The 108,661-nt window shown below is 36.8% G+C and overlaps 1 protein-coding gene and 1 pseudogene across 2 annotated transcripts; one reads left to right on the top strand and one right to left on the bottom strand.

Moving 5' to 3' along the window:
- Window positions 1–21,815: 21,815 nt before the first annotated feature.
- On the bottom strand, window positions 21,816–22,565 carry LOC122737942 (annotated as a pseudogene).
- Window positions 22,566–24,807: 2,242 nt separating this feature from the next.
- Window positions 24,808–96,435, top strand: VAPA (VAMP associated protein A). Of its 2 annotated transcripts, none has more exons than XM_044004317.1 (6): window positions 24,808–25,315; window positions 65,673–65,825; window positions 69,137–69,240; window positions 77,924–78,004; window positions 85,884–86,057; window positions 92,924–96,435. In XM_044004317.1, exons 1-6 carry the CDS (start codon window positions 25,237–25,239, stop codon window positions 93,080–93,082), a joined length of 750 nt encoding a protein of 249 aa, XP_043860252.1. In that variant the 5' UTR covers window positions 24,808–25,236; the 3' UTR covers window positions 93,083–96,435. The 2 variants fall into 2 exon arrangements, with proteins under 2 accessions (XP_043860252.1, XP_043860262.1); XM_044004327.1 differs by lacking the exon at window positions 24,808–25,315 and adding an exon at window positions 41,667–41,730.
- Window positions 96,436–108,661: the final 12,226 nt, after the last annotated feature.

The following is a 108,661-nucleotide window of genomic DNA, read 5'->3' as shown; positions in this document are numbered from 1 at the left end:
TATAAACATATTTTGGTATATGAATGCATTTGCATTTTATGATGTCATCAAAATATGAATATATAATGGCTTCAGAGAAATGTGGAAAGACCTTCATGAAGTGATGCAGAAAGAAGTGAGAAGTACTAGGAAAATAATTTCTGTAATAATGACAATAATATGGGATAGGAAATAACTTTGAAAGACCTCACAAGGTCGAACAGAGCAGTGATGAACCATGAAAAAGTAGATGATGAAACCAACCTCCTACCTCTAAGCATAGAGATGAGGTCCTAGAGGTATTGAATCAGAAAGGCATTCTCAGATGTGGTCAATGTGTTTATTTGTTTTGCTGGGCTGCACATGTTTGTTAGAAGGAAAAACTTTGACTGGGAAGGGAGGTGAAGAAGTTAGTAGATAATAATAGATCTGGAAAAGGGATCAACAAAACATTCAAAAATGCACTTTTTTCCCTTCCAAAAAAGTGCAGAAGTTACAACTCTGTATATATTTTAAAACAAAGTAAAAGACATTTACAGTTTTTACACAATTTTATTCATTATGTCTTGTAATACTTGTTTTTATGATTAAATTTATAATAAAAAAGACAACTTAAAAATCTCATTAGACATTGAAATGTCTAGATGATATGGACAATTTATTATGAGATACCTTTATTTACTTGAGAAGATGTCTTTCAAAATTACAAAGTAAATACAACATCTTGATTCATTGATATAAAGACAGAGGGAATTCCAGGAATGTATAATGTCCCAGGAATCTTGAAAATCATGCTCTATTTCAGGCTAGCTAGTGATTTTGTCATAACAGGGCATTTAATATTCTTTGCCTTTGTTTTTCCAACTATAGAATAAACATTTCTCATGAGGACAGTGAGAAGACAAAACAAGATAATACATTGAACACTTATTCTTTCAAGGAAAATGAAACGTAATTTTATAATGTATGCAAAATATGCAAAAACATTATTATATCTGTAAAATTCCTTGAATGTGGAGATAGGAAAGCATAGTAAGCCACCATTACTGTGTTTAAAAAATGACATCTAATATTTTGGGGGCAAAAACAGAAAGTATTTTCTGACAATTTTATTTACTAATTAATTAATACTACAAATAATTAATATGTTTAGAAGTCTGTCAGTCTACTGTAATCAACCCAGTACATTGTCTACTATGAATAAGTACTTGTGAAATTGAGTGCATGTGAGAAACTTCCCAGTGTTACTGGTGACCCCATAATTTCATGTGTATTATACCCACATGTTTAAGTATTATTATACTTTTAAAAAAAATTTTTTTTTTTTTGGTGAGGCAATTGGGGTTAAGTGACTTGCCTCAGGTCACACAGCTAGTAAGTGTTAAGTGTCTGAGGCCGGATTTGAACTCAGGTCCTCCTGACTCCAGGGCTGGTGCTCTATCTACTGCGCCACCTAGCTGCCCCCCCATTATACTTTTTAAGGTGACTTTTTTTTGACAAGGCAATTGGGGTTAAATGTAAATGTAAATATAAATGTAAAAATTACTTGCCCAGGCTGACATAGCTAGTAAGTGTATATTGTCTGTGGTCAAATTTGAACTCAGGTCCTCTTGACTCTAGAACTGGTGTGCTATACACTGCTCTATCCACCTAGCTGCTCCTAAAATGACTTTTCACTTATTTTTTGTACTTCTGTTCTATATATTCCATAAAGAAAAAGTGACCAGCCTAACAAAGAGTAGGAACTTCAGTTTACCATGGTTGTTAACAAAGAGCTACACTAGTTTCCCTTACAAATTTTAGTATGAATGAATGAATGAAAAAGCTTCTATTGTGTGCTCATTATGTACTAAACAATTTTATTTATTATGCTGAATAACATTTAAAAATATTTACATTGTTTATCTATTCATTGGTATGTGAAATCTGTATTTTCAACTCTACCAGTATATTATTTTAGGTCTTTTAAAGAACATAAATATTACTTTAAATCACCTAAAATTCCTTTAAATCACAATGGTGTACTAGAAAGAGCATTGATGTCAGATGACAGGTTCAAGAATGTAGGATTGGTTCAACAAAATGAAGATTACAAATATAATAAATCATGTTAATCACATAAATAATAAATATAAATAATGAATATATAAATAGATTCTGAAAAAGGCTCAAAAAATGCAGCTATTCTACCAAAAGTTCTAGAAATCACAGGAATAAATGGATTTTTCCTTAATATAGTAAATAGTATCTATCTAAATCCATGAGAAAACATTATAATTAATGGGGAAAAGTTAGAGACTTTCCCAACTAGATCAGAGGCAAAGCAAGGATGTCCATTATACCCTCTACTATTTAACATAGTGCTAGTAATATTTAATATAGTAATGAGATAAGAAAAAGGAAACTAAGGGGCAGCTAGATGGCGCAGTGGATAGAGCACCCGCCCTGGATTCAGGAGGACCTGAGTTCAAATCCAACCTCAGACACTTGACACTTACTAGCTGTGTGACCTTGGACAAGTCACTTAACCCCAATTGCCTCACCAAAAAAAACCAAAAACAAACCCAAAAAAACAGAAAAAATAAACTGAGGGAATATACATAAACAAAAAGAAACCAAAATTATTGGATTTTTGTAGATGATATGATGGTTTATATAAAGAAGCCTAGAAAATTGACTAAAATTAATTGAAATAACTAATAACTTTAGCAAAGTTGCGGGATATAAGATAAACCCACATAAATCATCAGCATTTATGTATGTAAACAACAAAATCCAGCAAGAAGAGCTAGAATGAGAGGGTTCTTTAAAAATAACTACCAAAAGGAGAATCTAGGTGGTACAGAGGATAAAGGACTGGCCCTGGATTCAGGAAAACATGAGTTCAAATCCAGCCACAGACACTTGACAGTTAGTAGCTGTGTGACCCTGAGTAAGTGACTTAACCCACATTGCTCTTCCCCCCCAAATAATAATAAAATAACTACAAAAGCTTTACTTGGGGACTACATGAATCTAGCTGTACAATATTCTTTGGAGAAATAAAGATACACCTAAATATGGGGCAGCTAGATGGCACAGTGGATAGAACATGGCCCTGGATTCAGGAGTACCTGAGTTCAAATCCAGCCTCAGACACTTACCACTTACTAGCTGTGTGAGCCTGGGCAAGTCACTTAACCCCAATTGCCTCACCAAAAAAAAAAAAAAAAAGATATACCTAAATAATTGGAAAAAGTATTTGTTTATGGGTAGATTGGTCCAATATATATTTTTTTTGGTGAGGCAATTGGGGTTAAGTGACTTGCCCAGGGTCACACAGCTAGTAAGTGGTAAGTGTCTGAGGCCGGATTTGAACTCAGGTCCTCCTGACTCCAGGGCCAGTCTCTATCCACTGCACCACTTAGCTGCCCCCAATATAAATTTTAAATGACAATATTTACTACCTAAATTAATTTACTTGTATAGTGTTGTACCAATCAAATTCCCAAAATAATATTTTATAGACCTAGAAAAAACAATGAAATTCATATGGAAGAACAAAAGGTCAAGAATCTGAAAGGTAATAATGAAAGAACAATATTAAGGAACAGCATCTATCAGTTTCAGATTTCTAACCATAACAAAGCAGTCGTCATAAAAATGATTTAGCACTGGTTAAAAAAAAAGAGGTTGATCAGTGGAATGGATTGGTTATACAACATATAGAAGCAAAAAACCAAAAACAAACAAGAACAATTACTACCCACAGTATCATAGTGTTTGATAAACTAAAAGACCCTTGTAACAGGGATGAAAGGCTTACTTTTGGACCAAGATTGTTGAGAAAACAAGGCAACAATCTGGCAGAAACTAGACCTACAGCACTTCATAAAATACATCAAGATAATCTCCAAGTAGATATATAACCTAGATATAAAAGATTATATCATAATCAGAAAACCTGGATTCAAATTCCAGCTTCAAATCTCAGTACTTACTGTGAGACCTTGGGCAATTCAGTTAACCTCTCTGGGACTCAGTTTTTTTACATAAAAAATAGGGATAATAATACTATCTATCTTAGTATCTACTATTACTACTTCTAATAGTACCAACTGTAGTATCTACTTGCACTACTTCACAAAATTGTTGTCAGATGAAATAGTGTATGAAAAATACTTTGTAATTATAAGATATTTTATATTATTGATACCAATAATTATAATAATTCATAATGACAGTGTTTTTCTTCACATTTCCTTCCTCACCTGAAGCTCTGTTCATACCCTTAGGGTTATTGGTTAGTCATTCCAGAAAAATCTGATTTGATGTTTGATGAGTAAATATTTAATTCATAAAATTATATTCTAAATTGACTTTGATTCTAAGAAATTTTTAACAATTATGTATATTTGCTATTCCTTTTATTTGTTTTGTTTAATTAATAGTATTTTATTCTTCCCCAAGTACATGTAAAGATAGTTTTCAACATTCATTTTTGTAAGATTCTGAGTTCCATATTTTTCTCTCTCCCTCCCTTCCCTCCTTTTCCCTCCCTCCTCCCCAAGACAGCAAATAATCTGATATACGTTATATATGTATAATCATGTTAAACATATTTCCACATTAGTCATGTTGTGAAAGAAGAATCAGAACAAAATGGAAAAATTATAAGAAAGAAAAAAAAAGAAAAATAGTATGCTTCAATCTGTAAAAAAAATGTTTTTTTTAAAGAGAAAGAAACTTATTTGAGAACACAAACCCATGGCTTTAATTACAATTTGTTGCTTAACAATTTCTCTAGTTTTTTCTTGTTTTTTTAATCCATCAATTAATAAACATTGTGTCTACTATGTGCCAGGCATTATGCTAAATACTGGAGGTATAAAAGAGGCAAAAGACAGTCTATGCCCTCAAGATGCTTACATGTCAAGTCACATCATTTCAACTCAAGCAAGGGATTAGATTTCAGATGTGTCTCTTCAAGGATTTAAGAGCTAAATCTATGGTGATGCACGTAATATTTCTAGTGGAAGACCGGAATGAAAAGATAGCAGGAGGAAACAGATTATGTTTATAGAGTGAAGGCAATGTTGTGTGGGATTTTGAAAACAGAACTTCAAGTGAGGCCATATACTTTCCCATCCCATTTCCTCAGCTAAACTATGTCTAAATTGCATTTCTACAGGGTCAATTTTTCCTTCCCAGTTGCAACATTGGCTTAAAGCCGGTAGCAGTACCTACCAAGCCTGTAATAAAAAAAACCAGCTTGTTCAAGAACTGCACTTTCGTATCCCTGTTTCTTAAAACAATTATTAAGACAGACCTATTTAACACACTGACATAATCAAAGTCCTGTCTTATGGGGACAACAGTAACAACTGGATTAGCCAGATGTCAGAAGAGACTTCCTCAGGAAACAACAGTATTTATTCATGAAATTATGCCAAATCCAGTGGGATGACTAGGAACAACAATTCATTTCTAGGAGACTCTTTTTCTAAAGATTGGTCCTCTGTCCTAGTCATCTGAGCCAATGTATCCTCTCTAAAACAGAACGGAAAGTAGATATAGTCCTCTGTCTTCAAATGCATAAATAGTTTGTAAAGCAACCAACACATATAGATTTAATGAAGATGGAAGTTTAGTGCAAGGACAGTGTTTAAGATCATTAGTCATCTCTAGTAAAAATCAAATTTATAAAAACCTTTGTTAAAATGGTAGGAAAGTATGCTATATACCTCAACAGTGGATTTAGATAAGCTGGGTTTTGTTATTTGTTTTTGTACAATGTGAACTAGGGATATGATCAAGGATTCAACATAAAAATGGAAATTTTTTATAAGCAAAAGTAGTATTTTCAATCTAAGAAGCATTTTGTGAAGGGGACTAAATCTAGTCATGAATTTGATATTCCTCTTTAATTAATATTAATTTATTTTTTACTTATGCTTTACTTTTCCAAGTCAGAAAAATATGAAGATAATCACTAGCCCCTTTACTTGAGGACTAAAAGAAATCTGGCAATGAGTCAAATGAGAAAGTTAACAATCTCAACCTCATCTTTTGATTTCTTCTTTTTTGGTTTCTCTCTTTATGAAGAAACTCTGTATATGTTATTGGTAAATACTTGTATTTTCTTAACTCATGAGAGATGCAAAAGGAGCAGGATTTGGAGAAATAGTACTGGTATGTCTTTGCTTCTAATAGCTCTTAGTATAGTCATGTAATAGGGTTGATCCAGTCAAGGAGGACCCAGTTGTTGAAGCATATGTATATATTCTCTGCCCATTTTCAGTCCAAGCATCTATTTCCAACCTGGATGAGGAGACCACATGGAGATGTTGGGGAGCTAGATTCTGGTCATAATAATTCAAGGATTTTTACTGTATGATGACAAAAAAATCTTCTAATTGGCTGTGGAGCCAGAAGAACTGATGATTCAGGTGTTGCTCAGCAGGAATCGAATGTATATTCAACAGGTGTGACCCACTCATCTCTCAGTCTCTCTTCCTTAGCCTTAGGTCTAGTGAGAAATTCATTGAGCTGTTGGGTGAGAGAGAATCAACCATATTCCTTCACAAAGTTACCATATTTCTATGAGCATATGGTGCTTCTGTTTCTTTTCTTCATCTTAGATGAATGAGTATTCCAAGGAAAAAAGTGTCCAGGTGACTTGGTGAGCTTGAGAGAACCACACTTCTCACAGTGAAGAGATGTAGCAGAAGTGACCAATGACAGAAGAAATGCTTGAAGATGACCACAGAAAGAGCAACAGCTGTAGGGAGCAATACTTGTGGAAGAGAAAAGTGCAGGCTATGGACTTAACAAACACACATCCACATAGTCCAGCAGAGAGCTACACCTAAAGGGAACTTCATGAGGACATCACAATGGGAGGAAAGTACTTCCTGTGCTCCACATGTGAATTTACCCATTTGCCCCATATATGTGTGTGTGTGTGTGTGTGTGTGTGTGTGTGTGTGTGTGTGTGTGTATGGATTTACATGTGGGGACATTTACATAAGACCTTATGAAACTTATAACCCTTCAAGGTTACCTGATAGAAAGAACCCTGAGTAGAGTAGAAAGCCAGCCCTCAAAGAGAGTAGGGGATAGAAAATTGCTCCCAGCAAGGTTTAAAGTGAAAAGACCACTTGACAGAGATTCAGGCTTTGCCTTTGGCTCAGTGTCAGCTATATCCTAATTTCTTAAACTGTGGGTTGTAACCTCACGTGGGGTTGTAACTGAATGTGGAGGTAGCAAAAAATGTGGTAATGGTAAAAGGTTATGTGTACCTATTTTATGTGCCTATATACCTGGGGTCCTATAAAAATTTCTCGGTGAAAAGGGGTCACAAGCGGAAAAATTTTAAGAAGCACTGAGCTATATGATATTAGGCAAGTCCTTTTACCTCTCTGGGGTTCAACTACCTAATCTACAAAATGACCTTAAGGGTTCCCTCCATCTATAATCATCTAAGGTAGGCACCATGTCATTAGAATCCTGATGAGCCTAACGACCTACAAAAACCATTTATAAATGCTCACATTGCATGAGGAAATATACTTAGTGTGCATTAGCCTTTGATTAAATTGATGTCACAAACTTTGTCTATTATGTGAGATGAACTCACATGATAAAAAGTATTGTCCTAAATCAAGAACTCCTTTCTCTGGGGAAACTTCAAAATATCTTTTCAGGGCCTAATCAATGTTTTTTGAGAATCTAGAATTTGAAAATAGGCTAGTTTGGGGGCTATTTTTTTAACAGAGCAAATGAATCTTTTGATTATAAATTCTTCAAGCTATTTTTTTATATGTAGAAACAGGTCTTAGACCTAATAATATTCACCAATACTATAAGGGCATATAAAAGCTAAGGACATAAACAGTAATAAGTAGCTTATTTTCTCTGTAAGTTATTCAGTAGAAAATTATTAGTCTAGGCAAGCCCATGGCCCTCACTCATGGAGTTTAACACCAACAAAGTGCTTGCAATATTTTCTCAGATGATTTAGAAATTCTCTTGGCAGATCATGCTAATCACCAATGATTTTAGCCCACCCTGTGAGAAGCTCTCCATTAAAACATCCTCATGTCTAATACAGTCATTAAAATCCTCACATCTCATTTCCCATTTGGCTTTGAATAAATCTATTTCTAAAGGTTAAAAATATGCAATGAGCCAAGAAAAAATTAGAGATAACTGGGTTAGAGTATATTCTGAATTTTAAAAATTGTTATAAACTTTTTAATAGTTAATAAAAACAATCTAATAAAATATATAAAGTAAAGCATTGAAATCTTATATAATAACATTTATACAGCATTTTAAGGTTTATAGAGAGCTTTACAAATGTTATCTTATTTGATTCTCACAAGAACCCTATGAGATAGGTGCAATTATTATTGTATTTCAAGTATTTGCTATATTTATAATAATGTTCTATGATTTCCTCATTTTACATATAAGGAAACTAAGTCCCACAGAACTAAAATGACTTTCCCAGGGTCACACAATTAGTAAATGTCTGAGGTAGAATTCAAATTCAGTTCTTCCCAATTCGAAGTCCAATATTTTATCTACTGCTCCACCTAGTATTTGACAACCCCCCCCCCTCCCCAAACCAATACCAAAACCAAAACAACCCAGCATGCGAAATGGTGGGACTAAATGAATTAGAAAACAATCAAAGGGAATAGTTTTGTTCCAGTTCCCCTTTCAGGTCTATCTAAAGTTTTGCTAACCCTGGTCTATTTCCTTCCTTCCTTCCTTCCTTTCCTTCATTTATAGTCACTGTATGTGACTATAATTCTGGTTCTGCTGATGAAACTCTGTATCAATTTTTAAAGGTCTACTATTTGTCTTTTTTTTTAAAAGCTAGTATCATAATATTCTATAATATGTGTGTGGATCTGTCATTTCAACACATACTGACTGGCTCACTTCACTGTTCAGTGGACTTAGGTTACTCCTCAAGACTACACTAAGATACCACAATATGCCTCAAAAATTCTCCAATTATTAGACATATAGAAGTTTCCTTTTGCTATTAGTATTGCTTTTTAAAAAATTTTAGAAGCATTGATTTATTGTTCTGCAAAATACTTTTATCTTTGTATAATCTAGTTCATAGATGGTTTGCAATGGTTTCTTCTATTTGTGGGATAAATTAAAAATGTCTCTCCTTTCTATTATTGAGGCAAATACTTTATTCCTCCTTTTCCTCCTAAGATATATATATATAACTGATCCAACTATAATTTATTGTGGTGTATGGACTCAAACCCATTTCTTACCATAGTTATCTAGTTGTTTTAGCTTAAAGAAATTAGTGACTCTATTCCCCAGTCTTTTTTTTTTTTTTTTTTGCAGGGCTAGGGGGTTTAGTGACTTGCCCAAGGTTACACAGCTAGTAAGTGTCAAGTGTCTAAGGCCGGATTTGAACTCAGGTACTCCTGAATCCAGGGCCGGTGCTTTATCCACTGTGCCACCTAGCTGCCCCTCCCCAGTCTTTTTAAGGTGTGAGTTTATCAAACACTAATCTTTTAAAATAAACATTGCTTTAAATATATCACTTTTCTATTTTGTTCCATTACTTGATTCTTTTTCCAGTACCAGGCTTTTAAAATACATACATACATATACATATACATACATACATACATATACATATATATATATATATATATATATATACACACACTTTACAATCCAGTTATAATTCAACCCAGTTTCTGTTCATCTCACACAATACTCCATCTCTCGACTTTGGGTCTTTGGAATGGCTTACTCATACCTGGAATACTTTCCCTCTTTTTCTCCACCTGCTACCTTCTTTGGCTTTCTTCAGGACTCAGTTCAAATCTCCTCTTTGGAGGTCTTTCCAAGTCATCAATTCCCCAATGAGAGAGAGAGAGAGAGAGAGAGAGAGAGAGAGAGAGAGAGAGAGAGAGAGAGAGAGAGAGAGAGAGAGAGAGAAACTTAAGAGCATTAAGAAATAGAACTTCTGAAGGGTGAACAGGAAATCTCCCCAGAGGAGGAAAGCTGTCCCGAAACTTGTCCTTTGATTTCTAGTACCTGCAAATCTAGAGACTACTATGAGTAGACTTCTCTGGTGAGATCATTCTTGTCTTGATGAAGCTAAGATTTTTCCTTCCTTACAAATCAAAGAACTCATTTACTCTGTTCTAGTGTGTTGTCTAGGACAAAGCTTCTTAAACTGTGGGTTATGACCCCATATAGGGTCGTATAACTGAATGTGGGGGTTGCAAAAAATTTGTCAGTAAATGTTTGATTTGTATACCTATTTTATATACCTATATATCCTGGGTTGAGTAAAAATGTCTTGGGTGAAAAGGGGTCATGAGTCGAAAAAGTTTAAGAAGCCCTGGTCTAAGGCAGCTGGGTGGCACAGTGGATAGAGGCCTGGAGTCAGGAGGACCTGAGTACAAACCAGACCTCAGATACTAGCTATGTGACTCTGGGCAAGTCATTTAACCCCATTTACCTCAGTTTCCTCATCTGTAAAATGAATTAGAGAAGGAAATGGCAAACCACTCCAGGATCTTTGGCAAGAAAATCCCAAATTGAGTCAAGAAGGGTTGGACATGACTGAGAAGTGATTGGATTAATAACAAGAAGTTTGCTGTCTACCTTATTATGTATGACTTTTCCAAATTCTATTTACTGCTTACTTTGATAACCAGGTTTACTAGCTATCCTTGACTGTTGTTTGTGTACCAAGGATGGCAGGACTGGGAGGAAGCTAAACTGGTAAGAGTAAGTTAGCTGTCATTCTTCTCTTTAGCATGACCAGGGAAAATGTTTTTTTTTCTCTCCCAAGACTCCTAAAGAAGAGTATTATACTCTGAGACCAGAAATATTTGAGGTAGATAGATATTGTTCTAATTCAGTAGCTCTCCTGGAGATAAGCAAGTGAAAGAATAAGCACAAGTGAAAGAGTGAGCTTCTAATCACAAACTTCTTTCTCCCTACATAGTCAGAAATCTGTCTTCTTTGTGAATGGGGTCAGCTAGATCCCAGACCAGGTTTCTAGCTAGCAATGCCACATGTGGACCAGCCATGTCTGTATTACATAACAACCACATGTAAGTGCTCTGAGAGTTCTCACATTTTGTTAGCATCTGTTTTATCTTTGTTGCTTTAAATATTTATCTCTTTGACTGGAAGGCTTGTTTGTTGCTGAAGACTTTTCAAAATCTGTTCACATCTCAGATATCTACCTCCTTCCTGACCAGGTAGGAAAAATTAGAGCTGGAAGGGGCCCAAACTCTGACTTCGTGGCCCATACTTTAAATTTTTCTAAATATTGTATCCCACTTTCTTTGTTTCTCTTTGTGATCTACTTTTTTCTCCAAGCTCATAGTATTTTTTTCTTATTGTCATAAGGATAGAATTTCATTATGACATGTGTAGGCATGTTAAACTTGGGTTCTTATTTGTTGTCCTTAGATAGGAATTTCTGTTTGTCTTTGGCAGGTTTTTTTAAAATTGATGTTGAGAAATTTTCTTGGACAATTTCCTGAAATATGGCATTTGGGGTTTTCCCCCCCTAAATACTCTGAAATATCTATAATCTTGAGGTTGTTTTGACAATCTGTCCTCCAACTCTATTAATTGGATCCACAATTATTCCAGTGGGATGGGATGAGACTGGACCTGTTCCCTTGCTGGTATTGTGAACTAAAGCAGATCACCACTGCTCATGGACACCTTCTCTGCAACTTGTTGTCTTACAGTTAGTTGCCTGGAACACTGAGGGGTTAAGCTACCTGCCCAAGATCCACACAACCAGTATGTTGAGAAACAGAACTTGAATCCAGGACTAGTTTTCTACCTAATATATCATGCTGTCTCTCATAGTTGATCTTCTTGGAAACAAAACAAAACACCCATGTTTTCCATGAGGAGGAACAATTGAGTGACTTTTTTGAATCTGTGTGAATACTCTAAATTATGCAAAATTCTATGTTTTGTTGAAGTCTTCCATTGGTTGCTTCTATGAATATTTTTTAAGATTTCCTATCCTCTTGCATTAGTAAGTTTCTTTATTTTTTGTTTTTTATTTAATTTTGTTGTAGGGTTTATTTTGCTTTCTTTCTTAGTACCAAGAGTTCTTAATTTCTTTCACTGTGTTTATCCATTTGAGGATATATCTCAGAGTATCTTGCTTAATTTCCCCCATCTCCTTTGTTTCCAGTAGGCAGTTTATCTCACTCAATTGCTGTATGATATTCTAAAAAATAAAGTAGTACCGATACTTTGTTTTGCTCATTTTAATTTTGGTTAGTTTTCTCAAGTGCTTTTTTTTTGGGGGGGGGTGAAGCAACTGGGGTTAAGTGACTTGCCCAGGGTCACACAGCTAGTAAGTGTTAAGTGTCTGAGGCTGGATTTGAACTCAGGTTCTCCTGAATCCAGGGCCAGTGCTCTATCCACTGCACCACCTAGCTGCCCCTCTCAAGTGCTTTTAAAGTTATTTTTATCCTCTTTGGTGTTTCTATTTGTTGTTTTTCTTGCCTCTCTTCAGTTTTCCTACTTCAATATTTTGGATGCATTTATTAACCCGTTACTTACTATGTGCCAGGGACTGTGCTAAATCCTGGGAATATAAAGAAAGGCAAAAAACCTCTGCCCTTATTAACTCATATTCTAATGAAGGAGACAATGTGAAAATAAGATGTAAACAACATATAGACAGAATATATAAGAGGTCATCTCAAAGGCAAGGTGCTACACTAGCATCTGGAACAGGGGTTCTTCTCCTTTGCTGTATCATGGACTCTCTTGGGAGTCTGATGAAGTCTATGTATCCTTTCTCAAAATAATGTTTTATTTTTTTAAGTAATAAGCATTTTTATTTATAATTTGGGGTTACTATTTTTTGTCTCCTTCCCTCCCTCCTCCCCCCCTTCCCCAAGGCAGTAAGGAAATACGTTATACATGTAGAATTATGTAAAACATTACCATATCAGTCATTTTGTATAAGAAAACTTGAATAAAAGAAAAAAATGAAAGTGAAAAATAGCACGCTTCGGTCTGCGTTCCATCAATATCAGTTCTTTCTTTGGAGGTGGATAGTATGTTTCATCAATAGTCCTTCAGGATTGTCTTGGATCATTGTATTGCTGAAAAGAGTTGTCATTCACAGTTCTTCATCCAACAATATTGCTGCCTCTGTGCACAATGTTCTCTCGGTACTGCTCTCTTCACTATACATCAGTTCATAAAAGTCCAGGCCTTTCTGAAATCATTCTTCTTGTCATTTCTTATAGCGCAATAATATTCCATCACCATCATGTACCACAGCTTGTTTAGCCATTCCCTAATTGATGGGCATTCCTTTGATTTCCAAGAATAATAATTTAGATGAATAAATAATAATTTAATAATTAATAATAATTTATATGAATAAATAGGATGATTACATATGTATAAAATAAAAAGTCCATGGATCTGGAGGGACCAGGGAAGACCTCCCACAGAGGGTGGGCTTTGAGCAGAGACTAGAAGGAAACCATGGGAAATAGGAGGCAGAAGAGATGAAGAACATTCCTGGCCTGAAGTAGAACCAGCACAGAGGTACATGCCAAGCTTCAGAAACTTTAGAGAATATTGTTACAAGAGGTAGTAAATAGAATTGGAACCATGGGGAGGAGGTGTAAAACTCTTATTAGATGTCTGACAAGTAAAATACAATTCTATCTATTTTTCCAGTCCTGTTTTTAATATCATGAAGTTTCATTCTATCTGCTTACCCTTAGAATTTTAATATTTCTTCTGAAGTTTCTATGAAATCAACAAGGCAGTTTTACTTGGAGAATTGGTCACAAACAAACCAACCACCGAAGAAAAAAAATGGAATGGTCAAATATTTCACAATTTCTACAATAAACAATTGACAAGTCAATTGCTTTCTAATATGTTACCATATCACTTTGAGAATGTCATGATTTTGTAACTTAAAAGCCATAGTACATAGGAAAAGTCAGAGAAACCGCGAGACTTTTGCTTTCAGGTCTACCTCTAATTTATGGCATTCTGGAATGTGATTAGTCTACCAAAAAAAGCAACATTATCAGTTATGGCGAAGGTATTCTAAATGATATTTGTAAAGTAATTCAAATTGATTTGTGTGGCCATGTCACTCCCCTGCTCAAAACTCTGTGGTGACTTCCTGTTCACTGTCCTGACATTTAAGGCCCTACACAATCTAACTCCAATACACATTTCTAGTCTGACTTCATACACTTTATATTCCATTCAAATTGTACTATTTAGCTGATCCCTGAACTAGACAAGCTGAGAGAGGAACACTTTGTCTGGATCTCTCCTTTGTTCCCCACCATACTCTAACATGGGTTATGCATATCTGTTTATGTTTTATATTCCAATACACCTCTCTCAGTAGAATGTAAACTCCTTAAGGTCAGGGACCTTGTTTTATTTATTTATTTATTATTGTTGTTGTTGTTTTAATCTTCGTAACTTCAGTTTAATAAATCTATATTGAATTTGTATAAGTAAGATATTTAATAAATGCAAAAGAATATAAAATAGGGTAGGATGTGTGTGTGTCTATGCTTGTGTGTATATGGGGTCAGGGAAAGGGTGAGTAATTCAAGAAGAGTCTGAGTCATTATTAAAGTAACACCCTAAAAGATTACTAATGGTATAATTCATAAAATACTTTTGTGAGTTGGTTAAAAGATCAGAAACGAAAAATCTTATGACTTTTTAGGCAGCATCTATATGACCGTAAAGGAATGTTTAGTAAAGAAAAAAAGCATAGTTGATACTGTATATGGTTGGTTAGCTGAAAAAGAGGTATATCAAACAACTTTCAGCCTGAGAACCAATGTATTCACATTTGGCTATAAATACTATATTTGGGGTTCTCTATGATCTAGGAGTGTACTAGGCTAAATGGTAGAGTGATTTGAAGTTTCCTTAAGATTCCACATCTACTAACTACTTTGAGATATGAATAAATTTTAATTCCTGGTTATTATGGTCAGATAAGGCATTATCATCTGATTGTAGGGTGAATTGGGGGTAATAGGGAGAGAAGGTTTGACCAAAGGCTTTCATCTCTTTGAGGAGACACCATGGTGTTGTGGAGAGAGGAAACCTTAAGTGTGGGTCCTGGATTTTCAACTTATTGGCTTTGTGACCTTAGACAAGTTAGAACTATTCTCAGCCTCAGGGTCCTCATCTGTAAAAATCAGGATAATAATTAATTCATTATATGCCTTTCATGACTGTTGTGAGTATCTAATAAGATAGAAGCACAGTTTCTAGCCAACCAATTCATTTTCCAATAGTGGAATCTATACTACTGGAGGCACCAGGGATGAATCTATCCTCTTCATTTCAAAACACAAGCAAAACCCTAAATAGATGCTATCCTCTCATAAGTTCAAGTTAATTGGAGAACTCCCTTAATCAATCCCTTATAGATAGACATCATTTTAAAGGAAGCTTTTTCTTAATTTGTAGCACTCTCTCTGGGGCTGTTTGTCTAACTGTGTACTCTCCCTCAAAAACTAGCATCCCAAGAAGATACAGCTGACTACTTTTGCCCCTCAGGGTTCTGAAAGTGACCCTGGGTGGTTGCTACAGATAAAGATTTACTATAGATAAAAGTGACTTGCCCCACATTCAGGATATGAGTTATGGGCATATGAGGTAATGACCACATATAAACACCAGTAAAGAATCTAAAGAGATGTCATGTACAAGGTATATACAAGGGGCAAAGAAGTAAATTCCTATATGGGGTCACTAGAAATCCTTTTATTCCTTGATAGCTTCCTCATGAAGTTTTCCTTAGGTATAGCTCTCTGGTAGCCATGTCATTTCCTGTTGGACCTGGCTGCTCCACTGCTCCTAGGCTAAGAAGGGGGAAATACCAGCTGTCACTAGGTTTAATTGCTTCTGGGCTAGGCTGATCAGCTGCCCTCTGAAATTTCGCTTGTCCTTGAGATGCCCACAAAATTGCTGACTGAACCCATCTAGTTCTTTTTTAAATAGTCATTAAAAATTCCCTCATTAGCCATGTTCAAAAAATAAAAAAGAAAGAAAAATAGAGAAAAAGAAGAAAATATGCTTTAATCTGTACTCTGAGTCCATCAGCTTTCTATCTGGAGGTATAAAGCATGTTTCATCATGAGTCCTTTGGATTGTGCTTGGTCATTGTGTTGATAAGTTGTCTTTCAAAGTTGGTTATCTTTACAATATTGTCACTTCATAAATTGTTCTATTTCTGCTCACTTCACTTTACATCAGTTCACATAAGTCTTCCTAGGTTTTTTTCTGAAACTATCCCCTTCATTATTTCATACACAATAATAGTATTTGGTCACATTCAGATACCATAACTTGTTCAGCCATTCTCCAATTGATGGACATTCCCTCAGTTTCCAATTCTTTGCAACCTCAAAAAGAAATGCTGTAGCTCCTTTTGTGGTGACTAAGAATTGGAAATCAAAGGGATGCCCATCAATTAGGGAATGGCTAAACAAGTTGTAGTATATGCTTGTAATGTAATATTATTGTGAAATGACAAGCAGGATGATTTCAGAAAAACTTGGAAAGACTTTTATGAGTTGATGCATAGTGAAGTGAACATGAACAGAACCAGGAGAACATTGTACACAGTAACAATAATATTGCTTGATGAAAAACTGTGAATGAACTAGTTATTCTTAGCAATACAATGATCCAAGACCCAAAGGACTAATGATAAAGCATATTATCTACCTCCAGAGAAAAACTGATATTGTTTGAATACAGACTAAAACATGTTATTTTTTACTTTCTTTCATTTAAAAAATTTTATTCGTGTTATATAAAATGACTAATATGGAAATGTTATACATAATTGCACATGTATTACCTATATCTGATTACTATTTCAGGGAGGAAGGGATACAATTTGGAACTTAAAACATTAAATAAAAATGTTAAAAGAAAAGAAATGCTATAAATATACATATGGGTACTTATTGGGTCCTTTTCCTTTCTTTGATCTCTTTGTGGTATAGATCTAGTAGTGGTATTTCTGGGTTTAAAGGTATGGGTCCATTTATCTCAAGGTTGCAGTTTGGTCATCTCCCAACTCCTGGGGTAACTGTTATTACCTTTGGTAGACTTTTCTATGGACTCTCATCACCAGGGTATCTCTGATAAGACCTCTGTATATTTAGAACTCACTACATCACTGCCTGGGCATATCTATCTTGGAGTATTCCACTGCAGATCAAGAAAGAATGAACATAAATGAAACAGGTCCCATTTACTCATAGAGGCAGAGTGGGGAAATTCAGTCAGCTGCCTCTCTTTTACCTAACAGTCAAAGAAGCATTCCTTATTTGGATGCCATGAAAGAGATAGGTAGGTCACACCTACATACACATACAGCCAATTAGATACTTTCTCTCATCACACAGTACCAGGTCTACCAAATTTCCTCGTAGTAGGATTGGAAGCAGCAGAGAATATCTGAATGTGTTCATTCATGTGTTCAAAGACTGGGTGGGTCCTAATTTAGCACCCCTTTCCTTGTCTGCTTGACAACACTTTCAATGTTTGAACACTATTCTGTCTTTCTTAAACATTCTCTTTTTCAAGCTAAATTTCCAAGTTCCTTTCATCATCCTTGTGCAGTATGGTGTTGAGGCCCCATGCCAGCCTGGTTATGGACACTTATAAGTGGTGTGATTTTGAACAAATCACTTAACCCTTCTAGGCCCTAGCTTCCTCATCAATGAAATGAGGAGTTTGAACTTGATGACCTCCAAGGTGCCTTTTAGCTCTAAATCTAAGATCTCTAAATCTTCTCTCCAGTTCACATGTGATTTAGCCAAGGCCATGCAAACAAGGACATTACCTCCTATATTCTGGATAGTGTCTCAATGTGCCTTGAGATGGTGTCAGCTCTTTTGGGTAATGTGCCCTGCTCTTGACTCATAGGGAACCTGCAGCCCACTGAAGGCCCAGTTCTTCTTCTTTTTTTTTTTTTTTGTGAGGCAATTGGGGTTAAGTGACTTGCCCAGGGTCACACAGCTAGTTAAGTGTTAAGTGTCTTAGGCCGGATTTGAACTCAGGTCCTCCTGACTCCAGGGCCGGTGCTCTATCCACTGTGCCACCTAGCTGCCCCAGGCCCAGTTCTTTCCAGATGTATCTTGGGTGTCTCCCCCCATCTTGTACTTGCTAAAGTGCTTTCTGAAACCTTACACTCCAGCTTGCTTTCATTTCATCTTACTGGATTGGGCCTGGTGTTCTAGGCAGCTAAGTTCTTTTGGAGCCTGACTCTGCCCTTCACTGCTGGTCATCTCTTCCATGTACTTACTACTGGCACTTTAAATAAGCATACCCTCCATACTTTCATACAATTCCCTTCTGAAAAGGTTAAAGTCCAGGGCCAAGAACAGATCCCCAGGAATCTACCACAAGAAATCTTCATCCAAGTTGATGCTAACCCATAATTTCTTTGGGTCTCATTCAAGCAGTTTTCAATTACCTATCTATACTATGGGACACCTAGTTGGTACCACAGTACATAGAGTGCCAGACCTGGAGTCAGGATGACTCATCTTTTTCTTTTCTTTTGTGGGGCAATGAGGGTTAAGTGACTTGCCCAGGGTCACACAGCTAGTGTCAAGTGTCTGAGGCTGGATTTGAACTCAGGTCCTCCTGAATCCAAGGCCAGTGCTTTTATCCACTGTGCCACCTAGCTGCCTCCTTAGGATGACTCATCTTACTGAGTTCAAATCTGGCCTTAGACACTTACTAGTTGTGTGACCCTGGGCAAGTCATTTACCCTATTTGTCTGTTTCCTTGTCCCTAAAATGAACTAGAGAAAGAAATGGCAAACCACTCCAGAATCTTTGCAAGGAACCCCCAAATGGGGTCATGAAGAGTTGGACATGACTATGATCAAGTATAGATGAGAGACTCTGTTAATGCTTTGCTGAAATGTAGGCAAATCTTTTACTCACTCCTAAACCCTTTGTCCAGGAACTCTATTTCTAGGCCTCCTTATTGGAGACTACTGTACCCTCTTGCCTGACTGAGGCTGCTATAGTGGAGGGCTTTTAGGTCATGGGACCTAAATGTTAGTAGGACTTTGGAAAATTTTATTTCCTTTCCATTTCCTTTCTACAAAACACAAATGTGTTTTCTGTACACATCCTGGTTCGTGTTTTTGTATTCCAGATAAAGGCCCCCAAGAACAGAAATTATATGGTAGATTGACATATTTGGCTTGAACTAAAGGTTTCTAGAGTGATCAGTGTGTGCTTTCATCCTATTTTAAAGGGAGGAATAGGGAGAGCATTTTGTTAGAATTTCTCCTTTGAGCTTATATTCAAAATGGTATTACAGACATTTGTGTACAAGTCTTATTTCCCCATTAGATAGTGAGATCCATTGGTTATTATTCATCTTTGTATTACCCCCTTCCCACCCAGCTCCCAACTCCACCCCTTCATCCCTAAGCACTTCCACTTTCAGATTGCAGGCACTTAATAACTGCTGGTTGACTTGAATTAAATTTGTCTTACGGGAAAGGTGAAGTGTCTCTACCAGCAACACTGATTTTTTTTATTCAATTCCTTTTTGAGTGGGGTGGTCTTTTTTCTTTGTATGGGTGTAATTTTCAGTTCTTTGTTTCCTGGCAATTTAGGGATTTTCACATTTTACATATAGCACTTTTGGCTATGGCCATGATTTTCTTCAATAGAATTCAGTGGGAAGTTAATTTGCTTGTTCCTTTTAGATAATAAACTGTGGCAGTGTATATATCTAAAATTCATTATTGCAATTTTAGATCCTTCCTCCCCCCAAGTAGAATGTAAGCTCTTTGAGAGCAAGTACTAGAGCTACAAAGAGAGGTAAAAACTGGGTCTCTGCCCTAAAGGAGATTACATTCTAATGGAGAAGACAGCATGCAAATGACAACATAGATATAAAACATATAAACACTGGAAATAACCCTATCAGAAATGGAAATAAAGTTGGTCCAGCATGACATGTTTTTGAATGAAGCAATGTTGGCTTAGTGATCAGGTTCCTTTTTGATATGATCATAAACTATTACTTTAACAATACTGGGTGTTCTAAAACTTTTCCAGGAATCAAAATTAAGCTCGTTGGCTTATAGAGTCTAGGTAAACTACTTAGTAGAGAGCTTTATCAACAGGTCATATGGTCTCACTGAGAACTGACCTGAGTCAGGGAGATAACGATTCAAAGCTTTCCTGCATCACATACTGGCTGAGTGACTCTGGGCAAGTCACTTAATTTCTCAGTGCCCTAGACTCCTGTTCAAGACTACAAGTTGTAGAGAAGTTTACATTCAACCTTGTTATGCACTATACTTGTATGCATATTCTTACTATTATACTTTCTCTGATTTCTGTTTTGCTATTGATTTGGATAAATGAGGATTTCTGTTTTGTTTTACCATTCGCTACCTCCTATGTAGGTTCATTTTGGAAATGGTATTTGGTGGGGAGTTGACTTTGGATATAATTATATATCTTTGGATATAAAGTTTGGGATCCTGATTCCTGAAGAGGAAGGCCTTCACAAGGAGTTCCAAACAACAATGAAATAATAGGTGCTGTCAACCTCCCCCACTTTTAAAATACTAATATAATGGGGGCCCTGGGATTGGTCCTTATGAGTAAGGAAGAGTGCTTAGCCTGATGAAATTCCATGTAAACTTGAGCATGTCTGGACATTCTGACTTACACATATCATATGAAGAGGAATGACTTTTTTGGCTATTGAGACAGAGTTGAGAATGTTAACAAAAGGCACAAACTGAATGATTTGGTTCTTTTTCCTTTTCTGGGGGTAAGAATGAGCAGTTATGGGCTGACTCCTGGTGGGAGAGGGACCTTGGCCCCTTTTTCATCCATTGCCACCATGAAAATATGAACAAATGAACCAGCTATTGCTTCTGCTTGCCTGTCTTTATACCTCTTGGGTGAAGTAGTGTCAGATTCTGCTATGATCTTGTGAACTTTGAAACATTGGGAGAACAAGTCACCAGAAATCCAGAAACCAGAGTCCAGGCCACAGTTTTCAGTCTGCCAGCACAGATCTGAGGAGTGACAGGGATCCAGTCCAGTGGTAGATTGATTGATTGTGTAGCACAGCTGTGAAGTACTTACCACAAGAGGGAGGGAATTGTTCATGGCTATGCCACACTTGGAAGCAAACATGGGGGGGGGGGGTGGTGGGGCGGCAAATGCTTTGTAGAGAGTGCTTTAACTTTGAACCCATTCTCCCTGGGGCCTGAAGTGGTATAGGGGAGAGTTTGTCCTCCAGGTATTGGGGGTGGGGAATTTTTGTACTTATGTTCTTGCTGTATCTTCTCAGTAAATATCCCTTTGTAAAAGCTAATTGTTATTAATTGGTTAAAGTGAAACTGGGGCATTAATAATAGGCAGTCAATACTGAGAAATACATACTGGAATTAGTGCCAGAGCCAACAGTCAGCTAATAAACACTTATTAAGCATTTACTATGAGCCAGGGATTGTATTAAGCACTGGAGATCTTCATCCAATGGCCAACCCACTGTAGTGTTATTGGTTGTTCATTCACACTTTGTTGTTTCATTATTAAGGTAACCCCTTATTGTTCAGGAAAATTCCTAAACATCTCCTTTACACGATTAAAAAAATGTTTCTTTTTCATCTGTTATTGTACACCACCTTCCTCTCCTTTGCAAGTTTTCTTGTAGTGCTTTTTTCCCCCAATTTCATCACAGGCATTTTTATTAACAGATAATTAGAAAAACAGTCATAGTAAAGACCTTTAGTTCATTCTTCTAATAAGCCTGTTGATCTGGTCTTCCCTGTTACCAGTATCTCCACCTTCCACAAAATGTGTAGTCCTTTTCTTCATTGCACCCTGAGAAGATAATTTGAAGGGCCACAAGAAGTTGGTGGCAGCTTTGAAGTGCTTGCCAACAGTGTAGATCTCAGGGATCAAGTCCTCCATGCAGATAATTCCATGTTTACCTAGAGATTTTGCAATAAGGGCATTATCAGTCAGGGCAATTCTGTTTCTTGATCTTGCCATAGCCACATTTGTAAATCAAGTCATTCACAGATTTCAGGTTTGGATAACCCCATGCAATGTATGGTTCCATAATTCTCAGCATGTTAATTGAAGCCTTGTTAAGCTTAACAAACGTGCCTTTCAAGATTTGGAGAAGACAAAGAAGCTGAAATACTTTTTGGACCTTTGGGCTAACACCATTGATACTTCTGATTCTGATCACAAAAGTTAACTTGGGTTCAGCTGATATAGGAGTTGCCAGCTTTTTGTGCCATTCTATCCAGCCAGATTTCATTTCTGTACATCTGTTTGTACTCCTTATGGTAAGTTTTAGCTTTTTCATAGGTAACTTTTCTCCGTATTTTATGGAGCTTTTTTTACAGCCACCTTCTTCTCCAGGGGTTTGGTTTTCAGTATTGCAAAAGCCTTTCGCTTTTTCAGAAGGGATTCTGGAGTAGATGGCACCTTCTTCTTTTCTTCTGCGCCTGCCATGATTCCAGCTGGAAAAAGAGCTCTTTAGTGCTTTTTGATGTGCCCTCTTTTAAAACACCTAAGAGGGTGCTGTGCTCTTACTAGATAAGGAAGAAATTTTTCAACTTTCTCTTAGCAGTAGTCCTGTTGGAGGAGAACTTAGAGCTAGGGGGAAATGGTAGTGGTGGAAATTGAGAGTACCAGCTAGCTGGGTCTTGGTATCTAAAATGTAAAAAGGCTGTCATCCCACATGTAGCCTGGGGGCGTTGTGTGGTTTGAAGGGAGGCAAAATAGACATCTCTAGCTTCTTCTCCCCCCACCTGTCTCCCAGGGAGACCGTTTCTTGCCAAGAAGAGAAGCAAGTGACTGGAGCCAAAGCTTGGCCACTTAGCTTTCCTTAGAGAGAGAGGGTATCAGGTTAGAATTACACCTATTGGTTCCCCCAAATTATTCTCCTAGGGGATGTGATTTTCAGGTTTAACCTAACTTTTGATTATTGTTTCATCAATGTGGATAAAGCTTAGAGGATACAAAGAAAGGCAAAGACAGGCCCTACTCTCAAAGACTTTATAATCAAAGGGGTGGGGGTTGGGAGAGACATGCAGCCATTTATGCAATATGTAGACCATTATGTACAAACAAGACATATAGAAGACAAATAGAATCTCAGAGGGAAGGTGCTACCTTTTGTGAACTGTGAGATTAGCAGTTTACCTAGCTAGGTTTGTTGTTGTTGTCATTACCACAGCTCCTGGACCAGCCAATGCCATCCTAAGGGTTTTCTTGGCAAAGATAGTGGAGTGGTTTGCCATTTCCTTTTCCAATGGATTAAAGCAAATAGAGGTTAAGTGACTTGCCCAGGATCACACAGCCAGTTAAGTGACTGAGGCTGGATTTGAACTCAGGTCTTCCTGACTTCAGGTAGCTGTTCCCTTTAGCCATCTACCTTTGCCAAATTTAGGCTTTGATTCTAAGTCCTCTGCTGGTGGAGCTAGGCATTATTATGGTACCAGTTCTATCTGTTGTTAGGTATTTTCTTTATATATAAATTGAGCTACTACTTCAAGGATAGCCGCTAACCCATACACACTGCATTACCCAAGGGCAGTCCACAGCACATTCTTGAAGTGCTTATTTGAGGGCCCTTTTCTTATCTTTGTTGTTAAATCATCAATTAAAAAGAGACTTTTGATGTTTGTTGCCATCGCACGCACCATGCAAAGCCCATGTCTTGTCCAAGACCTTATGGCATTAATGACATTTGGGAAAAAAATCATTCAATTTTGTTCAACAAAAAGGCTGGGTGGGCGGTGCTTGGGGGATGATTTCCCAACAGTCTTATGACTAGGGACCCCACCTATCAAAACTCACGATCACAGTATGAACGCTGATTTATATTCGGTCCTGGCTTCATAACATATGCATGCTTTCCAAAGCTTCTACTATTTCATTATCTGTTTTTTGTATCATTGGGCAGGATCTTTACAATGAGACACGCTCCAACATATCAAGTACAGTGGCCCTTCTCGGAAAACAGTGATGGGTTGGAATAAGGCCTTTCCGTCAAAAAAAGGCACCCACTCCCAAACCTAATATCTATGCATGCACGCACGCATGTATTTCATATACATATATGTGTATACATATACATATATACATGCATACACACACATATATGCTGTTGTTTCTCTGGGTCGACAATATTCTACAGGCCATTTGGAAGAAGTGGGTGCTTGGCACTCTAGGGGCAGCCATAGAGGTTTTTCGCAAAGGCTTCCAGAGCCCAATGCTGGTTCAATACGCCACGCCCGACGTCTGTCCAACGGACTTTGCTCCTCTTCCCGCCCGCTGCTGGCCTGCCAGCTAGCCAGTCCTGCCGCTATTACAAGTTCCAAGGTGCACTGCGCTTCGGGCGCCTCGCGGGAGACTCCAACTCCCAGTATGCCCCACCCCCAAAGGCTCAGTCTCTTTATTCCGCCCGCCCGCAACATTGCATGCTGGGAACCATAGTTTCTGAGAGCGCCTGCCCCAAGTCATTTACCTCTTACACTTTCCTCAGCTCAAACCTTAGAAGGTGCTATCTCCATTCCTACTCCAATATCGCGGCGAAGGGAGGGAAGGGCCTGTTTTAGAGTACACAGTATTTTCAGTCCCACGGGTCCCCTTCCCGGCCCCCTTTCTCCCCCCCCTCCACCCCCTTCCTTCCGCCCGCGAGCCTTCCACTTCCACACTGACAGTCCCGGCAAGGGTTTCGGGCTGGAAAGAAATCTGGAGAGCACGCGGGAGCGCGCAGGAGAGTGAAGGCCCCAACCGCGCTAAAGCTCCAAGGGCGGGGCGGGTGGAGAGGAGGCCCAGGACGCCGCGGTGGCGCGCACGACTCACGCATGGGCGAGTCACGTGGGACAGCGAGGATCGCAGTGCGCGTGGCCGCGGTGGCCGGTGTGGGGTTGAGTCAGTTGCTAGTGGGGGGGAAAGCGACTGGTCGTCAGACTGCCCGTCCCGCTGGCTGAAGCAGGAAGCGAGCGAGCGGTGAGCCCAGGCTGGTGACTGTGCCCTTCTCACAGCCCCGGCGCTTCGCCATCTCTCCCCTCTCCTCCTCCTTCGGCTCCTCCCACTCTACCTCTCCTGGACAACCCCCCCTCCCCCCCACCCAGGCAAACCGCCGCCTCGGGCGCGCCCCCGCTCCCCCTGCGCTGTCTCTTCGATGGCGGCCGCTGCCGGGGCCATGGCAAAGCACGAGCAGATCCTGCTCCTCGACCCGCCCACAGACCTCAAATTTAAAGGTAGGTAGCGAGGTGGGCCTCGGTGAGGTGAGGGGTGGGGGGAAACTAGACCGTCAGCAACCGCTTCGGGTCTTTTCCCCCCCTTTTCTTTTTTTGGTGGGGGTGGAGGGTTCGGCGAGGAGGAAGGAGCGTCGTCCGCCCCTCTCGCCCTGTTTCCCGTGTTTCTCTCCCGGTCCTCAGCTCTCCTCGTCTTTCTCGGCGTCAGCCTTTCCTGTCCCCTCCCCCGCCCGTTCACACTCACACTCAGTTTCACGCGCGCGCACGCCCAGCTTGTGGCGGGGGCTGGTGGGGGGTGGGGGTGGTGGAGGAGGCCGAGGCCGAGGGAAGGAAAGGCGAGCCGAGCTTGGGGTGCCGGGACTAGGCGCCTTGGCCGCCATCTTGGGATCCCGCCGGGAGGCAGCTTGTGGCTCCTGGGTTCCCGGCGGTCCCTTCTCCCTCCCTCGGCCGCTGCCTGCTCCTGACATTCTTTCTCTGCCCCCGGGGACTGCTGGGCTTTTTCTGGGACGGGCGGGGGAGGCGACCTCGGAGCTGGTGCTCCTGGGGGCTCCAGCCGGGGCGGGGGGTGGCGCATGCCGCTCCGGCGGGCTCGGGCTGGGGCTCGGGGCAGCTTTCATGGACGGTCCGCGCACGGCCGCACCTCCTGGGGCTCGCTCGGCCTTCTCCGAGGCAGGGGGAGCCCATGTTCCCCCAGCGCCCGGTTTTGGGGTCCGCTGTTGCTCGGCTTTATAACTGCCCGTGGGGCAGACCTACGCTGCTCGCCCGAACCTTTCCCTCAGATGAGCCTCCTGGGAAGAGGGGGAGAGAGGTTCGTGATACGGGTTAGTGTGATAGGAGAGAGACAAGCGCATCTCAGCGATTAGGGGGAGGCTCTGGTGTGGATGATTCTTGACCTCTCGTAAGTAGTACACCAGAGGAAAAGAAGCGCATTTTTATTTAGTGTTAGCTCTATGTATGTTTCAGGCAGAGCCGCACCGCCCGTCGTGTCCCCCCCCCCCCCCCCCAGTTTTGCCTAGTTTCTAGCTTGCTGCCTGATTGTCATTTATGTCTTCCAGGATTTGCAATTCCCATAGATACTCAGAAAAGGAAACTTAGGAAAACAGCTTATTTCAGATTTTGTTTTAAAATAGTTTTGTATCAAAACCTTTATTGTTTCTTCCATACTTTAAATAGGGAGGCAGCATGTTAAAGCACTTGGAATCTGAAGGACTTTAGTAGTTATAGGTACCCTGCCATAATTTTTATAGTATTCTTCCATTTAATTGAACACCTATGTGAATTTGGACAGGTCACTGAATACCATTTAGCTTTATTTTTCACATTTGTAAAGTAAGGGAAAAGGATGAATGTCATTATACTATCTAGTCTTCCTTTCACCTCTTAGATCTTCGATGCTTAAGTGGTACAGTTGGCTAGGATTCTTCCAGGTCTTTATCTGGTGACCTTAGGAGACATGTGTCTTAACGTTTGTGTCCCCATTTACAGCGTTGTGGCTTTGAGCTGATCATGTCAGTGAGTTTACCTTACAATTTTAATGAGAGTCACATGCAGTAATACTTGGGTCAGGTATCTTTAGATGCTAGGTGTAAATGAACCTAAAGTTGTAAAAATGCATAAAACTGTAAATGGACCTAAAGTTGAGGAGAATGAATGGACTGAATTACCTTGGAAGTGCTGTCTTCGGTACTATTTTCTACTTGCTGTTCTTAGAAATGCATGTGCTTCTTGGGTATGGATCATTGTTTAGGAGACTTATTGAATGAATGAAAAAACATTTATTAAGTACTAACAGTGTCACAGGCACCCGTGCATTAGGATCAGGGAATTGTGTTTTAGGGATTACACCTAAGGCATAACTTGTTAAATGGTTGAGTCCTGTGCCCTTTTTGGGGGACTCAGAATATTAAATTTCACTTGTATTTTAAAAATTCTACTTAGTTAAAAAAAATTAAAGCATTTCAAAGGGTAAAATGAAACACAATGAATCTGTTATGTTCTGATGTCAGGCCAACAGGAAAACACTTGAATTCTTTCCAGCAACTCTTCACGGGAAAGTTAATATAGCAAGTTGCTTTATATGTCTGGAAAATTAGTTTTATGATGCTGTAGCATTAGGATACTATTACACAAGTAGTGTTTGGCTTTTTTTTTTTACACTAGTTTTATTTCCTGTGCTTCTATAGAAAAGTTATGTAAGCAATTGAGTAAGAGTTTTGTTTCAAGGCAAGCATTAAATTTATTGTTTTGAGGAGTTATGGGACACCCTGGAAAGGACTAGGTTATGTATATGGCATTCATTCATATGGTTTTAGTTGAAAAAAAAAATACTTTTTTCCTGAAAGCCTGAAATTACATCAGTAGTCACCTGTTGTTGAAATATTTTGATGTAATCTATCGTGGTGAATGCTTTTGTGTTTTTTTTTAAACTTTATATTATTGTTTAGGTAGCCTGTATTCCTGAAATAATATTGGCTGTGCAAGATAAATAGTCTCTTGTGCTGGCATCAGCCTTAGAAATCTAGGAAATTAGTATTAGGTGAGAAGCTGCCTTATCGGCAAAGTTGGAAGGTTTCTTATGAGAAAAGTTATAATGTTGTTACTATGATAAAAGGGAATACTCCCCCCAAAGGTGAAAGACCCCTATCATCTTTTGTGTATTCAAAAATGGACTTGTGCTTCTAATGTAATCATAAATGTTTTGAACATTTATGTTATTTTTCAAACTTAGGAGAACAAACATTGTACCTTCACTCCAATAAAAGAATTAATCATTAAAGGTGGATATGTTCAGAGTTTGGCTAGACACCAGGAAAAATGGATAGAGAAAGCTTGTTGTCTAGATTTTGATATACAACCCATAGATCTGGTACATATATATCTTGGACTGACACTGTATGTAAATGTACCTAAATGAGGAGAGTAGACTAGATTACCTTTGATAGATAGATAGATAGATAGTTCTTTTGATAGTCTGAAGTATAAGGCAGCTAGGTGACTCAGTGGGTTAGAGTGCCAGCCTGTAGTTCAGAAGACCTCAGTTCAAATCCTGTCTCAGACACTTGAGAACTGTGTGATCCTGGGCAAGTTACTTAATCTGTTTACCTCAGTTTCCTCATCCTTGCTGGGTTGCTATGAGGATCAAATGAGATAATAATTGTAAAGCACTCAGTAAAGTGCCTGACACATAGTAGGCATGCTAGATGTTAGCTATTTAGTGTTCTGGTGATGCTGTATATAACTGCACATTATGTAATAAATTTAGTGTTTGCCCAAAGGACAGGAGGCACATGATGTGCCTGCTAAAATGAATGATATGGGAGTAAATTATGCTGACAGATGTATGGCGGACCAGTTATACAGTTAAAGCAAGAGACAATTGACAGACAACCTGAATTCTCTGTTGGTGTATCTGTGCAACTTCAAGAGAAAGAAAGGCATATTGAGTGGACCCCCTGTGGTAGACTTACAAATCTATATGCATAAAGGATGGCAATTATGAACGGGTTGAGATCTGCATTTTTGAAGGCAGTATTACTTACATTGAAATTCTGAAGTAGTGCCAAGCTCTGGGAATCCTGAATCCGGAATTCAAATTCTGGCTTTGTTACTTAATACCTCTGTGATCTTGGGCAGATCACTAAACCTCTTTAGATCTCAGTATTCTCTTCTGTAGACTGACAGAGCAAGAGGATATTCAGGTCCTTTCCAACTCTAGATCTGTTATCCTTATTGTCCATTGTGAAAATATGGCCATGTATTAAAACATAGATGGTCTTTGAACTAATTGTGAGAATTTGAAAGCCATTCAGAAGATTTTGATGAACTTTTTAAAGAAGTTGTAACATTTCCATTTGGCTGTTCACTTACGGGTGACTTGTCTTCAAATGGGCAAATACTTATGCATAGACTGATCTTCTGCAAATGGCCAGCATGTTAGAATATTAAATGAAATGGATAGAACAAACTGATGAAATATATGAAATTCCCCATATTTTAATTATCTATTCTATATTTTATATAAAATAAAATTTTTAAATACATTAAACATTTTTTTGCTACAGTTGAAGCTTGAACCTTTAGCAAAAAGAGATGCATTCATTAGGGTTTTGTGTGTTTTTTGGTGGTTCTCCCCCCCCCCCCAAGTCCAGGATGTACTACTTATTCTCCTGCCAGCTAACGTTCAGCTCTCTTTAAGACTTCCAAATAACTTTGGACACTACTCTGTAACTTCTTGTTCATATGTGTGTGTTGACCAGAAGTTAGAGACTAATCCCCTAAGGCACTATATAGGTCTCTTAACCTCTCTGGGCATTGAACTAGATGGGACCCGATGTCCTCTCTAAGTGAAATGCAATTCTGTGAACCAGTCTGTTTCCTAAACTATTGTAAAATTGAGGGGATTGGTTAAATGATTTTTAAAAGTTCTTTGCATTTCTAAAGAGCTAAGATTCTATGGTAGTTGAGCTTGAAAAGACAGGAATTTGGGGGGGGTTATAAAACGGCATAACTCTGGGAAGAACACTTGGTAGAACTTGGTATGAGTTTATCAAAGTTTGGGGTTCAAGTCAAGAGAAAACTAGGTGGTATGGTGCAAAAGTTAAGACCTGAATTCAAATCCAGGTTCAAAGACTTACTAACTAGCTGTGTGGACCTGGGCAAGTCATTTAACTGCTTTCTGCCTCTTTTTCCCTATCTGTAAAATGGGGGTGATGTTAAAACTTACCTCTCAAGATTGTTGTGAGGAAAAAATTACATATTTTTAAATATACAGTGCCTTCTATGTGCCAGGAATGTGATGTGCTTAGTGCTGGAGATGCAAAGAAAGGCAAGAATAGCTGCTGTTTAGAAGAGGTTTACAGTTTAATGGGGGAAACAACATGCACATGTACAAATAAACAAGATACATTTGAGATAATTAACAGAGGGAAGGCACTGACATGAAAGGAAAATGGGAAAGTCTTCTTGCAGAAGGTGAGATTTTAGCTGAGACTTAAAGTAAGCCAGAAAGCAAAGATGAGAAGGGAGAACATTTCAGGCATGGAGGACAACCAGTGAAAATGTTTTGGAATTAGGAGTTGGACTATCTTGTGTGAGGCACAGCAAGGCGGCCAGTATCACTGGATGGTGACTGAGTATTTAGCAAGCTTAAGAAGCTTATTAGCCCATGTGATTATTTTTATAAACACTTTTTTCTCTCAAGTTTTTTTTGACCCCACCACCTAAAAATGGATTTCTTTCCTCTTCCTCTTCCTCTTCCCCTTCCCCTTCCCCTTCCCTTTCTCTTTCCCCTTCCCTTTCCCTTTCCCTTTCCCTTTCCTTTCTTCAGCAGTTGGGGTTAAGTGAATTGCCCAGGGTCACACAGTAAGAGTCTGAGGTCAAATTTGAACTCAGGTCATCCTGACTCCAGGGCTGGTGCTCTCTCTACAGTTCCACCTAGCTGCCTCCAAAATGGTTTTCTTTAAGCAGAACTTTCTTTTTATTAGAAGGATTAAAAGACTGAAATTAATAAAGCTGAGATGGGGAGAATGTCATTGCCCTTTTATTGTCACCCATTTAAACATCCTTCCTTTCTTTTTTCTTTGGGCTGGTTGGGCACCATTGTCTTCCCCCTAATGCATGTTGATCTGTGTGGATATGAGCTGAAGTTACAGTACTTACCTTGCCCTTAGTCTGAACCAAAGGTCCTCAATCCCCCATCCTAAAACTTGAGGGAAGTGCTACTGAACATAGTCACAAACTTTCAGTTACTTGCAAATCATTTTCCTTTCCTTGTTTTTTTTTTTTTTTTTTGTTCTCACGAGCACATCACCTCGATTAAAACAGGGAGGAATTATTGGGCAAGAGAACCTTAAAAAATAGAGAAGCTAATTTTCTTTTTTGATGATTGCTGAGTAACTGAGTCACTTATTTTACTTAGTAAATGGGATTTTTTTTTTTTAATGTGAGGGGGTTGCTTTGGGTCAGGACCCATGTGCTTACATAATTCATTCCTCTCTTAAAGCAAAAATATTGGAAAGTTATGGGAGCAAATAGAGCATTCTACTTTGGGGTATATTTAAATTTTTTGGGAAAAAGGGGTAATCTTATTTATTAAAGAAGCAGAATAGTGATCATAGATGCAGTTATTTAAGTCAGATTTTTTTTCCCTGACTAAATGTAAACACTTTGGGGTAGGGATCTTGTCTTCTTTGGTTCCTGCAGGACCTAGCACATCCTAGCTCTTGATGTTTGTTGAGTTGAATGTAAAGTATACTAGGGATTCTTGGGTATAAATTTTAAAGAGCAGAAAGGTGGTTACTTTAAAACATCCAGTTAGGGAAACTGAAGGTTACAATAAGTAGGTCTTTTCATTTGGGAGCCATTAAATCTCTTTATACCATGAACTTCTGTGCTCAAGTTACTGATGGCAGTCGTTGCTATCTTTGAACTATGAGACTGAGGTACCAAGGTTTTAAGTGAGCCTTCCAAGTTTTAATTACTGAATGCTAGAACTTGGAAGAGAGCCTAAAATGCTAAATTCCTAATATATTCCTCTGTAAGCAGTATTCCTCCTATGTAAAACTTGTTTCCTAATAACACATTAATATGTTGTATATGTAAACAACTTTGTTACTGGAAATTTACGTGTTAGTAGGGCACATGATCTATCTCAAATGGGTGAGTTAGGTAATTTGTTGTTTGCTTGATCGTATGCGTGATATATTCAGGAAAGAATAGCCCCCCTGTTTACTTTTAACATTCACTTTTTGGGGGGGGGGGTGAGGCAACTGGGGTTAAGTGACTTGCCCAGGGTCACACAGCTAGTAAGTGTCAAGTGCCTGAGGCCAGATTTGAACTTAGGTCCTCCTGAATCCAGGGCCAGTGCTTTATACACTGCATCACCTAGCTGCCCCTCCCCTTGTTTACATTTAAAAATGACATTAAGTATTGATTCACCATAATTTTATAAAAGCAGATTAGTAAAAAAGATTTATCTTCAGTTTTCAATTCCATGTTCAAAGACTTCAGTGAGTATACATATCGACTCTGAAATCCAGATGAGAGTACTTCTTAGGCTTCTGTTATGTCAAATCTAAAAGTATGACATACTGAATAATGTATAGTGTTTTAGGGCTGTGCAGATAGTATTAACATTTTGCATTACAATTTAGAATAGCAATTGCTTGAGGTCAGATTTATCCTCCTGTCTTGAAGATCCTATATCAGAGTTGGGATACTGAATTTTTGTCTGGTACTCTGTCTCTTCACATAGACTGCACATTTCTGTGCAGGTTATTGTTTTACCTTTTAGGCTGATTGTGGATAATCTCCACCTCACCCCCACCTCCACACTCCCCATTTCAGATAGGCTTCACTTCAGGGAAGAACACATTTTTTAATTTCACAAAATAACACCATAGAATCATAGAATTTTGGAGTTGAAGAAGGGACTTTAAGATCCTCTAAGTTCAGCAGTTCTCAAATTTTTTGGTCTTAGGAGGATCACTTTATACTCTTAAAAATTATTGAGAACCCTAAAGAGCTTTTGGTTATATGAGTTATAGCTATTGATATTTTCCACATTAGAAATTGAAACTGATAATTTAAAAATTATTTTATCGTTTAAAATAATAAGCCCACTACATGTCAACATAAATAGCATTTTTTGGGGGGAGGGCAGTGAGGGTTAAGTGACTTGCTCAGGGTCACACAGCTATGAGTGTCAAGTATCTGAGGCTGGATTTGAATTCAGGTCCTCCTGAATCCATGGCCAGTGCTTCATCCATTGTACCACCTAGCAGACCCCGTAATTAGCATTTTAATGAAAAAAAAAAAACAACCCAAAACTTTTCAGATCAAAAAAACCATTTAGTGAGAAGTGGAATTGTTTTACATATTTTTTCAAATCTCTTTAATGTTATCATCAGCTTCTGCATTCACTTCTTGATATGTTGGTTTGTTTAAAGTATATGAAGTAAATTTGGCCTCACACAGTTATATAGTTAGACAAGGAAGTAAATATAGTAAATAAAGCAAATAAGTAAAATATAGTAAATAAAATAAATATATTTTATAGTAAATAAAATAAAATATGGTAAATAAGTAAAATAGTAAAAAAAAAGCTGCTTATTATTAGGAAAATAGTTTTGACTTCAAAGTCTGGGGTTCCCCTAGAGATCCTAGGATCGCATTTTGAGAACCAGTGCTCTAGACCAACAAATTCATTAGGAACAGTTTCAGGGAGGTGAAATAAATGACTTTTGTAGTCATGTGGTGAGTTAATGGAAGAGCTTGTAGTAGAAGGCATGTTTCCTGATATTCTTTCCCATATACAACATTGACCTCAGTATCTTTTTTTAAAAAAACACCAGTGGAAAGGATCTTTTCTAAGAAGCTATTCGTTGATTTTTGGCTTAAGATGATGGTATTGACAAATATATTGTATGTACCAACTGTATGAATCTTAGTTGATTAGCCCTATTCAGCCCTGTAGGAGTGTAGAGTTTTAGTTGCTAAAATGAGATATAATGCTGAAATATTTAAATAATTTAGGTATTTTGAAATATGTCATAATATTAAAGGGATTTAAAATATTTTATGACCCATAGTAGGCATTCATAAATTATTGCTGGTGATGATGGATTTTTTTGGATTTGGGACAATGGGACTGAAAAAGAAATCAAGTTCTTAAGCTATAGAAACCAAAGTAGAATAGTAATTGGAGTATTAACCGAAATGCTATTCTCTCTCCCAAAGCTAATGAACTAACATTAGTAAACAAAAAATTTCTCCTTAAACTTGATAAATACACATAATCATCAATGTGAAGCATGCATACATGTAGAACATTTGCATAGAGGGGCACAGATGTGACCAGGGAAACACATATGGAGCAACTTGTACCTCCAGTTTGCAAGGCAGTCATATCTTCTGGCCTGTTATAACACTGCTTTTTTTCCAGACCAAACTATTTGCCAGGCAAATAGTTTATTTACACATATTCTGTATCATACACTGCTTTGCCGGATGCATTGTCTCTAATGAATGTTACTCTGCCAGATTTCATTGTCTCTGCCAGGAACTGTTCTGCTTTGTACATTGTCTCTACTAGGTGTGTAGTTTCTACTTACTGTAGGCAGGTACATGATTTTGGAGCTTTTCCCTGCTTTTAGCTTCTGGTTACAGTTTAAAGTCCTTCATCATTGTGCTGTCTCTTTTTCATGGGAAGGGTGGACTCTGCCATGCTCTTTTAAATTTTTTTATCTATCTATCTATCTATCATCTATCTATCTATCTATCTATCTATCTATCTATCTATCTATCTATCTATCTATCTATCTATCTATCTATCTATCTATCTATCATCTATCTATCTATCTATCAGGATTAAGTGACTTGCCCAGGGTCACACAGCTAAGTGTCAAGTGTCTGAGGTCAGACCTGAAGGTCCTCCTGAATCCAGCTGCACCAACATGCTCTTTTAAATTCAAGTTCCAATACTTTTGATATTTTAATAGCTTTTAGAAAAGTGGCTGTACTTAGCTTGCTTTCCCACCTAAAGGAGTAGGCTTTTAAATTTCTTTTGAGGCTTAGCTAGAAGGCTTTCCAGTCACAGAGCCCCAGACCGCTGGATATGTTATTCTTCAAGCTCTATACTACTAATATAGTGGCAACGTTTGTACTAGGCTCCAGTGTGGCACTTTTGGTGAATAACCCTACATTAAAGTTCCATGAAATATGATTATTATACAAGTGCTGAATATATTAAACTTCATATAGATTTTTTAAAATTCTCATTAAAATTGTAAGATAAACGTTTGAATTGTTTAATTTAAGTTTAACTTGAATACTTTTTCAGTGATCTGGCAGATAATTTAGAAAATATGCAGTGACCAAAGGTGGGGTGGGTAGATGAGATTTTCTTGTGAGTGTTTTCTAATCTTTTTGGAACTTAAGATACCAGAGGACCTATGCACTGAAGGGGACATCTCATTTCCATTCCTTTGATTTTGTATTTGGCACCTCCCGAACTTAGAGCTTTTGCACATGAGTGCTTAAGAATTGTCTTTTCATTTTTCTCTCTCTATGATTTCAGTTTCTCTTTTAGTTATGTATGTCTTTGTGTCTCTTTCTCCTCCTTTTTATCTTCATAAATAACATGTTCGTATTGTTCACCTGTTTCAGTTGTGTCTGACTCATTGTGAACCTATTTGGGTTTTCTTATTCTTATTCTCTTCTCCTCTCTTCCCCCTCCCCCCTGCCCTTTCCCTTCGGGTCAATAAGGATTAAGTGACTTGTCCAGGGTCACACAGCTAGTGTCAAGTGTCTGAGGTGGCATTTGAACTCAGGGCCTCCTGAATCCAGGGCCGGTGCTTTATCCACCTAGCTGGCCCCCCTATTTGGGTTTTCTTGACAAAAATACTGATGTGGTTTGCCATTTCCTCTTCCAGCTCATTTTACAGATGAGGAAACTGAGGCAGACAAGGTTAAGTGACTTGCCCAGGGTCACACAGTAAGTGTTGGAGGCCAGATTCAAACTCAGAAAGATGAGTCTTCCTTACTCCACGACTGGCACTCTTATCTGCTGCACTCAATACCTAGCTGCCCTTCATAAATACATATCAACTCATCATATCTATACCTACTTAAAATTGAGTCAGTACAAAACTTCCCAGTGAGGTCTGCTTTAGTAAGTCACTGCTTGAGTAGTAAATAATTTTGTGTATGACATTCATGTAATATGTGGAATGGAAAATTGATACCCCACTTTATTTCTATTATTTTACTGTGTATTATTTGTTGTATATTAGTTGTCATATATTACTTTCCCTTAATGTGTGAGCTTGAACTCCCTCTGACCTAACTCCACCTATTAAGTTCCCTTCTTCAGGACTTTTCCAGATAGAAAATTCTAATCAGAAATTAATAACAGGTAAGTTGCATGTTCCCTGTTCTCCCTCAGAAATTGGCAACTATAGAGCTTTCTGGAGGATGTTAGTCCACCTTGTGATAAACTGATATAACTTGGGGTTTATAACCTTAACTCTGACCAATGAAAAGTGAGATATACCTTTGTTATGCCAGATTGATGTCACTGTTTATTTTTGGGTTCCTCTCTGTGACCATAAAAAGCTTTCTTCATTGTCAGATGCATCCTTGGCTACTGAGGAGCCATGATTCCCTTTTGTTGGCAGTTGCTAGCCTTGCTAATAAATAAGTTGGACATTCTTGGAACTTTATTGTCTCAGTTTCTCTTTAGTGTTGATTTTGAAAATCATGACAGTTGATAACTGTGGCAGGACCTGAGTAAGGGACCCTGATCCCCCTGGGTTGGCCTTTTAGAGGAACTTCTTAGAGTGCTCTGGTGACTTGACTGAGGAACTTCTCTGTGAGGGACTGTCCTGGAGGTTGAACTCCCCCTCAGGTTTGACCCAAGTCTTCCTAGTTAAGATAGGATCAAACTTCAGTAAGTTCTTTTAATTGAATTCAGGGATCCAGTATTAGCTTACCAGTTGGAACTCCTCTGAGAATCATCTTTGGGGAATAACAAATCTTTTCAGAAAGATTTAGAGGGACCTCTAGTAGTAGTAGCTAGAGGGACTGAAAGGCCTTCACTAGTTAATCCTTTTGGGAGTGCACTCCCAGGACATTATTGTATTCTCTTTATGCAGATTTTCTTGGTAAACATCTGGGGAAATTTGTAGAGAGAGGTTTACTGGGGCTGAGGCACACTCCTTTGGGACTCCTCAGGAGAATTATGGGACCTAATGATAGCAATAAAAAAAGAATGCTATTTGAAAATGAGAATGAGGGAGCAGAAGCATGCTACTAAATTGGGTGAAATTTGAAACTGTTAAAGATGATTATTTTGACCTAAAATTCCCTTTTTTGGGGGGGGGGATGGGGGTTAAGTGACTTGCCCAGGGTCACACAGCTAGTAAGTGTCAAGTGTCTGAGGCTGAATTTGAACTCAGGTCCTCCTGACTCCAGGGCCAGTGCTTTATCCATTTAGCCACCTAGCTGCCCCCCTAAAATTCCTTTAAATTGTGTAAAATATGGTCTAAACCACAACTTCCCATTTAGAAGGGGATAACTAAGAACAGAGATTTGCAAATTGGTCTCAATAAACCCCAAATTTAACCTAAAGGAGAGGACTTTTAGCTGTACATTAAAGATTCTCTTAAGAAGAGTAGAGTTGGATTTTGAGAGCTAGGGAGGATAAATTTGATCAAAGGTACTTCATTTTTCTCTGCTCTGAATTTTCAAGCTATGGTTTAAGGCAATGACTAGAGAAAGGGAAACTGGTATCAGTGAAATTTCACAGTAGAAAAATTACATTTTAAACTTCTAGCACTTGAAAACTGCCACTTTGAATCTTAAAGTGACAGACCCTGTCATTTAAAGTGCCAGGACCTCATAAATATTTAAATTAAATTAGAAGTGAATTACTGGCTTTTATTCCTTAATGGGCCCTCTATTCTTTATCCTGTCTTATTCTTCCTTCTAATTCTCCTCCTGATATGGAGAGTTCCTTCTCTCCCCTTTTCTTTTTCTCTCCCTACTCTCCCACTATGCAAAGAGTTTACATGCCCCAATGGGTGCCACTTTTTAGCAGGCCCAAGGAGTCTCCCTAGGCTTTTTGGGGGGACATGGAGGTTTGGGCTATCTCCCTTGATCCTTGGCCCCTACTAAGGGAGTTCCAGCCCCCTGTCCAAGCTATGGCTTGCTTTTCCACTTCCTCCTTCTACAAGGTCGTCTAGGACCTGTGCAGGAGGGAATTATAGAGGCCAAGCCAAAACCTCTAAGAATGCTATTACATTGAAAACTCCCTTTCAAGCACTAAGAAATTAGAAATCACGATTCTCTTATTGTATGCTTTTATTGTAACAGGAAGGGCCACCTTGTCAGAGATGGTTAAGAAGTGGAACTTTTCAAAGGTAAAAGGTGGCCTTAGAAAGACCATACCATCTATGGTCATTAGGTATATTTTGCTCTTTGTGTCTGACTTTTGATTTGATGTGCCTGTCTTATGTTGTTTGTGTAAAGCAGAATTACCTTTTCATTTGCCCTGATCAACCAAAGGAAAAAGGAACTTTAAAAGTCTTTTAAAAGGATCTTTTCCCATCTCTCTAACTCTGGCTAGGCTGGAAGGGTGGACAAGAAACTGGGAGAAGCAGCAAGGGGGTCTTTGTTCCCAGTCTCTAGAAGATGATGGTATTGTAAACTTAGAGACTAAATTTTGTTACTGAAATATAAATTTCTAAATTGTGGTTTGAATGTTTTTTAAAAAAGGAAAATTTCTTTTAGTATTAAACGTACTATTAGTGAGCAAATTTAATGCTGTTATAGAATCATATCTTAGACTTTTTGTCACTTTCCCCTGAGAGTGACAGGTTTATTGTTAGCATTCAAAGAAGGAAGGTGATTTCACTGATAAGAGAAAGGAGTTCATCATTTAGGTTGATTTGGTACTTTAAAAACTACCCATTATTAACACTTTCTTAATCAAGAATACAGAGAAGCCTGTTTAAATCAGGGATCAACCTAAGTAAATTCTAATTTGGAATAACATTTGTTTTATCCTTCTATTTGCTTCTGTTCCGCCTGAACAATTAATTACTATGAATGATATAACTGTACTTGTCTACTAGAGACAAAATCACCTGAAGAAAATGGAATGAACTGTACATTTCTAAGCCTTTAAGATAGTATTGCTATTGGGGGCAGCTAGGTGGCACAGTGGGTAGAGTGCCGGCCCTGGATTCAGGAGGACCTGAGTTCAAATTTGGCTTCAGACACTTGACACTAGCTGTGTGACCCTGGGTAAGTCACTTAACCCTCATTGCCCCACCTCCCCAAAAAAGATAGTATTGCAATTAATTGGTTTTGTGTAATAAAATTTTTACTACTTTTAAAGTAAAATTTAGTAGAACAAAGATTTAGTCTGTAGACAGTCTGGAATATGATTAGGGGAAATCAAGAATAGAGAAATTAAGAAAGTAGGAAAAAAGTAAGAGAAGTGGCAGATCAGAATATGGAAATAAAAAAAGGATAGTTTTGAAGGGCTTTAATGGAGGTCCACTGCAGGGATATAAAAAAGAAAGGAAGTTGGTTTAAGCAAGTAGTGATGAGAGAAGGATGAGTAGAAAATTAAAAGAAAGTTGGAGTTTGTTTATACAGACACAGTTGTGAATGGAAGATTCGAAAGTAAAGAATTTTGATAAAGGAGTTTTGAGGAAGGGTTTTGATCCCATTGAGATAAGAGATTTGAGGAATTTTTTTAGAGAAATGCCTCTTTGACAAGTACTGTATGTCTCCTTTTTCCAATCAGTACAAGATTACAAAGGAAAATTCACAGCATTTTTGAAAGGTTAAGCAGAAGTTTCATAAATACTAGTTAATTGATAAAGAAAATATTGTTTTCTTTTGTCTGTTGTAAATAGTTATGGTAGAGGCTTTTGTAAAAACTTTAGTAAGTAGCTTTTCCTGCTGAGGTTACTACTGAGAAGCCTCTGTATAAGGAGAAATGTGCCCTTTATCTTCCCTTTTAAGATGTCCCTGTGGGAAGTTTAGGAAAATAAAAGAAATTGATTTGGCTGTTTGGGTTATTTAAAAGTAAAGAAGCAAAGTAAAAAAAGAAGTAAAGAAACAGTTATGGGAATCTGGGTTTGCTACCACTAACTTTTTGAATGGGAGCTAACTGAAAACAGTGGACCCTTGGGAAAAAATAAGATTTAAATATTGCCATTAGTAATTATGAACCCAGAATTGATTTGGATGAAATTTTTGTTCTGAAACTAAAACAACATGTTCTTTCATTTATATCTGTAGAATCACATAATTGTGAAGCTTATTATACACAGTTGCTGCTGGCTGGTAGAAGAGGATAAATAATAAAACATTTAGACCTTACATGAATTAATGTATATATAATATATGTTTTGGTAATGCTTTGTCTCTTTGAAAAGTGCTTTTTAAAATTAGCAGAAGTCAGAAAATTGCTGATACTTATCAGAAATTCAAATTACAATTGAGAGATCAGAAGTTAAACATTTTAAAGTACTACAGAGGTGCAGGACTCAAAATCTTTAAATTAAGCTTTAAAAATAAGAAAAAGCCTAACATGTGGTAAGCAGTATATAAACTATTGTTGAGTTTAATTACTCCATGCAGGATTAAGATGTGACTAGTGTAAAAGGTAACAAGATAAATGATTTTCTATGTAAGAAAATTTGGAAATGCATTTCACTTGATATTACTTGATTGGTAATAAGTTTTAAATACAACATTGTGTATGTTATTATTGTATTTCTAAAATCTTATATTGTGAAAATTGAGAAACCATTTTGTCAGAACTGCCAATAGAAAGATAACTTACTTCTTTATCTGGAGCTTGTTATCAATTGAACTCTTAAAAAGAATTGACAAAAATGTTTAAAAGCTGTTAAATATTTAGTGGGGTATATTTTGTTTTAAATTATAAAATAATGACAATAATAACTCACCATTGGGAGAAGAGAATAACAACATCCTCTTAGGAGATCCTTGTCTGCGAAGTTTCTTTGGACTTCCTGCTTGAGCTAGGTCATAAGATCTACCAGCCTTGCTGACAGCATGTTGTGAAAGTGCTCCAGTTTGAGGAGTTAATTAGGCTCTCTCCCAGCCAAAGTGGAAAAATTGACAAATTAACTTTAAAGAATGAATTCATGGGGCAGCTAGATGGTACAGTGGATAAAACACCAGCCCTGGATTCAGGAGGACCTGAGTTCAAATATGGCCTTAGACACCTGACACTGTGACCCTGGGCAAGTCACTTAATCTTCATTGTCCCGCTCCCGGGTCCCGGTCCCCCCCCCCCAAATGAATTTTTGAAATGGTATGTGTTAATAATTAATATGTAATGAAGTTACATTTTATCAACTGTATATGTGAACCACTGTTCACTATGAATAAAGCTCCAGAATGAAGTTATTCTTACATGAAGTCTCAATAAAATAGCCTTAATAAATATTACGGCATGGGGAAGCTAGGTGGCGTAGTGGATAAAGCACCAGCCCTGGATTCAGGAGAACCTGACTTCAAATCCAGCCCCAGACACTTGACACTTAGTAACTGTGTAACCTTGGACAAGTTACAACCCTCATTCACCTGCCAAAAACAAGCAAGCAAACAAAAAAAACCCAAATAAATATTACGGCATGAGAAAAATAATGATAACCTCTCTTTAAGCTGTGATGCAAGGTGAAATTTTCTGGGACTTTAATTTTATGTAGTTCAGAGTTTTTGATTTCAGGTATACTTGTAGAATTGCAAAGCTAATAGCTTGCCATTCAAGAGGAATACCTTGTGCTGCCCAGAGGGACTGCAGTCTGAGAACTGCTACAGGTGGATGTCTAGCATCTGGGAAAAGTTGAGGGAACAACCTTGGAAAGGCAAAGGTAAGAATCCTCTTGACTCCATTTCCTGAGTATGCTATTTCCTGTCTGAATGAGAAACTTTACCACCTGGTTAATTGAGCCTAGCTTGTACCTATAAATACTGTGGAACTTTACTGTTTGATTGACTGGCAGACATGACTCATGCTTGAAATAAAATAGAGCTAAGGGAATTTTTTCCCCTTGTTCTGACTTCGTCAGTCTGTGCTTTTAAGGAGTTGGTCTTGATATCATCATTACCATGCCCTTTTCTTTTCATAGCAAATTTTTATAATCAGGGCACACCAACAGTGGAACTCTGTTAATTAATAGATAACCACTGAAATAGAATCTGAGTTAATATCATAGGATGCAAGTATGATAGATCTTACTGTGTTCAATCTGAATTTGATGAATTCCTAGCTTTGCCCCCACCATAGTTATATATTCATGTTAAATTCTTGAAGTATCCCATTCTTTCAGAGTGATATGGGTAGGATAACCTCCTAAGGGGAGAATTAGGTGAGGAATATTAGAAAAGTTTGCAAGCATTAGTAAAAATTTCCTAAGAAGTTGTTTTCTTTAAAAAAAGGGTGTGTGTGTGTGTATACACAAATGTATATGTATGTGATTGGCTTATAATATTTACAGGCCTTGAGTATATTTTAAGTAACAAGTTCTCAAAATTGGATTGAGGATCATTTTATACAGACAATTCTCATTTTATGTAAGTAAACCATTCCTTAGACCTCTAGTAAAGCAGTTTTTATATACTGCAAATTTGCCTGTGGATGTGGGGAAGGGAGAGAAAGGAATGGCACATGGTTCAAGGACATGTGGGGACCAGGGATAGAGAAGTGAGAGGAGGAGCAGGAACATGTGAGGCCAGGGACAACTAAGTGGGAGCCTGGCTAGAATAGAGAGGAAGAACACATTGGGGCAAGGGAGGGACACAGGTTTGGGGGCCAAACAGGGATACAAACAGGAGAAGGTATGTGACATGTAGGGGCTGGAAGAAGAGGCCTGCAAGGGCTGGAGACTTGGGTGGGTGCTGTGGGGCAGAGGTTTCCTCTCACCACTGGTGGTCATCTTTCTGGGATGCCAAGGGGCAGGAAGTGTACAGTAAAGTTAACATAGGTATTTTTTTAGAATGTAGATTTCCTTCAGAATTTTCTTTACTTAAAGTTGAATTTGCATAATGCAACTTGGTGTAAAGTAAGAATTTTACAGTTTTATCTGCTGACATTCAGTTAGTAAAGTTCTGCAGCATTTATAGACTATAAGCTAGGCTCACACTTAACCACACAGGGACATTTCTTGTTCAGAAAGGAAATATCGTGCTTGGGAAACTGAATTAAGAGGATTCTGCCTTTGTCTTTGCAAAGTTCTCCCCTCAACTTTTCACATCCACTTCTAAAATTGCATTGATGATTGAAATTATTTTCCTATTTTGAAATCTCTTTCTGATAATTTTAAGAGAAAAGAGGGCTCATAGATTCTAAGATTCTTCCTTCATTCTGTCCACATCAGGTATAGGATTTAGGTAAAGATAGAAACAGCAAGTGGTATGTAAAAACAAATTCTCAAGTTTCAGGTGATGTACTTATAGATCTATTGTTAACGCAAACTCAATACAATTTAGTACAGCCTTCTGAATTTGGTATTTAGAAGGTTGTACTTAAAGTTTGTATTCAGTTTTCCTACATGCTCTTGGAACTGGAGAGACAAATCTGTCTGGAAGGAGGACCCCCTTCAGAGCTGTCCTGGGAATTTCGTTTCAGAAACACATATGTTGCTTTTCAACTACATCAAGAATTCCTAGCAAACTGGCAGAACTCAACAAAGGACTTTGTTAATACCCTCACTTCATTTTCTCATTTGCTTTTGTACCAAAGGTGACCATGCCTCAAAATTTTTGTCAGGGTGCTGGTAATAGGCTTTAAGTTGTTGAACAGATCACTCATTTTTGGTCTTAAGAAATTGTGCTAAAATTCTTTCACTGCCCAGTATTGCCCATAGCCCTCATTACTTAATCTACTTATTGGGCCCCATAGATTTTGGGTCTTTCACTAGTCCTGTCAAACTACCTCCAAAATCATGGGCGCCTCTTCCTTTTCAGCTACTGAAACATGAAGGGATGATCCCCTCACTCTTACTCACTGCCAGTTTCTCATGGGGCCCTACAGTTAGGTTCCTTGGATGTTCTCCTGACCAGGAGGCATACTAACCCTGCATTTCATAGTTTCTTCTAGTCCTGTGTAAAATGTTGCATTTAATTATTGTTTCCTTTATTTCATGATGTGTATGTGTATCTCCCCTCTCAGCCTGACTACATATATCTATAATCTTCTCTTGCTAATTTAATTCCAATGGATGATGATCATGCCTAATTATATTACTTTGGTTTATACATGGTGATTCATGGGAGACATATCTCCCAAGAAACAAGGGGGAGAAATGTGGAATTGAAAATTGACATCCCACTTTATTTTGTATTTACTGTGTATTGATAATCAGGTTGTCATATATTACTTTCCCTTAATGTGTGAGCTTGAACTCCCTCTGAACTCTTTAAGCTTGTAGCTGTTAATTCCTATCCATTAATTCCACCCATTAAGTTCCCTTCTTTAGGACTTCACAGATACAAAATTCTCTCTCTCTCTTTTTTTTTTTTGTGGGGCAGTGAGGGTTAAGTGACTTGCCCAGGGCAGATACAAAATTCTAATCTTTATTCTAATCAGTCTTTCTATACAGAATCTTTACTGTTTTTCTCCATAGTTCTTAGTGTTCACCATCTCTAGAAATTTGTATGACTGTTTTTATTTGCATACATATTGTGCCCCCTAGTGGAACATAAGCTCTTTGAGGGGAGGAAGTGTTTCATTTTGATTTTTGTATCCATAGTGACTAGTACATAGTTAGAACCTTGCACATAGTCCACTCCATAGCCCCCAAATTATTTTATATTAGTTTTGCATATATGTCCTGCATTTACTGACCTGAGAGCTTGTTATTGCTCTAGTAAAATATAAGCTCTTTGAGACCATGGATTGTCTTGCCTTTGTATTTGTATGCCTTGAGCTGAAAATGGAGCCTGGCAAATAGTAAATGCTTAATAAATGCATGTTGATTGATAGATGCTTAATAAATGTTTGAATTGACCCTAACATAAAGCTTCGTATAACTGGTACTGTCTTTTGTAAAGTCATCTAGATTTTCATACCCAATCAATTTTTCTGAACATATTTGGTGGAAGAGTCTTCATTAAAGACTTGAATGTGAAAGAAATGTACCCTACAAATTTGGAGATCTAAGTAATAGCCTTTTGCTCTCTTTACTAGCTGTGTAGTCTTAAGGCAAACCATTTGATGTTTCTGGAACTTAGTTTCATCTTCTGTATAAAACAAAGGGGCTGAACTATGATTAAGTTTATAAAATGTTATTCTAGTGTTATTCTAGTGTTAATGGTTTTAATGCCTCCTTATCTTCTTTTTCATCAGGAAGACAAACTTTGAACTTTGACACAATTTGCCAATATTGATAACTACAGAATACAGGAGTATAAAGCAGTAGGAGGCAGGGAATAAATCAGGAGAATTTCTTGTAGTTGATTTTTCATTTTTTCAATGTAAAAAAAAATCATTCGGAGTCTAGTTGGGAAATCTGTAATCTGTTGTCACTTTAGACCTAACTTGCTCCAAATAGAACTCATCATCTTCCACCCTCAAAGCAGCTTCTCTGACTCTTGAATGGTACTATTTTTAGAATTAGAGAATCAGAGTGGGAAAGGACCTCTAGAGGCCAAAGGTCAATTTATACAGGAAGAAAAATCATCTCTAAAATCTACCCACTATTCCATTTCTGTGAGGGATGGCCAAGAAGTTAGCCATTCAGTCATACTTCTACTAATGACCTAACAAGTTATGCCAGTTATATTTTTGTATGTGTATGTATAAGAAAATGTTACACAATCATAAAGTATTTAAAATGCAAGCTATCTTTAATTCTTTATTACCAACATATAAGATCAGTTGTTAAGTCTAATTGATTCTTAGTCCATAATATTGCTCCAACTCTTCTGATTTTTTTTGGGGGGGGGGTGAGGCAATTGGGGTTAAGTGACTTGCCCAGGGTCACACAGCTAGTAAGTGTCAAGCATCTGAGGCCAGATTTGAACTCAGGTACTCCTGAATCCAGGGCCAGTGCTCTATCCACTGCGCTACCTAGCTGCCCTGATCTTTTCTTTACTACCTTAGTTTGGCCATTGCATCTGATCTTCCCCATGGAAAGCCTCTTCCTGATAATCTGACCTAGACTGGGCTGTCAGATTCATCTTCCTAATGCACAGCTCTGATGATACCTGTCTGCCTTGATGCTCAAAATCCTTCAATAGGTTTTCATTATTTTCTGAATCAAGTTTTAGTTCAGGATATTATAAAAGTGGTTAATATAGGGAATTTAGCTGAGAGGTAATAAGAGAGTACTTATCTTGATGGGTTCAAGTTACCAGACCCAGATGAATTACTTCTCAAGGTACTGTGAGGGCCAAAATTTGATATACTGAGTGTTATTTGGGTGATTCACCTTAATATTGGGGTCCTGGAAATATGAGGGACCTTTAAGGTTTATCCTCCCCTCTGAATTGCCCTTTTTAGATATTTCTCCCAGGCCAATAAGAAAGGAACCTCTAAGCTTTAGTTCACAAAAGGATGAGATTTTATTACTTGGGAATTAATCAAACAACAAAGGTGAAACTAATAAAAATCAAAGATAAGGAAATAGGAAAATAGAAATACAGATAAATATTATTAACTCTAAGATTAACCCCGACCCTTTCCAATTTAGCTAGTTCAAAGGAATTTAGGGTTTTCTGTAAATAACTCACTGAACCTGGAAGTTTATAGTTGCTGAACAGAGATAGCAGTCGCCTGAGACAGAGCACAAACATGTGCCGAGCACCACCACCACAAGGGCCCAAGCAGAAAAGTCGAGTTCCGGAAAAACCCTCATGTTCTGGAAGCAGCCTGCTTCCCTTCCGGGAACATTCAATCTCTCTTCCCCCAAAAGAGGAGGTTCTTCAAAAATCGGCCTTTGTAACCTCAGGGTGGGCTAGGTGTGGCCCCTCCCAAATGAGTTAGCTAAAAAACAGGAATGTTAATCTTTACCACAATTTTTACCACAGTACTGAAATAACTGGCATGCTCAGCTATTGAGCAATTGTAAAGAATCATGGAGAATAGGAGAGTTAATGGAGAACTGGACTAGCAATTATTCCACATTTCAAAAGAGGGAAGAGTATAGAGTCTTCGAACCATTGCAAATTTTTTAACAAAATTGTTTTAAATTATTTTACTGATAGCTTTAAAAAAAAAAACTACCCTAATTTCCAAATATATCACTCTCTCCTTCCCTCCCCAGAGTCAAAAGGCAAAATTCTAGAATTCATTAAAGTGACAGTTAATGAACATCTAGAAGTGGAAATGGTGATCACAAAGGTAGTAGTATGTCCTCTGCAGGAAGAGGTCATGATGTAGAAAGATCACATGTATATATTAGTATTAATTACAGTGCTTTCTGTGGTAGCAAAAACTGGGAACAAAATAGATGCCCATCTGTTAGGGAATTGTCAAAATGTAATGCACAGTTTTTCAAACTGTGGAGTGTGGCCCTGTGGGGAGGCACATTAATGTAAAAAATTATTGGGTATTTTTAAAGACAATCTTCCCCCTTCTCACCCCATGATAACAAAGTTTGAATCAGTCAGCAAAGGCAAGACTAATTGGTTTGACCTTTTGGTGGGTGACAAAAGTGGGAAGGCTATTGATATTGGCAACATAGTGATAGACTGGGGTAAGGGAGGTTGATTACCCAGGGGAAAGGACGGAGCCACTCCTCATACTGGAGGAAAAGGAAAGAGGATAATGGAAGTTTAGTGTACCCTTCACTTTTCTTGCCCTGTAAATAGGTAGGGCTAGAGTCCATCCTGCCTGCCTACTTTGGAAACGAGGACTATGAATGCTCTTCTCTGCTCTTCCCCTTGGCTAGATTCTGGATCCAAGCCGCCTCTACCTTGTTTTGAAGGAAGGTCCCTAGGCCGGGTTCTGTTTCTGTGGAGGGTGATGGACCTGCTGCTTCTCCTCACCCCTGGTCCCTAGTTCATCCTCATGTGGAGGTTTAAAAATTTTAGGGACTACTTTGAGGGGCAGTATGGTATAGTGGAAAGAGTATACTGAATTTTGAGTCTGTTTCTTGGGTTCCAGTCCTGATTCAGTTACTTATTACTATGTGAGCTTGGGCTCTGTGTCTATTCTTCAACTGTAAGATGATCTTAAAGGATGCCTTCTGTGAGCCTGTATCAGTGATAATGTATTGCTTCATTTTTATTGTATGTTTAAGATTTGTTATAAAATTATGGTAAATTCTTAAATTTATTTGAGCAGAATACAATCATTTGTGTAGAAAAGTGACAATTTTTTTTTTAAAGGAGGAGGGTGCTTTGTTTGGAAACAACTTGAAATGTGCTATTAAAAAGAAAGAACAAGAAAATTAATAGAACCCTGAAGACAGTAAATTCATGTGAAGTGACTAGGAAAACAATAATCAAAATGACAGTAATAATATAAATGGAAAGAATAATAAAACTGAGTGCTATGTCATCATAGTGACCAAGCTTGGCCCAAGGAGAGTTGAAAAAAAATGCACCTTCTTCCTTTATTTCAGGAGTTGGGGACTATGATTGTAGAATATTGTATAAATTGTCAAATACAGATGATATGTTGATTTGACTGAACTATTTTTTTTTAAACTGGAAAAAAGTCTTTGTTACAAGGGAAGGTATTTTGTTTGGAGGAGTGATAAAGTCTAGAAAAAAGTCATCAATAGAAAACTTTTTTTAAAGTGAGGCAGTTGGGGTTAAGTGACTTGCCTAAGGTCACACAGCTAGTAAGTATTAAGTGTCTGAGGTCAGATTTGCACTCGGGTCCTCCTGACTCCAGGGCCAGTGCTCTATCCACTGCGCCACCTAGCTGCCCCAATAGAAAACATTTAAAAAAGAACTTCATAATAACTGACTTTAGGTGTTATTTTTAAACTAGATCTGTGATTTCATTAGTAGTGGGAAAATTCCCTTCTACTAACAGATTTGGTGCCCACTGTGTAACTTTTAAAGTTTTATTTGCCTGTGGCACTGAAAGGTTTTCAAAGTGCTTTGCATCCTCATCTGAACCACAAACCAGTTGTTTGAAGTAGATACTATATAGTTATTTCCAGCTGAGGAAACTAAAGCTCACAGAAGCTAAATGTTTTGCCCATGGTCATGTAGCTGGGAAGCGCCAGAGTTGGCACTTACTCTAGAACTTCGATTTTCAAATCTAGCACTCTGTTTACTATATCATGCTTCGTGTCATTAAATCTTATTTCCATTTTTGATTGATATACTTAGTAGGCAATAGCATTTAGGAGAATTTTATCAATTTTATGCTTGTGTTTGATTTTGATTGAATTTTAAATTTTCATACTCTTTCTCCTTTTTAGCAAAAACATCTGGAGATTATAGTCATCTATAAGGGGGGAATCAATAAGATAATAAACTTTGAGTTGGAAGGGACTTAAAAGTTCATTTTGTCCAACCTTGATTGGGAATCCCTTCTACATAGTCAACAGTTTGGGCTATTTAGCTTCAGTGTGAGTTGGATTTGATTTTTCATGAGGTTGCATTCTCTTCATAACCTTAGTAACTGATTCTGAATAGCTAGTACTCAATAGTTTCTACAATGTAAAGTTGGCAATTTTTTTTCATATTTTTATAATAAAATAATTGTATATAATACGTATAATCTCTCAATTCACCTTACATATTAGCTTCATAGAAATCATTAGGTATTAAAATGGCAAACAATATCCCATCAGAAACTAAAATTTTAATGTTCTACAAGAATTGTACACATGTATTTATATATGGTATAACCATTTCATTTCAGCCAAAAATTTTTGAGTAGTCTTTTTGTGTTTGTACTAGTGGAATTTTATTTCATTTATTTGAAGTTTTTTTTGTTTTGTTTTGTTTTTTTTTTTGCAGGGCAATGAGGGTTAAGTGACTTGCCCAGGGGGTCACACAGCTAGGGTTAAGTGCCTGAATCTGGATTTGAACTCAGGTCCTCCTGAATCCAGGGCCGGTGCTTTATCCACTGTGCCACTTAGCTGCCCGACTAGTGGAATTTAAAATGTAAAATGCACCTGGTTTTTAATAAGTCTAATTTAATCATTTAGGTTAATTCCTGTAGAGTTTAGTATAATTTTTTAGACAGAAAGCTGAATGATTATGGAATCAGTGGGTTTGCAAAAAAAAATTTCAGCATTTTTGTTTCTTTGTGTTGACAAGAAAATTTGTTTTTTATCTGACACAATCCTAATTCAGTTATTTTAATAAAGATATCATAGTTTCCATTCATATAAATGGAGGTTTTGAGAATATAGAAAAATTACTTTTGTATTTAATAAAATGTTTTTCATTAGTTATTTAAAATTTCATAAACTTCTCCCTCTGATTTGGATAGAAAAATGAACATGTATTCTCTGCAGAGGCTGGTCAGCTTTGAATGTTCCTTTTTTTGCTTTTGGATGCTAAAACTACATGGTACTAGTGTCACAAATGCAAACCATGGGAGAGAAGAGCCAAGACTTTGGATAATCCACTAATTGGATAATTAGCCTTTGGATAACTAACCTGACTTAAGCCTAAGGATAACCTGATTGGTAATAGGCTGATTAAAATGTTGAATTTGTTTATATATCAGATATCATCCATATGTTTTAAACTATTCAAATTACATTATAATCACATTGTTAAACAAGCATTTATTAAATGCTTTCTAAATTCCTTTGTTTCTTTTCTGGTATAAAAATAAACCACTAAATCATTTTATTGTTAAGGCAAATGTATTTTTAAAAAAATTCAATAAAATGTTAGGGAATTATAAAAGATTAATGTTAATATTAACAATAAAGTAAAATGTTTCCCCCACTAGTTTTTTTTAAACTGTCATGTAGAGTTCCTTCTGTTTATGCTCTGGTGTTTATCTCCTACCCTGACGATGACTTTGATAATCTCATCTTTTGTTAATAACTTTCATATTAATTTTTTATTCAACATTTTGTAACCATTTTGATCAAAGGGTGCCATCCCACTTTGTAGTGCCTAAAACTTGTTTACAATTTAAAAAATGGATTTAGTTTTCTTAAAATCTGCTTTTAATGCCATCCTAGTTCTTTGTTTTTCTAATTGCAATGCTCCACAAGTCAATTAACCTTACTTTCCCTCACTTTAAGATCAGCAAACTGCTTTTTTCCCCTTTTTATGTTTTTATTCTGTGATTTAAAATTGGAAGGGATTTTAAGCCATTTATTCCACTGATTTTGCAGATGAGAAAACTAAGGTCCTGAAACAAGTGACTTGTCCAAAGTCTTATAGGTAGTAGTAAACGGCAGTGGCAGGATTTGAACCCAGGTCTTTTGATTCTAAATATCTTGTTTTTTTCCTTTTACTTTTTAGTCACTCTTGATACCTTTTTGGATAATCTCAGTATGGGAGTGTACAGTGAATGTTATCTTAATTTTCTTTGTGTACTTAGAACTGTGGGTCATAAATTAAATGAGAACAAATTTAAATATTAATAAAAATAGATGTTCTCAGTATTCTCTTTGGTTTTTATGGATCTTAAAACTTTGGTAAAAGTTTTGCATTTTGTAGGTCCTGAGGTGTAAGACAAACTATACATCTGGTTTCTGTCTAGTACCAGTTTTCAGTAGCCAAAAAGTACTTATTTTTCTTTATGCAGTAGCAAAAATAAAAATTGATTTTAGATATTTATCAAACCAGAAACCCAAGTTGTGTTTCCCAGTTTCTGGGAAAGTTCCTTCATCTTATTATTTAAACCGTAAATGGGTAAGTTAGCACCATATAGGAAAATGTAGAACCAGTATCTATGATTTGATCAATATGATCTAGTGTATTTAAAATTATAGGACATAGTACACAAGTATAGTATATGGTATCTATATATTGAGGATGGTATAACCCTAAATTTCATGGTAGTAGTTCCCAAGATCTGTTTCTATCCACATTTGTTGATTTTTAGGAAAAAAAAGAAACTAAAAGGATGTATTTTTAAAATTAAGAATAGACTTTAAAAAAAAAAAGAATACACCTGATTTTTTTTTAAAAGAACAGAAGCAAATCTGGCAGGAATATGGGGTAGTTTTTTCAGATTTTTCTTATTTGTTTGTTTGTTTTTTTGGTGAGGCGATTGGGGTTAAGTGACTTGCCCAGGGTCACACAGCTAGTAAGTGTTAAGTGTCTGAGGCTGGATTTGAACTCAGGTACTCCTGACTCCAGGGCCAGTGCTCTATCCACTGCGCCATCTAGCTGCCCCCCAGATTTTTCTTATTTGTAAGATTGCTGTTGCTAGCACTTATCTATCATATCTCTTGTCCAGTCTTTTGATTACTCCATGTCTATAAAGGTTAATCTTTACAGTCTTTTCTAAGTTCATAGTCAGAGAAGTCTCCCTGGGAGAGGCAGGATTTGATCGCTTTTTGAAGCCCGTAATAAGTTCAGCATAGAGAAGGATAGGCTATCATAGATTGTTGGGAGAGGGTACAGTATAGGTAAAGTTAAGAGATGAAAATGTTGAGAAGAAACATTTAAGGAGACCTGATTCACTTTTTGGGGAGGAGTATGGAAAAATTAGGGTAGATCTTGATTGTGGACTGTATAACTAAGTCAAGCAGAGAGTTTGTATTTGATGTAATAGCAAAAGTAATTTTAGCTTGTTGATTAGTTGAAATACATGATAAAGAAGGAGGGGAATAAGTGTTTGTATAGAGCTGATTATATGCCAGGTATATAATGCTTACGTGCTTTTTTACAAGTGTTATTTCATTTGTTCCTCACAATAGCTCAGCTAGGTAAGTACTAGTAGTATCCCAATTTGCAAATGAGGAAAGCAGAAGTTAAGTGACATGCCAGGGTCACCCAGCTAGTGTCTGAGGTCAAATTTGAACTCAGGCTTTTTAAAAATTCCAGGCACAGCACTCTATCCAGCTGTTTGATAAATATTGTTTTAGGGAGAGTTTAGATATAGGTAGACCTAAAAGGCTCTTGCTTGCTGCAGTAATACAAGTTTTAGATAATGAGGACCTGGACTGTCAGTGTAAATGGAAAAGAAATGGTGAATCAGAAAATTTGAAGTTGATGAAAGGGAGGATTGTGATTTCAGACAATAATGTACAAGAAAGTAAGATTTCTGATCTTTAACAAAACACACAACTTGGATAACTAAAGTGTTGTTGACTCTACAGCATTTTTTTATTTCTCTTATGCTAAGATTTCCTGTTTTTTAAATTTTTTTTTCTGTGCTAGAGATTTGTATTGGAGCTGTAGGTTTGGAGTTGATATATTACTTGAGATGCTTTTATCAGAGATGGGATTGATGATAGGATGGAGTTTTCTTGCTTGAACTAGTAAAAATGAACTTGAAGATTGGTGCTAGTTTGCATTACTCCTTGTGAAATTTTGATCTTATCAGCAATGTAACAATAATACTGACTTATAGGTTCTTTTTCCAATAGTGGTAGTCAAGAGTTTTGCCTCTTATACATCTCTCTCTCTCTCTCTCTCTCTCTCTCTCTCTCTCTCTCTCTCTCTCTCTCTCTCTCTCTCACTCACACACACACACACACACACACACACACACACACACACACACCCTACAGAAATGTATGCATCCAGAGAAATGAGAGATAGGAAACGGAAAGAGGAAATTAGAGGGAAGGTATAGATTGAGAAAGGCATTCATCCTAAGCGAAACAAAACTCTTAAAGATGTACAAAAACACTTATAGCTTTTTTTGAGGTTGTAAATAATGGGAGTCTCTGGAGAATGGCTGAATAGTTATGTTTTTTATATAAGTGTGGTGTAATACTAATATAATCTGATTTTCGAGAAACCTGGGGAAATTTGTATGAATTGATGCAGAGTGAACAGAACCAGGAGAACAAGTTATATAGTGATAATGATATTGTAAAGATAAACAACTTTGAAAGAATTAGGCACACTGATCAGTATAACAATCAAACTGCTGAACAGTAATGATGAAATCCGCTACCTACGTCTTGATAATGTGGAATTATATGTATATGTATATGTATATTATCATTATTTATTTATTTATTTATATATTTTTTTGCACATGATCAGTGCAGAAATTTGTTTTACTTGACTATACATGTTTGTAACAGGGGTTTTGTTTTTCTTTTGTTTGTACTTGAGAGGGGTATTGGGAAAGAATCAGAAGGTAGAGTTTTTGCTGATTGGAAAAAAATATAATTTAAAAGTAACTGGGTTTTAGGAGTACTCTGTAGTTGTGAAATAAAATGAGTTGGTGATAGTAAGCATACTAAAGGTTTCCTAATGAATGGGACAATTCATTTCTGAACTGTTATAAAAATGAATCACTGTGCATGTTATATTACTCTTGATGTTTAACACTACATAAAGCTACATTATGGTTTCTGAAGCCTAAATTTATTGGAACTTGTTACTTTTATAAATTTCCACATAAGATGGGTTGAGTTTTAGAGAAGTCAAGGTGTTAAATTGTTAAAGTGAATTTGGTCAATGTTGATTTTTTTTTTTTTTTGCTGGATATGATATTTTATTTTTTGATAATAAACATTTTTATTTAAAGTTTTGAGTTCCAAATCCTATCCCTCTCCCCCCACTCGTAAACAATCAGATAAATGTCATACAGTGCAATTATGTAAGATATTTCCATATTAGTAATTTTGTATAAGAAAACTTGAATAAAAGAAAAAATGAAAAAGTAGCATGCTTCAGTCTGTGTTCAATCAGTATCACTTCTCTTTCTCTGGAGATGGTATGCTTCATCATTAGTCCTCTAGGATTGTCTTGGATCATTGTGTTGCTGAGGACTGCTAAGTCATTCACAATTCTTCATCAAACAATATTGCTGTCACTATGCACAGTGTTCTCCTGGTTTTGCTCACTTCACTATACATCAATTTACATAAGTCTTTTCAGTCCTTTCTGAAATCATCCTGCTTGACATTTCTTATAGCACAATAATTAATATTCAGTCACCATCGTATACCAACAGCTTATTTAGCCATGCCCCAATTGATGGGCATTCTGTTGCTTTCCAGTTCTTAGCCACCACAGAGAAAACCTTGCTATAAATATTTTTGTAAAAATAGGTCTTTTCCCTTTTTTGGGGGGGTGGTGGTGGAGGAAGTATAAACCTAGCAGTGGTTTTGCCTAAATCAAGAGGTATGCACAGTTTTATAGCCCTTTGGGCATAGTTCCAAATTGGTCTCCAGAGTGGTTGTATCAGTTCACAACTCCACCAAGAGTGGATTAATGTCCCAGTTTTCCCAAATCTCTTCCAATATCCAATATTTTCCTTTTTTGTTATATTATGTTGAAAGTTTGTTTTAAGGCCTTAATATGGCAATTTGAACCACATATTGTGTATAACTGTTAAATTTATTTTTTAAAGATGCAGCTTTCTATAGTTGAATGAGATTTGTCCTTGAGTCTCATACTGGCTGAAAAATGCTTGCAGTGTTCCAGGCAACTCTCTTTAGATTGTTGCCAAGTAGTTGCTGGTCTTAACTGGTAAAGGTAATTTCTTCATTAGTAGTTTTTCAAACCAATGAAAATCATAGGTCAGGACTAAAGAAGATTCTTTATTAAGTGCCTAAAGGACATGAGGTTGTCTCATTAGCAATTATTGAGTACAGTATTTTGTTTAGATATATACCAAAATTTTTTTGATACAGGCTACCTTGTAGTGAGGTCTTGAACCATTATCCCCAAGAATGGTATGAAGACGATACTGATCTCTGTTTCCAAAGCTTTATGTATTTAGCAGTTGAATTTATTTTTAAAAAATAGATTATCTTAATTTATGAACCACTCAGCTTCTTTTGTCAAAATTTCATGTGGCTACTTTTGCTTTTTAGCCATTTTTAGTTCTTCATAAACATGGGGCCGTATAAGTCAAACCAGTCAATTTTATTATTTAGCAGTTTTGGTGAAAGATATAGTAGTTACCTATAGATAAGTTACCTATAGGTAAGGTTGAAACAATTGACTGATGTTAGGCTTTTAATTATGCTCAGGTATATCTTGTATTTCAATGAACCTTAAAATGGCAGTATTCTGCTCAGGTAGGGAGGTAAGGGAAGTGGGATAATTTTAGAATATTTTTATAACATTGTAAACCAAAAATTGGCCAAAATGTCACATGGTTTTAATGTTCATTAATGGCACTATCCTAAAAATCCACAAGGTGGTGGTGTTTTCTGGTAAAGCAAATGAAACTAAAAGTGGTTGAATTTGCTTAAGCTTTTGAATAGTTAAAAAAAAGAAAGGATGTGAAAGTGAGAGTTTCAGGACATTTGCTTTCTTTGGATTCATCATGACTCTTCCCTTTTCCCTCCTAAAAGCCACATATTTAAGAATTGGAAAGTCTAACTGTAACCCTAGAAGTCATCTGAAAGAATTTTTTTTTTTTAAACGGTACTAAGGCCCAGTGAGGTTGACTTAGTTATCACAAATAATAAGAAGCAGGATCTGTATTTGACTCCAGGCCCTTTGCTTTTAAATCCAGCAATCTTTCTGGTGGACTATGCTCATTTATATTCAGTTAGTTATGATGTCTGCCTTCATATCATCTCCTATTAGTTTTTCAACTAATATAGCATTTTCCTAGTTTAGGCTGTTATTATCTCTCACCTGGACTGTTTACAGTAGTCTCCTGATTGGCCTCTCTGTTTCCAATTTCTCCTCTCCAGAGCTGACAAAATCATCTTTGCAAGGCACAGGTTTCATTATGTTGTGCCTCTATTTGAAAGCCTTCTGTGACTGTATTAAATCTAGGATATTACTTAGGCTGGTATTTAAAGCCTTAAACAGTTTAGAACAGTTTAGCTTCAAACTCGCCGTTGCAGACTTTTCATATAGTTCCCTTTGTATGATATGATTATGGATTTGAGTCAGATTAAACTCTGAGGATAGGGTCTGGAAGGTACCCAGTCCTGACTCAATATAGTTAGTTTAGAAGTTTATTGCTTGTCAAATTCTCACTGTCTCCTTTAAGTTTTATTGCCAATTATTTCTTTGACTTCCCAACATGGCCGAAGATAAATTTTAACCCTGTCATCCTTATCTTTAGAGACAGGGGCCTGGAGAGGGGAGTCAGTGGGAACTGTGAGATCTGAAACATCTGACTCTCACTCCCCTGTTTCCTCTTCCTTTGGTTTGACCTTGTTCCCCCTCCCCTTTTCCCCCTTGCTCCTGGAACACGTATGCATGTCTCCATACATTGATCACGAGCTGAACACGCACCTTGGATGAGACAGGATTGGATGTTAGATTGTGAGCTCATCCACCCTAGGTGTACGTGGGGACAGTCCTTTTCAAGATTACTATAAAAACCTAGAGGATTGGGCATATCTTTGCAAGACTTCAATGTGTAATTGGGTTTTGCCCGTCCTCATGGGGATGTAATAAATCTGTCTCTGCTTGACTTGGTGGTCTCCTCGAGTTATTTGGATAAACTGAAGCAGTTTGTCCCAAACACCTTTAATGTTTTCTTTGTTGCAACCAGTCTTGTTTATTTAGCTTTCCAGTTCTCTACTCAGCTTTTGTAAACACTAACTATCCTTTATTCTTGGAATATAGTCTCTCCTTTTGTCTCTTAGAATTACTAGCTTCCTTACATAGCTTGGAGGTATACTACTCTCCTATATAAACCTGGTTTGTCTGTCGTTCTCCCCCCCCCCCCCCCCCCAACACACGTAGAATGAAAGATCTTTGCTGACAGAACTGCTTCTGTTCTCGGGTCTAATATGGTCCTTGGATGTAGTATAGACCTTAATGAATGTTATGCTGAATTGAATTGAATTACATTAAGTGTAGTAAAACCACTTAGGGGAAAGATAATTTAGCCTTTAAGTAATTTTGCACCAGCTTAGGAGACTTTATTTGTATATTATGTACTCAGTGAGGAACTAATACCTAGAAGTTATGCTGGTTTCAGAGATATATTTAGGCAAACAAAATCCCAAGGTGTGGATTCAGTTAAGCATTTCATAAAGTTCCATTTGGAATATAGTACAATAATTGATAATAGTCATTAAAAAAGAGTAACTTCTTTCTGTTGTCCCCCAAATGATTGGAAACTTTGGCCAAGTTAGGGGTTAAAACTCTTTTATTTGTGTATCCAGAAGTTTATTATATTTTTAGCCATGTTGATTGCTGAAGTTAAATGTTTGGTTATTGTTCAGTTAGCTTTGTTTATTATATTTAAAAGAAATCAAACATTCAATACATGGTCTAAAAAGTTGTTTTATTTTAAACTTTCAGCTTACCTTTAATCATTCCTACTAGTTGAGACAAATTCAGTGTCATATTACATAATCTTATCTGAAACTACAGAATTGCATCCTCTTTTTTTGTTTGCTCTGTTCAGTTTACCAAACATTTATTACCTGATAGTCATCTACGAAGTATAGTGATTAGAGTTCTGAACCTTGATAGGAAGACCCAAGTTTAGATTTGACCTCAAGACAGTTACTAGCTGTGTGGTCCTGGGCAGGTCATTTATTTTCTGTCTTCAGTTTCCTTGTTTGTAAAATGGGGAATGCTACTGCATCTGCCTTCCAGAGTTGTGAGAATAAAATGAGGTAATATTTGTAAAGAACTTTTGCAAACCATAAAATGTTATATGAGTTCTGGTTAGTATAATAATTGTTAATATTGTTGCAATCCCGGCTCTTCAGGAGGTTGCATTTTTCTTGGGGTGTGTGTGTGTGTGTGTGTGTGTGTGTGTGTGTGTGTGTATAAATAAATAATCTGTGCAATTAAGTATAATAAAAGCAGGAAGTGAAGGTGGCAAAGGAAATAAAAGGCAGAGTGCTTTGGAAATATAATTGACTAGCTGGATGTGATCTGAGCTAAACCTTAAAGATGCTTTTTACTTGATTGGAAGATAGCCACAGCATCAGAAAGCACACTAGGTTGTGGGTAACAATGGGCACCCTGCAGATATCCCCTAGGGATTTTCAGTTATTAGTTTAATTAAAAGTTACATAATTATTCAAGTAGTGGTGAAGACTTTGACCCCTCAACTGTGATCAGCTCAGCCCTTTGCTTTGGTGTCTTCCCCCCCCCCCCCCCCCATGATAGGCTGTTTGTTTGTTTTTTCCCTTTTGTCTGGGGGTAGTTTTAAGTTATGTTCAGCTACCATTGGATTACTCGTGCTACGTAGCTCATCACTTTTTGGTGTTTATTCATTAACAAATAGCAGTCTTTAGCTGCTTTGTATTGTGTCATGTAAAACTATATATGGTCGCCCTATTACTGTTCCAAGTTTAGGGAAAATTAGCTGGGGTTTATCATATATTTGTTGCTTAGAAATTAGAGGCTTTAGCACCAGTTTGGGGGCATTAAGTATTTATTAAAACATGTTAAATATTAGTAAAGAGAGCACACATGGCTGCTGATCATAAGCTCTCTGAGAGAAGGATGAGAGGCGGCCCTTACACACTGCTTAAAGCTAATTGGCCAGCATCATTCGGATCTGTTTGTTCACTGGATTTGAGGGTGGTTTGGCACAGTTGTGCTGATGTCAGAGCCCAGAGAACAGATCCTCTGGTGGGAACAAGGCTTTCAGGTGGGTGTGGTTTTGATTGCAGTAACTTCCTTACTCTGGGCTGGCCTTAAGAAAGGTCAGACCAGGCTCTCTAAGTGGGGGGCCTCTGGGAGTCCCAAAACCCCTATTATTAATAATTTTCTTACAATATGTTAACTGCTCTTGAATGGATCATAAATTTTCCATTAAACCATGTCTATCTACACAACTATCTTCTCTGGTCATACTCCAAACTTAGTGCCTGATTTGTTTTGTTTTGTTTTGGTGAGGCAGTTGGGGTTAAGTGACTTGCCCAGGGTCACACAGCTAGTAAGTGTCAAGGGTCTGAGGCCAGATTTGAACTCTGGTCCTCCTGAATTCAGGGCCTGTGCTTTATCCACTGCGCCACCTAGCTGCCCTGCCTGATTTGTTTTTCAGTTTCTTCTCTGTTGATTCTTCATAAGTTATTAAATACAGTATTCTGATTATTATGGAAGTTCACACCATCATGTATGCCATAGATTGTGGATAGTGTCAAAGTAGGGGATGCCAGCCAAGGATATGGACTTTGGGAAGCTTGTGTGTTATAATAGCCATGAGGGCCTGGCAAGAAGCCTGAGAAGCTGGTTAATTGAGTTCTGTTGATGCCATCGATTGGGTTAGTACTCTGTATACCATGATGTAACTGTACCTAAAAGTCAAACAAGAGTGGCATAAGATTGCAGTCTAGCTCTCTTTGAAACCTTCATGATGGGAGGACGATATACTAAGTGGCACTCCATGTTTTGGAAGGTAGAAAGGTGACACAGTGACAAGTGCCCTGGGGCCTGGAGTTAGGAAGATTTAAGTTCAAATCTATTCTTAGACTCTTAGTAGTTGTGTAATCCAGCTGTGTGATCCTAGGCAAGTCACTTAATCCCTTTCTGATGCTTCAGATTCCTCATTTGTACGGTAGGGATAATAGTGCCTACTTCCCTGGGTAGTTGTAAGGATCAGATGAGGTAATGTTTGTAATTTGTTCAGCACAATTCCTGGCACATAGTAGATAATACATTTTTTTTTGTACCATAAGAAATCAAGGTAAAACAAATGAAAAATATCTAGATAACTGGCTTTGTATTGTTCCCTACGGCCCTTACCACTTAAAATTTTTTTTTAAACACAAGGTTCAGCTATCAGTTAGAGGTATTGGGTTGATTGTCACTGAGTAGGTGGGAAAGGAAAGCTAGTCACTGTCTGCCTTCCCTTCTCTTAGGATGCACCTAAAACTGTGCTGGATTTAAGCAATGAGTTAAGGCATCATACCCCAAGACAAAAAAATCCCATGAATATAAGCATCATTCTTCAGTAATTTCCGATTTTTTTTTCCCTTACTCTCTCCATTTTACAGAAAGAGATGAACTTTGGATACTTGGTTCTTAAAGTTTTTGCCTTAAGTATTGACGAATAAGTAGAATATTGGATCTTGCTTGAAATGAACTTTACTGTTTGATCACAAGTGAATTTTGTTGGTCATCTTTTTTCAGATACTCTCTCCTGGGTTTTTGTGACACTGCTCTTCCTTGGTGGTTCTACTTGTCTGACTATTCCTAATTTCTCCTTAATGGAGTATTCTTTATCATGCTTTATAACTGCAGGTGTGTCCTAAGACTAGCACTCTGCTTGATCTCAGTTTCGCTATCTACAAAATGGGATAATAATAGCATCTACCTCCCAAGGTCTTGGTTTTCCTTTAGTGACCTTAGCTCCCAGTTCCCTGACTTATAACTCAGTCAATACAGCAACGAACATTATTAAGTCCTTATTGTATGCCAAGCACTCTGCTTAGTACTGAGGATACAAAGAAAAGCAAAAATGTTCTCCATGACCTTAAGGCACTCACATCTTAGTGGGACAGATAACATACAAACAGCAATGTACATATAAAATATATTGGTTAAATTGGAGGTAATCTTGGAGTTAATGCACTCGGATGGACCAGGGAAGGTCTTTTGCAGAAAGTATGATTTGGTCTGAGACTTGAAGGAAGCCAGGAGTGGAAGAGCACTCTAGTTATGGGGAATAGTCAGGAGATGAGAATAACAAGTAGGGTCATTGCAACTGTATTGTATGTTAGGATAATAAAGTATAAGAAGACTGGAATGGTAGGAAAGGGACTAGGTTATAAAGAACTTTAAAAGCCAGACAGGATTTTATATTTGATTCAGAGGGTTATTGGGAGCATCAAGAGTTTATTATGGAAGGAGGGATGATTTGGTTTAGACTTGTGCTTTGGCAGCTTAGTGGAAGAGGGACTGTAATTGAGTGCTGTGTTCAGCCTTAGTAGTTGTAATAATACCAGCTAGCATTTATGTAGCACTTCAAGCTTTACAAAAATTTTTACAAATATTATCTCATTTTATCCTTCCAAAATCTTGGGAGATAGGTGCCATTATGATCCCACTTTCCAGGTGAGGAAACAGAGTCAGAGGATAAGTGACTTGCCCAGGGTCACAGAACTAAGTGTCAGAGGCCACATTTGAAACCAGATCTTCTTGACTTCAAGTCCAGCACCCCCTAGCTTTCCTAGTTTCATTCCTGATGAGGTCTGTTATTTCTTGCATCATTTACTTATCAGACATTTTGAATTTGCATGTCTCAAAAAAACAGAATTCATTATCTTTCCTCACAAACCCACTCCTCTTGCTAAAAGTAAGTAGTAGATCTATAAACAGTAAATCTCCTTTAGTGTAGTCATTTTTGCTTGTGAACAAATAGATGGAAATGTATTAAAACCCCTACTGTCCTTTGCCCTCCAATTTGACAGCTTGTCAAATTCCATTTTGTTTCAGGGTAATAGACTGAGCTCCAAATATAACTTAGAATAAATTGTTTCATTTGATAGTATCCTATATTTCTTAAATTTGTCAACTTATTCATGTGAAATTTTAATGCTTGAAGTGACCTACTGAAGCAAGTCTTCTTAAGTGTTTGCTTTGTGAAAGGTACCAGGTACCAAGGGTGACGGAGATTAGTAAATCATGGTCTTTGAGGGTGTTTATCTCATTTGATCTTCCAACAACCCTGGGAGGTAGGTGTGTTAAGGGCTAAAATTCTAGCTAGTCTGGGGCAGCTAAGTGGCACAGTGGATAGAGTACCGGCCCTGGAGTCAGGAGTACCTGAGTTCAGATCCGGCCTCAGACACTTGACACTTACTAGCTGTGTGACCCTGGGCGGGTCACTTGACCCCAATTGCCTCACCAAAAAAAAAAAAAATTCTAGCTAGTCTGTCTAAAATATCTAATGAGTGGTCGCCAATAAATTATAAGCTTTAGCAAGAATTAAGCTTTTAAGCATTTATTAAGGAGAATAAGAATTTGGTAAAAGAGAGAAAGGCCTACATTCATCTATCTATTAAAGGGAGAGCACATTTCTAGCTCTGCTCTCCACCAGAGTCCAAAGGAAAGAGAGCGAGACAGAGCGCCAGTCTCTTCCTTCTTCCTCCCACTAGCCAATGTTACTTCCTGATGCCAAAGAAAAGACCCATGGTCTTGCCCTCAGAGACGTTCACCTCATGGCGCAGGTTTCCTTATAATACCTAGCATTTATAGAGTGCTTTAAAGATTTACAAAGCACTTCAAACATATTATTAAATTTAATCTTGTTCACGACCCTGTGGGGGGTAGGTGCTATTGTTTTCCCCACTTTACCCAGAAGAAAACTGAGGCTAAAAGAACTTGTGACTTTAGTGTCCTCATCATTAAAATAAGAGAGGTTGGATTCAATGATGTACTTATATTCCTTCTGTGATTTCATGATCCTTTGACCTTGAGAATTGAGTAGTGGTTGGAATTGGCAGCTACACCAGGACAGTTGTGAAATGTTAATTAGATATCCTGTCTGTCTAAGCTCTGCTGGCACAGGTAGTGCAACAGGAGATTTCTATTTGGAGGTGGTAGAGAGAGGAAGTTGATTTCAGATCTTGGCATCTTTCCAAGGACCATCTCCAGGGTATTAAGTGATTTAGGCTTTACTAAATATCAGGCTAATAATAAAGTTTCTAAGTGATTCTGATATGATGGTAGGTACTAAGCCAGTTAACTTGTAAACTGTGCCAGCCATCTGTGCACAGATGATGGATGCTGGAGGATGAGATTTCTATGCTTTGTACGTTCTTTTGGTCTCTGTGTTTGGTGTTATTACTTAATTTATTACCATGAACTTTCTTTCTTTCTTTCTTTCTTTCTTTCTTTCTTTCTTTCTTTCTTTCTTTCTTTCTTTCTTTCTTTCTTTCTTTCTTTCTTTCTTTCTTTCTTCTTTCTTTCTTTCTTCTTTCTCTTTCTTTTCTCTTTCTTTCTTTCTTTCTTCTTTCTTTCTTTCTTTCTTCTTTCTTTCTTTCTTTCTTTCTTTCTTCCTTCCTTCCTTCCTTCCTTCCTTCCTTCCTTCCTTCCTTCCTTCCTTCCTTCCTTCCTTCCTTCCTTCCTTCCTTCCTTCCTTCCTTTCTTCCTTTCTTCCTTTCTTTCTTTTGCAGGGCAGTGGGGTTAAGTGACTTGCCCAGGGTCATACAGCTAGTAAGTGTCAAGTGTCTGAGGCTGGATTTGAACTCAGGTCCTCCTGAATCCAGGGCCCAAGCTTTATTCACTGCACCACCTAGCTGCCCCTGAAGAGGGACTTTTCTACAGGAGATTTAGGGTTGTTGGAATAGCTTAGAACAGTGATATCAAACTCAGATAGAAGCAGATCCCTACAGGCTGCATATTAACTTAGAAGACCACAAATCAACTTTTAACTGTCTGGTATGGTATTTTTACTTCTTCTGTTAAACATTTCCCAGTTGTGTTTTGATCTGGTTCATGCCATACTCTGGGTTTTTGCCCATAAGGCCAGGCCACAGACTGGTGGCAGCAGTAGAGAGATGCTGCCTAAGAATTTCAGGTATTTTACCTGTTAAGATATAAAGTGAAATCATCTAATTTTGTGGTCTGGTATAATGTTTACATTGCTATTCCTCTTTACTCCTGGAACATTTCTTTATGAGGCATACGTTGTTTTTTAAAATAAAAATTATTTACATTTTGTTGTTTTATTTTTGAATATACTCTTCATTTCTCCCCTATCCAATAAGCCTTTTTTTGTATCAACGATTACAAAAGAGGGGGGAAAGTTTCAGTAAAACTTGCCAATGTATCAATTCAGTATGATAGTAAATGCAGTGTTTACATTGACTTTAAAGAAAATCTCCGTTATAATTGATGTTTATAGGAAAAAATAGCCTTGGATTTGTAGTCAAAGGACTTGGATTAAAATTCCATTTCTCTTCCATTTACTACATGTTGTCCAGTTAACCAGTCTAGACCTCAGTTTCTTCATCTGTAATATGAAGGTGTTTGATTAGATGATGTTTAAAGGTCCTTCCAGCTCTAATCTTACGATTGATTCTATGACTTGGAAGGGAAAAATATTTTTGAGTTGAATTTTGTTTGGGACATGCTGAATTTAGTTCTAAACCACATAAATGTCCACATAAGAAATTTGGGTTATTTATATACATTTCATTGCTCTTTTTATCATCTACATTTCCCAATATATATCTTGTTCTCCCACATAGAGAGCCATTTTTTTACTTTAAAAAAATAGACAAAAAACAATATGGCAAAACTAACCACATCAAGTGTGGTAGTGAGGTAGGTTATCTTCCAATGTTTGTAATTTGGGATTAATCTTGGTCATTATAATTAAAAAAACCCCTTTTACAGTTTTTTGTTCTTTCGTTTACATTATTGTAGTTATTTTGTTTATTATTTTCCTGGTTCTGCTTGCACCTCACTTTAACAGTTCTTTTTATAGTTTAATCTACTAACAAACATTTATTAAGCACAATACTATAGTAAACACTACTAAATTCTGGGAATATAGAGACAAAAATGATACTGTTTCTGCCCTCAAGTAGCTTAGGGGGTGGGGCAAGCACATACACAGGTAAGAAAATAGAAAATGGATACAAAGTAAATACAAAAGTAAAAACTTTTTTGAGGAGGGTTAGGAAATTACTTAATGCTAGGGATTAGTAGAGAATGAGTCCCAGAGCAATTGTGAGTTGCCCAGTGTTACATATCCAGTTAGTGGCAAAGTTAGAGCTGTGATATGTCTTCATACTCCTAGTAATTTTCCTTCTATTATGACGTTTTCATTTTACTTTTTCAGAGTTGTTAAATAAATTTTTTTTTTTTGCTGTGCTGTCAATGAGTGTGTGTGTGTGTTTTTAACTTACAGGCCCCTTCACAGATGTAGTTACTACAAATCTTAAACTTCGAAATCCATCAGACAGAAAAGTATGTTTCAAAGTGAAGACAACAGCACCTCGTCGGTACTGTGTGAGGCCGAACAGTGGAATTATTGATCCAGGGTCGACTGTAACTGTTTCAGGTACTGAATATAATATGATAATGATATAATTTAAATATACTATATATATATATATATATATATATATATATATAGAGAGAGAGAGAGAGAGAGAGAGAGAGAGAGAGAGAGAGAGAGAGAGAGAGAGAGAGAGATAATATTGATGTGGGTTCTACAGATTTGAGTGGTCTACAATTATGTTCATCAGAGCTTTCCAGTTTTTCTGATGATTTTAACAATGATATTACACAGGAACAAACTATTCTACAAAATCACCTTTTCTCTTATTTGTAATGTGACAGACAGTTGGGAGGGAGTGGTAGTCAGAGTTATTTTTGAAAGTCTATAAGCCACATACATCTGTTAACTAAATGTTCTTCATGGTTAAAAAAATTTTTTCCCCCATATTACCTTTGCTAACCAGCCTAGTCTAGATCCAAAGCTTTTGCCTTTTATTAACTTTATTCAGTATGCACTGTATCCATGAAGTATCTTGTTTAGGAACTCAAAATGATTCACTATTACTGACACATCTAAACATCTCTTCCTGTCAGGCTTGTTCAACAGCTGGTCTCAATCTACTACTTTGGTTGCTGATCTTGACCAACAGGGCCACACAGTATTCAAGTAAATCTGCTTGACTTTTCCCAATCTTAACTTTCTCCTTGTCTGTTAGTTTATTTCCTGCTGTCCACAAACACATTCAGGTTTCTCCCATCCTTTAAAAAAAATCTCTCATTTGACCCAGTCATTCTCAAGCTCTTCTATATTTCTTCACTCTCACACAGAAAATTTCCTAGTAAAAACTGCCTATATTTACTGCTTACACTTCTCTCACTTCTCAGCCCCCTTCAGTTTTTCCCCCCACATCAACCACACAACTGACACTTCTCTCCAAAGGTTACTAGTGATTTTTAAATGACTATTTTGATGTCCTTTTCTCAATCTTTTTTTAAAAAAAACTTCTCCAGTATTTGAAACTTGTTGACTAACATTTTCTTTGAGATTCTTACTCCTCCCTTGTTTTTATGAAACTCTTCTTTTGATTTACCTCCTACCTGTTTGAATAACTCAGTCTCATTTGCTGAATTGTCACCCATATCATGCTCCCTGATTTTGAATGTCCCCCAAATTCTTTCCTCATCTCCTTTATATTTTTCTACAAGCTTTGGCAAGCTCATCAGCTTTCATAGCTATAATTTTCTCCTGGGCATACAGTGTTGCACAAATTAATTGGGTGAAAGTAAAATAATTAAATTTATTGACTATTTCAGCTTTTTTTACATCTTTAAAAAACTGTATATATAACATAATCTACGTTTGTGCCAATTTAAAAAATATGATTTGGACACAGTGTTTAATACTTTATGATGAAACCACACTTTTATCACTTTGGATATTAAGTGTTTTTTGTTTGTTTATTGGTGGGGCAATGAGGGTTAAGTGACTTGCCCAGGGTCACACAGCTAGTGAGTTCCAAATTCTCTCCCTCTTGCCAGCCTCTTCTACACCCACTGAGAAGGCAGGCAATATATCAATTATACATGTGAGATGCAATCATTTCCATATTAGCCATATCATGCAAAAAAACCCAACAACAAAAAAAATGAAAAACTATAATTCGCACTCATGAGTTCATCAGTTCATCATGAGTCCTTTGGAATTTTCTTGGATCATTCTATTGATTAGAGTAGCTACTTTCACATTTAATGATTATTATGACATTGCTGTTACTGTGCACACTGATCTGACTTTTCTCACTTCACTTTTCATTAATTCAGATAGGATTTGCCATGTTTTTCTGAAACCATCCCCTTTGTCATTTCTTATAGCACAGTAGGGCTTCACCACAATCATATGCCACAACCTGATCAGCCATTCCCCAATTAATGGGCATCTCTTCAATTTCCATTTCTTTGTTACCACAAAAAGAGCTGTGACCAGGCCCCCTGCTCTCTTGCAAATGCCTTGCTTGTGCTCTTCTCTCCCTGAACTACAACCAGTGCCCTGTTCACTTGTGACTGACCACAAGCGCTTGTCTCCACCTGGGAACAGCTACTTAAAACTGCATATGTACAATATACTAGTCAGTATTACCTATTCCCTTCCTTCCTCCCTTCCTCCCTTCCTTCCTTCCTCCCTTCTTCCCTCTCTCCCATTGTAGCCAAGTTCTGTGGTATCTGTTATGGTGGCTATTAATGGGCTATTTTCTTATTCTTTTCAGTTTAAAGTCTTAAAGCCCTTTAGATTTTGGGGGCCAGTGTGATATAATGAAGAGAGCACTAGCTTTGGATCCAAGAAGACCTTGATTCAAATATGGTCTCTGACACAGGTTAATAACTGTGTAACCCTGAGAGTCAATTAATTCCTGAGTACAATGGGTAATAATCTAAGACTCTAAATTGAAGAGATACCAACCTGCATTGGTAGATGGAATTTCCTTACCTGGAGTTTCCTATACCAATGATATCACAGGTACAGTCCTTATCCTCTATCCCTTGATTAGATTTTTGCAAGAGTCAAGGCAAGTACATTTTTACCAGCCCTTGTTGGGTATACTCTTCTACCTGTTGTGTACCTGACAAAATTAGGTATACATATTAATTATGATGTGATTGAGAAAATACCAGATTATACATTTACATTTTACTACACATTCCTTCTTATACCACAAGGTGGCTCTAGAAGTCAGTTTACCCAGAATATATCAGCACAGTTGGGGACAGGAGGCTGGGGAATGTATGTGATTATTTGGACATTTTCATTAGAATAGTGATTATCTTAGAATTTTTTGATGCTTTTCTTTAGCCAGACATGTTTTTCTAAGTACTAACAATCTTGAATATTTTCCATGACACTAGAATTTTAAGATATGGGGGGGAGGGGATTTGTGTTACTTGAGTACATTATTTCTAATCCATATGTCTTAATTTGGGGAAAAAATAGTATTTAATCAGGAAATGCCAGAAATGGGACCTTAGTAAGTAAACTGTTAGTTTTCACAAATGTTTATTATAAATCAAGACTAAAGGGGAATGATTTAAAATAAAAGCATGAGGTAGAATTTTGAAATTTTGTCTAAATTTCTGTTAACCTTTTTACTACCTAGCCATTCTCCCCCTACCCCGTTTAAAAAAATAAATTTTACTTAAGTTAAATTAAAAGTGTTCCCTAAGGAGTGTTGATTTAGGATATTTAATATTTAACATACATGCATTTGACTTCTCATACCCTTCCTAATCATAAAACATAACATCTAGGATGCACAATAGTATATGTGAGTAGAATAATTTTAAAGTGGGACACAATATAATCTATTCCTTCTTATTCAGTAATGCTACAGCCTTTTGATTATGATCCAAATGAGAAGAGTAAACACAAGTTTATGGTACAGACGATTTTTGCTCCATCAAACACTTCAGATATGGAGGCTGTGGTGAGTACATTCTGTAATGAATTCAATTTTAGGAATCATTTAAATTGTGTAAAATATAAGGCATTAAGAAATATTGTGCGTGTGTGGTCATCCCAGAAAGTGATTTTTAAAACTTCATCATTCACTACCATAGAATTTATTTTAAAATCAAAATTATCGTCAAGTGACCCATCTAATGTATAATTTTAGCCTTTTTTTGATTGTCTTTTGTCTCGGTAACTAGAGTTCCTTTGATTAGTATTGGTGCATATGTGAATGTTAATTTCTTTCATCTAGAGATTTTCCTATTTTAAGGTATTGAGTATGAACTCTCACACTTTTTAGTTTATAGTACTTCCAAAAATGACTTAACTTATAACAAAGTGTTTATGTTCACCAGCTAAGATTATGAGTTACACCAGGTATTTGTTGTAGAGTTTTGTTTCTATTATTTTTTTGCGGTGGTGCAGCTAGGTGCTGCCCATCTATTAATTTTTTAGAATTCTCTTACACTGATATTTTTTGCATTAAAGGTTATAAATATATTGGATTTTGGGGCAGCTAGGTGGCACAGTGGATAAAGCACCGGCCCTGGATTCAGGAGGACCTGAGTTCAAATGCGGCCTCAGACACTTGACACTTGCTAGCTGTGTGACCTTGGGCAAGTGACCTAACCCCCATTGCCTCTCAAGAAAGAAAGAAAGAAAGAAAGAAAGATTTTGGATTTCTAAAGTTTAAGATATATTTTTAAATTTCAGAAATGTAACATACAGAAACTTCTCATTCCTTATCTTCTCTCCAGGAATTCAAAATGATGCTTTTGTGAGCATCTGTCTCTAGCCTTGAGAAAATATTGCTAAAGAGCACCAGGCCTTGTATTTTTTTGGGTGGTGGTGGTAAACTTTTAAATAGAGATACCACTACAGATGCCCTAATTCCTGTTTTCTCACTAGGTATTCTGGTATTTCAGATTAGGTGTAAATGTTTTAGTGTTTTTCACTTTTTGGTAGGAGTACTTAAGTTTTTCTTAAGCTAATTACTTTTTTTTCTTCTTGTATGTGGATCATTGCTAAAGGTGTCTGTTTTCTTTTGATCTTCTGCAAGTCACTTAATCTTACCAGTCCCCGGTTTCCTCATCTGTGAAATGATGAGGTTGGGTAAAATTATTTCTAAAATTTATTGATTGTATTTGTCAGTTCCAGAACAGGATCTTGCAATAGCCGTTTCTTTTCTAATCGTTGATTAGAATGACATGAGAAGCATATTGGTTTTTATCAAAAGTAAAACATCATTGTAAAGCAGAAATTTCTTTTGGGCAAAAAAAAGAGCAATGAAGCAAATCATTGATGCCTGACTTCATGGTGGTAGCATGGTATAGAGGAAAGAACACAGGATTTAGAATTGGGGAACCTATTTGAATTCTAGCTCTTCTACTCTCTCTGCCTCTGTGATACTAGCTATGTTAGATTTGGGCCCCACTCCTGGACCTCACCTTTGCTATCTCCAAAATTAGAAAATTGGACCAGATGTCCTCTGAAGACTTATTTAGCTCTAAATTATGATCGTATGATCTTGTTCTATGTTCTTTATTGTTCTTTTAGTTAATTTGCTGCACTCCTATTTTAGATACTAGGGTCCTAAATTTACTAGTGTTCAAAGGAGCACTTAAAAATAGTATTTTTTCCCCCCCAGAAAATCTGTAAACTTACACAGAAAGGGAGCTCTGGCTTTGTATCCTATGGATTTATCTATATCTATATATATGCCTATCTGTATCAATATATCTTTATATTCAAAGCTATATAATTGAGGAAGATTTTGAACTTTGTAGTATGCATCATACTTTTGCATTCTCTCATAAATCCTGTCTTTAAAACTCAGGCCCTTTATAAAAGCTAATCATTTACATTGATTATTTAGTTTATTAAAGTCTAAAGAAAAATGCCTCAGAATAAGAAGTTTTGGAGGTCTTTCCACCTACTTTTCTTTCCACAAAATGTATTTCTTCCTAAACCTTTATATTTTAAAAAAGAAAAAAAATTATCTGACCTCTAGAATCCTATTACAACCTAAAGTTAATAATTTTCTTTAAGGAATAAGGTCCCAACCAGCAATAAAGTATTTACATAGTTCCCAGACCTGTTCATGTATCTAGAGCAGAGGTTTCAGATCTGTGGCTTGAAACACTTCCTCCAAGTGTGGCTTAAGCTAGATTAAAATGTAATTGGGAAATATTTAACAAAACAGATTAAAATATAATTGGGAAATATTAGCAATAAAAATATAAAATAAGAATAACTAAGTCAATATGTGGCTCTCAGGCATCCTTATGTACAGATTAGTGACCTCTCTTTTTCTATGTGAGTCAAATAACAATGTGCTAGAGGACCCCCATTCTTTAGAGATGGTGAATTCTTGTACAGATTACTCTTATATATCTCTGCTTCCTGCCTCTTAGGTCTATTTACAAGCCACTTCAAATTAAACAAGGGTAATTGTGTATATAGGGAAACAATCTTGAGAAATAATATATGGATATAAAAATTATTAGAAACTTGGATAAATATAGTCTTATACATTGAGTGGCACGCTCAAACTAATTAATTACCCATGGGCTGTTGAGTTTCAAAGGGCAGCTAGGTGGCACAGTGGATAGAACACTGGCCTAGAGTCTGGAAAATCTGAATTTAAATCTGGCCTCAGACATTTATTAGCTATGTAACCCTGGGCAAGTCTCTTCACCCTCTTTGCCTCAGTTTCCTTTTCTGTAAAATGAGCTGGAGAAGGAAATACCACTCCAGTGTCTTTGCCAAGAAAACCCCAGATGGGTCATATGAAGAGTCAGGCATGACTGAAACAACTAAGCAACATTAACAACAAATTTTGTTCAGTCATTTTAGTTGAGACTGACTCTTTGTGATCCCATTTATGATTATCTTGGCAAAGATACTGGTATGGTCTCCCATCCGTTTGACTCTTGGAATGGTTCTTGTTCCTTGAAACTCATCTCAGATATTCTAATCATCCTTGGCCAAGCATCATCTCCCCCAACTCTAGTCCTGCCCCCAAATTAAATCATAGGCAGGCTGGTTCTATTGCAGATATTACCTCACTCTCCTATGGACATCCTCCTATGACAGTTTAGATACCTTTTTCTGTTTTATACCTCTTAGAAGCACAGTTGGTTTATGTTGTCATCATGTTACAGATTTGACTTAAATGGAGATTCTTGAATTTTAAAGACGCTTGTTTACTTTTTTCTAAAAGAAATTGGATTAAAAAAAGAAAAACAGGGCAGCTAGGTGGCACGGTGGATAGAGCACTGGCCCTGGAGTCAGGAGTACCTGGGTTCAAATCCGGCCTCAGACACTTAACAATTACTAGCTGTGTGACCCTAGGCAAGTTACTTAACCCCAATTGCCTCACACAAAAAAAGAAAAACAAATCAAGACTGGATTTTCCTATTTTACCTAGGTTAGAAACTCAGGGGCTACTCACTGTTGTGGTCACTATGGGTTTGGGAGGGGAGCTTGGCTTATTATATTTTCAACTTGGGCTCCTTTTAGGCTACCTGCTGGCCTTCCTGCTCTCAGAGCCTCCCCATATTAATGCTCAACTTAGTTCAGACTCCCAATTGTAGTAGCCTTCTTTAGTCTAGAATTCCCAGGCTTAAGAGATCTCTCAGCTTCTAACTGTCACTAGTAGCAAGAATTATACCCAGCTTAAGAAAAGATTGGAACTCATTCCTAGTGAAAGTAACTCCCATCTTCCTCAGTAAAGGAAAAAAGGGATCTTTTAGTCAAAGAAATACAAATAGGTAATACAAAAATTTATTTTTAACTCGGAACATAATGAATGAATCTTTAAAAAAAAAAATCCAGGGGCAGCTAAGTGGTACAGTGGTAAAGGATAAAGTACTCACTGGTCCTGGATTCAGAAGGACCTGAGTTCAAACCCGACCTCAGACACTTGATACTTACTAGCTGTGTGACCCTGGGCAAGTCACTTAACCCCAATTGCCTCCTCTCCCCCCCCCCCCCCAATCCAAAGCACAGTCACAAAGTGGAATTTTTATATGTCAGGATTTTTCTACTGGAACATGGAATCATTACCTTCTATTCGTTAAAGTCAGGTTATAGTTTATGGTCTGATTGTAGATAGCTTTTGGGTAAAATTATTTGTCAGAATCTTTTTTTTTTTTTTGTCTTGAGCACCAGCTGTGACATTTTGGCATTTTAAAGTCAGACATCAGATGAGTAAAATGAGGTACAGGGAAGTTAAGTAACTTACTCTAATTTATAAGCTAGTAAATAACAGAGCAGACACTAGAATTTAGGTATTTTCACTCTTACCTAGTCAAGTGCCCTTTTCTATTATGTGATATTATATTGGCCCTGGGAGGGAGTAGGGGAGGAAAAGAGAATAAGCATTTTAAGTGCAGAGTACTCTCAGACATTTCTTTTGGATTACTTTGTACCCTTCTCTTTGCATATTTGGAAATTTGGGGAGACTATTCCAACGAGTTTGACATAGCTAAAAGTCCCTGCCAGCCCTAGGTCACATTGCTAGATAGAGCGGTAGAGATCATCAGATTGGTCTAGGGGATGGAAGTTCTTTGTCATGAGTCTTGGATAAGGATGGTGATCAACTATATATTTTTTTACAGCTGCTCATTGAAGACTTTTACGTATTAGGTCCAAAGTATTTCTGGAATTACAAAGGATGTTATCTTCAAGTTCATGATATAATGATTGGCTAAATTATTTTTATAATAAGAGCTTAATAATTTTAAAACTTCAAGGGGACCTTTTATATAGATTGGGAAACCAGAAAGATTGCCTTGAGGCACTGAGCTAGTTATTATGACTAGAATGTAGATCTCCTAAATCTCAAGATTGTATTTTTTTAATAAAAGAATCCTCAGGACATATATTAATAGAAGGTATGTGCCCCATTTTCTATGTTTTTTTTTTAAAGGAATTTGTGTTAGGACCTATCTAGTTTTTCCTCCTTTTCAGAAAATACCAGTTGATATCACAGAGGACACAGAGTTTCAGTGATTCTATGATTGGTTAATTTATTGCCAGAGACCCCAAATTTTAGAGTATTGTTTGGAGAATGAACCAAGTGATTCTAAAAGCTGAGTCCTTATAACTCAGGAGCTTTGAAAACTTGAGATGAATAAAATGGGTGAGGAAAATTGGATAAGTAGTTAGGGATGGAGTAAGGTTGTGATAGAGAGAGGAAGCAATGTTGAGGCATCATCAGCATAAGGAAACACTGAGGAGAGGGTTGTGGATCATAATGTAAGAAAAAGGAGTTTGAAGAGACTGGTTTGTACTTCTATGTTCCTAAGTAGCAAAAGAGAATTAGGTATGCTCTGTATAAACTGGTAGAGCAAAAAGTAAGGCAGTTATATGTTCTAGATTTTCTGGGGCAGTCCTTTTTCAAAAAATAGATTTTTAATGAGACTGTATAAACAATAACCTTTTTCCAAATCAATTATCCCTATACTTTTACTCAGAAAATGTCACTGGTTATCTAAGTAGGTTAACCATATCTATTGGGGGAGGGGGAGAAACTAGAGGAGAAACCTCCAATTATACACTATGATAAACATCAGTAAAACTTATATTTCTATACTCTTATGACTTGGTACTTTATTGTAGTTATCTTGAAAGGGGCATGGATAGTTTTTATGGAAGAGTAGCATTATTTACCTTGTCCATATTATTTAATCAGTACTATAAAAAGACAAAGCTACTGAAAATTAAAAGATACTGACTGGCAATATCTTCTTGAGTGAGTAAATGATGTGGTGAAACTGATACTTTGTGGATTTCAGTTTGTTAGGATAGATTAAGGAGGAAGTGTGTATAGTGCACGGCAGTAGGAATTTGAGGAGACAAATTAGGAGTCTATTGCTAAGGTCTGTCAGAGAGTAGATGAGAGCCTGGGCTAGGGTAATTGTTTAGTAAACATTAATTAAGTGCCTACCACATGCCAGATAATGTGCTAAGTGCTGGGGATACAAATAAGAAAAAAGAAAGGTAGTCTCTGCCTTCAAAGAGCTTTTATAGTATAATAGGAAAAGACACACAACACAAAAGGAAGCTGGAAAGGGGAGGGGGGAATAGGGACACTTTGATCTTGCTGAAGTAGATGGAGAGTAGAGTGAGGTGGCAGTCTTAATTTCTGCCCTCTCTCTATATATAGAGGAATGCTTTGAGGAATTTAGTACTCTGCCTTAGCCTTCCAATTAGAGAGAAGAGGCTGAAAGAGCTAGTATAAGTTAGAAGTCATTAGCTTATCCTGGAAATGGCACCTTGTTTCCTCGAGTTGAGACTAGGCAGAGCTGCACTGAAGATGGAGAATGGAGTAAGCCAGAAGTCCAGTTTCTGCCCTCTATAAAGGAAAGTTTTGGGAGTTGAGAATAGGACGGATTAGAGATGTTGAGGAGATGGAGTTGATAGGACCTGATAAGATCTTGAGTGGGATGTGGGTGAATGAGTGAATTGAGACTTAGTTTTATTTTGTGAACCAAAGTTACTGGAAGAATGGTGTCACCTTCAATAGAAATAAAGAACTCAGGAGGGCTGAGTTTAGGGGGAAAATTTTGTTTTATACTTGCTGAGTTTGAAATGCCTCTGGGAAGTGTCCAGTGGCATCTGCTATTTAAGTTCTCAAGCCACAGTCAAAAAAACCATCAGACAAACGGTTAACTTTTGTCATTCTAAGTACTGGATTATAAATCGATGCTGCTAACCAGGCTGTCCAGTACCTGATGTCTGCCAGATACTACTAGCTTAATCAAGAAGTAACAGCAGTATGTTAATTATTGATCCTGGCTCCTTAAATAACCAGTAGATTGATCAGCAAATATTCAAAGTCCTTTTCACCAAAATATTGGAAGAATCTCAAAGTTGCAACTTTTTTTCCTTACCTCTTTGCTAGGTTTTGATTTGCTTTAGGTTACAGTTTTATTAAGGACAGCAACTTTGAGGAATGTTTTAGAACCACTAGAAATTCAAGATTGAGGTCAATCTGTAGATTTAAGTGGTCATTAGATTATTATTATTTTTTTTTTGGTGGGGCAATGGGGGTTAAGTTACTTTCTCAGGGTCGCATAGCTAGTGCCAAGTATCTGAGGCTGGATTTGAACTCAGGTACTCCTGAATCCAGGGCCAGCACTTTACCACTGTGCCATCTAGCTGCCCTAGATTATTTTAATAATCTTGAAAGAGTACTTAGTCTGTCATAGATTATGTTGGGAGATGATGGTGACTGCGTTTTTGTAACATTTTCATGTGGTTGCATCCATGACAACAGTATACTTACTAGGATCTGAAAATAAACTACTGAATTTAAAAGTTTTTAAATAAAATGTGATGTTTGATGAGTAAACCTCTATCAGATTTGAAAGCTATTTTAACCTCCACACCATGTTATCTGGACTTTTTTTTTTTTTTTTTTTTTTTTTTTTGTGTGGCAATTGGGGTTAAGTGACTTGCCCAAGGTCACACAGCCAGCAAGTGTTAAGTGTCTGAGGCCGGATTTTTTTAACTCAGGTACTCCTGACTCCAGGGCAGGTGCCCTATCCACTGCGCCACCTAGCTGCCCCTGGGCATTCTTGTTAATAAGAATTTTGTATTACTAGAATTTTTTCAAGACAAATTATATATTCCACAATTTTCTTTTTTCCCTACTTGATTATAATTTGTATTTAATTTAAAATGGTTAACTTGACTATTATATTGTTGAAAAGTACTTGGAAGACTTATTATTATTTATATAAACAAAAAGTGTATTACTTAATTCAATAGTTCCACTTGTTATCGATTGAATAATTTCAAGGATTCTTATCATAAAATCTTACTATGCAGAATCTATCTTTGTGTGGTTCAAGTCATCCCACTCCCACAATCTTTTAATATATTTGTTTCTGTAAATTTTAGTTTTTATTTAAAGCATATCTTCCCCTCTTTGGCTAGAAAGGGAGGAAATACTCATCAACATTCCTTTCTAATCTATTTGAAAATTTTAATATATTAGAAAGTTTTAAAATTTTTATTTATTAGACAGTATAATTATGAAGTATTCTCACCTGAACAAAATGACCCCCATTGTATTCATTCTTCTTAGGATATTTAGTCAAGAGTAGGGAAGCACCATTATAATAAGGATCAGTTCTATTGTCTTGGGCTCCTTTCTGCTTTTAGAAATGACCCAAGACTTTAAGACACTTAAAAATTTTTTAGGGAGAATAGACTATAGTTGACCCAATAGCCTCTCAGATTTAGTAGATATCAGCTCATAGCCCAAAAGACTGCATTCTTTTTCTTTGTCTTTTGTCATTTCTAATCCTGACTTGTAGGATCATTCAATCTTTAGTCTTGTTTTATCGCTAGAGAGTAAGAAGCACTGGAATAAAGGCAAAGTTGGCATTATAGAAATAGGCATATAGGACTTTCTGTCTGCTTGTTTAAATTCAATCCTAGAATTGTGGGATAATTTAGCATACATTCTCTGTTTAAGCTTGATCATAACAATTCAAACGTTGACTTCCTTGAAGCTTTAAAACATGTAATTTTAGATGAAAGAAAATATTAATTTTATTTTACATAGTAAAATTTTGGTGTGTATTTTATATGAATTGAGAGAGAATTGTTATTTAAATTTTTGATGTTTGATAATTTCTTTTTAGTGGAAAGAAGCAAAACCTGATGAACTGATGGATTCCAAATTAAGATGTGTATTTGAAATGCCCAATGAAAATGATAAATTGGTAAGTGAATAACATAATTAGTAGCATAACCATGTTCTAAATATTCCAAGCAAGAGGATAAAGTTCTTTATTCTTTTCAAGTTGCTTGTAATGTGTTTGTCTTGTGGTGTTCAGTATGAGAGAAAAAGAATGTGAATGTGTTTTTATTCATCCTTGCATAATGTATATAACTTATATTTTATAGATATTTTGATAAATTTTTTATATTATATACATTCAGAAGGAAAAAAAACACACACCTTATTTTCAGTCATTTGTAGGCATATTCTGCTAAAGAAAGCACTTTGAAGGATTTCTTTAGGTGTATTACAGGATCACGCATTCCCTGAAAGGGCCACATAAAAGAGAAGGAATGTTTCTGAACTCTTTTAAGGTTGTCATATATATTATTGGTTAGCCAGAAAAGAATGAAATGAAGTATTTTAGTGTATATGTGTTTGTGTAAGCTTATCTCCACTTCCCCAAAATAATGATGTGTTAGTGCCCTAAAAAGAGAGAAAACTTTATGTAGATGAGCAGTTTAATAAAACAGTTGACTATTTTAGAAATTTCAGTCATTTTAGGATAGTTGTTAAAATTATTATCTGGTTTTAGGCATTAATATGCAGCCTTAAAGTTAACATTTAATCTTCAAATTAAAGCCTGTAAAAAAGAAATAGCTGGACAATTAGTAACCTTGATTGATTTAGACTTGTAGAGCTTATAAAGATGTTGAAGTCTTTCAGCAGTGCTAAGGTAGGTAACCTTTTCCTTAGCTATATAGATTAGATTATTAGACATTTCTTCCTATATTGAGCTGAAACCTCCTTGCCTTTAGATTCTCCATGTTATTTCTAGTTTTATTCTCTTGAATAAGTATCTGTAAAGTCCTGTAGGCAAGGCTAATTCTCTTTTAAGAACAGAGGCAGTGACATCACCTTAAGGTAGCTGCTCTAAGCTTATTGAAAATATATGAAGAAGGAAATTGTTAAAGAAGTGTCATGTCTTGTTAGGTAAGAAAAGTGGAGCCATCTTCAGAGATGCTGTGGCTGAATCTGTATGATTTTCAGGGCTAGATACAAGTTCTTGGTTTGGTTTTCTTGCTCCCGAAAAAGAGATGAGAAAATGAACCTTCTTCCCTTCTTTGCAGAAGTGAGAGACTGGAGACTGGATGTGGAACATTGCTCAGGTTGTCAGATTCAGCTGATGTGTCGATTAGTTTTGTTGAATTCTTCTCTAAGTGCTGTGCCCCCCCCCCCCCTGCCCCGCCCCATTGTTACAAAGGATATGTCTCTGAGTATATATTTGCAAATTATGATGATGTAGAAAACAATAATAATTTTAAAGGAAGTTACTGGTTTGGTGGCCAGTAGCATAAATTCCAGATCTTAAGCAATTCTTTTTCATGTCACAATCAGTTATCAGATCTTGCCACATTTCTGCCTTTATGTATGTCACCTTTCCCATCCTACCCCCTCTCTTCACTCACATAATTACTACCACCCTTGGTGAGGACCCCCTTTTCCTTGATTATGCAATAACAGCCCCTTAATTTGGCTCACTGCTTCGTCGCCAGTCCATCCTATACATTACTGCCAAAGTTCCTTAAGTGTCAAGCTGATCATGTGACTCCCTTATTTAAAAAACTCCAGTGATTTCCACTGTGCTCTAGGATACAATATTAACAAAGCTATTTAACTTTTAAAGACTTACAACTTCCTCTCTTTCTAGCCTCATTGTATATTTCTCTATCTAGGTCTCCTGTGCTGCTGGTGTGCCTCACCAATATTCTGTGGTCCCGTGCCCGTTCTCCCTCCCCCCCCCCCCCCAATAATATAGCCAAACTGATCTTCTCTCTTTCATACATGACACTTTACCTCTGATGTCTGTGCCTTTGTATTGGTTGTCCTGACCGCCTGGAGTGTATCTCTTTTCTCTCTCTGTCTCATAGAATCGCTTCCTTTAAGATGCAGCACAATCTTTTGCATGAAGCCTTTCTTTATCCCCTCAACTCCACTAGTGCCCTCCCTTCTAAGCTGCCCATATTTAGCATATTTTCATTAACTTTATGTTGTATGAATATATGTGTATTTATACACGTATACATACTTGTTTCTTCCATTAGAATATAAATTTACTGCAAGTAGGGATTGTTTTCATTCTTTATACTTGTATTTCCAGTACCTAGCACAATGAGTGGTACATAATAGGTACTTAATAAAATACATTGTTGATCTGAAGAATGCCTGTTGCCAACATGCCATATTAGTCTACTTGTCATGTTTTAGTTCCCCATTCATTGGGTTTCTCAAGTCTAGCCATGCACGTTTTTTCTGCAGTGGAGGCAAGCTACATGCCCCTACAACTTCTTTCTGTATCCTTATCTCTGTTTCAGTAAGTCCTATTTCCCCTCTTGGCACATTCCATTCTTTCTAGCTTCCCTGGACACTGAGTCCTTTAAAACTACTATAAATTCCCATCTATCCTTTACCTTTTTTTCCCAAATATTTTTTCTTTCTTACTTTAACTGAGATAAGTTTCCCCTGAGATGTCACATCCCATGTAATCCGTATCACTGGATGACATTCATTGTACTCCCATCAACTCAAGGGTTAATCGGAAGGGTTGATATGTACCTTGATTTCCTATTGCCAGACTATTTCTCTGTTAATCTCCTTTAATCTAATTTATTCCCTTTTTTTCAATTATTCCCTTTACAACTTTGTTGCTCCAGCTGGACATCCTACTGGGATTTCTACATATGTCCAAGCTAATCTCATTGTCAGCCTCTTAAATCTGATTTTTAATTTTTTTTAGCTTTAGTCTTTCTGCCTGTGGTACCTCTATTCAAACACTTTGCTCTGTATGAAATTGGGTTGTCTTTGAAAATAGTTTTTAAAAAATAATACAAAAACACTGGACTTAAATAAAAATAAGTAATTTTGTAGTCACGGTTGAAGTAAAGTTATTGTTTGAATATCTGTGAACAGACATTTTCCGCTGAGACAAAGCCAAAAGAGAACGACCCCTCAATGACATTATTAGGTTAATCTTTGGAAAGAACCATATTATTTTGAGATAGTATTACATCAAATTATATTTTTCTTAATTTAAAAGTTACTACAGAAATGCTTAATGGTAGACTGAGCAGATGTTTCTAGGTGGCTTCCAATCTCAGTATGGTAAGATTCTGACTTTGTCATTTTCATAAGATATTGATGATAAAATAATTTTTCGTGAATTTTTCTTTTGATGGAGTTTTTCCAGGACAGGTGTGGGAAAGAGGTCAGCAGAGAAAGTAGTATGAAAGGACCTTGTAGGTTATATAAAAATTTGAATCCTGTAGGGAAAAATTTTGTTCATTATTTATAGTGGATTGCTGGTAAATTATAATCAGGAGTAAGAAAATACTAAGTCGTTATTTTCTATTACACATTGAATTGTAGGCTAAAAGTTAATTCATGAATGAAGTTAAAAACGGGTGTAAAAGGCCAATCAGTGGGGGTGGTTCGTTAAAGCAATAGGAGCAGAAACATGCATATAAATATGATAAACAAGGGTCATGCAGTGGGAATATAAATTTAAGGGGAAGATGGAGAAAACTTAAGAATGTATATCCATGTCTTCTAAGTCATAACTTTTAATAGATATCTTTGTATTATTGCTTATCCATAAATCATGTTTTTTTAAAAAGTAGTGATATTAATGTTCTAAAGACTAATACTTTCTCTGTGGTTTAGTCACTCCCTTATATCATGCAAGAAAAATCTGATGCCTTTGATGCCAGTCTGAGAGTGTGTTTCCCATGCCACCTCAGGGTATATCTACACCAGGGACCGGTTTCACTACTCCAGTCAGCAGCATCACCTCAGTTGCAACACCTGCCAATTATAGCCTGAAGACTGACCCCAGGGCATCACACAGTATGTTCAAACAGCAAAAGCCTAAGGTTTGTTACAGGGAGCTAACAGCTATAGGATTCTACTGGTGTTACTTAAGTTATTGTAGGTAATTGGAAGATAAATTTTCAGAGTATACTTTAAAATGAAACAGGTACAGCTACACACTCAGTTTCATCTATAGTGGAAGCTAATCAAACTGTACAGTCATAGAAAAGTTCACCTTATAAAAAAAAGATAATATCTAAAAGTTGTAACTCATTAACATAAAGCTTTATGATTTAGTGTTTTCCTTATGATAATTTTTCTTCTAGTGCAAAATAAGTAGTTTTTGCAGGTATATGAATGAGAATATTGTTAAATTCACAGAAAAAGCAAAATTTTATATTTTTATAAAATTGGTATGATATTCTAAAATCAAATTTTTATTTCTTCTTCTGGATTGTACCCCTGGCTCTGGTTCTTCCCAGAATATTTTGAGTTCCATATCTGGGTAAATTAGTAGTCATTACAGCATAGACAAACACCTTTAGAATTTAAAAACTGGCAATCTAAAACATCTCACATCATAGAGCAGAATAGCCCTTCAGGAACCAAGAGGCCTTCCTTGAATGGACTTTGTTTAGCTACTTGATACAGAGGAGACATTTTCTCTGTCTTAAAGCTTTCTTTCAAGTATTTAAGATGTTGCTGTGTAAATGATGTGGAGATTTTACTTTAATAAAGGGTTTTAGATTTTAAACATACTCAGCAAAGGTTAATAGTTATATCATTTAACACAATTAAAGGTTAGTTATTTCTTAACATCTGGTATAGGATGACTTGTTTATCATGTGGTAATAGGGCTCACTTATACAACTCATCCAGTAATTTTACATTTCACTTTAAAGGCGTTCAGTTGAACCTTTCAAGATTTATTTGTATGTTAGAGTACCTGGTTATATTTGGCTCAGCAGTCAAAAAGAGGAAAGACATGAGTTAGAACCAGAAGGGACTTTAAATGTGCATCATCTAGCTGAATTCCCCTATTTTATGAAATAGGATAGCGAGGCCCAGAAAAGTAGCTTTCCTCAAATCATATCTTTAGTTAAGTAGCAGAGCCTGAATTTGAACCCAGGTTTTTCAACAACCAAGTTCAGTGCTCTTTACCCACCACAGTGTTTTATACTATATACTATTCTGCCAAGTTTATAAACTTTCTCTCAAAAATCCTGCTGCAGATTTTATTTTTGTTCCTTTTCTCTATCAGTAATGGAACATATGATTCTTTGTTAACCTTTTCAGCATGAGTTTACTTACCAGTTTATCTATTTCAGTTTATCTTCTCCCTTTTCCTACTCTGCCCACTTGTGTCATCATCCCCTGTATTAAGGCATATATCCCAAGTCAGATGTTAAACTTCACAAAATAGCACATGCTCAAAATTAAATTAAGATATGGTTAACATTCTATATGAGATTCTTACAGAATAATTTCTTTTTTTACAAAATACTATTTGAACTGTTTCTTATAGAATATGATTTGAATGGAGATACGGACTTTAAAAAAGATTTTAAAAGGAAGTGTAGAAACACTTAACTGAGTTTTATGTCTCAGATTTAAAAATCAACTAAAATGTATTTTGTACATGCTGTAACCTTACTAATAGATTCTAAGTTCCTTCAGCATAAAGGCTAATACCATTTAATTAAAAGGCATTATTCCCTTATTGCTTAAAACAGTACTCTGCACAGAGTAGGTATTTAAAATAATGAAAAAATGTCTTGTGTACTGTTCAAGTTTCTAAGTACCACTGTCACTAATTCACTCCTGTTTCTTATATAATGGATAAAAAAATGTACTAAGTTTTCCTTTTCATTACCTTTCTGCTAATCTCTGTGGCCGCCTAAATGTCACAAGTGGTTAGGAGCTTGTTAAAATGTGTTTTTCCCTTTCTTTCATCTCGTCTTAATTTGTTCTATTTGAGAAATTCAAGCAGGCCCAAGTTTCTTTTTAACTGGTGTATTTGCCATTTTCAATTTGTATGGAAAGAACTTTTTAATAGCGTTATCTTGGTTATGGTTTTGTAAAATGGTATTTTGCTGTACATATTTCTAAGACTTAAATTTTTTCTCTACTGTTAGAATTTTTTATCATGTTTTTGCTTTTGTTTTGTTTTGCTGGGCAATGAGGATTAAGTGACTTGCCCAGGGTCACACAGCTAGTGTCAAGTGTCTGAGGCTGGATTTGAACTCAGGTCCTTCTGAATCCAGGGTTGGTGCTTTATCCACTGCACCACCTAGCTGCCCCCTATCATTCTGGTTTTTAAAGAATGCAAAATTATAGAGAATCTCTTCATGATGTTTGTCAGCAATTAAGCTTTTTTTACTGTGCTCTTACAGAATACAATTTTTACAACTGAACTGATATATGGTATTGTATAATCTCATTTGATCTAACTTAACATTTTTTTATGATTGGTATGATTTTTAAATTTTGAGCTGGAGGAGACCCCTGAGACTATCTAGTCTGAATCCTTCATTTTATAGTGCAAGTCTCTTTATTTTGAGGAAACTGAGAGTCAAGAAGGTTGTGGGTTTTCTAATGTCACACAGGTAGTAATTGTCAGAAATAAACCCAGGTTCACTGAATCCAGAGTCAATGCCTTTGCACCTGTAACATGTTGGTATTTTGTAATTTATTTACCCCAGTGTAACATAGTTTTAGAATAAAATTCTTATTTTAAGAATATATATTAGCATAGGCTTAATTCCTTTTAAAAACTCTTAAATTGTGAAAAAGCAAGACTTTTAGTTAATAGTAATGACTGTTACTGTCAAGTTAGTGTGGAGAATCTGGATAATTTAGACTGTACTACAGACAAAGATACTAGGCCCTTTGATATCTTAGGATGAAGTAAGTGAAGAACTAAGGTCACAAGCTAGGATCTTAGAGATCTACTTGTACTTCTAGCTGGTAGTATTCACCACATCATTGGTATCAGAGAGTCTGATAGGTTAAAAACCAAAGATCCTGAATCACAGTCATTTAATATATATTTTTATGCATACATACACACACACACACACACACACACACACCTGAATTCATGCCCAATCGTTACATTTTATAGATGAGGGAATTTAGGCCTAGAAAGGTGAAGTGATTAGCATAGATAGTTTCATGTTGGTCAAAGCTAGAACTAGAACCCATGTCTAACTTTCATCATAGTTCAGTATCTCTTATCAGTATAGCATTGCCTTATGCAAGGGTACTCTAATGTCAGTACTGCAAATGTTATTAATGAGTGTTGGAAGAATATATAACCTCATAAGACCAATGGATTTGGAGTTGGAAGGTAGTTCTAATTCTCTTTAAAAAAACAACAGCAAACAAAACCTTTGTGACTTTAGCCTTAGTTTACTGATTTGTAAAATGAGAGACTTAGACTAGATAATTTCTAAGGGTCATTTAAATTCTCAATTCTAGGATCTCTTTAATTTTCATTTTTCAGCCTGATTTTTGGCTTTTATGTTGATAGTTATTTTCATACTCTTCTAAATTCCCTTTTTTATTTACATCTTGCCCTAATTAACATAACTTTTCTTTTTTACCTTCATAAAATTCTCTTAATTACAGGGTAATCGTGGGCAATTATACGGAGACCTTAAGGATAAGGAATCTCTACCTTCCAGAGCTTCATTTTGAGTTCCAGAATTGGGAAAATTAAGAAACTGACCCTCTCTGCTCCCTGCTACCCCATTTCCCTCCCGGTTCAGTTATTAATAGGCTTATTATTTGAGGTCCAATTTTTTACTTAGAACTTTTATTTCCTTTGGCAGTGACCTTAAATAAATAAAAAAAAATTATTTGGGGGTGTCTGTATGTATTACTAATGATTCAGAAGTAATTTGAAATATTTCAGTCTGGTATTTGCTGAAAAAGCAAAACATTAAAATTTGTGGCCTATAAAGAAGCTTAATTTATTTTAAAGCTTTAAAATATATTTGTAATATTTGCAGATTGATATGGAGCCTAGCAAAGCTCTTCCACTGAATGCATCTAAACAAGATGGACCTATGCCAAAACCACATAGTGTTTCACTCAATGATACCGAAACAAGAAAACTAGTGGAAGAGTGTAAAAGACTTCAGGGAGAAATGATGAAATTATCAGAAGAAAATCGACACCTGAGAGTAAGTTTTATATTTTAAAATGTATTTATGAAAGAGCTTAAAGTGGTCATAAAATTAAGTGCTTTTTATTTAAAGAACTACTAAACATTTTCATTTTATTTTAGATATTATTTGTAACTTACAGACCTATTTATTGTAATCTTTTTTTTTTGAGGTTTCTAATATGTTTGCTCAGTTCTATTTAACATAATTTTTTAAATCTAAAAGAGTTTTGACATTTTGAGTGTTTTTTCTTAAGAGTTCTTGTAATTCTGGGGCAGCTAGGTGGCGCAGTGGATAAAGCACCGGCGCTGGATTCAGGAGTTCCTGAGTTCAAATCCGGCCTCAGACACTTGACACTTACTAGCTGTGTGACCTTGGGCAAGTCACTTAACCCCCATTGCCCTGCAAAAAAAAAAAGAGTTCTTGTAATTCTAATGATTCCATGAAGGATATAATTATCTCAAGATTTGTTTTCATTTCCATGGTATGCCTTGACAGTTGTCACAGCGGTTTAAAATTTCATACATGTTTGTATTAAGGAGATTGTTATTGGATCAAGGTTTCACATCCTGTCCTGGAGGATCTCGAATTTTTATGGACCATTCACTGAGAATCTAAAATTAACTATGAACCTATAGTCCTGACACTTTATTTATTTGAGATTAAATTAATTCTTTTGCACTGTATTTTTTGTTAATTTGTTCTAAAAGTGTGCTTCAGCAGTCATAATAACAGGCTACTATTAAGCTTGGGTTTTGATACTCTGAAAGCCACTTCTAATGGCCATTTGTAGAGGTAGGTCATTGTCAGCATTTTGTTCTATTGTCTTGGTCATTGTTCCATGGTGCATTGGATATAAGAGGAATTTTTCATTTCAGGGATTGGTTGAATTAAGTTTAAAGGTTGATATCTATCTTTGCATTAAATTAAAAGTTAATTTACAAATGTAGAATTTGCAAGTAAAATATTGAAGTTCTGTATAAGTGTTTGGATTAAATTGTTTCTACTAACTTGTGACAAGTGGCTCATTTTTCTATTAATATATTCACTGGAATGAATAAGTTAAATGAGTATATATCTGCAAACTGCTAACATACAATTAGTTAATAAACAAAATAGTTTCTTATTAACAATGTACAGGTAAATGAAATATAAGAACTGTTTAAGTACACGAAGTAATACTGTATTAGAATGCACTTTAGATCTGGAATCAGGACTAGGTTTGAGGCTTAGGTCTGTTCTTTACCAGGTATTTGACCCTAGGCAAATCACTTAATTTCTCAGTTTCCTCATCTATAAATAGACCAAATGTCTTCTGAGACAGCATCCCTGTTTTTGTTGAGGATATCACTGGCCACCTAGTAACTCAGGTTCACAATCTTAAGTCCTCCTTGGCTGATGCTTCATTTGCCCTCATGTCAGTTGCTAAGTGTCCTTGAGGCTAACACTACTGTAAGCCCGCAACACCAATATTCCTGGGCCAGAAAAATGATTCACTCTTCTTTTTGTTGGTTATCTCACCCAAAATTTGTCTTAATGTAGTTTTTAAAAGTTGCTTAGAGGGTTGTATTGGGAGAACTTGGCAAAAATGCTTACTCTGTATCCCACAATAGGTTGTCATTTCTTGCACAATAGTATTCCATTACATTCATATAACACAGCTTATTCAGCCATCCACCAGTTGATGGGTATCCCCTCAATTTTCAGTTCTTTGTCACCACAAAAAGAGCTGCTATAAATTTTTTTGTACGTGTAGGTTCTTTGTCTTTTTTATGATCTCTCTGAGATACAGGCCTAGTAGTAGTATTCATGAATCGAAGGGTATGCAATTAAGTTGCCCTTTGATAATAGTTTCAAATTGCTTTCCAGAATGACTTGGATTAGTTCACAACTCTAAAAACAATGCATTGGTGTGTCTCAATTTCCCCACATCTTCTCCATCATTTATTATTTTCCTTTTCTGTCACATTAGCCAATTTGATAGGTGTGAGGAGGTGCCTGAAAGTTGTTTTAATTTGCATTTCTCTACTCAGAAGTGTTTGGAGCAGGGCAGAAGCAAGCAGTATGGAAGACTCTTTTTTAGGTTCTATTTTTGTATGTGGAAATGTCCCTTTTTTGATGTTTAAGTTTAGAATTTAAAAATTAAATTTAAAAAATTATCTCCCTTATCTTCTTTGCAGGGGTATGGGATTCTGGGACTCCTGCCCCCCTCCCCAAATTATCAGTTTAATTGTGGCTGAAAGACTTTTTTTTCCCCTTCTTTTTACAATGCTCTTCTCCTGGGAAATTTTTACACAACCCTGGCTATATAGGTATATGAAATAGGTGTACATAACTTTTTACTGTTGCCAAATTTTTCGCAACTCCATGTGGGATGACAGCCCACAGTTAAGAAGCTAGGACTTAGAGCATTTCTTCTTATGATTATAGATAGTTTTGATTTCTTTGTTTGAAAATTGCCTGTTCATATCCTTTGACCTTGCTTCATTGAATGCTAATTTGTGTCACAAATTGAGATTCAGAACTTGAGGTGTGTCACAACCTCAGTGAGCTGGTATTCCTCTATCTAAAAAGGAGAGGAATGGAATGAAACTGAAAAGCATTTGTTAAACACTTTGTGTGAAACACTGTGCTAATAAGTACTGCAGATACAAATAGAAAATCTAGACAATCTTTGCTCTCAGATTGCTCATGTTCTAATTGGGGCTGATGACACATAAGGGGGGGGTGTAATCAATTCGTAGGGATAATGATACCTGCTCATGGGCTGTTGTGAAGAACAAGTTAGATAATGAGTAAAACTCTGCAACCATATAAAGAGCTACATAGATGTTAATTATTGCATCATTTTTCTATTTTTTGATAATAGCTACCGTTTATGGAGGTCTTAGATAAGTGTTCAAAGTACTTTACTTAGATGATGAGTAATTTAGGAGTTTAGGTGCATTTTTTTTTCTAGAATGGCTAAATATTTTTGTTGCAGTAAAGATTGAAGGGAGTTAAAGGAGTCTTGATATAATATAACCCAAAAGATAACAGCTTTTCATCTCTGATACAGCCTGTAGTGCAAATTAAAGAAGATAACTCTGCATACTTTGAAATTAGCTTTCTATTGACATGGAAATAACTATAAAGATCTTTTTGGGAGAAAATGGGCAATGTATTAATTTAATGGGATTTTTGGATTATATGTGAGACATGATATTTAAAATTTTATTTCAATTTCATTTTAATTGAGGCCCAAGAAGTTTGTAGGAGGCAGCTAGGTGGCACAGTAGATAAAACACCACCCCTTGATTTAGGAGGACCTGAATTTAAATCTGGCCTCAGACACTTGACACTTACTAGCTGTGTGAGCCTGGGCAAGTCACTTAACCCTCATTGCCCCACTGCGTGCACCCCCCGCACCCCAAAAAACAAAAGTTTTGTCAAAGGGATTTTTGATAATGAATTTTGAAAACCATTTATATTGATAAAATATAAACCTTTCTACGTTACCCTCATTTTTCAAGTCTTTTTGTAAGCATTCATATGAATTTATTAAAACTTAAAATTTTATTAAGACTCTTGGGACATCATGTATATTCTCCTCCAGAGAGCCAATCTTATAATAGAGCATTGTAAAAAGAAGGGGAAAAAAAAAGTCTTTCAGCCACAATTAAACTGATAATTTGGGGAGGGGGGTGGGAGTCCCAGAATCCCATACCCCTGCAAAGAAGATAAGGGAGATAATTTTTTAAATTTAATTTTAAAATTCTAAACTTAAACATCAAAAAAGGGATATTTCCACATACAAAAATAGAACCTAAAAAGAGTCTTCCATACTGCTTGCTTCTGAATAAAATTATATAATAAATTGAACCTTTGGGGCAGCTAGGTGGCGCAGTGAATAGAGCACTGACCCTGGAGTCAGGAGGACCTGAGTTCAAGTCCAGCCTCAGACACTTAACACTTACTAGTTGTGTGACCCTGGGCAAGTCACTTAACCCCAATTGCCTCACCAAAAATAAAATAAAAATAAGATAATGTCTCCTCCCCCCCCCCCCCAAAAAAAAAAAAAAGAAACCAAAAGTGTCACCTTCTTATCTGGGTTTTCTGTTCCCTTCTGTGTGCTTTTAAAAAAATATTTCAAGGGGGCAGCTAGATGGCGCAGTGGTTAAAGCGCTGGCCCTGGATTCAGGAGTACCTGAGTTCAAATCCAGCCTCAGACACTTCACACTTACTAGCTATGTGGCCCTGGGCAAGTCACTTAACCCCCATTGCCCCACAAAAAAAAAATATTTCAGTGGCAGGAAATATATTTTTTTCATTTTTCTTTGGGATTAGGCTTGATTATTATAATTCCAAACCATTCAGTTTCATTGTTTCTTTGTGTTCTTCTTATTCATTTCTTACAGGAATAATATTTACATCATTTATATATTGTAATAAGCTTAGCCATTCCCCAAGTGATGGAAATCTTCTTTGTTTCTGGTTCTTTTGCTATTAATAAAGGAATAGTTATAATATCGTACATAATGAACCCTTTCTCTGTATCTTTGTAGTACATGGACCTAAATATAAATTCCTAGCAGTTTGGGTCAAAGCATTGTGAGATTAAAATTGGATATTAGATCATAAATCTCCCCTACTTAACCTTTTCCTTAATGGCTGACTAGGAATCGCCGGTGCCAGAATGCTCTGTTTAGGGTGATCTGGACCTGGCTCTCAACTGCCTCTGTGAGAGTTCTCCAGTCTGGACATTGTGTCAGAAAGTATCTGCGTATTTCTGGCAGTGAATTATAAACAAATGTGTTGAGAACGATATAGGAATCTCTTAAATCTACTGGATCCAATCTGGTGTACTATCTAGCGGCCTCACAAAGTCTATCATAAAATCTGTTTGGTCTTTCATTAGCCTCCTGAGGTAGGCTTAAAAATTTCTGCCAGTTCATCAACGATTTCTTTCTTTGTTTCTTTCTCTCTCTCTTTCTCTCTTTCTCTTTCTTTCTCTCTCTCTCTCTCTCTCTCTCTCTCTCTCTCTCTCTCTCTCTCTCTCTCTTCTTTCTTTCTTTCTTTTTTTCTCTTTCTTTCTTTCTTTCTTTCTTTCTTTCTTTCTTTCTTTCTTTCTTTCTTTCTTCCTTCCTTCCTTCCTTCCTTCCTTCCTTCCTTCCTTCCTTCCTTCCTTCCTTCCTTCCTTCCTTCCTTCCTTCCTTCCTTCCTTCCTTCCTTCCTTCCTTCCATTCCTTCCATTCCTTCCATTCCATCCATTCCATCCATCCATTCCTTCCGTCAATTGGGGTTAAGTGACTTGTCCAGGGTCACACAGCTAGTAAGTGTTAAGTGTCTGAGCCTGGATTTAAACTCAGGTCCTCCTGACTCCAGGGCCGTGTAAGGGCTAAAAGTCTAGCTAATCTGTCTAAAATATCTAATGAGTGGTCACCAATAAATTATAAGCTTTAGCAAGAGTTAGACTTTTAAGCATTTATTAAGGAGAATAAGAATTTGGTGAAGAGAGAAAGGCCTAGATTCATCTATCTGTCAAAGGGAGAGCGCATCTTTAGCTCCACTCTCCACCAGAGTCCTCACAGAAGAGAGTGAGAGCGCCAGCCTCACTCCCTCATTCCTTTCTCCCACAAGCAAACCACTTCCTGATGCCAAAGAAAAGCCACATGTCTTGCCCTCAGACGCCTTCTCCTCATGGTGGAGCTTTCCTAAAGTAAGTCTCCAGCAGGTGGCGTCATTCCAATCGTTACAGCCAGTGCTCTATCCACTGTGCCACCTAGCTGCCCCACATCAACGATTTCTTAACGTAATTTTAGATTGTTTTCCAGAGTGGTTGGGTCAGTTCACAGTTCACAACTAAAAAAGTGTAATTAGTTTGCCTCTACAACCCTTCTTTAACTGTGGATATTCCCTTCCTGTCATTTTTGCCGATTTTCTGGGTCTAATAAGAAACCTAAAGTTGTTTGTAGCAATCTTGGTTGCCTAACAGTTTGGCATTTTTCAATTTTTGGCAGTTTTTTGTTGTTGTTCATAGTCTTTGATCACTTAACTATTGAGAAATGGCTATGTGAGGTTGTTTATCAGATTCATCAGAGATAATTGCGGCAAATCCCATCCCCCTTCCAAATTAATAGTTTTCCTTTTTTATCCTATTTTGCATTGGTTTTTTCTTGAAAAAAATTTTTAGTGTGATTAAAATGAACACTTTTTATTTTTTCTCATCACCTCTCTTCCATGTTTAGTTAAGTTCCTTCCATGTTTAGTTCATCCTCTAGCCATTGCTGCCAAAGTACCTATCTTGTTCTCTTTGTTGTGGAACTATTCAGGTCACATATTCATTGTAGTATGGAGGGGTAAGATGTTGGTTTAATCCTAATTCCTGCTAAACTGCTTTTCAGTTTTCATAGCAGTTCTTTTCAGATAGGGAGTTCTTTCCCAAATAATTTGTTCCTAGGTTTATCAAACATTGTGTCATCTGGTCCATTTGTTTATGATTGGTTTTTATGTAGTCTGTTTCACTGATCTTCTTTTATATTTTTTAACCAAGTAGTTTTGATGATTACTGCTTTATAGCATAATTTGAGGTTCAATTCTTCCTTCATTTCTGTTTCTTTTAGCATTTCACTAGAGCTTTTCTTCCTCCAAATCCACTTATTATTTTGTCTTTTTTTAATAAAGTACTTCCTTAATAGTTAGATTTGGTATAGTAGCAAACCTGTAAATTAATTTAGATAGTATTATTTTGGTATGCCCTATCAGTAAGCACTGCACATTCTTCCAATTATGTGTCATTTATTACTTCTTTAAAGTGTTTTAAAATTGTCTGGTAGTAAATTAATGAACATCTTTTTAACATGGTTTTTGTGGGTTTTTTTGTTTTTGTTTTTCTTTTTTTGCAGGATGAAGGTTTAAGGCTCAGAAAGGTAGCACATGCAGATAAATCTGGATCAAGCTCAGCCATGTCTTTCAGAGAGAATGTCACCAGTCCTCTTCCTTCACTTCTTGTTGTAATTGCAGCCATTTTCATTGGATTCTTTCTAGGGAAATTCATCTTGTAGAGTGAAGCATGCAGAGTGCTGTTTCCTTTTTTTTTTTCTTGACCAGAAAAAGATTTGTTTACCTACCACTTCATTGGTAGTATGGCCCACGGTGACCATTTTCTTTGTGTACAGCGTCATAATAGGCTTTGCCTTTAATGATCTCTCACGGTTAGAAAACACAATAAAAACAAACTGTTCGGCTTCTGGACAAATTGTATATTATCAGATCATCAATAGCAGGTGTCAGTTGCACATTCAGTCCTTTATGAAATTCATAAATAAAGAATTGTTCTTTCTTTGTGGTTTTAATAAGAGTTCAAGAATTGTTCAGAGTCTTGTAAATGTTATTTTAATAATCCCTTTAAATTTTATCTGTTGCTGTTACCTCTTGAAATATGATTTATTTAGATTGCTAATCCCACTCATTCAGGAATATGCCAAGAGGTGTTCTGTGGGGAAATGGTGCCTCTTACAGTGTAAATTTTCTCCTTTACCTTTGCTAATATCATGGCAGAATTTTTCTTATCCCTTGTTGAGGCAGTTGTTGACTGAGTTTTTCATCCTTACAATCCTGTCCCATGGTATTTAACATAAAAAAATAAAACTGTTAACAGATTCTTGCTGGGTAGCCTGTTTGTGTCTCTTGTATCATTAGAAGGGGATACCTAAGAATTATTTTGTGTATAACAATTTGAGACTAGTAATGCATTACCTCTGCACTTAAGCTTATTTATTTGGCTTATTCTGATATTTGTAATTAAATCTGGAAGAGAAAAAAAAACACAAAATGAAACATGTTCTTATAAGGAAAGGAAAGTGATGATAAATTTTGTTGCTGCTTTCAGTGTTATGGACGATGATAGTCTATCTTCACCATGATCATTTGAAGCACAAAAATCTATGGGGAGAAAAGCATTTTAATTATAGTAAAATTATGCTTATGTTTAAATGTCTGTATTGCATTGAATGTGCCACTGTCCTATCAGTTTCTTTTGGTGTCTTCCCGAAGGAGACTAATTCTCCTTTATTATAGTCAAGTACTTTAAAGCCACGATAATCATTTTTTATCAACTTTATAACTTATTTTAAAATATTAAAGCTAGGTGTATTTCCCTCTCAATTTTACACGCAAAATAAATTTCCACAATGGAAAGTTTTAAAGATTCTTCCTGAAAAATGAATTAACAACTCTTCGCAAATTTGTTAACCACGTAAACAAACCATTCTCAATTTAAGAATGCATTTATGGGGTCTGATACTTTTCTGCACCTAGTCTTCTGTCTTCATTTCATTCATATTAATTGTAGGTAATAATAGAGCAAGAAAACAGTAATTGGAACTGATTGTAAGGTAGTACATCTGAATCTTAATAAATGAATATGTGATTTTTTTTTTAATGTGCCTAAGTGAAAGTGAAGCATATTAGTCTTCCTGGCTTGTGGGACTTGATGTGGTGCAGTGAAGTATATTAGGCCTGGTTCAAAATGCACATTTTATAAGTTGAGTGTGAAATTTTCTAGAGAAGACAGTATTTTGGTTCCTTTGATTTCCAGTTTTCTTTAATGGACAGATCACATGTATCAATGTTATTATTATTGCTCTCTGGTAACTTCTTGCCTGTGTGCAAAGACAACCATGAAATGTACAAGTAATACTTAACTTTCACCATTAGCATGCAACCGCAAGATACTTCCATGGTGTATGCTCTACTCTCTTTGTACAAGTTTCCTCCCATTCTGATAACTGGAAAAGCATGCTTAAGAGGTTTACATTTTCATTACATAAATTTGAAAGCATAATCCCTTGGCCTAAAGTTCTGTGTTTTTAACTTTAAATTGGTGATATTTATATATTAATACCTGATACTTCACAAGCCCCCCCCGCCCCCAAAAGTTAAATGTCACAGAGAATGCAATGAAATTCTGGAGGTTATGGAACAGAATTATACGTTTTTGAAGAGAACATAGAAATCATTAGGACAACACAATCCCTTCATTTTACATGGGACAACTAAGACCAAAGGAGGCTAATTAAACTCCCTGAGGTCATAAAAGTTAGATCCACCTGAATGGGGTGGATTCTGTGTCTGAGACTTAGGTCTTCTTATTCCCAGGCCAGTGCTGTTTCCAATACTTTAGTAAACAGTGGTTTCATCATAATGGGAGAGAAGAATTAAAATAATTAGTGTGAGATTCTATTTTAATGGGTATATCGGTAGTTTCATATTAATGGTGGATTTGTATTACAAATATCTTTGTTTAATAGTCTGAGATATAGGTTTGACCTCATTGCTTATCTTAGGAATGACCACCTGACATGGTATCAAAACTTATGAAATTGAATCTATTTTTAAATGGCTAATATATAAGATTAATTACACAATGGGTGATCATGCACTATTATGTGGTTTAGGAAGCATCAACAAAATAAATGTGCACATAGGCATCTTAACCCAGTTTATATACCACAAGGTGCTTTAATAATGTAGCGGGGGACTGTCTCTTGGTTTCTAGTAAACTCTTCATAGCTGTATAAAAAAATGTAATGCTCATTTATTTTGCTATCAGGAGTTACCTTGAAAAAGTCCAACTGTTTAGTGAATTATGGAATATGGATTAAATTGTTTGTCTTTGTTCCTTACATGTTTAGATTTTTTTTTGCTTTGCCTGCTTACTTGTGTATGTAAGCATGGGGAAATACATCATTGCTAATAGTTAGACTTACAACCAAGTGACTTAAGGCCTTAAGTTCATGTTATGCTAAATGCACTACTTTCTTTCATTCTTTCTATAATTAATGTACCCTAACTATGCCCATTTTCTTGTATTTACAAGAAACATATGATTTGTATTCTGAATGTGTAGTATGTTTTTAAAGTTTTTTTAAAGATGCTGAAATGGCACTTAGAAAAAAAATGTAGTGTAAAAGGTTCAGAAATCCTGGCAAATGAAAATTATATTCTTAATCCCTGAAGTAGTTTAGATCAGTATTTACCTTGTCATTAAAACTGGTATTATCTGGTGAGGGGGATGTTTTTAGAATGTGATCTCTTAAAATGTGCCACTTAGAAAAACAAATTTTGACAAGACCAAAATCATTCTTGTGGGATACACTGCAAAATTGTACTCTCCTCCTCACTTTAGATGCATTCAGTTAATAGTATGCCCAGAGCTTGTCACACCTAGCAAATGATCTTGGTGTGTGCAGTTTAAAACAAAACAAAACAAAAAACTTGCCCATTGTCAGAATTATAGGTAAAGATAAATGCTTACCAGATGGAAAACAACAAAATAAGTAGGTAATGAATCTTTATTTTCTAGCTTCCAGGGGGATATCAAACAACTGAGTGAATAAATAAACTATTAAAAATAGTGGTGGAGTCTGATTTTCCTTTTTTAAAGAAAAAATGCATCAAAACCTGATTATGCACTACTGCAAAAATGTTTGGTTAGCTGCATTCCTATAAAATATAGCTTTTGGTCTAGTCAATTGTTTCATTGTTTAGGGAGTGTTTTCAATCTTCCAGAGAGAGAGAGAGAGAGTGTGTGTGTGTGTGTGTCTGCTTGTGAGGATATTTTTCTATCCAGTGGCCTTGTCTTTTGGGAATGCTTAGTCTCTTCAGAATGCTTGAATTTAGTGCCATCTGCAGGTAAAAAAAAAGGAAATTATTTTTCCTTAATTCTTAAGACACTTTTAAGTGTAATAGTTATGTTTCATCAGCAAAACTTCATTGACCTTCATTTATCAGAACTGCTTCCTTACCTAAATAGAGATAAATGTGGTCAATTTTTGGTTAGGAAACACTTGTATTATTAACATAGGAAACAATATGATTGTATAAGACTTGGAGAACAAATATCCAAATGCACTCTTTTTATGTAAGCTTTTTGGTGTTTAAGATATTTAAGTGATAGATATAGTTTTACTTCTCAAAGTGATGACAGCATTTAATTTATTAGCGATGTAGCTTTGGAGCCAGAAAGACGTGTTCAAGTCTTAATGATACTGAGTGACCCAGGGCAAGTCTCAGCTTTAAGTAATATTTATATCCAGTTACAGATCTAGCTTCTTATAGGGAATTTGCTCATCAGGAGTTCTTTATACCAGTGAACTCAGACCTATCAGATACCCCTCTTGTTCACCCTGCCCACCCTACCCCACGTTGCATTTTCAGGAGTCTCTTCCCTAAGATTCAGATGTCTAGGTGACCACTTAGGGTTATTGGAAATTAAAGGTTATTTGTTCTTGTAATAAGTTTTGTTTAAACTTATTATTAAACTTCTAATGTATAGGAAGAAGGGTGATGTATATCATAATGCTGAATGTTTGAAAATAAGTACATTTTAAAATTTGTACTTAAAACCCAATAAGTATTGTTTTTACTATCACCTTTATAACCTAAAGTGGTTGTTAGGGCCTATTTTCTTTCATATGGTTTCTTTCTCCCACTTGTATATTTCTCAAAATTTGGTACTTAAGATGTTAAGAACCCTCAGCTTGTTAGGTTCTGTTAAAACTAATTTTTTTCCATTCTGGTTTCAGATCGGTTTTTACCTTTGCAGTAAGAGTTACCATGTTTTTCTGATGCTTGTAGGTTCGAAACTAAAGGTAGGAATAGTTTTTCCCTCTTTGTGAGAACACTGGACCCAAGTCGTCTGTCATTTTATCTTTGCTCCGTTCCCCTCTCAAAAAATAAGCAACTAGCCCTAGAAAAAAAAAAAAACAAAAGAAAAATCATAACATTTTATATTATGAAGTATTGTAATGTGGTGCCAAAAGAGGATAGGAAATCTCTGAAAATATTTTAAAGCAATGAAGAGGAAGGAAAAGGTGGATTAGAATCTAATCCAGAGAGGGTGCAGCTAGGTGGTGCAGTGGATAAAGCACTGGCCCTGGGATTCACTTGACACTAGAGTGTGTGTGTGTGTGTGTGTGTGTGTGTGTGTGTGTGTGTGTGTGTGTGTGTATCTAATCCAGAGGTGTCAGGCAGCCCACATATTGCCCTCAACACTCCCAAGTGTGTTCTGAACTAGATGAAAATGTAGCTCCTGATTTTAATAAAATGTGTGTTTGTGTTAGGTGTGTGTAGTTTTCTAAGTTAATGTGTAACCTGAAGAATGTATAGTTTAGTGGCTTCTATTTCTGTTTCTATTTGAGTTTCACACCACCAAACTAGATGACTCTGTAAGGGTCTTTACATAAAGCTTCTTATGATCATTTCAAGTTATTTTTTTTTTCATGATTAGTGACTAGTGGCCTAAAAACAGCATTAAGAAGTGACTGCAAGTAATTACTTATGAAATACTTTAAGGTTTATAAAGTACTTTATACAATATCCTTATTTTGCACATGAGGAAACCAAAGGTCAAATGGTAAATGACAACTAGTAATTACCTTTTCCCCCTCGTTTCCATTCAGTCAAACCATTAAATACATTACCTCCATGGTACTATGTAGGCAATGGGGATACAAAGACAATTGCTTCCACATTCTACTGGGGGGAACATGTATAGAAGTAAATACAATATATATGGATATACAAAATAATTTTGGGGGAGGAGTACTGATAATTGGGGAATCAGGAAAGGCCTCTTGTGTACTAGCTTTGAAGGTAGGTTGGGACAGGGTAAAGGGGAGAGCACATGGAACCAGAAAGATTGAGTGTCATGAGAATCAGCAAGTAGATCAAGTTGGCTGAATGTAGAGTATGAAAGAGAATAATGTATGTGGTAAGTCTAAAAGATGTGCTAGATTAATATGGGCTTGAAGTGACAACTATAGGAGTTTGTATTTTGTGAGGCAATAGAGAAAAAGCTGAAGTTTCTTTAAAAAGTAATGGTGTGGGGCAGCTAGATGGCGCAGTGGCTAGAGCGCCGGCCCTGGATTCAGGAGGACCTGAGTTCAAATCTGGCCTCAGACACTTAACACTTACTAGCTGTGTGACCCTAGGCAAGTCACTTAACCCCAATTGCCTCACTAAAAAAAAAAAAAGTAATGGTGCTTGGGGCAGCTAGGTGGTGTAGTGGATAGAGCACCAGCCTTGGATTCAGGAGGATCTGAGTTCAAATCCGACCTCAGACACTTAACACTTACTAGCTGTGTAACCCTGGGCAAGTCACTTAACCCCAATTGCCTCACCAAAAAAAAAAAATAAATAATAATAATGGTTCTTTAGGACTATTTGCCAGTCCTGTAGCAGATGAGTTGAAAAGGGGAAATTAAGTACTTAAGTGTGTACTTTTGAATTGCAATAGAGGTGATTTAAGTTAAAGTGGTTATAATTTGTCATCCAGTGATAGATGAGAAATGATGTAGAGGTAGAAACTATAATTTGAGAGGATGAGGGAGAAAAGAATAGATGACTGCTAAATTATTAACTTGGTTAACTGGAAGAATAGTGGTACTTTGGACAGATAACAAGTTAGAGATGAATAGGTTTAGGAAGGAAGAGTTGGGTTTTTTGTTTCTTTTTGACATGTTGAGTTTGATCTGCCATCTAGGTGGAGATTTCCAGCAAGCATTTTGAAGATTTTAGACGAGCTCAGGAGAAAGGAGATAGATAATGTAGATTTGGGAGTCATCTGCATGGAGATAGCTGATAAGATCACCAGAGTAGTGTAGAGTATCCAAGACAGAGCTCTAAGGTACACCCACAGGTAATGGGGCAGAGGCCAGAACATGGATCACACTGCAGTTTCCTGAAAAGCCAAAAAGGAGAGTATACTGTTAAATATGGCAGAGAAGTCAAGGAAGAAGGCTGAGAAAAGGTCATTGGATTTAGCAATTAAAGAGACTAGTCTTTTTATCTCCCCTTTCATCTCCTCCCCTCTCCTGATTTATTACAAGAGCATCAAGATACTGTGTTCTTTTTTTTTAGTGAGACAATTGGGGTTAAGTGACTTGCCCAGGGTCACACAGCTAGTAAGTGTTAAGTGTCTGAGGCTGGATTTGAACTCAGGTACTCCTGACTCCAGGGCCGGTGCTCTATCCACTGCGCCATCTAGCTGCCCCAAGATCCTGTATTCTGAGGTGATGTAGCTGTATAGTAAGAGCCAATTTTAAAATTAAAAAAAAATTTTTTTTGCTGGGTAGTGAGGGTTAAGTGACTTGCCCAGGGTCACACAGCCAGTAAGTCAAGTGTTTGAGGCCAGATTTGAACTCAAGTCCTGAATCCAGGGCTGGTAATTTATCCATTGTGCCACCTAGTTGCTCTGAGCCAATTTTAAAATCCTGTATTCTGAGGTGACATAGCTTTATAGTAAGAGCCAAATTTAAAATGGTACTGTTATAAGGGGAGTAGATGATTAAATATCAGATTGAGAGAAATGAATGGGAAGGAGCTTGCAACTGTTCAAAATCAAATTCTCAACATGAAACAATAGGAAGTTAGATTAGCCAAGAACCATCATTATACTCAATATAGTAAAAATTTCAGTACAGCATAAGAGGAAGAACTAGCTCTTGTTGAATAAAGTTAATCGTGTAAGAAGACATTAAATTTACCTTTGCAGTATTAGAAAGTTTGCTAAACAAATGGAAAAGTATAAAAACAGGAGAATGCCTTTAAGAAAACACTACTCCCTCTGCCTACCTTAGGTTTGCCTGAAACCTTCGCAAACAATTGATACTGGACCTGTGATTTCATGTTAAGGAACTCTTGTCTCAATGTTACTATGACTTTGAACATGTAAAATGGAGCACTCATCCAAACTGTTTATAAAAGATAATGAGAAATATCTCATTCTATAAACAAATTATTGGAACAAATGTAATTTGCAATGACCCACTTGATTTCCTTAGTGTAAATGTCAGCACAGGGTAAGGCAATTTGAGTTTCCTGAACCTGGATCACAGAGTATTAGGACTGGAAGGGACATTATAATCCATCTAGTTTTAACCCCTTCATTTTACTGAAATGGAAACCGAGGTTCAGGGAAGTGAAATGATTTACCAAACTTCATAAATTGAGAAAGTGGCAGTATTGACTCAAATCCAGGCCTTTTGACTAAATGCATACCTCTTTCCATCACACTGCCTCTTTCCTTTCAAAACAATGACAAAAAAATTCTTGAATATCTTTTGTTTTTACATCATATAAATTATCTGACATATGCCGACATATCCCTCCCATCCCTGAGAAAGCCATCCCTTAAAGAATAATAAAAAAACAGTTTAGCAAAATTAACCATCAAAAGTCTGACACAGTGTGCTATTAGCCCCCCACTTCTACAAAGAAGGCAGAAAGAAATTTTTTTTAAAAACCCAAACATCAGTGAACATAGTTTTATTGTTCATTTCAGCCCTGCCCAACTCTTCATAACCCTGTGTACTATACTGTCCATGGAGTTTTCTTGGCAAAGATATTGGAGCAATTTGTCATTCCCTTCTCCAGTAGATTAAGGGAAAGCCATTCATAAATTGTAGTTTCTCAAACAGGATAGGCAAAGGGGTATTGTGAGGCTCAAAGGAGGTAATGGAGATAAATATTTTGCAGACCTTAAAGCTCTATATAATTGACAGTTAATGTTAGTCTACTGTCACCAGTCTGTTGAGCTATATATTGTACTGCTGAGCTTAAGTAATGTTTATAGAGCAATACGGGGTGTGCTGGTAAATATTTAATAACCCGGTTCTCTGAGAAAAAAATATATGCATATACACACATTACATTTAATCTGCATTATTAACATTTTCTTATGTCCAGAGAATCAGCAAAACAATAAATCAAGTTCTGATTTGTAGCACTCAACTTTCATGAGTCTTTAAGATCCCTGGAGGTAGGTCTCTTCAGATTTTAATGGAATATTATTCATAATTAATAATTACAATTCCATTTTGAACCTATATAGTACCAGTTTATTGCTGAATAAATCTACTTCAACTACATAGTTCTGAATTCTTAGTTTTACTCCTTTATAGGTATTGTTTTCCATTGACTTTTGTATTGCTTGATCACGTCTCTTGTGTGATATTTTACAGTATCATCATATTGCCCATAGTGACTATGTTAGCTTGCTATGCTAACCACTTCAAATTATTAGGCTTTATAAGAAATCTTTTTCTCCCTATCAAGCTGCTTTCCAACTAGGAAACTAACCAGGGAGACTTAACAGATGAAGTACATATTTTGAGAGCAGGAAGAATGGAGAATACATCCCAAACTTAGGATGCTACTTACATAGTTTCACACACTCATTTAACAGATGAGAAAGCAATGACTGAAAGGTTGTGGCTTGCTCGGCATTTCATAGCTAGTGAAAGTCAAACTCAGACAAGTACCCTGATCTTTTGATTCTCAAAGTCCCTTATACTCCCTGGTTGGTCAATTCTGAGTAGCCATCCCAGTTAGGAGTCTAATGTTCAGTCTGGAGAGGACCTAAATATGATTTAGTCTTATACCTTCATGCTATCGATTAGTAATTTGAATTGCAGAGTACTGAAATGATATATCCAAATTCACACAGGTTGTAAGTGATAGAAGTAGGATTTAAATGTAGGTCTTTTAATTCCAAATTTGGTTCTATCTCCACCATACCATGCTACCCCATAAAGATCCACTTTATGAACTATACTGTGGGGTTAGGAAACTGGTATGAATTTACACTCATCATAGGAAGCTGATTTTTAAATAACCCCTTTATAAGAACTTTTTTTCTCTCTCTTGGGTTGCCTTTTTCATAAAAGAAGAATGAAGAATGTCCAATTTTTGAGGGTTCCATTTAATTGGATTCAGATATGTTTTGCTTCTCTTTCCTTATAGTCAGAATATTTTTTAGCAGTATTGCATATAAGTAGAACAGTTTTCAGGAAGGCTACTTAGAGGGATCTTAAACCTGATTCTGGGCCAGATTGTGATACAATGCTTTATAGCGCATTTTGGGGAAGACTAGGTAAATGAGACGTTGAGTAGCTTACACAGTCATGATGAAGTAGAAAGAAGGCTGGATTTGCAGTTAGAGAACCAGGATTAGAATATTGGTGATACTACCACTTTGACTTTGGGCAAATCACTTTACTGCTCTGGGACTCACTTCCTCATCTATGTGTAATTTGGGGTAACAGGTCCCTCCTGACGCAAAAAGGTGGGTTTACTTTGGGGTCCTCTTTTTTTCTTTGGCTCATCTGGCCCAACCCACATAAAATGTGAGAATGTCAGTATCTGGTATTATCAAAAGCTGGGTACACTTTGGGGACCTCTTTTTCTTTGGCTTATCTGAGCTAATCCAGGTGAAACCTTAGAGGTTAGTATTTGTTTTTATCAGTTCTCCCTTACAAGTAGTCAGGCTCACAAGGCATCAGACACAGAACTTTTTTTTTGGACACAGTAAAGTGGGAAGAGAACAAGAATTTATTAAGTACCTACTATGTGCTCAACGCTGTACAAATCAAATTTCATTTGATTCTCAACAACCCTGTAAGTTAGGTCCTATTATCATCCCTATTATACATTTGAGGAAACCAAGGCAGACAAAAGTTAAGTGACTTGCCAGGGTCAATGTGCTGGTAAGTATCTGATACTCAATTTGAATCCAGGTCCAGAACTCTATATACTGCCTCTAAAGAGCAGTAAAGGCTATATAGAAAGGACTGATACCCAAGACTAAAGATAATGAAGAACTTCTCAGTCCCCCAACATCACATTTGCAGTAATCTTACATTTTCTCACGATGATTTATACAATCCTCCACGCTAAGAGTACTACACAGGGTAAGGACTCCCTATCAAAGGGAAAGAACTTAGTCACATGGGAAATTTACCCAATATAGCTGGGAGAGGAGAAAAATAGAGACTTGGTTGAGGGGATATGTATAAAGGTTGTCACAGTACTTGAGATCATTTGTAATGTGGGTCTGGGAGGGGATGGTGTTATATAGTAGAAGTCAAGACAAGTCAAGCCAACAAGCATTTATTAGGCACCTACTATATGCTAGACATGTACTAGCATAGAGTACTAGGGATATGAAGTAAGGCAAAAACAAGCAAAAAAAAAAAGGCAAAAAGCAAAAAAATCTCTCAGATCACAAGTCATAATGGGCATGCAAGCAACTATGTAGAAACATGATATTGGAGATAATCCCAGGTGGAAGGCACTATCAAAGATGATCAGGAAAAGCTGTTTGCAGAAGATGGCATTTTAGTTAAGCCTAAGAGAGAGAATTACAGGTATGAGGAACAGCCAGTGAAAATATGCAGAGGAGGGGGCAGCTAGATGGCACAGTGAATAGAGCACTGGCCTTGGATTCAGGAGGACCTGAGTTCAAATCTGGCCTCAGACACTTAACACTTACTAGCTGTGTGACCCTGGGCAAGTCACTTAACCCCAATTGCCTTACTAAAAAAAGAAGATATGCAGAGGAATAGCAAGGCCTGTTACTAGATCAGGCTATATGGAAAGGAGTAAGGTATAAGAAGATTGGAAAGAGGAAAGGATAAGAATTTATGTAACACCTACTTTGTTCCAGGCACATATCATCACCACCATCATCTCCATTCTCATCCCAGAGAGAAGAATCTTCTCACTAGTAATGGAGGAAGAACTAAATAGCAGGTGATAAGAGCCACACAGACAGTGGAAGTCTAATTACTGGAGGGAAGAATGTGGTCCAGAGGTTACGGTGTGTCATAGAATGAATGAATGAAAGGAAGAAAGAAAGAAAAAGAAAACATTCCTTAAGCACTGTGTGTCAAGACCTGTTGCAAGCACTTGGAATTGTCCCTGGCTCTCAGGGAACTCACATTCTACTTAGGGGAGAAGAATACTTATAGGAAGGCTCAGTTGCTGGGCAGATAGAAAAACTAGAGTTCCTAAAGGAGTCAGGGGTAGGACAAATGGTAAGGACCAGGCGTCCTTGGGATGCCTTGGCATGTCTGTCCTCTAAGTCAGGAGTCTTGAAGAGACTGCCCAACCTCCATTGGGATGGAGGGAGAGGCCCAGAATGGGGGGAGGAGTCTAGTCTCAATCTGGAAGAAGTAGGGTTGGGAAAAGGGAAAGGGGATTGAGCAGAGGAGAAAGCCAAGATGAGGTTTTGCTGGGATTCTGCTCACCTCAGAGCAGAGTCTGTAGGCTCCTGGAGAGGGCAAGACCCATGGAAAGGGACTCTTTATTTTGAATGGGTGTGAATCCTTTTAGTGTTCTCTATTTTGTAACTAAAACCAGTCTTGTGTTTGATACCTCCTTAGCTTGAATACTGGTAAAAGGAGCTGATGGTCATCCTTTTGGGGAAGTGTCAGATACTGACAATCCTAGGTTTCACTTGGGTGATAACACATGAGCTAGAGAAATTGTAAGAAGTACCCAAAAGTGTACTCAGGCCTTTCATTTCAAGCAGAGGTGGTGGTGGTTTGTTTTTTGTTCCCAAAGAGGACCATGATATTGGAAGGTGATGTCATGACTTCCAGTGAATTGGATTTAAGTGAAACAGGGCTGTGCAAAGTCACCAACATCACTTTCTATTCCAGAACCGTCTGGATCCAGTGGCAAGATTGATATCAGGACGACTAGAGATGGCCCCAGATGTTTAAGGCAATTGGGGTTAAGTGGCTTGAACGCAGAAGTAAGATGTAAAACAAGGGAGGGGGTGGAGTTATCCTAGGTGCTCTCCTCTCAACTCTAAAAAGCCTAGGATTCCTTACACAATGATCATACTAATAGTTCTAAGGAGTTCTGTAAATCATTTAACATTCTATATGATTCTCACAATAGCCCTTTGAGGTAGTGCAAGCACGTTTTAGAAGGGAGGGAACCAAAGCTCAGAGTTTAAGTGACTTGCTAAAAATACACAGGTATTAAAAGACCTGAACTAGAAAGTCAGTCCTGTGTCTTCTGGCTCCAAGTGAAGTATCACTATACATTTATCTTTCACTACCACCATTTAGTTCAAAGGTATAATCTTCTCCTGTTGTCATGTGATGCAAGTGGAAAGAGCTCTGAACTGAAGAGAAGGATAGGATCAAACCTTCACCCACCCATGATGGCATCAATGTCAGCAGAGGCACCTCCTACTATCAGCAATAACACCTGGAAGATGTGTCAGCTGTTTACTCATTTTACAGAGGCAGTAGCTGCTGCTATTGGAACTTGCTGTTTGTACAGCCTACAGGTGAAAAGGATGTTTCTGCATTGTGACAGTCGTCAGGAGATAGGTTTTCACGAGTTTTGAGAACTCAGTTCAGTCTCTTAAGTTTTGTTTTAAACCTCAGGGCAGCAAAGTTTCATGGTGGTTCAGTTCAGAGTCCACAAGTAACGAGAGATTGGAAGCCACTGATTTAACTACAAGGAACAAGACTAAATGTAATAATAATGCCAGTTAAGGTCATGGGGAAAGTCCTTTGTATATAGGCAAACGTTACGCATTTTGATCACAGCACATGGAACTGGCCATGATCTGAAACATTTTATTCCATGTCATTCTTCTAAGTGCTCGAGGAGTTGAATTGGATTTGAATTAGAGAGTATAATGTCATCCACAAACTGGACCTTCAGAAGAAACAATTTATGGGGCACCATCCTTCCATTGGAGTCTATACTGTCCATCTTCCATGACAGTGACTGACACATTTGAGTGTATATCTTCCTGTTTTATGTCTCACTTGATATCCATAACCAAAGGCTAAGTGATCTCTGTTGTTACGTCTTTCAGGGTACCTTGCATGCTTTAGACACATGCATGAGGGAAATCCTTCAAGGTGGCCTTTTGCTCTACTGAATCAAATGAGCTTTATAATCAACCCCAAAATAAGCACATTGAGTTCTTGTATTCTTTGCACCTTTTAATCGACTGTGTGACTGAAAAGATAAAGTCTGCTATAAGGTCACATTTACACATGTTTTCTCATGTTTTCATTAAGGATACTCCCGCTGTGTGATTATCCTTAAACGTTGTAAGAGATTGGAAGGTAGGTATATGGTTCAGCACTTATTGATACTTTATTGATAGCCATTTTCAACAATAATAGTAATGGTGGTGATGATGATCATTTGAAAGAATATATTCCTTTCTGTAACTTTTTTTTGGGGTGGGGCAATGAGGATTAAGTGACTTGACCAAGGTCACATAGCTAGTAAGTGTCAAGTGTCTGAGGCTGGATTTGAACACCGGTCATCCTGAATCCAGGGCTGGTGCTTTATCCACTGTACCACCTAGCTGCCCTCTCCTTTCTATAACTTCAATCTGAGGAAGTACCTACACTAGTCACGCTCACTGCCAATCTAGCTCAGCAACTCATTCTCTTAAATTATTTCCACTTTGCCCATACATAGGTACCTTGCTCCACTGCCTGCCCCCTAGATTTTTTAGCTCACCTTTGTCTTCCTCCATTAGAATTTAAGCTCCACAAGGGCAGGAAGAATCTTTTTGCTTGTATTATATTCCCAGTTTTAGCATAGTCCCTGGCATATAGTAAGTGCTTTTAAAAAAACTGCTCATCTCTAATCTAATCCCATAATCCACATATAAGAAAAGCCAAATGGATAAATGCCTATTTTTTCATATTTTGGACACTCTGTGTTGCTAATCTATCAGTTTATTTTGACCATATGCTGTGGATCACCAATGAAGAGGGCCCAGAATTGAAAAGGAGCAAGACAGCAGGCTGTACTGAATTTGGGAATTTATGCCATGCTTTTGATGACCCCCAAGCTTCTTCCTGACGCTAAATGCCCACCTATCTTTTAATACCAATCTGGTGATGCTATGTAGGTGAAAGTCATGAAGTGCTACAATCTCCAAAGCATTAAAGTGGTAAGTCACTCATAGGATACTGGGGAGCCACCTTGTGGGTGTTAGTGGGCTGCAACACATCCTTAGCTAAGAGTCGTTCAGGAGTAGGGTAAAAGTTCATCTTCAGAGAGAAGTATCACTGAAAAAGGGAGGAGATTGGTCATGTAAACAAGAGTAAGGGATAAGCAATGGGGAATATATTTGCATTTTTTATATATCCAGACAGGAAGGCTTCCAGATCCAGAATGTATCTCCTGTAGGGAATTTATGGAGGGACAAGGACAAGAATCACCCCAAATAAGAAGGCAAGACTAGGTTGGCTAGTGAATTCTCTGTTGGAAAGAGTCCCGTGATCACAAAGCAAGTGAAGTATTAACATGTTCTTCTTCCTACATGTGCCCTCTTCACCACCAGCTGAAATAGCAACAAGCCCCCCCCCCCCGCAAATACCATGCTACATGATATTGCAGATAAAAGCATTTCTTTATTAGTCTTGTGTACCACCTCTGTTTGGATCTGTGCTCGTTTTCTAGAGCTGGGGATCTAAGCCAAGCATTTTCAACCTGGGATCCATGAATTTGGCGTTAAAATATTTTGATATCTGTTTTTCAATATAATTGGTTTAATTGATAATTCTATATATTTTATTTTATGCTTTTAAAAACCTTAGTCTGAGAGGACTTCATAGGCTTCACCAGACTGTGGAAGGGGTTTATGACAAAAGAAGCGAACACTAGTCTAAACTCACCTGGTTTCCTATCTTTAACACCTTTCGACTGAAGAACATTCAATTCTCTCATTGTAGACTATGGACTGGGTCATTTTTCTTTTCTAGTTATCTGTATTTTTCTTAGTGGGTAACTTCACATAATGATGG

Source organism: Dromiciops gliroides, chromosome 1 (genome assembly GCF_019393635.1).
Source record: "Dromiciops gliroides isolate mDroGli1 chromosome 1, mDroGli1.pri, whole genome shotgun sequence".
NCBI lineage: Eukaryota > Metazoa > Chordata > Mammalia > Microbiotheria > Microbiotheriidae > Dromiciops > Dromiciops gliroides.
The sequence above is the reverse complement of the archived record's forward strand: the minus strand, read 5'-3'. Positions and strand labels throughout refer to the sequence as shown.

Excerpts from the sequence above, each read along its gene's own strand:
- VAPA (XM_044004317.1), top strand. The coding sequence starts at position 25,237 with ATGGCGGCCGCTGCCGGGGCCATGGCAAAGCACGAGCAGATCCTGCTC. Across the intron at positions 65,826-69,136 it reads GTCGACTGTAACTGTTTCAG|TAATGCTACAGCCTTTTGAT; the intron begins GTACTGAATATA and ends CTTCTTATTCAG. Across the intron at positions 69,241-77,923 it reads CTTCAGATATGGAGGCTGTG|TGGAAAGAAGCAAAACCTGA; the intron begins GTGAGTACATTC and ends ATTTCTTTTTAG.